The following is a 105213-nucleotide window of genomic DNA, read 5'->3' as shown; positions in this document are numbered from 1 at the left end:
CAAAAAAAATCTGGTGAGTGTCCTTTGAAATGGGAGAAGAGGGAATGCATTCATAGCCACTGATACTCTCCTGCATGACAATTGTTCTCTGGAATCAAGCAAAGGAAAATGAGTGAGAGAAGGAATGTTCTAGTCTTTCAGATCTTTTGGATGCTGATGGTGGGAGGCACACGAAACTATACTAGGGAGGTGTTTCCTTCTAGTCAAGTGGAAAGATCACCAAACTGACCATAAATCAATGGGCCACTCAGTCTTGGCTTGACCTTGACAATGTCACTTGACCTCTATCTCAATTTGTTTACCAACCAGTCAAACACAATAAGGACAGCTCAAGCTCATCCAACATCTCATGTTATTTTCAATTTCACAAGCAGTACATGTTGACTAAAGAAAAGTACAAAGCATAAATAATCAAAAAGGAAAAAAATATTCCTCAATCTCACCATCCAGACACAAGCAGTTGTTTTTTAATTGTAATTAAAATGGGATTGCAATCGCCCACCCTCTTCTGTACCCAATTATTTTCTTTAACAATATATTGTGAACATCTTTCCATGTCATTACATTTTCTTTCACTTTATACTCAGATGTGACTGGATGCCCATGGTATTTTCCAATTGAGGCCAATTCTCTGTATTTTATTTTACCCTCCAAAAACACACATCCAAGGGCTGGCTGGTTAGCAGTCTCAGGAGAGGATGGTGCTGGTAACACCAAGGTCATGCGTTAGGATTCCTGTACCGGCCTGTTCCCAAAAAAACAAAAAGAAACAACCCAGAAACAAAAACACACATGCAATCACAAAAGCACTGCCTGGCACTATATATTTCACTGAGGACTCTGTGGGCAATTGAGGAGAGAGTTATATTGCTCACCAACCAACAAACACCCTCAAACATCCCACTTGATAGCTCTGTCTTCTCTAGGGTCTGACTTTCCTGCCCACTCCACCTTTCAGCCTCTCAAAACCCACCCCTAGCTGTTCCAGTCGACTTTTCTACCCCATGCAGCAAAACACCAGCCAGGTAGATGCCCCTTAGAAGTTCATTTTCCTTCATTTATTCATTCATTTCTTCGAAATACTGAGCACTTCTTATATAATGGGCACTGTTTTGGGTGCTGAGGAATTTATCATTCAACAAGAGGAAAAAATCTGGGTTTTCATGGAACCTAAATTCTTTATTGTTTATGATCCTGTTGAAGGAAGTTCCATAATTTATTTAACAGTCTCCTCTTTTTGTAAGTCTATGTTGTTTTTGGTTCCCCACATCCCCATGATAAACAATACTGAGGTGAACATCTTTGTGGCTCAGGCTTACATTTCACTGTTTTCAAAGATTTTTCTCTTGATAAATCTTGTTTTTCTTATGATAATCTTGAGTACTTTACTGAATAGGAAAATAAGGGCTAAGAAAGACCGAGTAATTCCCCAAGGTTACATGTTTGGCTATTTGGTGGCAGATAAAAAGCACCTTTTCAGGAGGAAAATATGAATTGACACCACCTTGAGTCAAATGACCTTTGAGTTCCTTTCCCATGAACAGTAGTAGCTGGCATTTACAGAGCACTCACCTTGTGCTGCCAACCCAAACACATATTATCTCATTTAATCATCTTGTGCTCGTATTGTCACCCTTACATACTGGCCAGCCACCAAAACAAACAGAAAAAGGGCTGGCCAGTTAGCTGAGTTGGTTAGAGTGCAGCCTTGTAACACCAAGGTCAAGGGTTCGGATCCCCCTTCTAGCCAGCCGCCAAAAAACAACAACAAAAATCATATTATCACCCCTGTTCCACAGATGAGCACATGAACAGTAAGTGACAGCAGGGCTTAGAGCCAGGTGGGTCTGATACCAAAGTCCATGCTCAGAAGGAGTACTCTACCCTGCCTCGCTGTCTGTGAGTGTTTGATTCCAACCATAGCAAATTTGTCTTATAGTCTTAAAAACTGCACAGAAAATTGCTAATGATTCTGACAAATACCTTTTCTAGGCAGGCTAGTTGTTACTAGCTTGAATGTTTTTTTTTACCATAATATCTTAACAATAAACATCGCTCCCTCTCTGTGATATTTCCACATTTTACAATCTCACATGCTATTACCTCATTTGATTCTCACAATAAATACTCATCCTTCAAGGCACAGCCAAGCATCTACTTCTCCAAAAATCCCTCTCCAACTCCCTCCCAGAGGTTCCCACTCCTCAGTCTTCTAGGCTGCCATACTGTAGTTCTTTCAGGCTGTACTGTTATTCTCTGTCCCTGAGATTAGTGACCAGGTCTTACTCACTCTCAATGACAGGCCCTATGCCTGACTCACAACAGGCATTAAAGTCTGTGAGTGAAGGAGCACAATTAGGTGCGCTGCAGATTCCTGGAAGGGAAATGAGGATAAGACACCAGGGTCCTTCACTCCAACTCCTCACCAGAAGATTTTTCCCACTGTACTTGCTTTGAGCTCAGCCATTTCAGATAGCTTGAGTCCTATTTGATGCTTTCTTGCTAAAAATGGGTGGATAAGTAGATACATGGGAAGAAGGAAGGGAGAATGGAAAGAAATGAAGGGAGGCAATGAGAGAAGGGAGGGGGTAAGAGATGGTGAGTAGATAGATGGGCCTAAAGAATGATGGATGGATGGATGGATAGATGTGTGGAAAATAAGATGAGTGGTTGACTGAAAGGAAGAGGGGAAGAAAGGAAAGAAAGAAGAAGAGAAGGACAAATGTATGGATGGAATAAAGGACGAAAGAAATAGAGATAAAGATTGGATGGCAAAAGGATAGTGGAAGTGTGGGAAGAAGAAAAGGAGAGAGAAAGGAAGGAAAGAAAGAAGGAGAGAAAGAAGGAGGAAACGAGGGAAGGAAGAAAACATTGGCTTGGTTGAATATGAGGTCTGGGGTCAATGCATCTGGTACCTTACTTTGAGAATCATATGCCCCTAAGAGGATAAGGTATGGGAGCTCTTTTTCACCAAGATTTTGCATTCCGAGACTTAACCCATATTTTATATGCTAGATTAACCCAGGGCTCAGAAAAGTGTAGAGTTTGTTCTTATGAAAAGGATTAAATTTTTGTAGTCAAACTGAATAGTTAGAACTCCAAAGCTAAACTTTTAAAGGACAGTGAAATCAATCTTTAAAGAAGCATTTGTTTCCTAATCCACTGAAGAGACAAAGTTATATGAGGCACAGAAGTTCAACAAGGAAACAGGAGTCTTGAACAATGCTATAAGCCAAGGAGGCCTCATAAATATTTATAGACCACTCCAATTAGCAGAAGCAGAATACACATTCTTGTCTAGTGCACATGGAGCATTCTCCAGGACAGTCCATATGCTAGGCATAAAAATTTTTTTCAATAAATTTGAAAGGATTAAAACAATGCAAAATATGTTCTCTGATAACAATGGAGTGAAATTAGAAATAATGACAAAAATAAATCTGGGAAGTTCACAAATATGTGGAATTTAAACAACACACTCCTCAATAATCAATGAATTAAAGAAAAAATTCTAAGGCAAATTAGAAAAATCTTTACGATGAATGAAAATGAAGACACAATATATTAAAACTTATGGGATACAGCCAAATCAGTGCTTATAGGATAATTCATATCCATAAACATGTTAAAAAAAAAAAAAAAAGATCTTTAATCAATAAGTTTGAGACACTGGAAAAAAAGAAGAGCAAACTAAAAGCAAGCAAAAGAAAGGAAATAATACAGATTTGAGCCAAAATTAATGAAATAGATGATAGGAAACAACAGAGAAAATCAAGGAAATCAAAAGTTGGTCCTTTGATAAGATCAACAAAATTGACAAACCTTTAACTAGATTGGTTAAGAAAAAAAGAGAGAAGACTCAAATTACTAAATTGGGGATGAAAAAGGGGTCATTACCATAGGCCTTGCAGAAGTGAAAAGGATTATAAGGGAATAGTATGAACAACTGTATGCCAACAAATTAGATAATTTAGGTGAAATGAACAAGGCACAAACTATCAAAACTGATTCAAGAAGAAATAGAACATTTGAATAGACCTGAAACAAGTAAAAAGATGGAATTAGTAATCAAAAAATTACCCACAAAGAAAAGCCCAGGACCAGATGGCCTCACTAGTAAATTCTACCAAACATTTAAAGAAGAACTCTTCACAAATTTTTCCAAAAAAATAGAAGAGGAAGGAACACTTCCCAACTTATTCTATGAGGCTAGTGTTACTTAGATGCAAAAACCAGACCAAAACATGACAAGAAAACTACAGACCAATATCTCTTATGAATTATAAACACAGAAATCCTCAGCAAAATATTAGCAAACAGAATCCAGCAATGTATAGGAAGAATTATATACCATGACCAAGTAGGATTTATCCCAGGAACACAAAGTCAGATTAACATCTGAAAGTCAATTAACATGATACAGATTGTCAATAAAATAAAGGACATGCAGATCCCCCTACCAGCCAGCTACCAACAACAAACAAACAAAAAAAAGTAGAATAAAGGACAGAAACCACATGACTGATCATCTCAATAGATACGGAAAAAGGATTTGACAAAACTCACACCCCTTTATGATAAGAACACTCAGCAAGCTAGGAATAGAAGGCAATGTCTTCAGCCTGATAGAGGGCATCTACAGCAAACCCACAGCTAAATCAGAGCGGTGAGAGACCAAATGCTTCCCCCGAGATCAGCAGCAAGATGAAGATGCCCACTCTCGCCACTTCTATTGAATATTGTACTTGAGGCAATTAAAGAAGAAAACAGAATAAAAGGCACCCAGATTGGAAAAAAAAGTAAAAACTATCTGTTTAATTCACTTTTTTGACTAGTATCTGTTCCTCACAGTGGGCAGGAATTAATCCATTTTGGCACACTTACTAATTGCCTTTAGAGATGTAAAGTCCTACCCTGGACTCGGTGGACACAGCAATTAAGGAGCTTCTAGACAGTTTGGGGAATGGAGACCAGCAAACAAAATGATGTGGAAAGTGACCTTTGCCATGTGAGGGTGCAGATGAGAAGGGTCTGTTGGCGCTCAGAGGGAAGGGGGATTGCTTTTGGCTGGAGCTAGAGCAAAGGAGTCTCCTAAAGTTGGAGCATTAGAGCTGAGCCTCAGGTGTTGGGAAGGATTTCACCAAGTTGACAGAATAACAAGAGCAAGTTTACTTAGTCCTAAAGGCCCACAGCATTATCAGGCACCGGAGTGCCCAGAGTGGCTTCAGGGGGTGGTGAGTGAGAGGAGAGCTGGGAGAGGGGTCTGGCCAGGTGAACTGAAGCTTCAGCGCTGCACTGAGAGCTGAGGCTTCAGTTGAAGGCTTTGAAGGTGTTTGAGCACAGAGGGAACCTGAGCAGTTATCATTTGGATATGCAGACTCCTATGTTTCCTTCATAAACTTAGATGATAAAATCTTCTGGAGAGCTTGATAAAATGCAGATCTCCACACTTAGTTACAGGAAATTTTGATTGAGTCATTCTGGGAAGCGTTGGTGGACGGCTGGGTGGTGACAGAGGAAAGATGGTATGGTTTTGATCTGTGTCCCTCACATCAGGGCTGACTGAGCCTCATCTCATTCTAAGTCCTCTGTCTACAGTGTGTCAAAACTTAAGTCCTTTAGTTGTGTCAGGGGCGGGGTTGGTAGATAAACAAAGCATGTTATATTTCCTATGGTGTGATACGTGGATGGGTCCAAGGGGAAATATCTCCTATTCCTGGTGACCCCGACCCCAATGAACCCAGCTCAGAACTCAGGGGACTGTTGTCCTCCCCTCTCTCCTTCCAGATTCATGGGTGCTGGGGTGAGGCAGCCTGGCCAACTGGTTTAAACTTTGGCCTGGTGTTATCACTTTTCCTGAGAAACTGAAAAGTGGCCAAGCAATTCAAAAGTCTTTCATGACCAGGAGGATAAAAGTCAGTTCCAGCCATTAGCTATTGATTCCTCCTCACCACACCTTGAGCGAGATCTTTGCACTGGTTTGCAGAGAGGGCCCTGTATGATGCCAGGATGTCTAATCAGATGACCAAATAAACTTGTTCAGAGACAAAAGGCTTCTAAATTCCCACCCACTAATGGTGTGTGTGCTGGAGTGGAGTAGAGGGTCTCAATGTCCTGTCCCTCAGAGGACAGATCCACACTTAAAACCAGGATTCTAGGGCCGGCCTGTGGCTCACTTGGGAGAGCATGGTGCTGACAACACCAAGTCAAGGGTTAAGATCCCCTTACCAGTCATCTTTAAAAAAACAAAAACAAAAACAAAACCAGGATTCATCCTCTCCTGGGAGGAGTGTCAGTGGAAATCTGTATCAAGAACTTTAAAAAGGTCTAGACCTTTTTGTCCAGCAATTCTATTTCTGGGAATCTCTTGTAAGGAATTAATCCTCAATATGAACAAGACTGTAGACACTGAGGTGTTCAATGCAGCATTATCTAGGCTAACTGAAGAGCAAAATCAACCATGTCTAAGTTAGCAAGAGTTGAATTGCTAACATTTGCTGCATTAGGCTGTTGGCAGAGCATTTTACCTGCACTGTCTCACTGAATCCTTACATAGATACTGGTATTGTTTCCATTTTGCGGGTAAGGAAACTGGGGCACAGAGAGGTTAAATGACATGCCCAAGATTACAGATCTGGTGGCACATCAGAGTCAGGACTTATAGCAACATGAAAAAATGCTTCTGTTCATATTGTTTTTTTTAAAAAAGGATCAAAATTGATGTATGAAATGATCACAACTATATTAAGCAATAATGATAAAAATGACTCAGAGATTTATTTTTAAAGACCTCAAAGAAATATTCCGAAATACTAGAGATTCTCTTTAGGTACTGCGTGTATGGGCGTTTTGTGACATTTTTAGCAGGGGGCAGAAGGGGTAGATGGTTTCTACTTTTTGTTGCTTTCCACAATGGTATATTTTTATAATTCAGGAGGAAAAATTAACATTTTGTTTGTTTTTAAACAGGAATATAGAATGGATATCTTGAAATAGTGGTTCTCAAATTAAGGGATTTCAGGCAATACAGGAGCTATCTGGACAGTAGGAACCTTGTTGCGGTAGCTCCCAGTAGATTGTGGAAAAGTTTTTGACTGGCGCACTTTGATTTGACCCAGCATCACCTCAGATGTGTGCAGAGAATAGCAGAGCAGAGAAACCAGGATGTGGAAAGGCTCAGAAAACAAGCCTTGGGAGAAAAACTCCAAACTGTTCATCCTAGATCATGTAGGCAGCCCAAACAGGTTTTCCAGTGGCATGTCTGGGCACAGGGAGGCTGGGGGTCTCTGCAGGGTGGGGATGGGCAGTCAAACATCAGTGTCCCTCCATGGAGGCCACACCAGCAGGGGCAGGAAGGGTGGTCCAGGGGCTGGCCCACTTCTCAGTCTCCATGAGGTCTCCCCACCTGCCTGTCCCCTTTTAAAAAATGGACTGTTATAGCTTGCTCAACCTAACATAAAGCAGGAATGAAACATTCCTTTGAAAACTTTATTTTTATAAGGGTACTTCAAAAAGTTCATGGAAAGATTTGTATTGCTTTTTAATTCTATTTTCTATAATATACTATCAGAGTAACAACTCTGTGCTTGTTGGATAAACACAGCTTTAAAACAGCCCCTATGCCCCTCCTGGGAGGAATCTGGAAGCACCCCGTTCCCCTGACCCGCCCTGGTTCTCCACAGGGTGTCCGTCCCAAGGGTTAGTGGCTTGGCAGGCTGGGCAGGCTGTGCGCAGGACAGGCAGGGCCTGGGCCAAGGAGGCTGTAGAGATCAGGGCCATAGGGGAAGCGTGCAGGGGTCCATGGAGGTCAAGGTCAGCACAGTACTGCTTCACCAGCTGCCTAAAACCCATGGCTTTATGTTTAAAAACTCAGTTAAGGCTGGTCAGTTAGCTCTGTTGGTTAGAGCGCAGCCTTAGAGCCCAAAGATCACAGGTTTGGATCCCTGTACTGGCCAGCCACCAAAAAACAACACCCCCCCCCCTCCCCAGTTAATTACAGATGTTTTCCTACATAAAATAATATAGCATTATGGAAAATTTAGGGGAAGAAAATCAACAGGGAAGTAAAAAAAAAGGTATCATTTCTCTGATGCTTTTATTTTTAAATACATTTCACTACAAATGTATTTTCCCTTTGAAAGTAAGCTGGGAGGAGTATTCTGTGTTTGAGTGTGTTAAGGAATAGCTGTTATTTTTACATGTTAAGTAATGTCTGTTGTAAAAGTTTGGTAAATAAAAAATAGGGCAGAAACCAAAAAAAGTTTTATATCTTACCTAAAAATCTTTTATCTCACTTTTCAGGAACTTTGTTTTTATGACATAAAGCAGGTTCTCAGGAAGAAAATGTATGTCTTTGAAAGTATGTACTACCAAATACAAAAGGCACAGAGATAGGTACATAGAGTGGCAAGTCAGTTTCCTTCTTTCTGCCCTTGTTTCCCAGCCACTCACTTCCCTTCCCTGGGGAAAAGCATTCTTGCTGGTTTTTAAATTCACTTTGGCAGACAGTATCTTTACATTTGCAAATGTATGTGTATACACTCATTAGTAATTATGTGTGTACAAGTATGTGCAGGCAGGTGAATGTAATTATACTAACTGTGGGATTCTGTTCTCAATCTTGATTTTTATACACGGTATCTTGGGGATCTTTCCATAGGACATACAAAGAGTTCTGTTTGCTGGGGACATCCATCCTGTTGCCCTAAAGTGTTCTTGGTATCTAGCCAGGCACTAGCCTGACACTAGCAAGGCCTGCATCTCCAAGTGCATGTGAGAGACGAGGGGTGGCAGGGGCTCAAGGGCTGCCTTGCCCCCCTTCTTCCCTCCCACCCTTCCTTCTCTTCCTTCTTGCTTCTTGCTGTCTAAAATGAAAACAACTCATTATGGCTTTTATTCACTCTGATTATTCATACAAAACATGTTATTGTAAAATATTCAGATAGTATAAAAAGAAAAGGGGAGAGAGCGAAAAATCACTTCTGTCACCCAGAAATAATCACTGTTCACATTTTATCATCTGTCCTTCCAGTTATTTTTCTGGAATATCCACAATTTCTTTCACCATTTAAAAGTGTACAATTCAGTGGCTTTTAGAACATTCACAATGTTGTCCAACCATTATGACTATCTAGTTCCAGAACATTTTCATCATCCCAAAAGGAAATCACATACCCACAAAGGAGTCATTCCCCTTTCCTCTCCCCACCCCCACCCCAGGCCATCCCTAATCTGCTTTCTTTGTCCATGAGTTTGCCTATTCTGGGTATTTCACATAAATGTAATTATACAATAAGTGGCCCTTTGTGTCTCTGTTTTTTCACTTAGCATAATGTTTTCAAATTTCATCTGTGTTGCAGCATGTATCGGTACTTCATTTTTTTTTTATAGCCAAATAATATTCTGTTAAATGGATATACCATATTTTGTATATCCGTTTATCAGCTGTGGTACATTTGGGCTATTTCCACCTTTTGACTGTTGTGAATAGTACTGTTATGAACATGCATGTGTAAGTTTTTATTTGAACAACCATTTTCAGTTCTTTTGGGTGTATACTTAGCAGCAGGATTGCTGCGTCAAATGGTCATTCTATGTTTAATTTATTTAAGAAATACCAAACTGTTTTCCACAATGGCTGTACCATTTTACATTCCCACCAGTGATGTATGAAGGTTCCCATTTCTCCACATCCTTTTTTATTGCTTTTTATTAAAGTCATCCTCGTGATGACATTGAGCATCTTTTCATGTGCTTGTTGACCATCTGTATATCTTCTCTGGAGAGATATCTGTACAAGGGTATTGCCCATTGTAAAAATTGAGTTGCCTTTTTCTGGAGTTGTACAAGTCCTCCCTATATTCTAGATACAAGACTCTTAACAGATATACAACTTGCAAATATATTCTCCCATTCTGTGGGTTTCTTTTCACTTTCTTGGTAGTGTCTTTTGATGCATAAGTTTCTAATTTTGATAAAATACAATTTATCTATTTTTCTTTTGTTCCTTTTGCTTTTGTTCTAAGAAACTGTTGCCAAATCAAAGATTATAAAGATTTACTCTTATATTCTCTTCTAAGAGTTTTATAGCTCTAGCCCTTATATTTAGGCTTTTATCCATTTTGAGTTAATTTTGTATATGGTGTGAAGTAAGGTCCAGCTTCATCTTTTTGCATGTGGATACCCAATTGTCCTAGCACCGTTTGTTGAAGAAGCTCTTCTTTTCCCCATTGATTTGTCTTGGCACTATTGTTGAAAACTAATTGACCATGGTTGTATACGTTTATTTCTGGACTCTTGATTCTATTCCACTGATTTATAGGTATGATTATTCTTATGCCAGTACAATAAGATTTGGACTACTGTACCTTTTGTAGTAAGTTTTGAAATTGGGAAATATGAGTCTTCACACCTTGCTCTTCTTTTTCAAGGTTATTTTGAGTATTTGGGATCCTTTGCAATTCCATATGAGTTTCAGAATCAACCTTTCCACTTCGGCAAAACAGAATTGGTGGGATTTGGGGATTTTGATGAGGATTACATTGAATCTATAGATTGCTTTGGGGAGTACTGCCGTCTTAACAAAATTAAGTCTTCTAACCCATGAACAAAGAATGTCCATTAATTTAAGTCTTCTTTAATTTCTTTCAGCAAGATTTTTTAGTTTCAATATACAAGTCTTGCGCCTCCTCGCTTAAACTTATTTTTATTTTTAAGTATTCTATTCTTTTTGGTATTATTGCACACACATTTTTTTTTTTTTTTAAAGATGGCTGGTAAGGGGATCTTAACCCTTGACTTGGTGTTGTCAGCACCACACTCTCCCAAGTGAGCTAACCGGCCATCCCTATATAGGGATCCGAACCTGTGGCCTTGATGTTATCAGCACCGCACTCTCCCAAGTAAGCCATGGGCCAGCCCTTGCACACAATTTTTTAAACTAAATTTTTTTAAACTTAACATATCATGGACATCTTTCCATGTCAGCGGTGTAGAGGGCAAAAATTATTTTATGGTATTTAATGGATATACCACAACTTGTTTCAACAATCCCTTATTATTGGTTACTTTGGTTATTTCAAATTTTTAACTATCATAAATAAAGATGCAATGAGCTTCTTTATAATGTACATCTTTGTGCACTTATTCAATTATTTCCTTTGGATAAATTTTCAGAAGCAGACTTATTAGGTCAAAGGAGAAGCACATACTTTTAAAGCTTTGTTGAATGTTGCCAAATTTTCCTCCAAAAATATCAGATCAACACCCACTCTGAACAGTAATGGATGAGGTGCCTGTTCCTCACACATGGTCCAAATTGCTTTTTCCCGATGTCACTTTCAAAGGGAGAAAACAGAGTCCTTGACATGCTCCTTCATTGAGCAGAAATTTTGAACAAGACAGTAACAGTTCCAAAATTGCAAAGACAATTTGTCTGGGATTTTTTTTTTTTTTTTTGTCTATTGTTAGTTTCTTTCTCTTTCTAGACTTCAAGCTGCATGTGGCCAGGGACCATGTTTAGCTTGTTCTCTGTGCATGCCCAATGTCTTGTAAAGTGCCCAGCATGATGAAGTTCTCAGAAAATGTCTTGTTATTAGGATGAGGGAAAAGACAATTTACTACAAGCTAAAACTCCATGAGGGTAGAAATAGCATTTGTTATTCTCTTTTGTGTCTCCAGTGCTAGCACAGTCTCTGGCCCATGGTTGCTACTCAGTATTTGTTGAATGAATAAATGAAAGTGAAGAGCTCTAGAAAGTCAATGGTGGCTGCAGGTCTGAAGACTCCCAGTTCAGTGCTCTTTCTGCCTGCTGAATCCTCTTACTTTAATTCTAGTGTTTGCACTACATTTCTGTAGTCATGGTCCCTTGGTTTCTGTGCTTCAGCAAAACAACCACATTTCTGCTGCCAAACAGAGAAGCATGGGTGATCACCTATCAGCAGCTCCACCCCCCAACACTCAAAAGATTTTCCAGCGACGAGCAGCAGGAAGGGAATTTTCCCATGCATGCCCAGCTCCGGCTCATCTATAACCCCTTCGCCTGGTTGCTGTTCTGTGGGCTAGAGTCAGCATGAAAGCTATTTTTGACTAAGTGGCTACCTAATCTTACATAACCCTCGGTGATTCAGGCCAAGGTCATTTGGCTTAGTGTGTGAAAGACAGTTCAGAGACCAGTGAGACAGTTCAGAGACCAGTGATCCCCCTTCCCCAGAGTCCCTCCAGAGACCCAGAGCTGGGGGGGTAGTGCCCAAGATGGCAGCTCCACGTCTACACCGCAAAGCCCAGCTAAGACCTTTTGAGCACAGCTGTGCCTCTGCAATGATCCCTGGGAGAATTCCCCAAGTGTCTTGTTCCTCGGTAACCCTGTAACTTGGGTGGAATTATGAACCCAGGAAGCAGGGTTCTCCCACATGCCCAGTCCTGCTTCCTCACCTAATGTGGAGATGCATGAGCTGAATTACTCAAGAGGGCCTATGGATGAGAAAGTCATCTGTCCCTCCTATGGAGAAGTGATAAGCCCACATTTTAATCTCAATTTTTATTTATTTAATTGTTTATTATTTTGGCTGCTGGCCAGTACAGGGATCTGAACCCTTGACTTTAGTGTCATAACACTGTGCTCTAATCAACTAGGCTAACTGCCCAGCCCTACAATTTTGTTTTATTGGAAAAGAGATAGAATGGCATTCAAGGCCCTGTGACCTCTAATCCCCAATTCCTTTCCTGTCTCATCACCAATCCCTTGGCCAAAAGCCTGACACATACTAGATGCTCACTAAGTGCTTAGTGAACAGAATTCACTGCCTGATCCCCCACACTTCCTGCCACACCCACCCACCTGCCAATGCCAGGTCCTGATGCAGGTGAACTCTCTGCACCTTAGCATGTGCTGTCTCCTCCCCCCATAAGCCGTTTACTGCATGCTCTATGCTCATGGCCCAGTTCAAAGCCCAGCACCTCAAGACTACCTTTCCAGATCCCCCTAAAAAGAATTGGTTGTCTTTAGGTCTGCATTTTCCTAGCACATCTCTCACTTCTGTTTTGAGCTTCTAACAACATAACTGGTTATGTACTCATTTGTCTATTTCACCAGATGAGTGAGGTCCTTGAGGGTGGGGTCTCGCGCTTCACGTATGCCCAGGATATAAATCTGCCTGGCACTTACTGGGTCCCTGTAAATATCCATTTGTTGGGTGGATGGATGCCTGAAGACACGAATAAGGTCTGCAGTTCACAGAATCTGTGTTTTGAATCCATCAGGGGCTGACTGAAGGAGAAAGACATGAAGGACAGCTGCTTGAGTGGACGTTCCCATACTTGTGGAGTCAACAGAGCTTTTCTCTCTTAAAAACATTTAAATCTCACAAATAATTGATGTTCATTATAGAAAACACACACGATTGCAAGAAAACCACTTTAAACATTGTAGAATATCATCCCAGACTTTCTCCTCTATGCACCCCCATCTTTATAGAAATGGAAACTCATTGTGCTTTCTGTTTTGTTAGCCATCTTACTTAACTACAGGTAGAGGAGAGCTAGGATTATTGGCCCCATTTCCTTTCCCAGGAACTGCTCTTCTCCGTTTAATCCAAGAGCTCCCAAGTTAGGTCAAAGAGGCCTCGCCCCCTAGTCTTGGTTGATTGGTCCAGAGACAGGTCTTGGCCTGTGTTGGGCCAGTCACAGTGCCTGGCTGCCCTGCTCACAGTAGACTGGCTCAGATTTGGGTACTTGACCTAAGGTTGCCAATATAATACTTGCTTGGGATTTCTGGATCTGGGGTTGGAGATACTTCAGGTAGACTCTATCCCGTATCCCAAACCTTGTTCCCTGCTATCTGCTGCAATGAGAAAGCGAGGCTGACGCGCAGCAAGAGGTAAATGCAGCTGAGGTGAGGAGGGAGTCCTGGAAGGAGTCGTTCTTTAGGATTAGCCCCTTTGTGTTCCTTCCCAGACTTTGTCTGTCCAACTCTCCTTTGGATTCCATGGGCCAAGAAATCCTACCTTGTCCTTTTTCTATTTTGAGAAGAATTTCTGTCACTCACCACTGAACAGCTCCTAACATGTACACAATGTGGCGTGGGTGTAACTCCGTGTCTGTAATATATACACACATCATTTTTAATGATGAAAATATATTGCCTGGATTTCCACTTTTAACCAATCTCCTGTTGTTGGATATCTTGACAATTTCCATTTTTTTCACTGTGATGAGCTGTGCTGTGGTAAACATCCTCATAAATTCATCTTTGCTCCTATGCATCATTTTATCAGAATGAATTCCTAGAGGTGGACTTGCTATGACAAAGGGTATTCATTGTTTTAAATCTTTGTGACATGGCTTTTGACTGCCTTGATACCCTGCGGTCTCTTTCAGTGTCACTGCCCACAGTCATTGGAGGCTTTCATGGGATTATATTATTTCAGACTGAGTCGGCCCCCATGAGTTTGACCCTCATTGGTCCTCTGGGGAGTGACGTCCAGGTTTGGGTTCCAATTTGCCTGTAACTGTGCTCAAGTATTCTGTTGAAAAAGTAGGTGTGGGGTCAGTCTTGGTCATGAGCATTTTCAGGAGATTTTGTAAACACAAGGACAAGTCCCTGAGTGCATAGTGGACACTGGGTCTCACTGGGCCTGGGGTTGTGGACAAAGGAAAGTCCAGCTTCTGGGCCATTGGCTGGGTCCCGAGGGTTTAGGCTAGAGGGCAAGGGAAGGGTATGGCTGTGAGGACGTGTTTGGCATGCCAGAGAGCAGGGCACAGTCCTCAGGCTGGGAAGTTAAGGGACAATCAGTCAGTCCTCCCTGTGCCGAGTACTGAGCCAGTGCTGGGTGACAGTAAGGGACAAGGTAGACATAGTCCCCACCACCTTGGAGCTCACAGTCTGATGGAGAAAATGGTGCTGAAAGAGGAGTAAGGGTCATATCTGTGGCAGCGCAGCGTGTCTTGGGTGAATGGGGGTGGGGGGTGGACATCCTATTCAGGGAGTGCAGAAGCCTTCCCGGAAAAGATGGTTTTAAGCTGAGACTTAAAGAATGTGTACTGGTAAGTCCAATAAAGAGTAAACAATTATCCCAGGCACAGGAAAAAGCCTGTGAAAAAGGCCTGGAAACAAGAAAGAATGCAGAGCATTCAATAGACAGAAAGAAAGTCCTGAATGGCTTGAAGATAAAGAACCCAGTAAAAGGAGTGAAAGAGGAAGCTGCAGAGATAGCAGAGCCTCCTCATAGCGAGGCCCAGTGGCCCATGCTAAGGAGTCTGTTCTGAGGGCAATGGGGAGCCATGGAGGACTATAGCAGGAGAGAAGTGTGACTCGTGTTCCTCAGGGGGAGGCAGGGACAGAGGTCGAATCAAAAGGTAATGGAGCCCATGTCTCTGGCATTTGTGCCCTGTCCAGGGCCCCAAGGCTGTCTGAAAGTTTCTCTGACTACTACATTTGGGTCTCAGACCTCTTGGCTCAGCCCCATACAGTGACAGCCAAACTCCCAGAGCCTCAACCAGCCTTCTCATCATGGCTGATGCCTCTGTGGGTTAGCCCAGGTCCCTATCCCAGGGCCTGCGCTTTTAATAGATAAATATAGCATGCTCAAGTAATAGCATACATATGAATATTTCTCTAATTTCTACATAAAAATACAATATCCCTCACCCTGTCCCCCACACATACACCTTGCCTCCCATACAGACAAGTACTTTTGTCAGAAAATTAAATGGAATGAGAGAATGAAATTGCAAGTGTTTTGTAAAAGAAATAGAGCTAGAATGTTAACTTTCAAACTTTATTTTTCTCTTAAGCAGCAGAAGTCTTTTCTTCAAATGCAGTCTTATTGTACGCCCATATATCCATCTGCTCCCATGATGTCACCTTTTGGAAACATTTCAAATTTATATGTCCAAAACTAAGGCCTTGGATTCTGCAATCTTCTTCAAAGCTGCTCTCCCCCCGCCCCCCACCTTCTCTATAGTGCTAAAATGTCATCCCACTCTGGTGCTCACGCTAGAAGGGCAGGGTCAGTGCTGATACCCCCACCACCACTAATCCTATGAGCTCTTCTCCAGTGTGTGTCCCCAATGTGTCCTCTTGTCTCCATCGCCATCACCACCCCTCTGGCCAACCATCACTCACCTAGATTCTGCAATATTCCCTACCTCATCTCCCCCAGACCATGCCTGCCCCCTTTCCACTTGGACAGTCAAATATTGTCCAGAATGGAACATATGTAGAGATTCACACACAAATTGTAAGCAGTCAGCTTGATGAGTTTACCCAAACTGAACACACTTGTGTAACCAGCACCCAAATTAAGAAATGAGCTGACTGGTTAGCTCAGTTGGTTAGAGCATGTGTTGATAAAACCAAGGTCCAAGTTTGGATCTTGCCTATCCCTGTTACCAGCCAGCTGCAAAAAAAGAAAAGAAAAGAAAAGAAACAGAACATCACCAGCATCCCAGAAGCCCACCCTGTGTCCGCTCCTTTTATCACTCCCATTTCTCTCCCAGGGCAAGCACTATCCTGACTTCTAATGCTACAGATTAATAGTGTCTGTTTTTGAACTTTATATACATGAATTCATAAAATGTGAACATTTTATGTCTGCCTGAACACATTCATCACTGTGTTTATGAGATCCAACCATACTGCTGTGTGTAGTTATAGTCTGTTCATTTTCGTTGCTGTATAGCATTCCATCATGTGACTATATCATTATTTATATAGATGTGTACTGAGAGGCATTTAAGTGGTTAATGGTTTGGGGCTATTACAAAGAGGGCAGTTGTCAGTATATTTGCCTTTGGTGCACATAAGTGTGCATTGCTATTGGGTATCTACCTGAAAGGGTTATTGCTTCATTATAAGGTATGTATATGTTCAGAGTGATATTTTTAAAGCAGAATCACAATCAGATTGCAGCATTCCTTTGCTTAAACCTTCCATAGCTTCCTACTGCATTTAGAATAAAGTCCAAACTCTTACCTCCACCTGCAAAGGCCTTGTACGCCCTGGCATCCACTGACTTCTCCCTCTCCATCTCAAACTGGCCCTAAGCACTGTCTATTCTCCTGCTGTATTGACCTTCTTTCCATTCTTGGAGACTGCCAAGCTCTTTCTCTGCCGAGTAGACCACCCACTTGATATGCCACAGTTTCTAATGGGTCTGCTCTACTCATACTTTTTTGTGGGGGAGGGGGCAGCTGGCTGGTACAGGAATCTGAACCCATGACCTTGGTATTACCAGCGCCACGCTGTCCCAAGTGAGCTAACCAGCCAGACCTACTCACCCTTTATGTCTCAGGTCAAATGGAATTTTCTCAGAAGGGCCTCTTCTGATCTTCCGATCTGGAATAGCAATGGTCATTCTTGTCTCTCCCTGCATGGTGCACAATTGCACTTAACCACAACTTGAACTCGTCTGATTGTCAATCACTGTCTCACCCAGTTGACTGTATGCATCAAGAAACTTGACCTGTCACGTTCACTGTTGTATCCCCAACACCTAGCACTGGGCCGGAATGTAGTAGGTGCTCAATAAGTATCAATGTGATAAAGAGAGTGGACGAGAGAAGAACCAAGGTCTTAAAGTCACACAGAGACCAGGCTGTAAATCTTGGCTCCATCACTCACTACCCTTGCGCCCTTAGCAAGTTACCTAAGCTATCTGGGCCTCAGTTTCCTCCTCTGGAAGACAGGGATAATCCTGCTGGCTTCTCAGGCAGATAGGTAGATGTAAGGACAGAGTGAGAATATATGTATGTACATTGCCTAGCACAGTGCTGGGCGCAAGGTAAGTGCTAATTAAGTAGTAGCTTTCCATGTATTAACTCACTCAAGCCTCACCACAATCCCAGGGGAAGGTACGATTCTACATCTCCATCTTATAGATGAAGAAACTAAGTGATTAAGGCCCAGGGAGGTTAAATGGCTCACCTGATACCTCTGGCTACAGAGCCTAGGCTCTCTTCCACTATGGTACTGGTGGTAGCGTGTAAAAGATCAACAGGAAACAAAGGCAGGGGCAGTGGTGAGTTCCTAACAGCCAACAGCCCCACTCGTCCCCACCCCTTTGACATCCATTCATCCCCATGAAACTCTAAGGTTAGGAGCACAGTATGAATACAACTGGGTTACACAAACATCCGTTGTTATTAATAGCTACAAAGGAAAAGTAGAAAGATCTGATTACATAAAAAATTTAAACTTCTGTAGAACAGAAGGCACCGCAAACAAGGTCAAAAGAAAAATGAGAGCAAGGGAGAAAATATTTAATGTTCATATGACAAAGGCCTATCTCTGGTGTAAACAGGCTCCTGCAAGTTAACCAGAAAAAATATGAATGACCCAATGAAAAAATGGGCAAGGAATGTGAACAGTTTACAGAAGAGGAAATGAAAATGGGCAACAAACATATGTATAAACAAAGAAATGAAAATTAAATACTGGGCTCCTATATGTCTCCTAATATTCCCCAAAATGAAAAGTATCGGTGACATTTATGGCTAATGATGGCATAAGAAAACCAACTCTATCAAACCCATTGTTGGGCTGCAAAAAATTACAGCCTTTAAGGAAAAAATTTACAAAATATTATGACCAAAAAATGTGACAACATTCAGAAAGTAATAATACAAAATGATAGATGGATAGATACAGAAATATCCGTTGCAACATCTTTGTAATAGCAAGAACTAAGAAACATCCTGCTTCCATCAATACAGTTGCATATTATGTAGCTATTGAAACAAATGAAGTAGGGCTGGCTGGTTGGCTCACTTGGGAGAGAGCTTGGTGCTGATAACACCAAGGTCAAGGATTCTGATCCCCCTACAGGCCAGCTGCCAAAAAACACCCACAAAGAACAATTGAAGTAGTTCCATGTGTGCCAGCTTAAAATTATCTCCAAAACATATGAAGTTTAAAAAAAAAAAAACTATGTTAAAAAATAATTCTATGGTTTGATGCCATTTTTTGGCAGCTGGCCATTTGGGGATCCAAACCCGTGACCTTAGTATTATAGGCTGTGCTCTAACCAACTGAGCCAACTGGCTAGCCCAATACCATTTTTATAGAAAACAAAATAAACATACCCAAATCACCCTGCACACTAAAGCAAAGAAAAAAGTAGGGAAACCAAATTTTGAATTATAGTGTGTCAAAGGAGTTGGATTAGAAGGTCTTAGTTTTGTTTAAGACACATCTTTAAGTTTGAATTGTTGCAATGAGCATGTATTATGCTACAAATAGTGATCAAGTCCAGCTCATTAGTAATAACTTAATAAATATTGCATGACCATCTAGACTTGCAAAACTTTTTCCACATTAACATGTACCTTGCTACACTTAGACCTTGTTCCTACAAATAAGTTGCTGGTTGAAGAGAAGGTGTTAATTGTCTTCTGAACAACCTCCTCTGATTAACCTCTCGGCTTGCTGTGCTGCCTAGCCTCTGGTGGGGGAGAACCTTATATCATTATTATTTTAAAAAGAAGTGTATGGTCTGAATATGCAATACATGCACGGGGTAGAAAATTCACAATGAGCAAAAGGGTAAACAGTGGAAAGTGACTCTCATTCTCTCCCTAACATCCTAGCCACTATCCTAGCCCAGTTCTACCCACTGGAAAGCAATCAGTCCACCAGCTTCTTGTGTATTGGTCCAGAGATACTCTATGCATATATTAGCATATATATGTATACATTATTTTTTAAACACAAGCGCTGTACACAATGTCTATACACATGAACAAACATGTATTCTTTCTGGCCAGGACCTGATTAGTTCCAAGGTTATAGCTCTTTCCTGCTCAAGAAGCCAAATTTCACCTACTGAGGCAACTTATCCATCCATCCACTAACATCTGCTGACAAGTATTTGTCAAGCTTCACTGTGTGCCCGGTGCTAGGCTAGAGGCTGGAAATAAACAGGTGAAAAGATAAGGTCCTTCCTCTCACCCAGCTGGCATTCTAGTGGGGAAGAAAAAAATAATGTAGAAGAAAACTAACAAAGTTCAAGATAATGGAATGTGCCATGGAGAGACAAAAAGAGGACTTATTTTAGATATGCCAGGGAAGATCTCCCGGAAAGGTGACATTTAAGCTAAGAACTGAATGACAAGAAGCAGCAAATGTTGCTGGCTTCCTTGCCCTGATGGCTTTCCAATGAGGGTACCATAGGCAGCATCTAACCTGATCTTATGGTGAAGAGAGTGAGCTCTGAAGTCCTGGAGCATGTGTTTGAATTCCAGCTCTGCCACTGAAAGTGGGGTGCCCCAAAATGTATAATCAATCATGTTTCAATTAAAAAAAAAAAGCTGGTTGCCTCAGTTTCCTCATCTGTAATACTAGTTAAATAAAAATAGTACAAACCTCATAGGATTATAGTGAAGATTATATGGTTGTACAACGTGGGCTGGCACAAAGAAAATGATCAAAAAATCATAATATTAGGCAAAGAGTTCTTAGAGATGACACCAGAAGTATGACCTATAAAAGAAAAAATTGAAAAAAAATTTCTCCATCAAAATTAGAAATGTTTCCTGTATGACAGACCCCATTGAGAGTATGTTACAGTCTGGGAGAAAACATTTGTAAATCATATACCTCACAAAACACTTGTATCCAGATTATAGAAAGAATTCTCAAAACTCAACAGTAAGAAAAGAAACAACCCAATTAAGAAATGGCCCAAAGACTTGATCAGACAGTTCACCAAAGAGGATACACCGATGACAAATAAGCACATGGGAAATGTATTTAACAGTGTCAGCCATTAGGAGAAATGTAAAATAAAACCATGATGAGATACCACTACACATCTATCAGAATGGCTTAAAAAAGAAAAGAACCCCCCCCCCCCAAACTCTGACTATACCAAATGCTAGCAGGATGCAGATTGATTGCAGCTCTTGTACACTTCTGGTGGGATTGCAGAGTGGTACAGCCATTCTGGAAAACAATTTGGTAGTTTGTTATAAATGTGAACCTCCCCATACTGGCCAGCTGCCAAAAAAAGAAAAGAAAGTTAAACATACACTTAACATATATCTCAGCAATCCCATTCCTAGGCAATTTCCCTAGGGAAATGAAAACTTATGTTCACACAAAAACTCATACACAAACATTTACAGCAGCTGTATTCATAATCGCCAAAAACTAGAAGCAACTCAAATGTCCTTCCATGGGCGAGTAGATAAACTGGTACATCCACTCTACTAGAATGTTACTCAGCAATAGAGAGGTACAAATCACTGATACACACAACTGACTGAATGAGAGAGCCAGTCTCAAAAGGTTATGTACGATTTGGTTCCATTCACATTCCCTCTACACTCTTCAAAGACAAAGGTAGAGTGAGGGAGAGTGGACCGGTGCTGCCAGGGGCTAGGGTTGGGGGAAGGGTGTGACTACAAGGGGTGAGGTCAGTTTCCAGGAGATGAAACTGATCTGAATCCTGATCACGGTGGTGGTGACGCCTCTCTATACATATGCTAAAATTCATAGAACTCTACACACACACACACATACACAAACACTGGAAGTCACTTTCATTGCATGTTAATTTTTTAAATAAGAGAAATAAAAAGTGATCAATGACATTTTCATTCGAACTCAGCCACTTCCTCCCAGCCCCTCCTCCTGCCCTTTCTCTCATTCTCTGCAATCAGAAACTTCTTTAAGAGGATGTACTTCCACCCCTTAAATATTTGAAGATATCCTTATTAACTTGGCTTTGTTACTCTCAAATGTGTGATGCAGAGAGCAAATGCCCTCAGGAATCCCACTCTCCAGAATTAGCCACTTTCTGGAAGCTTCCACCAGACCATTTCAAAGCAATTATACAGTTGTTTTCTCACAAGGTTCAGGACACATATTACGGGTTTTACTTATTGTTCAGGGAAACCACGAGGGCCCTGGGGAGCATGAGCTTGAAAGGGTGACATCTGGGATGACAGCTCATCTTCACATTAGTCTTTACGTTATCACACCATTTCAGGGTTGGATAGAGTTTTAGGGTGATCTAGTTCATCATGGGTCATCCAGTTCCTTCCTGTCCCTTTTGCCACCACCCCCAACAAGCCTTGTCTCTCACAGCAGCCTCTTCCCCACACTACTCCCCACCCTCTGTACCCCAGCTGCCCCTTCCTATCAGCTAGATCCATTAGCAACCACTGGGTGGATCATTCAGTCAACATCCAACAAATCATCCATTCATTCATTCAAGAGTACTTACTGAGTACCTACTATCTGCCAGGCACTGGGCTAAATTGCAAGAATACTCTAGTGAACAAGGTACACATAGTTCCTACTTACATTTCAGTCAGACAGACAGATGCTAACCACAAAATGATTCTAACACATATTTCAATAACAACTGTGCTAAAGCCTGCAAAATGGGAGTACTTGATGTAGTGAGATGGAGCCCGGCCAGACAAGGCTTCCCTGTGGAAAGAGCTATTAAGCTGAGACTTGCAGGATGGGCAGGAGGTGGCCAAATTCAGAGCAGAGGCAAGGGAGGTGAGACAGAGGAAACTGCTTATGCAAAGGCCTGAGAGGTCAGGGTGGCTCCAGTGTGTTGTGGGGACCCACAGGTGCTGGGGACACAGTGGTGGACAGGGCACAATGACAGCTCTACAGGGAAACACTTTGGGACTCTTTCCACTGGCTTTGTAGCTTCTCTTTCTCCTTCCCTTGGGGGCCTTCATCTGAAACAGAACATTTCCTGTAGGGGCCCAGCTTATGGGATCTGAAGTCAGACTTACGTAAACCATCAAAACTAGGCTCCATCATTCACTATGTGTGTGTAAGGGGACAACAACTTAACCACCCTGTGTCTCATTTTCCCCACCTGCAAAATAGATATGAAAATATAACATGGCCTTCTAGGGTTGTTGTGAGGATTAAATGAGATAATCCACATAAAGTCATGTAAAGTCATGACCAGAATGCTTGGCGTATTAGCTGTGCTCAGTGCATGGTAGCTGGTGTTGCTGTTGTTGTCGTTGTTGTTATTAATATTACGAGAGGCACCAGCCTTCCTAACCCTGGAGGGCAGTCTCTATATGGCTAAATATAGAGTTAACACAGATCCAGGGAGGGTCTCCCAGCCCCTGGATTCCTGTAGACAAAAGTCTAGGCAATGACTCAATTGGAATGATATTCCTTGAATCCATCAACTTTTGAGAGTGAACTTGTGTTTGTCAGTGACACAGGCAGGAGTGTGGAGGACAGCTAAGACCCAGGAAGTTTCCTTAGATGACAGATGGGTGCTGCCAGCTGACATTGGCCCCCACCCCCCCACCCCTGCCTCCCACCCGAAAGCTGGACTGTCTTCCAAAGGATTCCAGTGATACCGTTGGTAATGAGAGCCCCACTAAGTCCTCTCTTGCCTGAGGAGTCATGGGTTCTGCCTTCCCAGAAAAGCACCTTTGCTCCAGTGGGAGAATGTCTTTGGACTGATAAAGACTCGCTGTGTCCAGTTATGGGTAGGAATATTGCAAGGGGGTAAAGCTATTTTTTGCTACATGTTCTATCTCTCCAGCAGGCGCAGTGACATTGCTTGGGATACAAATAGCCCCAGCCCTAGAAGGTCATGGAGCTGAAAGCAAGAAAGCCTAACTCTCCAAGAGCCAGGTGGGGGTGGGGGGATTATTTGCATCACCACTTGGGGGTCCTAAGACCTTTAGCTATCACCCCTTCCATCTCCTTGCCCCTTGCTCCCGCCCTGACTCCTGTTGAACCGATTCTGCCCTGGGCCCAGAGTCTGGTGGCAACTGTTTATTTTTAGCCTAAGATTCCTGGAGAATGCCAGGATGCGGGTGGGCCCTTGTGGAGCAGGGGTTGGGAGGAGGGAGGAGGAAGAGGAACTTCAGGGCCTGGAGGGCCAGGGAGGACATAGCCCAGCCCAAGCCCAATTGCAGGCCTGTGACAGGTTGCTGCAGGGACAGGGCCAAGTCCTCTCCCTTCTTGGCCCACCCCGGCTCAGGAGCAGGCTGGGCTCATGTCTCCGTGTTCCCCTTTTCTTCTTCCCTGAGGCCCAAGGGACGTGTGGCTTCTCCTTCCTCTTTCTAGCCACCCCCCTCACTCTAGGTCCTTGGGGTTCTCGAACTTGACCACAGTGGGTGCAGAACAGGACCCCACAAGACCTCCCTTCCTCCTGCCTCTGAAAAGATGTTTCTACGCCTTCTCTTTGTGCCTGCCTGGCACTATCATAGGCACCTAATAAATATGGGTGGACTGAATAATGGAAGAACCAATAAGGGGAAGTTATAAAGGTTTAGAAACTCTTATGAAACCCTGAAGTCATTATCCCTGATTGCTAGTTCCTGTCTCTTTTCTGTGAAGTTCCCTGGAGCCCCCAGGACCTCATCTTTGCCTCTGATCCAGAAGGCATTTGCCCCTTCTTCCTCTTCAATCTTACCTTCAGCCTTCCCTTGACACTTCTCTCCAGGATACCCCAGTCCTGTCCCACAGCCTACATGAGCATCTGCAAAAGGGAAACCGTCAGGTTGAGCTGGCTCAAGTCCTGGCTCCACCACACACGAGCCATGTGACCTGGGGAAAGACGCCCGGCCTCCTGCAAGAGGTTGTAAAGATCTCTTTAGGGGTTGTTGTGAGGACTCGCAACAGTGCATGTAAAATGGCTGGCACAAGGTAAGTACTTAATAAATGGTTGTTGTTTTATTATCATTCAATAAATGGCACAGAAAACCAAGCCTTCTTTTTTAACATCTTTCACTCTATAGTTGATAGTTCTTCGTATTTGCAGACTGCTTTAATATTTTATAAAGCACTTTCCCATCCATTAGCTTAGCTGATCCCCAGACAACCACTTGAGAAAGACCAAGTCATTATCACGTGATTATTATTCCCATTATACAGATGAAGACGCTCATGCTCCAGAAACACAAAGACCTGTCTTGCTCACCATTGTGTCCATAGTGCGTAACACAGGGCCTGGCACAGACAAAACAAAACAGAGCAAAACCCTTTTGAAGGAATAGCTGACTCAAAAAAGAAATGGCCACACTCATCCTACATACCACCTATCCTTCGCTCATCTGTAAAATGGAGATTAATGCTGTAGGATATACAAAAGAAATTAAAATTCTCGAACCAGCTACATTTTGAACAGGTAGAAGAGAGTGAAGCATGGACATCCCAAACCCTTTCCACTTCTTCCTAGAAGAGAGACCAACTTGTACTTTTGGTAGAATAATTGGGAATTGCCACTGACAGGGAAATGGATATAGTGCATTCCCTGAGATCCCCAGACCAGATCTTTTATGTCCTTACATCCTGGGACTTTGGCTTCTCCTGCTGGAAGCTGAATTTAAGAGAGAGGAGATGGGCCTGTGTGTGTGTAGTCATGGCAAGCAAATCCCAGGGGAGGGGGGAGGGGTACCAGAGTAGAAATTAAGATTCCTTCTAATATTGACGCCACGGGGAAAGGGTTCTGCTGCCTTTGGAAGAAATGGGGTGGAGTGGATGAAAATTTAAGGGAAAATTAAAATACGTGTAATACTTTTTTAGGTCAAAAATCATTTTATTAAATTAGGGACATAAAAATGTATTATGTATAAATGGATTTTCTCTGAAAATTATCACAATCAGGATATTACATTTCAAAGTATAATCCTTCAGATAATAATTATAAATCTGTGGTTTAATTTTAATTGGTTGAATTTTTAAAAAATGGAGCTAGAGCTGTTAAATTTTAGAGTATCTCTTCAGGTTGCCTGTTGATGAGAAGCAGATGTCAACCACTCGATTTCAAAAAAGCCTCTAACATTTTGGGTGCTTAGGGTTATAAACAGACACCATACATTTTTAGGAAAGTTGCTGAGACTGTGTAGGAGGAAAAACCCCAACTCACTGATGACAACACTTGTCTCTTGGAACTTATCGTTGTAAGTGTCCAGGTTACTTGCTGTTAACCGTAAATCACATTTTTCCTTCAAAATACCTTACAGTGCTTTTATATTATTGGAATTGGGCTCACTATATCACAGAAAGGGAAAATGGAATGGGGGAAATAATTATTAAAAGTGATCTTTATTGAGCGCCTACTATGTGCAGGGCACTGTTTTAAGAGCTTTCCATGCATTCATTCATTTAATCCTTATAACAGCCCCATAAGATGGGTACCATCGTTACCCTTATTAAAGGAAGCAAAATGACTTGCCTGAAGTCTTGTGGCTACAAAGTGGCAGAACAAGGATTTGAATCTGTGTTGAAATCAAAATGGTGGATAGTTTGGTGTGAAAATTAGGCAACAGTCAGCTCTACTCATTTAGTCAAGTTACATCTTCCAAGTGAACCAGGACAAACTACCCACCCCCAGTCTCACCATCCCATGGAACTACATGGAACCCTCTTGTTCCTAGATCTGTGGGAACAAGGGAACATTTCTGTGACTTAGGTAGCTAAGGAAAGCATACCAATGCTCCTTAAATATTGCCTCAGATTTTAAACTCAGAGCAATTTTAATAAACTCCTTAAACTTCCATTTTAAAGGATCCTTTCTTTAATCCCTTCTATACATGACGAGGCCACAGGGGCAAGAAAAAGCCAATTTCCAATTCCCTCTCAGCCTCATTTTTCTCAGTCATGCTCTAACTAGTCTGTTTGGAGCCTTGTGAGGAAGCAGAAAAATAAGATCACAACCCTGGCCTTTCCCGTGTATTTGTTCCTTCAGCAAATCACTTCACTCACTTGTTGAGTGTTAGACACTGGGAAGTGTGCTGGGAACTCAGGTGAGAGCAAAGCTCTGTCCTCATTCAGCTTCCCCTCTGGTGTACCCAACTGGCAAAAATAAACAAACACAAAAACGGAAACAGATGGATTAAATTATGGTGACCATGTCACTGCTCTGAAGGCAAATCCCCTGTTTTAGAGTCTGGCAGCTCCGGTGCAGTCAATTTCCCAGCCACCAAGGCCTGGGGAGTGGGCAGAGACACACCCATCAACATCAAGATTGAAAGTCTATAAGAGGAAGCCCCCAAGAAGGCGGGTGCCAGGTGCTCAGTCTTGCAAGGACGGCAATTCCCCAGGCCACAGAGAGGCCACTTCCCCTTCTTGACCAATGCCTGGACCACCCTGTCCTTGGTGCCCATAAGCTGTTCTGTATGGAGCTGACACTAGCCACAAACTTATATTCAAAACCTTCCTCTGGCTTGAGTTTTAGACATCACTTCAGGAGAGCAAAGTCTACCTGGTAATGTTTGGACAACTTATCTTGACTATTTTATCTTTGGGGAGATTTGCTTTTCACATTTAATTTCTTTGAGGAGCCAAAAAAGTTTCCAGGATAAAATGGACATTAACCCCATCCCACACCCCTAACTCCCACCTTCAGGCTGAGACCCAGTGGGAAGATCAGGGTGGAGACTACCTCCTGTTGTGATAAGGAACGTCCCAGAGCCGTGCCTCACTGACATCTTCAGAGGTCCCAGAGCCCTTTCCCATCCGTGATGACAACCAGTCCCCACAACAACTGGGAAGAGGAGGGTGTAGGTACTCCCACTCTTCAGGACTCCAAACCCAGTTCTCTTTCAGCTATCCAAGTATGTCCCAGCCTTCTGTCATCCGCATCTTCCCCTCCTGACTTTTGCTATCCCCATGCCACTTGTACCTTTACTTACTTAATATGTTTTAAAGGTGGTCCATTTTTTCTTAGCTTAATAATGAAACTTGTCCACTGTTGCTTATGCCATTCTCTTGCCATATGATACCCTGAGTTGCTATAGAGAGTCACCACCCAGAAGGCCCTCACTAGATGTGTTCCCTGGACGTTGGACTTCCCAGCCTCTGAAACCGCACCAGCCATATTTTGCAGATAAGCTATAGCTACCATTTATCACAACTAAATGAGTGACTCCAAGCAAGTACCATCCAACTAGTCCCAGAAAACCTGAGAATTGATCAAAGGGCTTTGCAGGATGCAAGACTTTTGGTGCTAAAACTGGTTCAGTCCAGGCAAACCATATGGACAGCGGTAGATAACCAGAACAGCCGAAGAGCCACATGTTCAGTGAAGTGTTCCAGATAGCCTTGTTCCTCCTCTGGACCAGATGAGATTCTGGTAACATCACACACACACTTTGTGATGATCATTTTTGCAATTATTTTATTAAAATTTGTTTTACCCACTAAAATAAATAAAAATGAAACTTGATATCACTGTCATAATTGGAAATCTGGGTTCACTGACCATAAATGGAAGGCAGTCATAAAAATAAAAGCAATGAAATGTTATCACATCCCTGGTAGATGCTGTTGCCTGCTGAAGGCTCTGGGCTGAGGCCTACTCTCTTTGTAAAAAAAGAGGTTAGTGCCAGAGAGGTGTTTAAGACAGTCTAGCACCCAACCGAGGCATTCTCCTTGAAGGACTGAAGGAGAATTGAGAACGGGATGAACTTCTCTCTGTGTGAGTCAATGCTGTCATGCCCATCTCGGACATCTTGGAGAAATCTATGGTGCACACCCCTTTTTGGAGAGAAGAGGATTTACACTTGGCCACTCAGGTTCCGTCCAGTTGGTTCCTCAGCAGCCCCATAGTTGCCCTGTCCTGTCTCAGAGGCCGTCTTTTGCAAGTCTTCTTGTCTCTGCTTTCCCCACTGGGAGGTTCCAGGCTCCACTTATGTCCACTCATGTCCTGGCACAAGGTCTCTCCTCTAATCCACACCCTCTGCCTCAGCCAGGTGTCAGAGCTCTGCTGTATGCTGCAACTCCCTCCCACATGCTCCCTCTGCTTCCTCCTTCAATTTATCCTCCCTGCCCAACCCAGGTGCCTTTCTAAAGCCCAGATCTTATCATGTTATTTTCCTGCTAAGATACCCCCAGCATCTCCCACTGTCCTCAGGATCATGTCCTTCCTCCCCTGGGGACCTCCGAGGTCCAGCATCCCTTCACACTCCCAGGCTGCACCTGCCTCTCCCAGCCTCATTCCTCACCACTTCCCACTTCCAGCTCTTGCAGCTCACCAGATTGGACTTTCTTGATTCCTTCCCAGGCTCTCTCTGAACTTGGGAATCTCATAAACAATGTTCTCTCTGCTTGAAGCACTGCTTCTCACCACCACCCACACATTCTTCCTGTCTCAGCTTAAATGTCACTCTCTCCTGGCAGTCTCTCCTGGTCTCCTTGAGGCAGCAGCCCCTCCCCCCATGACCCTGTGCTTCTTCTGTTTTTCACTCTACTGGAATTGCCTGTGTATGTCTGCCACTCTAGCACAGCGCCTAGCACAGGGCCAGAACTGTGTGGAACACATAAATACGTGTTGATTGAATGGATGGTTATTAATTCCATGTACCTGTCAATCCCTCCTCCACATTCTACCTGCACTGCCCTTCATCTTGACCTAACTAAATTCTACCATTCCCAGGCGTGATGTTCCAAGTTAATCCCACCCCTCTTACTCCAGCCCACACAGATTCCACCTTCCATTGAACCCCTACAGCATCGTTTGTTTGTTGGTGAATGAATGAATGGGATAGTGCAAGTGAAAAATGGAGCACAGTCAGAAAATAATATCATTTAAAACTCAAACTCAAACTCAGGCTGGCCAGTTAGCTCAGTTGGTTAGAGTGCAGTGTCACAACACCAAGGTCGAGGGTTTGGATCTCTGTATTGGTCAGCTGCCAAAAAAACAAAAACAATAACAAAAAACTCAGACTCACTGTAATGACTTCTGCTTTCTAAGATGGAAGTCATAATTCCTATTGGTGGAAAATATGTAATTCTCCATATTATTTCCTTTTTTGGAGAGGCTGGTGGAAACAGAGACAACAGACTTAAATTACAAAGCATTTTTCAGTTTTTCTTTGCAATAAAAAGAGAGATCCTAAGAAGTCCTCTTTTAAAAAATTATTTGACTGTTTGGGAATAAATAATAGTTGCACATGGTACAAAATTCAAAAGGCAGGTGGCTTTTCCTTAGCCGGCCACATTAATGAATCTTTGAATGTGCACAGAGTTAGGTGGAAGTGGGGATGGAGAATCCGTTGTTCCGAATGACACCTTGAGGGAAACTGCATTCCTGGGGCAGCCCCAGTGGGTGGGCCTGGAAAGTGGACTCTAAGTGGGGGGGGCCAAGTTCCCAAATGAAGAACTAGGGTCTGTGACGGGAGGTGGCCAGGGAGGAGGTCTCAGGGCTCGGTAACCTAAGGACCCCTGGCTCTAGGGCTGGCCAGGATCTAAGTTACTGTAGCTTGCCTTTGGCCACATCAAGCCATTAGTAAAGTTGGCTGCTCTGAAATCCTCAGAGGGAGAGTTTTGGGGGTAAATGAAGAAAAACAGCTCCAGTTGCCCTGGAATTGAAAAAGCCTCAGGGAGAGTAGGAACCCAAGGCCTGGGGACACAGGGAGGACAGAGGCCACTGGGAACTTTCAGAAACCTTTGGAGGGCATTGGGGTTCCCTCATGAAGAGGGATAGGACTCCAGCCAATTTTATATAATCTCAAAGGACATACAACCTCAGCTGACATTGGAGTTACAAGGAGCCTTGCTTTACACCATTATCTTCTTGGTTAGGAGGTGCTGCAAACTCTGCATTCCTGCCAAGACTGTAGGTTCTCTAGGGTCAGGGACTGGGTCTCATTTCTTCCTGTTCCACTCCCTCAGCTCTACCCACCCGCCCAATTATACTGAACCCATTTTTAAAAAACTTTTTCATTGTGCTAAAACACACATAACATAAAATTTACCATCTTAGCCATTTGTAAGTATGCAGTTCAGTGGTATTAGATACATTTTTTTTTTTTTTTTTTTTTTGTGACTGCGCTCAGCCAGTGAGCGAACCAGCCTTCCCTATATAGGCAGATACATTTTTAATGTTGTGCAATCATCACCACCATCCATCTCTATAATTCTTTCCATCTTGTAAAACTGAAACTCTGTACACGCTAAGCAATACCTCCCATTCCCCTCCCAACAGTTCCTGGAAACCAGCATTCTACTGTCTGTCTCTGTGACTTTGACTGTCCTATCTCACATAAGTGAAACCATACAGTATTTGTCCTTTTGTGACTGGCTTATTTCACTTAGCATAATGTCTTCGAGGTTCATCCATGAGGTAGCATGTGTCAGAATTCCTTCCTTTTAAGGCTGATGAATATCCCATTGTACGCATACACCACATTTCGCTTATCCATTCATCCATCAGTGGACACTTGAGTTGCTTCCATGTTTTAGCTATTGTGAATAATGCTGCTATGAACATGGGTGTACAAATATCTCTTTGAGACTGCTTTCTATTCTTTGGATATATACCCAGAAGTGGAACTGTCATACTCTATGGTGGTTCTTTTTTTTGAGGAACTGCTATACTGTTCCACAGTGGCTACACCATTCTACATTCCCACCAACAGTGCACGAGGGTTCCAATTTCTCCACATCTTTGTCAACACTTATTATTTTCTGTTTTTTGGATTTTTTTAATAGTAGTCATCCTAATGAGCATGAAGCAGTACCTCATTGTAGTTTTGATTCACGTTTCCCTAGTGATTAGTGATATGAGCATCTTTTCATGTGCTTATTGGCCATTTGCATATCTTCTTTGGAGAAATGTCTATTCAAGTCCTTTATTCGTTTTTGAGTCAGGTTGTTTGTATTTTGTTTTTGAGTTTTAGGAGTTCTTTATATTTTCTCGATATGAATCCCTTATCAGATATATGATTTACAAATATTTCTCTCATTCTGTGGGTTGCATTTTTGCTCTGTTGATAGTGTCTTTTGATGCACAAAATTTAAAAATTTTCATGGAGTCCAATTTGTCTATTTTTTTCTTTTGTTGCCTGTGTCTTTCATGTCATAGCTAACAAATCACTGCCACATCTAATGTGGTGAAGCTTAGCACTGAACCCATTTTTGTGGCAGTCCATGACATCTTCTTTGAGACAATGATTGTGACTGAATGATTCATATCTACTTCCACAACAAACACACACACACCTGGCCCTTGGAAGCAGCCCACAGGAGGCAAAATGCATTATCTGGGATGCCAAGAGCCCTAGGTGCTAGCCTGACTCCCACTATCAATACGCCACTTTGGGGAACTTTGGGGCAAAGCCCTTGACTGACTCAGTTTCCGTTTCTTCCCACACCCTTCAATCTTCAGCTCAAGGAACTACAAAACAATCTTATGGCTGTTGTACTGGCTGAATTGTAGAACAAATAAGGCCATTTTAAAATAATTTCCAAACTCCTAAAATATGAAGGTTGTAATGGGCAAAGACTGGCATCAGCTGGGGAACCAGGCAAAGCAAGATCGCCCGAGGGCTTTGTAACTACTTACTGTGGCTGTGCTGGTCTGGAACCAGCTCCAAGCCAAACATACGTACAAGACGAGGCACAGTCCCCCCCGCTTCGTGGGCCAGCCCTGGCAGTCTTGCTGCCTCCACTGGAAAGATAAGGGAGCAAAGGCATACGAAGGTTAACACAGTCACGTAAGCATCAACAGGGTAGAAAAGAATTAACCCCATTAGGCTGATACCTAATTTCTGACTTCTTAAAGACTTTGAGTTACTGAATTTCTGCCAAATTGAGGTTTTCATTACATTCCAGAGAAAAACATTCTCCAAATGATACCACAGTTATAATGATAGTGTGAGACTATTGGGGCTTATGGGCAAGCTAGCTAGCCATCAGCTTGCTACCTTAGATTCTTGACATTGTTCAGTTTATTTATTTATTATTTATTTATTTATTTTTAATTTTATTATGTCGATATACATTGTGGCTGATTATTGTTGCCCATCACTAAAACCTCCCTCCCTCCTCCCTCGACATTGTTCAGTTTAAATATTTGGTTTTATACAGCTAAGGCTTATAACACCAAGGTCGAGGGTTTGGATCACCTTACCAGACAGATACCAAAAACAAACAACTTTTTGGTTTTAATTATTATTATTATTTTTTGTCTTTTTCGTGACCGGCACTCAGCCAGTGAGTGCACCGGCCATACCTATATAGGATCCGAACCCGAGGCGGGAGCGTCGCCGCGCTCCCAGCACCACACTCTCCCGAGTGCGCCACAGGCTGGGCTGGTTTTAATTATTTGTGAGTGAACCAGAATGCTCATGGCATACATTAATTTGTCATTTTGCTAGCCCAAATTTCAATCATAGCACTGCGAGGCTATAACACCAGTAAGTAAGCACAGCCTGTTGCCCCGCAGCTATACAACATTGCTTTGTTGTCATTTGTCACGTTCCCTAGAAATCTCAGGAGATAACGTAAAAAAAAAAAAAGGGGGGGGGGGCTTTCTATAAAATATATTTCCTTAAGAGTAAGTCAAGTTGGTCTTTTTGTTGTTGTTGTTGTTGGCTGGCCAGTACGGGGATCCGAACCCTTGACTTTGGTGTTACAAGCCTATGTTCTAACCAACTCAGCTAACTGGCCAGCCTGAGCCAACCTATGCTGGTGATAAAAGGGAAGAGTAAGAGAAAAAGTATGTTTGTGTTAGTTCTTAAGCCAAAAAATAAAAGTTTTGGATGAACTATAGAAAGAAAGATTGGACTCAGTGGTGGTTCAGATACTGAAAGTGAGAGCCCACCTAATTTCTAAACAGTAATAAGAAAAAGCAACTTATAAAACCATTCCTAGCAATCAACAGCATCAACAGTAACAATAATAAAAAACCAACTTTTGGTAAGCAAGAGAAGAAACTTTGGAGATGTTGAAAAACATTTGATATGTGGCATGCAGATGTAACTCTTGATGGAGTGGGGTTCTGTAGTAAGGCAATCACCGGAGCAAAGATTTCCATACATTCAAATTTAAGGCTTGCAAAGGCCTCTGGCTGTGAATCTGGAGAAAATCAGAGGCCCACTGGGAAGTCTGGCCTCACCCCATCAACCAACCAGCTCATCCATCAATTTTACCCCCACTCTCAGCCCATCCGAATTGGGATGTCATGGTGGTGTGCCATCTAGTGGTCAAAATGATTACTGCAAGTAACTGCCTCAGGCTTTCTGTTTTGGTTTCATTAAACCGTCATTCACTCGTTTATTCATTCAATGAATTGTTATAGTATGTCTGGTGCTGACAATATAACAGAGAACAAGATAGACATGGTCATTCCTTCTGGAACCTCTAAGTTTAGTAGGGTAAATCAAACACATGAAATACAATATGAGTGGAGGAATCAATACACACTATAGGGAGGTAAGAGCACTGACAAGGGGCACCTAAACCGGGTTTGGTGGCCAGAGAAGGTTTCCCAGAGGAAGTGCCATCAATGTTGGGACCTGAAGGATCAGCAGAAGTTTGTTAATCAAAGGAGGGAAAGGGAAGAGACAGCGTTCCTGGCAGAAGGAACAGCATGCTGAAAAGCCTGAAAAGCCCGGTGTCAACAGAGCTCGACCAGCACATGCTGGGTGCTAAGCTTTGTTACGAGCTTTGAACTTTATGTCGCAGCTGTGAGAGCCATTTTTTTTTTTTCAGGGAAAAATGAAGAAAGCCTATAGAACTTGAATTTCTCCCAGGTCCTGGCTTCCACCTCTTATCTCCCAGAGTCCATACCCTCATGACCGACCCCCCACCCCCCAAGATGGAATAATGCTAGTTTTTAATTTTTTGTTTTCTTTCCAGGCATGAGATGCTTGTTCACATGTCCTTGATCTCTCTTTTCTCTCTGTCAGCAAAGAAGTTTGCTGTGTGTTATCATTCCTAAGCTGGGGCAGAGATTCTCTTGCAAGAATTCTCTTGCAAGAATAGGTCTGGCAAAGCTCAACTCCTTTCTACGGCCAAAGTCCTTCATGGGGAGACAGTGGCTACTGTCAGGGGGAAGTCTAGGGTGAAGTCTTATGTATCATCATTCTCTGGGGCATTCGTTTAATGAAGCAGCTTCTCAGACCTGCTCAGTCCTCGCTCAGAGGAGGTGGGCCCTGGAATGAGCACCTGCACTGCAGGTGATCCTGGAGCTCACTTAGGTTAGAAGCACTGGTGCAGTGGTTAGAGCACAGGCTTTGGGGTCAGTTTCGTTGTGTGGTCCAGTCCCAGCCCTGCCTCATCCTGTGTGTGACTCAGCTATTTCATCTCAGACCAGCTACTTCATCTCCCCAGGCCACTTCTTGAAAACAGGAATAATAATCATAAAAACTACCCAACAGGTTATTGAGAAGATTAGATGAGATTATGCGTGTAATGTGCTTGGCACAGAGTCTGGCATACAGGATGTGCTCAGTAAAGCTTAAAGAACAAAAACAGTCATGTCTCAGACCACATTGCAGTCATAAAAGGCATGGGGGTTAAAGGCAGGCAGCAGGCCAGGATAATCAGGGCTGGAATTTAGAGGCTTGGGATGCTAGGGGCAGGAGAGGAGACCTAGGTGGGTCTGATACCTCACCCAGAGAGAGGATGAGGCCCAGCAGGCCAGAGAAGCAGGCTGCCTCTGGACAGCTGGGGAAGAGTAACAGAGGGTCCTAAGTGCATAGCATAGGGGGTGGAAATGAAGTCTCTATGAAGTGTTCAGAGAATCTGACAGAAAACTTGGCTCTGTCAAATCTGTGTAGCAGTCATGACTCCAGAGCACCATCAAAAATCCTGAGGCTGACATTCATTGGCTTAGCTTTGGTCACATGCCCATCTCTGAACCAATCACTGTGACTAGGGAAATGGAGTGCTCTGATTGGCCAGGCCTGTGTCCTGTGTCCAATCTTGTATCCAGGTTTGGGGCAGCCCCACCCAAACTACAGTGGGCTGAGCATAAAGAGTTCCCTAAATAACAGAGAACCCAGAAATAAAGCCATGTGTTTACAGCCAGCTGAATTTCAATAAAGGTACAAAAGGTATTCAATGGGGAAAGGACAGTTTCTTCAATAAATGGTGCTGGGAAAACTGAATATCCACATACAGAAGATTGAAACTAGACCCCTGTCTCTCACTATACACAAAAATCAGCTCAAAATGGATTAAAGACCTAAATTTAAGACCTAAAACCATGAAATTACTCAAAGAAAACATAAGGGAAGTGTTACCTGAAATGGGAGTGGGCAGTGTTTTTTGAACAAGACTACAAAGGCACAGGCAACTAAAGCAAAAATAGACACATGGGACTACATCAGACTAAAATGCTTCTGCACAGCAAAGGACACAGTAAACACAGTGAAGAGACAACCTACAGAGTGAGAGAAAGTGATTGCAAACTACACATCAGACGAGGGGATAATATCCAGAATATGTGAGGAACTCAAACAACTCAAGAGCAAAAAACCAAATAACCCAATTTAAAAATGGGCAAAAGAACTGAACAGACATGTCTCAAAAGAAGACATAAAAATGGCCAATAGGTACATGAAAATATGCTCAACGTGACCAATCATCAGGGAAATGAAAATTAAAACCACAATGAGATATCACCTCACCCTAGTTAGAATGGCTATTGTCAAAAAGACAGAAAATAACAAATGCTGGTGAGGATATGGAGAAAAGGGAACTCTCCTACATTGTTGGTGGGAATATAAACTGGTACAGCCACTGTGGAAAACAGTATGGAGTTTCTTCAGAGAAGTAAAAATTGAACTACCCTATGACCCAGCTATCCCACTACTGGGCATATACCTAAAGGAAATGAAATCAATATATCAAAGAGACACCTACACTTCCATGTTCATTGCAGACTATCCTCAGTCGCCAAAAGATGTGATCAACCTAAATGCCTATCAACAGATGAATGAATAAAAAAAAATGCATTGCATAAAAAATGCATAAAAAAATACACATATATATGTGTGTGTATATATATATATACACACACACACACACACAAAATGGAATATTATTCAGCCATTAAGAAAAAATAAATGTTATCATTTGCAGCAACATGCATGGAACTGCAGACCCTCATGTTAAGTGAAGTAAGCCGGGCACAGAAAGACAAATACCACATGATCTCACTCATATGTGGAAGCTAAAAAAAAAAAAAAAAAAAAAAAGTGGTTCTCATAGAAGTAGACAGTAGAATAATGATTACTAAAGGCTGGGAAGAAGGGGGGCTGGGGGAGGGGAACTGGTGTACTAACAGGTACAAAGCTATCTACCCTAAGCGAATCAATGTGCAGTATATGCATGTATTGAAACAACACACTGTATCCCACAAATATGCATAAATAAATGTTTAAAGAAAAAAAAGAGTTCCCTAAATAAAAATAGGGGTCCTGTTTCTGGAAGAATGGATGAGGACAAGCAAAACAAGAGGTGTCCTCAATTTGTCCATGTGTGGGACACTCCTGTTGCTGGCTGTCCCTGAGCACCTGAACAGTGCAGCACCCACAGCCTTGGTCCTTGGGCAGGGTATTCTTGCAGTACTGGACGGCAGGCAGGAAGAGTATGTCCCCACAGAGAGCAGTGACACCACAGATGGTGCTTGCTGAAAAAGCACTTCTAGGGAGCAGCTGGCACAGCTGGTGCTGTACAAGCCCCCAGCTAGATGCCCCTAGTGTCCTTCCAGAGAGGCTGCAAAGGACAAAGAAAAGATTAGGGACCTTACAGAGGCAGGGGAGTAAAGAGCTGTTAGGTAGGCTAACAGGCTAAGGCCCCTCAACCAAGGTGCCTGCAGACCATGGGGAGCTGGCAGCCGTGGGCTGGGGAAACATTAGGGTGATGTCCCTGCTCTGTCACTCTGGCCCTCCGTTCTTCCCAGGCCGTCCCCCCACACCCCACCCAGCAAACTCTGAACTATGCATTCCTCTGAGTGCACTCCTTCACTCTTGACAAACAACCCTTGGGCTCTAGTACTCATTCAGTAACTAGATTAGTGCCTACCATGGGCCACGTCTTATACCAGGAGTTACAGTGAGTCCCCAGGTGGAGCCCACAACCTTGTGGAACACACAGCTCTAGGAAGTGCAACAAGAGCTATTTTTATGAATGCACTCTTTATTTTTAATTGCACACGTTATAAGTGAAATGATTCTCCTTGTAATGTATTCCAACAATACCTTTACTACCAAAACCGCTTACCTCCCCTCTCCCCAGCCAGCTTCCGCCCTCATGGATAACCTCATTGTCTATATGGTGGATAGCAGTTGAAATATTTTTCTACATATATACTTTTTAATATGTTCACATGCAGAAATATATAACTTTTGCATTGTTGACATTTTTTAAATCGGTCCAAAAGGTGACACAGTGAGGTGTCCTTTCTACACTATCTTCCAGCTGCTCAGTCCCCTCCCAGAGCAGCCAGCCAGCTCACCAGTTTCCAGTGTTTCCTTCCAAATAGGTTAGGCCAGGTGTCAGCAAACTTTGCATGCAAAGGACCAGATTGTAAACATTTTAGGCTTCGCAGGCTTATGGTCTCTGTTGTAACTAATCAACTCTGCCATTTTATTGACAAAGCAGCCATGGACAATACATAAATGAATGAGTATGGCTGTATGCCCATAAAACTTTATTTATAGGCACTGACATTTCAATCTCATATCATTTTCATGTGTCATGAAATGTTACTCTTCTTTTGATTGTTTTTCAACTATTTAAAAATCTAAGCACCATTCTTAGCTCCCTGGCTGTTCCGTGACAAGTGACAGGCTGGATTTGACCTGTGAACTGTCACTTGCTGACCCCTGGTCTATGCACATAAAAAATAAATGTGCATGAACATTCTTTCCCCTCTGTTTTATGTGAGGAAGCACACTACATACACTTTTCTGTACCTTGCCTTTCTCACTTAGTGATCTATCTTAACCATCATGCCACACCATTTCATACAGAACTTCCTCATCTTTGCCTTTGGCATAATATTACATTTTATTCCATAGTAGTACACTGTACCATAATCTCCTTAGCCAACCACTTATTGGTGGGTATTTATTTCCTTTTGCTATTATAAACAATGTTTCATTGAAAAACCTTGTACATATTTTATGTGTGTTTTTATAAAAACTTCATTGATATCCTGTCCTAGGAGCCCAAAAAGCAGGTTCTTCTGCGGAGAACTTCCTAATGACAGCATCTAGACAGAACTGAAAAATACTTTAGGGGTCAATTAAAGCTATCTCTTATACAGAGTGGGAGATTGAGGCCCCAGCTGAAGAAGTGACTTGCTCCAGGTCTCAGAGCTAATTGGGGTTGAAGCTATGTGTACAGCCCAGGCTGATTCCAGGCCAATGCTCTTTTTTCAGAGCATGTGGAATCAGAGGATTTACTTCCAAACTCCCCAAGCTCCTCTACTCCTAACTAGACACCATAACCCTTCCCAGAAGGCAGCATGGAGTGGGTATGAAAGGCCCTGGTATTTGAACCAGACAGCCTGGGTTCAAATCTTAGCTCAGCCACTGAGGACTAGTTACTTACCCTTTGATCCTCTGTGCCTTCCTCCTTGATATTTAATGTTACCTACCTCACAGGTATGTCAGGTTTAAATGAGATAAATACACTATCTGATATATAGTAAGCACTCAGTAAATCATGGCTATTATTTTTCTCCTCAAGTTCTCCTCCTTTTGGGTGAATCAGCTGTATGGGTATGAAGATTAGTTTGTCATATGGTAGGAAATTCCAGGTTCAAACTCCACGAAGTTGTGTGGATTACTTGTCCCTGGCTTTGTTATTTCATTTGGCTTGGCTGGAGTTGCTACCTCCCAAGGCATTTCTTTAATAAACCACCATTCTCAGCAGAGGGACTGTCCACCTCCTTGTTTATCAGCCCACCATAAGTTAGAAACAGCTGAGAATGAGAGTTTGTTTTAGTTCAGTGGTTCTCTCAACCTGGGCTGCCATTAGAATCACTTAGGGAAACATTTTAAAAAGCACAAGTGACTGCACCCCATTCCCTCCCTTATCCTGATAAAATTGGGAGTGGGGTCCAGGTGACTTAAAAGCTCCCCAGGTGATTCTTTTTTTTTTTTTTTTTTTTGTCTTTTTCACGACCGGCACTCAGCCAGTGAGTGCACTGGCCATTCCCATATAGGATCCGAACCCGCGGTGGGAGTGTGGCAGCACTCCCAGCGCCGCACTCTCCTGAGTGCGCCATGGGCTCGGCCCAGGTGATTCTGATTGAAGTCAGGGGCGATAACTCCCTTATATCAGTGGTTCTCAAACTTCAGCATGCATCAGAATCATCTGCAGGGCCGGGCCTGTGAATTTGCATTTCTAACAAGCTCCTGAGTGATGTTGATGCTGCTAATCCAGGGAACACACTTTGATAACCACGGATGCAGGTGAGCCTAACTGGACCTCTATGGGTTTTTCCTTCCCAGCATCCTATCCCCCTCTGGTATCAGCTCCTGATGTGCCTTTGGGGAACTGCCCCTCCTCAGCTCTTCGGTCACAACATGTAAGTGATAACCACTCTACTTCTCAAGTTCAGGGGTGGGAACATAACCCAAGTCTGGCCAATGAACAGAATCTATACCCCAGCTCCACTGAGGGATTGGTTTGGCAATGAGCATGTCACTGAATATAGTCCAGGAAGAGTCAGTGCTGGGACTTTTTTCTGGAGCCCTTGGGAAGAGGTGTTAAGCTGGCAAGATGTAATCCTGGAATTACTGGTAACCATCCTGCCTTTGCACAGGAAGGACCTTCCTGAGGATGAAGCAGGCACAGGAAAGTAGAAGGAGACTAATAGAGACCAAGTCCTGATGATACCCTTTTACTCACTGGATCCAGCCAAGCCTGAACCTACACCTAAATTTTTCAATTGCATAAATCAATAAATTCCCTTTTTGGCTCAAACCAGTTTTGTGGGTTTTTATGTGCAGTTCAGAGAGTACTGACTATGTGGGACATGTAAATAACCTAAGCATGATTCCAGCTTCTGGCTGGATGCTGCTTCCATCAGGCTCCAGAATTGAGCAGCAGGACTCTTAGAGGTCACTCAGTCCCATCCCCTCCTTATTTATGTGGGAAGACAGGGGGCCCAGGAGAGGTGAGGACCTGCCCTGGGTCATGCCTACCACAAAGCCAACTGGGATATCAGCCTTTGGCTCTGTCAATAAATACACCCATACCAGTGGGTGATAACAGCCAGCAGGCAGTGCCAACATGTTGGCCAAGACTCCTTTTCAAGGGCAACCACTGAAGGGACAGGGGCTCACTTCTTTATCATGAAAAGGGGCCTTATTGCCCTTTTTTCAATGTCTCAGTTTCTCTAATTGCAGTTAAAGAAACACACACAAAAACGTTGTTCTTAATCATAAACGGAGTGTATGGACACGGCAAAAAAACTTTTCAGGGGATACAGATGAGCAAAAAAGGGAAAATAAAACTCTCCAGTAATCTCATCACCCTGAGCTAACACCATCAATATTTGGGGAGCATATTCTTTTGTATTTGTTTTTTTCAATGAAGATTTATATCAGGCAAGGTGAAGATTTTCCTTGTGGGACCCAGACTATCCTTGCGGGAGAACAAATTGGGGCACATCTTGGAAGTGAGAGAAGGAGAGAGCTGTTCCATTCTTGGGGATTGTATCACACAGGGCTCTTGGTGCAAGTATCAGAAACTAGAGAAGGGGTTTATTTGGAAGGCTGATGAAGACTTACACAACTGATGAAAGACTAGAAGAGGAGGCTGAATTTAAAAATCTCTGAAGGGCCAAGAAGCAGGAAGCAGGAAAAGCAGTCACTGCCTTTAACCGGGACACAGGTCAGCATTCTGTAAATGGCCCTTCCACAGCTGCTGTTGACACAAAGACAATGGCCAGAAACCATTCCCTTGTCCTTGCCAGAGTCAAAGTCCTGGGAAAGAGCACTTTAGATCATGTGTCTCCCACTGACTCAAACAGCAGGTGAGGAGAAGAGGAATCTGGCCCCTTTGTCTTTAACTGGAAGAGGCCAGCAGTACGGGGAAGGAGCCAAGAATTGCCCCTGCTCCAAGACAGTGGGGAGAGGCAATTTCCCTTCATGGAGCTGGGGTGCTTTCAGGAGGTGGAATGGATGCTGTACAGCCCCAAACCAAGAGCCACCCACTTAGTGCAGCCTATAAAGGGAGGCTGCTGCTTCTAGGCACAGTTTGTAATAGAGCCTGGAAACTGTTCCCAACCTAGCTACCCTAGCACACTGTTGGAAACATAGGGAAATAAACAATTGTGTTTGAGTGTGTATATGTACATAACACTAGTGTGTATATGTGCAGGCCTGTGTGTCATGAGGCAACCACAGCTGTGTGAGAGATGCCTTTTCCCTTTCCCCCAAGTCCCTGAGAAACAAAGGCAGGACCAGCCAAATGGAACATGCCTTGGTCAATAAAGTGGTTTCTTTAGGGGTCAGGACTGCACCGGGGGCTGCCTCTGCAGGGTGACAGTGTGTTTCCAGATGTGGTAGAAGAGGACCACCTCTAGGCAAAGGGGCTGCCTCTTTTCAACAGTGCCCTCAGGTAGGCCACTGTTTTTCATGATAAAGAAGTCCCAGCAGCTGCAGGATAACCACAGATCAAGATTCCCAGGGGTTTTTCCCTTCGGGATATTGGAAATAGAACTGACTGTCTGGACTAAGTAACTGCCCTGAGGGTTATACTGGGAGGAAGTATCCCAAGTAAGGAAGAGAGTCATTCTCAGAAGAGGTGGAAGGGGAGCTCAAATCACTCAATTTTAGTAATAAAAAATCACGTGAAGGGGGCCGATCAGTAAGCTCAGCTTGGTTATAGTATGGTGCTGTAACACCAAGGTCAAGGGTTAAGATCCCCTCGTTGGCCAGCCACAAAAAAATAAATAAGCAAGTAAATCATGTGACATAGCATCCTTCTAGGTAAAAATGGATTCACCAGGCTTGCTTGGGGTACCAGTCTCTTACTGCCTACAATCCACGTAGCTATCCTTGAATCAATCTCATCGTTTTCCATTATGTTTAACCGTGAGGATATCACGCACCTGCTGGTCCGCTGCTTTGCTTAAATTCAGATATACTATGCCACTGTCATTTTCTTGTCAGCAAGGGACTTTAGAGGCTCACTTATTGAAGGAAAGAGAGGAAACAAAGCCCTTGAAATTCAGTGTCCCCTTTGTTTCTGAGTATGTTTTGTAGGAGGCTCACATTGCACTAGGAGTCAGGAGTCTTGATCCTTGGTCCCAGCTTGTCTACTAACTTGCTGTGCAATCTTGAGAAAATTGCTAAAACTCTCTCATCCCCACATCCCTTCCCAGGCAACTAACCTCTGCACTGCCCACCCAAGGGGTCTGCTCGTTTGTTTGAATAAAGTTAATGTTGTAGAAAACTAGAAAGACAAAATAAATAAATATTAACAATAAGTAATGTGGGGAGATTTTTCTGCTGCAATAATGGCTTTTCTGTGTCTGCAGAGTTGGGGAATGAGGCAATAGGGTTCTGGTTCAGAAAAACAGCTCTTAAAGGATCTTTTTTCGTGTGCGTTGTGCATGTGCGTGCGTATGTATGTCTGCATCTCTCTCTGACTCCATGTTTCTCTCTGTTTCTCTGACATTCTGTTTCTTCTTCTGCCCCTCCGCTTGCTCGCTCTCTCTCTCTCTCTCCCCCTCCCTGACACTTCCCCCACCTTTTTCCAGCCTTGGCCAGGCCGGAGCTGAAGTGGCAGCTCATGCCCTTTTAGACCAGGTCTGCCCTCCCCTAATGGCTGTGGTTGGCAAGATCAGACCAAGTCAAGACACCCTCTGGGCTTTTTTTGGGTTTTGGCTCCAGGCTTGAAAGACAGAGCATTTCAGTTTCTTACAAATCCCAGGAGGGTGTGAAAATGGGACCACAGTGGCAGGTCAGGCCAAAGAGGCCCCCAGCTACTGCACTCAGTTTCTAAGGGTGGAGTGGAGGGGAGGTTCTGCCAGCTCTTGGCAGACTGATGGCTTCAGGCCAAGTTAGGTAGCACCGATGCCCCCAGCTCAGCCCTGCTTCCTGCCCAGCTGCACTAGCTCTCCTGCCTTTGCAGCCTCAGGGTCAAGACGAACCTAGGTACAAATTCTGCCTCCCTCACCTACTCACTGGGTAACCTTGGGCAAGTCATAAATCTCTCCAAACTTCAATTTATTTGCCTGGAGATGGAGATGATAAGGAGGGGAATTGTAGGGATCAGGTGAGAGCAGTACCATAGCATAGAGCAGAGTTGGCAAATTACAGACTGCAGGCCAAATCAGGCTTGCCACCTGATACCATATGACCTATGAACTGGGAATGGATTTTATGTTTCCAAGTGGTTGGAAAAAAAAGTCAAAAGAAGAGCATTATTTCTGAACATTGAAGGTGATATGAAATTCAAATTTCAGTAATCACAAGTAATGTTTTATCAGGGCAGATTCACACTCATTCGTTTATGTATTGTCTATGGCTGCTTTTGTACTACAGCGGCAGAGTTGAATAGGCGTGACAAAGATTGTATGTGGCACCTACCTGCCCCATTACAGAAAAAGTTTGCCAACCCTTGGCACAAGTTTAAGAGTGCAAACTACTTGGACTCAAATTTCTGTTCTGTCACTTCCTAATTTTGTGACTTTGGGGAGGTAACCATCTATATGTGCCTCAATTTCTTCTTCTGTAAAATGGGATTAACAATTGTTATTATGGGCTATTTTGAGAACTAAATGTATTAGTATTTGTAAAGCACTGGGCCAATGTCTGTGCCCAGTAAGTATTATGTAAATAAATAAATTAGATCATGTATATGAAGAGCTAAGCATTTCTATTGTGTTTTGGATTTGGTTGGAAGAAAATCAGAAGGAATGCTGGCATGGTTCCTGGTACAATCCTGGGCAGCATTCCTTTTGTCAGACACTTGAATGAAGACTTCAGATGTAAGATGGTGAATGTGCTGAGGGTGTGCAGGTGGAGGAGAATAACTGTGGGAGAACAGAATTGGATTCCCAGAGGCTCTGTCGGGAACAGATGCACTGACTATGCCAGATGACAATTTGGAGGAGTAAACTTAAGTGTGTTAATATGTAGTTTGCTTTTTTTGATTTTTCTTTTAAAAATTTTTTTGGCAGCTAGCCAGGACAGGGATCTGAACCTGCGACCTTGGTGTTATAAGGCCGCGCTCTAGCCAACTAAACTAACCAGCCAGCCTGCTTTTGTTGTTGTTGTTGATACTGAGGAATAAAAAAGAATAAGAGCTGATTTCTTGTCTCCTCCTTGACCACTCCATCTCCTCAAGAGGACGTGAGTTTTGACTCACAGAGTCTTCAAAAGGAGATAACGGTGGAGGCAGTTCTCCAGAGGAGAGAGGGGGATTGGAAGACTTGAGGTGACTGGGGAGACATGACTTAGTAGCAGCATGTGTGATGTTCATTTAAGCACAACGCATAATGTGCTGCCACCAAAGTGAATGCAATTTCAGGCTGCATTAATACAGATGGGTCTCATAGAAAGAGGGAGGTGCCGTCTTTCCCTCTGCTCTGGCTAGCCCACATCCTATTCTGGGGAATTTAAGAGCTACGTGGACATACTTGATAGTATCTCCAGACCTGCTCATCAGTTTCATTGAGTTTCTCCCCACCATCATCATCCCTGACCCTCAGGAGCTGTTGATAAAAGGCCAGCAGCTCCTGTCTCCTAAACTTTCTCAACTATGCAGAACTCACCCAACTCTCCTCTGGCCAATGTGTTTCTAGGGGATGGGTTCTGCTGCAGGTCAAGAATTCTACTTTATTAGCAGCTATAGAAACATTAACCTGATCCCTAGGGGCAAACGTTAGCCTATTTGGCAACTCCTGGAATCTAATGATCTCAGGAGAGCCTGAATCCCTCAGTGATCTCCAAGACTGGGTGTCTCATCTAAGAGTGTCTAAGCCAAAGGAGAACACAGTCCAGCTTTTACAAAAAGACATTCTATATTAGTTGCCTTTGGTTGCTAAGGGCAGAATGCTAATGCAGACTGGCTTGACCAAGAAAAGGAAGTTACTTACTGAAATGCACAGGGTTTTCTGGAATCAGGCCTAGTTGGATCAAGCAGCTTAGGGTCTCCCTATCTCTGTCTCTTGTGTTAGTTTCAACACAAGCTTTCAGGACAAGATTTCCCCTAGGAAATTGCAAAATGGTTGCTGAAAGCTCCAGATTCAAATCTTGCAGCTGGTGGCATAGAACTTCTCTCCTCCAAGAGTTTGGGCCCAAGGCCTAGGATTTGACCCCCATGAAACAGACTGGGGTTATTGCCATCTCCAATCAAGTCCTGTGGCAAGAGGCATTGAATACAGTGATTGAACAGGTCTAAGTCACATGTCCCAGGATGCAGGGGAGGAGACCCTATAAGATTTGGGGGGCCCTGGAGGGTCAGTGCAGCTTACACCATATGGCTCGAGAGTGGGAATGAGTGAGTTCCTGGAGGACAATGTGGATTCTGTCATTACAAGCAGGAAATCAGAGGAAGAGCATGTACCCACCATGCACATGCTGTCTCAGTCCTCCCAGCAACCCAGTGAACTGGTATTAATCCAACAGAGAGCAAGGGAAGCAAAGCCAGGAAGAGAGCCTGGCACTGTTTGAGGGAGTATCCTGTGTCCCCTTCAGGACACCTTTCTGGCTATGTGAGAGGACTGAAGGATGGACGAGGGAGCCATGGGGAGGAGTTTGAACTTTGAAAGTTGACCTTCTTTCAAGGCCCATAACTAGTGAAAAGAGAGATGGAACCTGCGCCCAGAATCAGGGAGGAAGACGCAGGGAGTTGGAGAAGAATGATGTGACAGACACTACCCAACACCCTCTGTCCTCTTCCTTCCTTCTTGAAGAGCCCTGTACCGTTCTGGTGTTTGCTGGGCCTCACCCACAAGGGTGGACCATGATTGGTCCAAACCCATCACGATGCTCCCACCTCCCTTGCCAATGACCGGACTAAATAAGAACATGTGATGCAGTTCTGACCAATGATGCACTGGGGGCTTTGGGGATGTTTTCTTCACTGATGAAAAGAAACAGACCGTCCTCCTATGCTGGAAATGCTCCTGTCTGGAACTGCAGCAGGCATCTTCTAGCCAAGAAGAGAGTCAGCCTGAGGGCCAGTAGACACCTGAGAAAGGCGGAGCAGAAAATAGAACCTGAGCCCTTGATTATGACACTGAGCCACTGAATTAACCAACCCTGGAGACATCCTATCTTGGGACTTCTTATTAATGTAGTGCAGTAAGTTTCCCTTACTGTTTAGGCCAGTTTCATTGGAGTCCTCTCTAACTTGTAGCCATAGCACACTAAGTGACTCAGATAGGCTTCTCTGATTGAGAGAATCCCTGAAGAGAGAGGACATTTTCAATGCCAGCTATTGAGGCTCTAGGCAAGCCACACAGCCACTCTGGGCTTGAGCTAAGGAAGAGGTGTAGAATGGTGGCAAGAGGATGAGCTTCAGAGACCCATAGTCCTAGATCCATCCTACAGCTGCGTGCCCTTGAACACACCAATACACCTTTCCATCTGTAAAATGGGAAGAATAACTTGTACCTCATCGATTGTTGTGAGGATTGTGACCATGTGTAGGGTGTCTGACCTATAATTATAATGGCCATTTATAGAAGGATCACTTTTTCTTTCTTTCTTTTTTTTTTTTGGTGGCTGGCCGGTACAGGGATTGAACCCTGGACCTTGAACTTACTGCACCATGTTCTAACCAACTGAGCTAACCGGAAGGATCACTTTTATCTGTACATCACTAGACTAGGACCTCAATGATATCCCAACAATGACGGACAAAGGGGTAAAACTTTATCAGACTTTTCTGAGAGGCTTTTTGAGAAATACGGATACTTGCATTTCATCCACGGAGATCATAATTCAATAGATTTGAGATGAGTTCTGAGTGTTAGTCAAGACTCTGTCAGTGACAGGTAGCAGAAACCCTACTCAAACTGGCTGAAGAGAGAGAGAGAGAGAGAGAGAGAGAGAGAGAGAGAGAGAGAGACAGAGAGAGAAGGAGGGAGGGAGGGAGGGAAGAAGGAAGGAAGGAAGGAAGAAATTTATTAGCTCATGTACCTGAATAGCCCAGAGGGATAAACTTCAGGCATGGCTGGCTCCAGGTGTCCATAACATGTCCAGGTGTGTCTGTCTGCCTGCGTCTGTCTCCCTGTCTCTGTCACTCTATTTCTATATTTCTTTGTCTCTGCCTCTGTCTCTCTCTCTCTCTCTCTATCCCTCTCCCTGTCACTCTCTGTCTTTCTGTTTCTCTCTCTCTGTAGTCACTCTCTAGCTCTCTGTTTCTCTCTCTCTGTCTCTCTCTCTCCCATCCCTTGTCCTGGTTTGCCTCTGTGTTGGCTTCATTCTTAGCCAGCAGTTCCAAGCTGACAGCTACCAACCTAGGGCCTCTGAGAAAAGAGAGCATCTCTTCCTCTATAGCTCTGACAAAATCCTTGGGGCTGCCATTCCAGCCTGGCTTTGGCCCTGGGACTGGTCATTCTGTCTGTGACTTGCCAGGTCTGGGAACATGCTTGCCCCTGGAGTTTCAGGGAACCAAACGTGGTCTCTACCCAAATCACACGAGTGGAGTGTGGGGCAGAGATGGTCTCTAAGGGAACATGGGGACTTTCCTCAGGGGAAGAAGAAATGGATGTTGAACAAGCAAAATGCCACAGGGCTCAGATCTGTATTTCTTACCAAGTGACCCAGTTACTTCTGATTCACAAGTAAGATTGGTAAGGACAGCTGAATAGATAACTGGTTTTAAGAGTCATTGTAAACCATGGAATCCCTTTCTTCCTGGGAAATCTTAAACAGGACTGAAGAAACAAAACAGGCCCCAACATGGCTTTGTCCTGGTGGAATGAGGGGTTTGGGGCCTCACATCTTCCAAGCAACCCCTAAGGCACCCTGGGGTTCCCCTGAGCTCCTTTACAACCCCCTGATTTCATTGCTCTCTGAGGCCGCTTTGGTTCTGATTCTTCAACCCTGAATGTTGTGCAGTGGGTGGAGGTGGGGGTTCCAAAGAGCTCACCTAATTCTGTCCCCCCTTTGGCCCCTGCCCTTGCCTTAGAAGCCAGTGCCAGGGGAGCAAATAGGGATGGGAGGAGCCAGTGGCTGGTTTAGAAGGTGCGTCAGACATGCCACATCAGATGCTTCTGGCTTTGAAAGCCGATCCTGGCCCCAGGCCAAATGGCTTCACAGGCTCTGCAGAGCCACTGGGCCCTGGGGCTATGTGGGCATTGATGACCCACCTGTCTGCCAGTAACAGAGGGGATGGCGGCAGTGCTGCATCAGTCGTAGCGGAGGAAGATGCCACGAGGACACACTGGCTGGGGAGACGTGGTGGAGGATGAAGTCAATTTCACACTTTATTAATCAGTTCAGGGCCAATCAGGGCCATCCTGAAACTGGGCTGAGTCCCTGACTTTCCCTCCTGTCTGAAACTCTTCTTGTAGAAGGAGCAGTATTTGTTTCTACTCAAAACTCCACAGCATTCAAACAAGGAGTTGTGATCCCTTTTATTCTGCAAGGGAATGTTGCTGGTAAGAGAGGCCTGCAAAGCTACGAGCTGAGCAAATGGGGGGCCATGGGGTGAGGAGGCCTTGAGCTGTGATATTTGTTCATTCATTCATTCATTCCTCCATCATCCACTCAACAGATATGTTTGGGAGCCTACTACGTGCCAGCAACACAAACTTGGTGCTGAATGTAAAAATATAATGGAACCCTCATTCGTGTATCTGTTCATTTATTCAACAGCCTTTCACTGAGCACCTACTGTGTGCCAGACATAGTGCCAAGCTCTAGGGGTGCAGTGTGAACAAGACAGACATGGTCCCTGCCCTTGTGGAGCTGACTCAGTGGGAGAGATCATCAAGTAAAAGGGCAATTTCAACAGAGAGGGATAAGGACCCAAATAGAGGTACACACAGGAAGAGCACTTAAACCGAGCAAGGAAGACTTCCTGGAGGAAGTGACATGTCACTGAGACTCAAAGGATGGCTTAGCAGGAATGAGGGGAGAGTGGGGAATGATGTTCCACCCAGATGAAAAAGCATATGCAAAGGAGGCCAGAGAGAACCATGTAGAAGATTCCGCCCAGCCAGAGCGCAGAGGTCAAGGAGAGAGAGGGATGAACTGGGGCCAGACCGTGAAGTCAGGTCAAGAGCCCTGGAAGGAGTGGCATAGTGAGATTTGTGTTTCTGAAAGCTGACCCTAGGGGTGGCTTTGTGAAAATAGAGGGAAGGCAGGGGGAACTGGAGGCAGTCAGGGGATTAGAGGTGAGTGCTCATGGGACCCCCAACCTGGAGTGTTCTTTCACAGTGGGGAGACAAAAAGTGGGTGCTTTGGGGTGATCTGAGGGATACCATGCTTTATTGGAGTTCCCTGTAGGTCAGACAGTTGGGTACAGTGGATAGAGACTGGATTTGGAGTCAGACAAAGCTGGGTTCAGAACCTGCTCTGTTCTTAATCCCTATGTGGGTCCTCAGCAAGTCCCTGGACCTCTGTGGCTCCTTCATAGAATAGACTCACCATGCCCATCTAGTGAGATAAAAGTGTGTGGAAAAGTGTGCACACAGGGCATCTACAGGGGTGTTTGTGAAGAAAACAATAAGTCAGAACTCAGCACTCAGGAAAGCATCTCAATGTAATCTGTCCGCTTCCCAGCTTAATTCAAGCAAGCACAATCACAGAGCTGATATCCTTTCCTTATAGATGGGGTTGACACCTTAGCTCTGGACTTCTGTCTGTGGCCTTTCTGTCTACTTTGTTTCCTGGAGCCTTGGTTTTCTCATCTGTAAAATGGGGATAACAATACTCACATGACAAGACTGGTGGAGATATACTGAGAAGATGAGTATAAGGTGCTTAACACTGTGCCTAGCATATAGCAGGTGTTGAATAAATGGTGGTTGGAATTCTCATTAATATTCTCCAGTCTCATCATCACCCACCAAGGTAACCTGAGCACTTGCTTTACACCAGATCCTGTGTTGGGTGTCAGAGATGAGCAGAAAATTATAAAAATGTCTGCAAATGTTTTTAAGTTCTTACTTGATGTAACTGCTGTATGTGTGTGCATGTCTCAATCAATCAATCATTTAATCCTCATACCAACCCTAGGGCATAGCTACCTTTATTACCAGTTATTACCATGCTACAGAAGAGGCTGAGGCTCAAAGAAAGTAAAGAACTATTTTGAAGTTGCGCCATGCCATGGGTAGGGAGAAGTCGTGTTATATCCCGCGTGGTCCAGCTCGCGAGCCCACACATCATGCCATTCTGCCTGGGCTGAATGCCTGGAGTGTCTGGGGGCAGCAGCTCAGTGTCCAGCCAGTCTTGCCACTGACTTGGCTCTACCTACTTGGCACTCAGGACCTCCTGGGTTGTGAGTGACAGTGACCCCACATAGTGGTCAAATGCTCTGGTTTGAATACCAGCTCTACTGCTTAGTATCACTGTAACTTCGGGTATATTATTTAAATGCTCTGTTCCTCAGTTCTTCCTCTGTATGAGAGGGAATGACAAGTACATCCTCACAGAGTCACTGTGAGGTAATGGCTTAAATGAGATAGTGCATGCAAAGCGCTTGGCCCAGTGCTTTTTTAAATGTTCCTGAAATGTTAACTTTTTTTTTTTTGGTGAATCTGAACCCTTTGACCTTGGTGTTATAACACTGTGCTCTAACCAAGTGAGCCAACCGATCAGCCTTAGATATCATTTTTAAGCTAAAGGAAAAGTTATTGGTGCCTGTAAATAAATGACAGAAAAGACAGGGGTGGAGCTGACTTGGGTCACTGACTGATCGGATTCAAACACTATCAGAGGGTGTCTGTTGGTGACAGAGTCACAGGGTGTCTACCTGTGACTCTGTCTGTCTCCGTCTCTCTCATTCTCTCTGTCTCAATCTCTCTTATTCACTCTCTGAGTCTGTCTTGTTCTGTGTTTACTACACTTTCTTGTTCTCTGTTTCTGTCTCTCATTCTCTCTCTCTGTCACTCTATCTTTCTTGTGTGCTTTCTCTCTCCCCCCACTACACCAACTTCTCTCTTTCCTCCTTCTCTTCACATGCCACCTTCATTCTCTTGGGCTCATGTCCCCAAGATGTGGGACCGTAGGCCTCAAGTAAGGTTCCCAGATAAAATACAAAGCGCCTAAACTTGAATTTCAGATAAACACCACATAATTCTTTAGTATAAGAATGTCCCCCAAGTTATTTGAATTTAGCATGGCTGGCTGGCCAGTTAGTTTAGTTGGTTAGAGCTCAGCTTTACAACACCAAGGGCATGGGTTTGAATCCCAGTACTAGCCAGCTGCCAAAAAAATAAAAATAAAATAAAATAAAAATTCTATTTGAATTTAGCTTGTAATAAGATGGATAATGTCCCTACCTTTGAAGAGCTTACTTTCTAATGGGTGAATCAGACCATAAACAAATAAATAAATAAACAAGAAAATAAGGAGTGATCTATCTATCATAAAAATAAGATGGGACAGTACACTAGTGAGCGAGGGGGGTGGCTGGGGAGGGCTGGCGGCCACCTAGATTGAGTGGTAAGTGAAGGTGTCACTGAGAAGCTGACATTTAATTCTGAGACCTGCATGGCAAGAAGAAGCCTCCACGAGCAGATGTGGGGAACAGCACGTCAGGGAAGGCGGTAGCCAGTGCAAAGGCCCTAACTGAGAGAGATTAGAGTAACTGAGAAATAAGAGGAAGCCAGTGTGGCTGTAGTACAGGGATCAAGGGGACGGCGGTACAAGATGAGGTGGGACAATAGGCTGGGCCCATCACTCAGGACCCTTTAGGTCCGATTAAGGAGTTTGGATTTTGTTCAATTTTAAGCAGAGGAGTGACATTGTCTAATTTACTTTCTTGAAGAATCACTCTGACTACTCTATGGAGAGTGGGTTGTCGGTGAAGGACAGGGTGGGAACGGAGGCCACCGGGAGGCTACTGCAGGAGTCCAGGCGAGAGAGGATGATGGAGGGGGCGAAGGGGTGGAAGTGGAGAAGTGGACTGATTCCAGGTGGATTTTGGAGGTAAAACTGCAGGCCTTGCTGAAGGATTGAATGTGAGGGCTGAGAGCAGGGGAGGAATCCGGGTGAGTCCCAGGTATTTGGCGTGAACAGTTGCATGGATGCACATGCCATTTACTAAGAGGAGAAGACTGTGGGAAGGATGGTGGGGTTCCTGGTTGCAGGTTAGGAATTTGGCGCTGCACCTTACAGGGGGCTAAAGAAGTGCAATGGGCTTTTGGGGAAGAAGTGATGTACTTCGAATTCGATATTCAATTTTATTAAAAATGATGTGTTACATTAAGAGAAATAACTCTACAAATAACCCTACAAATATGGTTCAGTAAAAAGAAAAGAAAAACAGAAAGCATATTATCTTCACAACACAAACTACAGAAGGTAAATCTGGACAAAGTGGCTTTGGATGGTGGCTGTGATTTTCAAGGTGGGGGTGGGGGGACACATGACTCCTAAGGTGGGTGCCATACTTTGGAATCCCTGGCCTGGGAACGGGGTGGGGGTGTGTGAAAGGGAAGGGGATGCATGTTGAGATTTCTCCAAATTTTTTTTTTTTTTTTTGTGTGTGTGTGTGTATGTCATTGTGTTTGTATTGTTATTTTAGGGTTGCTGTTGTGACCCATAACTTTTGGGGAGGGGGGAGGGTGAAAAAGAACTTAAAATAAAAACACTTAGAAATCTGAAAAAAAAAAAAATTTAAAAAAACAAAGAAGGAGGGGGAGGCTACGCTCACAAACGCCGGCCACATCAGCAGGGCGACCACCAACTGCACCGTGGCAGATTGGGAAAGCGTCTCAAGGGACTGAAGCAATCCAAGATGGCCGGCTCTAATCTTCAGAGGGTATTTGAGGACATGGTCACAGTTACGTTCCCAGGGGAACAACCTTTGGCCTCTCATGACATCTTTTTGCTCTTGGTTTTGAAAGACTCACGCACTGATGGGATATTTTTCAGAGTTTCAGGTGGTGAAGGGTCAGGTACACAGGCGTTGAGGAAAGGCTGGAGCCGGGGTTGCTGCCTGCAACGTTTGGAGGGAATACCGAGAGGGGGTGGGAGAGAGCAGCATGGGCTGCGTGACTGAGGACCAGTGATTTATTAAGCACTTACACACATCAGTTACAGTGCTGAATGCTTCCCTGCTTTTTCTCACATTGACATCCCAACAACCTTTTGAGGTAGGACTATTTCCTGGTTAACCCACAAAGAGAAAAGTGAGGTTATAGAGAGATGAAATAACCTGCTTCAGTGAGGTCACACAGCTGGTCAGTGTGGAGTCAGGATTTGTGCTCAGGCATTGGGGTCTGGGCTCCTGACCACCACCTCTTCATCCCCAGCCCCTCTCCCAGGCCAAGCCCCTCTCTCAGGTCCAGCCCCATCTTGCTCCCTAGGACCAGCCTGTCCTCATGTGGGAGGGTTTTAAGCAGCTCTCCACCAGCCCCAGGGCCTGACATGAAGTCCCTTGTACAGATAGCTGGTCCCTAGCCTTGTGCCCAGTTCTCAGTCCTACCTCCTGCCATGATCTCTGAATCTTCAATGGGCCTGATCCCTGAATCCCCAAAGCCTTGCACTTGAACCCCAACCCAAAGATTGGAACCCTGCCACCACCCTCTCACCTGGCTTTGACCTCTGTCCTGCCTGCACACTAGGAGATGCCTGTTCCCAAGTGTTCCACTAGGGCTTTGATTGCCTGCTGGACACCTGCTGCCTCCCCCTGCATCCCTGGGAAGTGTGCTCGGGTTCACTGTGCCCCGCCAACCTCTCCACTCTTTCACCTGACTCAACTCTCTTCTAGACCTGGCAATGGGATCTGTGTCCCTAGGGAAAGGCCTGGGGCTCAGCCCTAACTGCCTGTTCTGTGAAATGTCTACAGAATGAGGTCCACAGTGGCTGATTTGTTGTTTTTTTAAAAATTTTTTTTATTTGCTCATAGCTCTTGAGAGCTTCCTATGTGCTAGGCACTGGATTAATTCCCTCATGTAACCCTCAAACAGCTCTGTGAATAGAAGCTGCCATTATTGCTATTAATGTGCTGGTCTATTCCCACACCAGAGGCTCTGCTGATATGCCCAGCAGCCCTGAGACCCTAGAATCAAGATAATCAGACTCTTCCCTGGCCAGAAGCCTCACCTCACTTCCCATCTCCCTGACCTGGGGCTTACTGCCCTTCCTGAGTCAGGGCGAGATACATATGCTGCTGAGGCACCATGACTGGAAAATTGTGTCGCCTCTCTCCCTCCCCCAGGGCGATAGGGTCTGGCCCTTGCCCAAAGGCTGGCCCTGCTCTGACACAGTGGCCTTTAGATTTCCTCTGTGTTTGTCTGCTCTGGGCCCTGCAGTAATAGTTTCAGCTGGCCAACACTGGGACAGCTCAGCAGATTCCCATGGCCATGATCCTGGAGTGTGACCTACTCAGCTGTCTGGTTGAAGACACTTCCAAGAGCTTCATGTGGGGAGAGCTGACAGTCTTCTGACCCAGGGAAGGTACAGACAGGCCTGGTGATATTTCCCGATCTTCCCTGAAGGTCAAGACCCATCCCTTCCCTGCACCCCTGGCTCCTGAGTGGTGTATCAGTCACTGTCCAGGCAGAAAGCAGAAACCACTCAATGCATTCTGAACAGAAGGTATTTAATATTGGGAGTAGGTTAACACAGGTGAAAGAAGATCTGAGAAGCACCCCAGAGATTAACAGTAGCCTCTAGCCTGGGGAGTGTAGGGAAGAGGCAGTGTTATTCATGTCTGGGATCTGGGGTTAACCTGACAGAAATTGCAAGCATAGCCAGGCCTGACCAATGGGACCCGGGACCAGAAGATTTTTAGACTGAATGTGCATACTCTGGTCCAATGCAGTCTCCGCCTTTCCCTAATGTCTTTCACTGGCCCTTCTTCTCATTTGCTCCACCTGTTCAGCATCATGGCATTTCAGTTTGTGACCAAAGGTGCTTCTCAGCCCTCCCTCAGCTGACTGGAAGAGACCTGCTGCCACCTGGTGGTCACAGTTCACATGTTGCATCAATGCACACCGGTGGTTCTCCTGATGCCATTCACGACCATCCCACACTGATCATCTCATTTAATCCTCTCACCCACCCTATGAGAATAGACACTGTTGTACCCATTTTACAGCTGGGAAATCAGAAAAGATAAGCTCAGAAATTACCAATAAGAAAACAAATGAGCAAGGTTAAGTGAATAGATTGTTCAGGATCCCAGCTCCCATGATGCTGCCAGAAGTGGAATCTAGCTCTTTCCTTACCCACAGTCCAAAGTATTTTAGGCTCTGCCCTGGCATGACAGACCCAACATGACTCTTCCATGCTGGAAGTTAGGTCCTCACTGAGGGAGCCAGGGATCCCCTGAGATAAGCTAGAACTCTGCAATAAGTACTTTTGGGGATGAGTGGGGAAGACAGGGCAGGCTGGGGCCCTGCCCCAACTTCTTCACATACGGAAACCATGATAAATGCATTTGCCACTTGCCTATGGTCGAGCAGGCCTCAGACTCAGGTTATCTAAGACCAAGTGCTGGGCACTTTTCATGCCCATGCTGCCTCCCCAGGCCTGAGAAGGCCTCTCTGTCCTTTTTGCTTTCTCCAATCCTTATCCCACAAGGCCGATCACCTGCTCGCCCCTCTCCTCCGGGAAGACTTCCCTGATCACCTCAGCCCTCCCAAGTCTCTGCCTTGTCTGAGCACCTATAAGCCTGGTCCATAGCACCCCTCCGAGGCTGAGGTCATCCTTCCCTCTAGTGCTTGATGCTTGTATGTCGAGTCTCTCTAGGCAGCCAGGAGATTCCCTGAAGGCAGGGTTTTGGTGTTCCCATCCCTTCTGTGATGCTTATCTAAGCAATACATATTGAACATCTATTTCTTGAGGCACATGACAGAGCCCTAAGGAGATTCTGGGATGAATCAGAGCTTCCTACCCTCTTGGAGCATGTAGTCGCCTGTGGACACAACAGGCACATAACCAGGCCTAATGATCTTCCTAAAATACAACTTTAAGCATGTCACTCCTCTGCTTCAAGCCCTTTAGTGGCTCCCCACTGCCCTCAGAATAAAATCCAGGATTCTTTAAAATGATAACCTCTCTAACTCATCTATCGCTGCACCTGCCAGCACCTCTGCATATGAGGTGCCATGGGCTGAATGTCCCTCAAAAGTACAAGTGTTAGAAATGACCCCCAATGTAACAGTGGTAAGAGAGTGGAAAGTCCAGTTATGGTAATGTAAAGGTAGGATCTTTAAGAGGTGATTGGATCCTGAGGACTGTCCTCATGAATGGTTTAATCCATTGTTGGTTTAATGAGTGGCCCTGGGCGCAGCTCTGATGGCTTTATGACAAGAGCAAGTGGGAAGGTGAGCTGTCTCTTGCTTAGCTCATTCTCGCCATGTGACATGCTGCATTGCTACCAAGGAAAAGGCCCTCACAGGTGTGTTCCCTGGACTTTGGACTTCCAGGCTCCAAAACTGTAAGAAGTAAGTTTAATTTCTTTATAAATTACCCAGTTTCAGCTTCTGTTGTTAGAAGCAGCAGAAATAGATGAATACACAAGAGTCCTTCGAAAAGTTCATGGAAAGATTTGTATTATCTTTTAATTCTATTTTTCCATGAGTTTTTCAAAGTACCCTAGTACACCCTCTGTTCTAGCTTTACAGCATCTCAGCTTCCTGACATGCTGAGCTTGCTGCCAGCTGGGCTTTTCACATGAGCCCTCCTGGACACCTTCACCTAACCCCAGTCACCTCCTGGGCCTCAGCCTGAGGATCACTTCTTCTAGGAAGCCTTCCTTGGCCACTATGTCTGAGTCAGAGGAGGCCAGCTCCTGAAGGCACCAAGGTTGTACAGTAGACACTCATTAAATGAACACATGAATCAACAAGGTGCCATTTTTATATACAGCATGTGTCCAGCGAACAAATGTCACACTGAGGCATCTGACTATCCAGTGGTTAGAGTCGCACACATTCCAGAGACATTTTCATCTTTGAAGTCCTTTATTCCCAGCAGTTTACATGAGTTACTCACTGAGCTAGCACTTAGCGTATTAACCAAGAATTCATTTTTCCTTTGATATAGTAATCTTGTCCTCATGTCCAAAATTGAGTTCAGGCCCAAAGGGTTGAAGAGGTCTCATTCTACCACAGGAAGCAAGGGGTGCCCTTGTGAATTAGTCTTCAACTCTTAGAAGTCTTGTTAGATTCATAGGCAAATAGCTAGTTTAGTATGAGACAACCCAATAGGTAAATAAACAAGACACAGTGCAAAAGTTGTAGGGAGGGGGAAAAGGCACATTACAGAGTTCGCTGGAGAGTGTACAGGCCATTCTCCACCTTCCCAATATGCATTTGCCTACCCTTCAGAGACTTTTAATATTATGCCTGGTCTATGAAAAACCATAACCCACATGCTACTGAATACACTTTTATATTCCCTTCATGAGATATACTTGGTTCTAAGTATATTTCATTTTTCTCCCTTATACCTATAAGAACATCCAATTTTGTTCAGGTCCCTTCTAATGGCACTTAATAAATATACATTCTGGGGCCTGACAGAACAGGCTGTCCTATTTCAAACTGCCTCTGAAGCTGCCTGTTTGAAATAGCTGGTACAAAGCTCAGATGGGGCACATCCTAGCTGACAGCTCACAGCCATCTCTGACCCCAGGTCTACCTGCCCACCACTGTGTGTCTAGAGTGGAAGTCCTCAACCCTAGCTACACAGTAGAGGCACCTGGGGAACTTTCTGAATTCTCGATGCCCAGGCCACACCCCAGACCAATTACATCAGACTCTGGGTGGGATCCTGGCTTCCATCATAGTTTAAATCTGCACAGGCAACCTCGGCAAGCAGTCACATTGAGAACCCCTGAGCTAGAGACCCAGCATACAATAGGCTCTCTGTAAATACATGTGGATTTCCTATCTTATTATCTGTTGTCCTATGTTTCCTATTTTTACTCAGAGATCTGAGCAGGAAAGAGAAAGGAGAATGAGACAAGAGCATCTTGTAAAGCGAATTTGGTGCTGGGAAGGGGATGGTGGGACTGAGTTTCTCTTGCATTATGTAGTGTCTTCATGCTTCAGCATGCCCAGAGGAGGCGAGTTAAAGACTGTCTGATACAGACATATTTATATTTCTTAAAGCCCTTCAAAAACCAGAGCTAACAGCTTTAGGCACTAGAGTTATAACACAGAGACGTTCTTGGAAATAAATCTAATCTGCTACCTGTTTTACATCTGTAACTTGAGTTGGTTGGTTCCAAACTTCGAAAGTTGTGTAAACATCACACTGGATCACATTTTTCCCTTTCTGTGAATCTTCTGATTCATCTCAGCCCAAAGAAAATAGAGATGATGACCCGGCAGCGACTGCACCTGACATGGCCCCAGTGGGGCAGTCTTCCTTGCACAGGAACTACTCTGTACAGCCTCCACTTTCTGGAGTCTAGAAAGGGATGACTCACTACCTGGAATGTAGGATTGAGAAAGACACTGAGATAGATCCTGGGTTTATGAGAAAGGAAGGATGCCATGTTGTTTACCTGCACCTGCTGCCATGGGCCTGGGAGTGTGGCATGGCGGTGACAGTGCTTCCTTTGCCAGCCTGAGCCAGTGACTCTGGGGCCATCCTGAGACCACGGGTCATACTGACGTTTGTATCACACTTCACAGTTTACAAAGAGCTTCCACATCCTCAGCCTCCTGTCATTCTTTCCACAGCCCTGTGAGGTCTTTTTGGACAGGAAAACTAAGGTTGTGTCCTATGTCTGAGGTTCCACAGCCAACTGACATCATGTCCACTGCTGCTTCCAGGACCTCAGAGGTAACCTGAAACAACCGGGGTTTTCCCTTGGCACCTCCTTCTGTCCAGAGAGAGGAAACTAAGCCATTAGTTAACCTCCCCCACCCACCAAGCCTTTACTCGCCTACTTCACAGAGTTTCCTCCAGGATTTACATGCCCCTTTGTCCCCTAGTCCAGAGAAAACAGCAGCAGGTACAACCACTGCCAACAGCCACCCACACCCCACCTAACACACTGTCAAAACCCCCTCTTCCCTGGAACAGCCTCAGAATTTGCCTACACACATTCCAGAACTGTGACTCGGTCACACTCCCAGGCCGTCAAGAGTCTCCTGGGAACCTCTTCACTGCAACACAAACCCACAGCTCCCCCGCTTGAGAGGCCCAGTGGTTCACTGCCCAAGATAACTCAGCTCCCAGTGTGGAGAAATAAAAGATGACTGGTCAGCTATGGTGTCTTCTGATATCACATATAGGAAGTGAACTGTCAGGCCAGGCAGTTCTGGACTTCTTTAGCACCCTGTGCCTGGAACCACACAGCAACAGGTAACATTCACCTGGGTTGACCCACTCCCTCGAGCAGGCCCAAATAGCCATAAGCTATGGCAAGTCCTGGCCAATCAACTGTGACCTGCCGTCCAGGGTATTCAGTTGGAATGACTTCTTTATGCAGACATAAAGCGCCCACCCGTACCAGGAACTCTGCAAGGACCAGCCACGCCTCTGGCTACCTCCTGGGTGCCCCTCACACACCCTGTACTGATCTTCCCTGCCTTTTCTTTGCTTCTTTTACCTCCAGGGTCACAGCCTCTCTAAGCCTCCCCCATCCCTTGGCAACATGAATCCCACATAGGGCACCCTAAGAGGGCACACTCCAGCCCCATGGCGCTGGGCTTGGGGCCCTGGCCAGGAAGCTGGAAGGCACATATCCCCTCTGTCCATTCACTTCCACCAGGCTCCATTCTGGGTTCCCCTTCTTGTCCTGGGCCTCCACAACGGTCACGGGCTGTCCGGCCTGCAGACTCACTTCATGGCTGCTTCTGGCCACAAAGGGGTATGCTGCTACCACCTGAAACACATGGGGAGCCACCCAAGAATGGTCAGGGCAGGAAGATAGACAAACCCAACCCGGAGAGACTGTCTACGCTGTTCTCAAAGCTGCAGCAATGGGCACCTCTGAGAGCAGCTCCATTCACAAAGGTTCGCGTGCCCACCCTAGCTCTAAAACCCCATCCAGTCCTCACATCCACCCCACTAAGCTTCCTCCCCCCTCAAGGACTCCAACCTTGCAAAGCTAAATCTTTCCATGACTTCTCATCACTTTCTTTTTTTATTGAGACATAATTCACCGACCATAACATTCACCCTTTCAAAGTGTATAGTTCCATGTTTTTAGCATGTTCACTCATTGTTTTAGCATGTGCAATCATCACCACCATCTAAACCAGAACATTATCATCACCCCAGAAAGAAACCCCATACCATTTTAACAGTCACTTCCCATTCGCCCTACCCTCAGCCTCTGCCAACCATTAATCTACTTTCTGTCTTTATGGATTTGCCTATTCTGGACTTTTCAAATAAATGGAATCAAACAATATGTGGCCTTTTGTGACTGGTTTCTTTCATGGCTCATCATGCTGCAACATGTATCAGTACTCAATTCCTTTTTATGGCTGAATAACATTCCACTGTACAGCTACACCACATTTTATGTATCTGTTCATGGTGATGGACATTTGGGTTGTTTCTACTTTTCGTTCTTAGTGATAACGCTGCCATGAATATGCATGTACACGTTTCCCATTGCTTTTTAGAGACAGATTGACGCCTTCACCATGGCCACACAGCCCTGCTGGCCTGTCCCTGCTCACTTCTCCAACAGCACCTCTGGTCTGCTCCTCTCTCTTCCCCAGCCACCCAGACTCATCAGTTCCTCATACACCCCCTGCCTCTGCTGTCACTGGGTCCTTGCATGCGCTGTGCATGCTTTCCGGAGAGTTCTTCCCATCTGTTCCCCAGCATACACCCTTTATCTAATTAATTCCTACTCAGCCTTCCTATCTGAGAAAAGGCATCATTCTTCTCAGAAAAACCTCTCTTGGACCACTCTACACCTAGGGCTCTGGCACTTATCATTGCTATTCATTTTAGTTATTCATGCAATTATTTAATTAATCACTGTTTTTTCCACACCCAGATTATAAGTTTGAGAAAGGCAAGGACTGTGATTTACTTTTGTTATCATCACATCTATCACCTAGCACAGTGCCTGACAAATACTGAATGAAAAAATGAATGAATGAACCCCACCTACCCTGCTGATGGGGCACAAGGAGTCAGGTCTCTGTTGATGTGGAGGGGGCAGGAGGCCCCTTTTTCCAGCTCCCACTCCTGACCAGGACACCGGTGTGACCACTGATCAGGGCCCAAGCCTCACCGGGGGTGGGGGGGGCCTCCAGATAGGAGGAATATAGACTTTGACAGAGGAGGAAAGCCCAAGCCCCAGTCCCGATGGCCGAAGGGAGGGAAGTCCCCAGCCCTCTCCCACACTCACCTGGGTCACGGTGGGGATGGGAGCAGGGGCTGGGGTGGGTGCCAGCGTTAGGTGCTGGGAGACCCTGTGCAGCCCAGCCTGCCCTCTGATTTTCTCCTCAGTGGGGACGACATGGTACAGCTGTAGCTTCCCGGCTGGCACATACCCTCGGTGTCCTACGGGACATGCAGAAGATTATCTGGCTGCGGCCTGCTTCCCGTCCCTTTTGGTGGTGGAGAAAGCCAATGGGTGGGAATGCCTCCAACAGTTTCTCAGCACTCATGAGGACAAGAAAAGGCCATCTGGGACCACCCCGCCCTCACTCACTGTCTGTAGCTTTTGCTTGCACACCCCAGTGACAGGGGGCTCATTCCTCCCTGGGCAGCCCACTCCATTTGAACAGCTCTGACAGAGATAAAAAGTTCTTCCTTGGATTGGTGTGAAAACTGCTTTCCTGGTGCTGGCACCACTGGCCCCATGTCCTCTAGGGCCACCGAGTGCAAGGCTGCTTCCCCTCCAGGACTGCCTTCCCCAGGGGGCAGAGATTGCTTTCCTCGTCTCCAAGTGACCCCAGCTCCTTCTCGTGGAGCAGCTGCCCCAGTGCTGTTCTAGGAGCTATCATTAGGAATGGCTATCACCTTCCAAGGGCATGCTTGGTGCCAGAACTGGCATTTGATTATCTAGTTTTCACATCAACTCTTAAGGTCGGTTTCCATTTTATGTTGAGCCAGCCAAGCTCACAGAGGCTCTGTAACTTCCCCTAGATCACATAGTAAAGTGGCAGATTTGGGATCCAAATCCAGTCCTCCTGGCCCCAGAAGCCTCACTTCAGTATCCATTCCATTGTTTCCCAGCTGAAGTCATGAGTGTGCTCTTTTGTGATTGCTGTCTAATTTGTACTACTTTCTTTCCTTTATTTTTTTTAAGATGACCGGTAAAGGGATCTCAACCCTTGACTTGGTGTTGTCAGCACCACGCTCTCCCAAGTGAGCCACGGGCTGGCCCGTACTACTTTCTTAATTATTTTAATTGACTCACTTTTTAAAAATTGGTCTCATACTATAACAATAATATGAATAAAAATCATGGGCTTATAGACTAATTATATTTTTAATACACATTAAAACATTTAAGTAACAATTATAATAAGCTGTCTGCAGTGGGGGACAAACTGTCTGTGGGTCCCCCAACAATAATCCTGTGCACCCCTCATCTTGTGGGTCACACACCCCTCTTTGGAAGACTCTCCGCTGGGCCATCTGATCCCAGGTTCACGGTGCCATTTGGCTCCAGCCCAGTTGCACTGGGGCACCCAGGCCTGAGCTCCAAGGCCATGACCAGTGCAGAGGGGGCAGGATAACCACATCCCTCATTCTGGACATGAGATCTTCATAATTGTGGCCAGCATCCAAGCACCCCTTCTCTGTGCACATCACCGTCTTTCAGGGTGGTGCGCAAGTTCTCAGCCTATATCTCTGTCTACCCTGATAGTCTGTGAAGTGCCCAAGGAAGGTCCTTATCTTACTTGTACACATCGAGCTTGATGATGGACATTGCAATGAAAGACTGAGTTCCTCTTTTTGGCATTTCGTGCACCACTGAGTCTCGGTAGGCTGGCTGTGTCACAAGCCATGCATTTGTCACCTGCACTCATTCCCACACTGGATTTGCACAGCCCGACTTTGGCCCACAGGAGTGCCCATGTCACCCCACTGGCACTGTTGGGTGGTTTTCCCAGAAGAAAAGGAAGGGCCCACAGGGACCCACGTACCCCCAGTGTCCACCAGCCAGCGGCTGCTGTTGCCCTTGGTGTCCTTGTTGTGAAGGAGGGCCACTATTTGGCCCCGCGGCAGTGTCAGGTCCAGAGTCCCAGTCCCGCTGACGTTACTTGTCACCTGGTACAGCTTCCCGGGGCCATACCTGCTCAGGAGAGACTGTACCTGGCGTTCAGACCCTGGAAGGAGTGGCTGGGAGAGGAGGGACACAGAGAGACACAGGTGCTTAATATGTCAAAGCCACTGTTTGCCCACATACTGAGAGTCGGATCCCACCTTGCAATCACAGGGTCTATCCTGATTGGGGCAACAGTGCCCTCACTAGTAGATGGTTGGCTCTTAGTATCCAAGGGCACTAATTTCTGGGATTCTCTAAAATTCTAACTCAAGTTCTGAAATTTCTCAGTCATAGACCTCCTAGGATTGGGCCCTAAATTCTTTTGATAACATAAAGCTAAGTTATCCCATGGGGACAATGCCTTGTGCAGGTCTCTCAACTCATCAGACCATGAGCTTCACGTGGGCCCCAGGCTTTATCCATCTGTCATCTTAAACAGCCAGCACAGGCTGGTGTGTTGCAGACCATCAACGTGTGGGAAAGAGGGAAGGCTACCTCTGAGTCCGCAAGTTCTCAGAGCGCAAGTATTTACTGAGCACCTACCATTGACAAGGCACTGCAGTAAGCTTTGTGAATGGCCTAGTAGAAACAGGAGAGGGTTTGCCCAGATGGAAATTGCCTTCTAGCTGCGGAGAGAGATTTGGTGGCACTTTCAGCTCATTTAAAATTCTCCTGGCATTCACTTTATTTTTCCATTCACTGCTTCCAACAAAAGTACCAACAAGAAGGGACTAAAGGGCGATTCAAGGGTGATTGTCCCCTTTTTGTAAAACCAATAGAAAGTAAATATGTTAAGTGTAGACTATATTTTCCCTCTCAATCTCTCTCTCTCTGTATATATGTACGTATATGTCCACCATGTTCTATGGTTATTTCCGGGGGCAGATGGTGAGGTAGGCAGAAGTGCTCTTCAGGGACATTTGGGCACAAACTCTGTCATATCCCGGCCCCAAGGGGGATGCCAAGTCAGGATTAAGATGCAGGAGAGGCCAATGTTTCTAAACAGGTCCTTAAACAGAAGCGTAGAGACACGGTAGCTTTTGGGGGGAATAGTGGTGTTGGGGTAATTTTTTCCAGAATGGTGGCACTAACGCAAGTATAAAAGCCAGCGGTGTGGTAAGCACTCGCCTTCTTTCTCAAGTCTGACTGGCCCCTAGAAGGTGCCCGGGGAGGGCAAGTAAACACATCACTGGGATTGCTCCACTCCTGGAAGCCACCTCACTTTCACTCGGTTCCGTACCCTTAGCCAAATAGGTTAGGAATTTATAGGTTCATGTGTGTGTGTGGCAGGGGTGGGAGGGTGGAAAGGGGTGCGTCTTCCAACCAGTTTGCAACACACCCTGGGATTATGGATGTTTCTGCTTGGTTTTTTTTCTGTCTTCTAATTTTTTTATAATAAGTATGGATTGCTTTCCCAATTAAAAAAAATGTTATCTTACTGTGTTTTAAGTAGAGAGACACATTTGAGTGGCTACTCTGTCCTTTATTTTCTGCACCCTTCCTCTTTCCCCAAATCACAGGGCCTGTGGCACATCCCAGTGAGACCTCTGCTGAGGTACAGCTCTCAGTGTGGGGTAGGAAGTGGGAACGATGTGGCCCAAGGAGGAGTCAGCCTCCCCCTTGTGGCAGACATGAGTCCCTGAAGGTCTTTGACATTCTACTCTGGCTGGGTATGAAGGCCAGCTTTATCTACCCAGCTCCGCTGAACTCCTTTACCTGTTCTTCTGTGTCCGTGGGTCCCCTTCACCCTCCTGGGGAATCCTGGAGTTGTCTCCTGGCCCTTCACTACATATCTCACATGTGAACAAACACACAGTTTCATTTTTCTCAAATCTAGGTTTTGTCACAGTCTGGGAACCTCTTCTCCCTACGGCTGCTTCTGTTACTTTTAAAACATAGACCACCTGGGTACACTCTTCAAGTGACTGGAAAATACCCTTTCCTTATATTTTAGAAGAAAATATTAAAAAAAAAAAAAAAAAGCATTTGGTCAGCCAAAGCTTTGTAAATCTTCACACAGCTAAAATAATGATTTTTGCAATTAAAAAATACCATAGCCAGAAGAAAGTTTAAATGACTTCTTATTCAAACTTTTTATTCATCTCGAATCTTGTATTGAAGCTGAGATTAGAAAGTAGTGACGGAACAGGATACATCTTGATGAAAAATTTGAGGAAGTTCGGGTTTTTGAATATTAATGCCACTTGCCCATTCTTATGTCTCATTTCACTTGATATTAAAATGTTTGGATTTTTCTATTTTTGACCCAAGAGTTCTGTGCTGCTGTTAAGCTTACTGGTCATGAAGAGCATGCACGTATGTGGGTGTGTACCCCACCCACCCTCACTCCCGGCCCACAGAGAGAAAGGAGAGGGGGGGACAGGAAATGTTTAGGGGTAAAAGGAAACACTGGGAAAAGACAAAGGAAAGGAAAGAGGGGACTGAGCCTCATCCCGCTGGCAGGTGAAGAACTGGACAGTCTTCGGGGGGAGGAAGGGACACTTACTTGTGTGGTGGGAGGTGGCAGCACTTTCTCGAAGTTCTCTCGAAAGGAGTGAAGCTGGTTACTGCTCTGGCTTAGCGTGTCCTCCACCAGCTTCCTGAAGGCCGGCTCAGAAATGTGGCGGTGGGGCAGCTGTGTGGGACAGAAACCATCAATAGAGCCTTCTCTGGGAGAGAGGGAGACCTGGCTGCCCACGCTCTAGCCCAGGTATGTTAAGATGGACATTTTTGTCACAGTCACCTGTTGCTTCTGTCTTTCCACTTTCTTTTAAGAAAGAGTCCCTCCATGGGGTCCCACAGTATTGACCATCATGATGCTCTAGTCACAGGGCTGACAATCCTGGCATGCCTGTCTCCTATCCATAGTGACTGCTCCAAGGGATGGACTGTGGACCCAAGCAAGGCCAAGTGGAATCCTCCCTTCAGATTTATTTATTTTAATTAATATATTTATTTTTGTAGGGTACAATGTGTTGTATTAATCAATTCATATACTGCACAGTGATTAACTTAGGGTGGATAGCATAGCTTTGTACCCATTAGCTCATCTTTTCTCCCCCTGCTACCCTCCTCCCCACCCAATCTCTGGTCAAAGTTACTCTACTCTCTATCTCTATCAGAACCACTTTTTTTTTTTTTTTTTTTATGATTCCACATGAGAGTGAGACCATGTAGTATTTGTCTTTCTGTGCCGGACTTACCTTCACTTAACATGATGGTTTCCAGCTCCATCCATTTTGCTGCAAACAATAGGATATCACTTCTTTTTACAGCTGAATACTATTTCATTGTGTATGTATACCACAGTTTTTTTATTCGTTTATCTGTTGATGGGCACTTGGGTTGATTTCATCCCTTGGCTATGTGTGAATAGTGTTGTGATGAACACGGGAGTGCAGGTGTCTTTTTGATATATTGATTTCATTTCCTTCGGATATATACCCAGTAGTGGGAGAGCTGGGTCATAAGGTAGATCTATTTTTACTTCTCTGAGGAACCTCCATACTATTTTCCACAGTGGCTGCACCAATTTACATTCCCACCAATAATGCAGGAGAGTTCCTTTTTCTCCACATCCTTGCCAGCATTTATTTTCTGTCTTGTTGATAATAGCCATTCTAACTGGGTTGACATGATATCTCATTGTGGTTTTAATTTGCATTTCCCTGATGATTAATGATGTTGAGCATTTTTTCATGTGTCTGTTGGCCATTTGTATGTCTTCTCTTGAGAAATGTCTATTCAGGTCCTTTGCCCATTTTTTAATTGGGTTATTTGGTTTTTTGCTGTCGTCTGAGTTCCTTATATATTAGCCCCTTGTCTGATGTGTAGTTTGCAAACGCTTTCTCCCATTCTGTATGTTGTCTTTTCACTTTGTTGATAGTTTCCCTTGTGTGCAGAGCTTTTTAGTTTCATATAGTCCCACTTGTGTATTTTTGCTTTTATTGCTTGTACCTTTGTAGTCTCGTTCACGAAAGAGTGCTTTCATACAGCATTTCTCCTACGTTTTCTGCCAGTAGTTTCATAGTTTTAGATCTTAAATTTAAGTCTTTGATCCATTTTGAGTTGATTTTTGTGTATGGTGAGAGATAGGGGTTTACTTTCAATCTTCTGCATGTGGATATCCAGTTTTCCCAGCACTATTTACTAAAGAGGCTGTCCTTTCCCCAGTGTATATTCTTGGCACGTTTGTCAAAAATCAGTTGCCTATAAGTGCGTGGGTTTGTTTCTGGGTTCTCTATTCTTTTTGGTGGTTGGCTGGTAGGGGGATCTGAACCTGTGAATTTGGTGTTATAAGGCTGCACTCTAACCAAGTGTGGGCTCTCTATTCTATCCCATTGGTCTATTTGTCTGTTTTTATGCCAGTACCATGCTGTTTTGGTTACTGTAGCCATATAGTATATTTTGAAGTCAGGAAGTGTGATCCCTCCAACTTTGTTCTTTTGTTTAAGATTGCTTTAGCTATATGGGGTCTTTTGTAGTTCCATACTAATTTTAAGATCATTTTTTCTATTTCTGTGAAGAATATCATTGGTATTTTGATAGGGATTGTGTTTAATGTGTAGATTGCTTTGGGTAATATGGACATTTTGATGATGTTAATTCTTTCAACCCATGAACATAGGGTATCTTTCTATTTATTTGTGTCCTTTTCAATGTTTTTTCACCAATACTTTATAGTTTTCATTGTAGAGGTCTTTTACCACCTCCTTGGCTAAATTTATTCCTAGTATTTCATTTTTTTTGGTATCTGTAGTGAATGGGATTACTTTCTTGATTTCTTCTTCAGCTTTTTCATTATTGGTGTATAGGAAGGCTATTTTTGTGTGTTGACTTTGTATCCTGCCACTTTGTTGAATTCATTTATTAGTTCTAGTTATTTTTGGGTTGAGTCTTTAGGGTTTTCTATATATATATGATAATGTAATGTGCAAATAGGGATATTCTGACTTCCTCTTTTCCAATCTGGATGTCCTTTATTGCTTTCTCTTGCCTTATTGTGATGGTTAGAACTTCCAGTACAACTTTGAATAAGAGTTAGGAAAGAGGGCATCTTTGTCTTGTTCCAGATCTTAAAGGAAAAGCCTCCAATTTTTGTCCATTCAGTATGATATTAGCCATGAGTTTGTCATATATTGCTTTTATTGAGTACATTCCTTCTATACTTATTTGTTGAGTGTTTTTTTCATGAAGGGGTGTTGGATTTTATCAAATGCTTTTCCTGCATCTATTGAAATGACCATATGGTTTTTTCCCTTTCATTCTGTTGACGTGATGCATCATGTACAGATTTGCATATGTTGAACCATACTTGCATCCCTGGGATGAATCCCACTTGATCATGGTATATGATCTTTTTAATGTGTTGCTGGATTCTGTTTGCTAGTATTTTGTTGAGGATCTTCACATCTATGTTCATTAGGGATATTGGTCTGTAGTTTCCCTTTTTGTTGTGTCTTTTTCCAGTTTTGGTATGAGGGTAATGCTAGCTTCATAGAATGAGTTTGGAAGAATTTCTTCCTCTTCAATTTTTTGGAAGAGTTTGAGAAGAATTGACATTAGTTCTTTAGATGTTGGGTAGAATTCAGCAGTGAAGCCATCTGGTCCTGGGGTTTTCTTTGTTGAAAGACTTTTTATTACTGCTTCAATCTCATTACTTGTTATTGGTCTGTTTAGGTTTTCTAGTTCTTCATGATTCAACTTTGGTAAGTTGTATGTGTTCAAGAATTTATCCATTTCTTCTAGGTTTTCCAGTTGTTTGCATAGAGTTGTTTGTAGTAGTCTCTTATGATCCTTTGTATTTCTGTGGTATCAGTTGTAATGTCTCCTTTTTCATTTCTGATTTTATTTGAGTCTTCTCTTTTTTCTTTGTTAGTCTAGCTAAAGGTTTATCAATTTTGTTTATCTTTTCAAAAAACCAACTCTTGGTTTCATTGATATTTTGTATTATTTTTAAAATTTCTATTTCATTTATTTCTGCTCTGATTTTTGTTATTTCTCTCCTTCTACTGATTTTGGGTTTGGTTTGTTCTTGTTTTTCTTGTTCCTTGAGGAGTAATGTTAGGTTGCTTATTTGAAGTATTTCCTCTTTTTTTGATGTAGGCACTTATCACTATAAACTTCCCTCTTAGAACTGCCTTTGCTGTATCACATAGGTTCTGGTATGTTGTGTTTCTATTTTCATTTGGCTCCAGGAATGTTTTAATTTCCTTATCGATTTCTTCTTTGACCCATTCATTGTTTAGGAACATGTTGTTTAATTTCCATGTATTTGTATGGACTCCATAGTGTCCCTTTTGTTGTTCATTTCTAGTTTTATTCCATTGCGGTTGGACAAGGTAGTTAATATCATTTCAATTTTTAAAAATTTTTTGAGTCTTTTTTTGTGACTTAACATATGGTCTAATCTAGAGACGTGTTCCACATGCTGTTGAGAAGAATGTGTGTTCTGCAGTTGTTGGATGAAATGTTCTATATATGTCCATTAGGCACAATTGATTAATCGTAGAGATTAATTCTGATGTTTCCCGGTGAATTTTCTGTCTGGATGATCTGTCTTTTGCCAAAAGTGGGGTGTTAAAATCTCCAACTATTACTGTGTTGGAGTCTAATAGTAATTGCTCTATATAACTATATAACTATATATAACTATATATTGCTCTATATAATGGTGCCCCAGAGTTGGGTGCATATATATTTAGAATTGTTATGTCCTCTTTTTGATCGCTGTATCATTATATAATGACCTTCCTTATCTTTTTTTTACTTTCCCTGCTTGAAGTTTATTTTATCTGATATAATTACAGCTTCTCCTGCTTTTTTGGTTTCTATTTGCATGAAATATCTTTTTCCATCCCTTCACTTTCAGTTAGTATGTGTCTTTATAGATGGAGTGAGTTTATTATAGGTAGCATATTGTTGGTTCTTATTTTATAATCCATCGAGCCACTCTGTGTCTTTTAATTGGGGCATTTAACCCATTTACATTTACAGTTATTATTGATATATAGAGACTTGTTACTGCCATTTTGTTACTTTTTTCTGGTTGTTTTATTGATCCTTTTTTTCTTTTTTCTGATTTTACTGTATTCATTTGTGGTTGAGTGGTGTTCTCTAGCAGTGTACCTTGATTTCTCTTTATTTTTAGTATGTCTCTTACAAGTTTTTCTGTTATGGTTACTGTGAGGCTTACAAAAAACATGTTATAGTTATAACAGATTATTTTAGACTAATAACGACTTAACTTTGATATCCGAGAAAAAAGAAAGAACCAAAGCTAACTCTACACTTTAGTGTCATTCCTCCCCCTTCAACTTTTTTGTTTTCTTGTTTTTGTTTGTATGTTTGTTTTGGTGGCTAGGCAATAAAGGGATCCAAACCCTTGACTCTGGTATTATAATCCCATGCTGTAACCAACTGAGTTATCTGGCCAGTGTCCCCTGCCCCAAACGTTTTGAAATTTTGTTGTTTTAATTTACATCTTTTATATTGCCTTTCTCTTACATGGTGTCTGTATTTGTTGTTGTCTTGTTAGGTTTGTCCTTTAGTCTTCATACTATGGATGTAAGTGGTTAATTCACCATCTTTATGATAATGGAGTATTCTGAGGTTGTCTTTACTCATAAGTTATGTACCTTCAGATGTTTTCTTGTTGCTCCTTAGCATTATCTTCTTTCACATTGAAAAACTCCCCTTAGCATTTTTTATAAGTCAGGTCTAGTATTGGTGAATTCCCTTAGCTTTGTTTGCCTAGGAAAGACTTTGTTTCTCCTTCATATTTGAAGGTTAGTTTTGCCAGAGACAGAATTCTTGGCTGACGGTCTTTTTCCTTTATCACTCTAAATATATCATCCCATTCTTTTCCGGTCTGTAGGGTTTCTACTGAGAAATCTACTTATAGACATATTGCAACTCTGTTGAATGTTATGAATGTTTCTTTTTCCTTGCTGTTTTCAGTATCCTTTCTTTGTCTTTGGTTTTTGACAATTTGATTATGATGTGCCTTGGGGTTGTTCCTCCTTGGATTGAGTTTGGTTGGTGACCTCTGAGCTTTCTGTACTTGGATGCTGTCATCTTTCTCTATACTTGGGAAATTTTTGCCATTATTTCCTTGAATATGTCTTCTACATCTCTTTCTGTTTCTTCTCCTTTGGATATGCCAATTATGAGAGGTTATTTCCCTTGAGGGAGTCCTGTATTTGCTGTATTTCTGTTTCAATTTTTCTTATTCTTTTTTCTTTTTGCTCCTCTGACTTGATAATTTCATATGTTTTATCTTCAAGCTCACTGATTTTTTTCCTCAGCTTGATTAAGTCTGCTGTTGAAGCTTTCCATCAAGTTTTTCAGTTCAGATAATGTATTCTTTATTGCTAGAATTTGCATTTTAAAAAATTGATTCAATTCTTTTATCAAGTTTCTCATTCTGCTCCTGGGTTGTTCTCCAGATATTATTTAACTTTCTATCTGTATTTTCTTGTGACTCCCTGAACATCCTTAAGAGGGTTATTCTGAATTCTCTGTCAGACATTTCATAAATCCTCTGTTCCTCTGGGTCTATTGCTGATGGCTGGTTTGTTTCCTTTGATGGTGTCACATTTCTCTGTTCTTTCTCAATCTTTGTGTCTTTACATTGATGCCTGGGCATTTGAGGCGACTGCTACCTCTTCTAGGTTTTATAGGTGTTCTTTGGTGGTATAAGACCTTTACTGGTTAATATCAGAGATTTTATTTTTCAGTTCAGTATTGGATTATTATCCACCATCACCACTTAAACTCTGCACTGGAACTAATTTGTTGTTCTTTGGTTAATTCTAGAACTGAGGGAACTTCCTGAGGGGACCAGAACTTGTGCCCTGTGGTTATGCTGAATTGTTCTTTTGTTGCTGATTCTCTGGGGAAGGCTTTTTGTGCAGCTCAGATTTTAATAGTTGACCTTTTGTTCACTTCTGGGTCTTGTGAGGCTAGATACACATGGGCTGTGTGGAAATTCTGGCCCACAACTGAATCTTTCCAGCAAACTGTAGTTCTATCACCCTGCCAGTCTCTACTCTATGGGCCTGTGCCAATCGGAAGGCAAATCAGCTGCCAACGCTGCACCCCAATGTTCCCCAGGTGAGCCAGCCTCCCCCCTGCACTCCAAATGCTTCCCATGAGGCGGGCCATGTGTCAGTCCTTCGTGATGACTCACTGGCCTCTGAGAGTCTCCTTTCTTTGGTTGGCTGCAGCCCCTCACTCCTATGTGAGTCCACAGGAAACCTGTCAGTGGTCTTACTGGTCTGGGACTGGTATGGTGCCCTCTGAGGCTCTCTCCTACCCTGCAGACTCCAAGCAATTTCATGGAATGGGCACGGCTGTGGCTTTTGATAGCTTCTGCTCCATTTGCTACAACTTCTTCCCGCCCTTCACTGGGGCTGGCCCCGAAACAGAAGGGGCTTGAAACAGTTGAAGGGTCCCTTCTTTATCTTGGCTCAGCTTTTTCTCATTCATGAACTCCACAGATCTCTCCTCTTCTTCCCCCAAGCTCCAGAGATCCCAGGTTGGCAGTCTTTGCTTTTTAATAGTTGTAAAGTGATTGGTTGTGGGAGAGAGTGGCACTGGGGACCACCTATTTTGACATCTTGATGATATCTCTATTCCCATCAGATTTAGTACATGAAGGCTGAGGACAAGAAAATCACTCTTCCTTTGGATTATGAGACATGAGGTATATACTTAGAGCCGTCAGTAGCCATCTCTCCCACCATGCAGAAAAAGCCTGTCTGAGAATAAAGCCAACCCAGAGAGGAAAACAGATGCAGGAGATGGAGAGAAAGCCTGAGCCCTGACAACATTATTTGTACTGAATGTCACCATGCCCGCGGCTTGATCCCCTCCAAGTCCTCCCAGTTATGCAAGTCAACATATTCTTCTTTATGTTCAAGCTGGCTTGGTTTGGGTTCACATTACTTGCAACCCAATGACTTTTGAGTAATGATCCATCCTGAGACCTTGACCCTGTTAAGGATCTCCTTCATTCTCATCAGACAACCTAAGAGTGAGTAAAACCCCTCAGCTAACAAAGACATATCCTCTCTGCTTGTCACCAAACTCACTGCACTTGGTTCTGACCTAGAGCCTTTCTTCCTTGCTCCCCTTCCCCCAGGATGCAGAGAAACTGAGGTTTCTACCACGCAGGGCTTTCCCAGGCTCCACCGGGTCAACTCCAGGTGAATGGACCACAAGATAAGGCAGGTTGGCAGCAATCGCTGTCTGTCAGGCCCTCACAGTCTACAGGGCAGGACCAATCAGGACATGCTCTCACCCTCTGCTTTTAAAAGCTTGACCTCCCCCCTGCCAGCATCCCATAACACTCCTCAGACCTGCACATCCCAGCCTAAACACAAAGAGGTTTGGAAGCCCGAGAGGGAAAACTAGAGGGCTAGAGGACAGTGAAAAGATCCCCTCATCAGATTTACTCCTCTGCCTTCAGGAAGGATAAATGCCTATTTTTGCAGATGGCACAGGCCTAATTCAATTCAAAACGAATGTCTGAGACCCTACTCTATACTTAACACTGTGTGTGCCAAAAAGAAGAAGAGTCCACAGCCCAGCCCTCCTGTCTAAGGAGAAACACCTTCACTGATCACTCCAGCAGAAGGCAATCTCTGGCAAGTGCTTAGCAGAAGTTGGGGGACAATGGAGAGGGTGTTGCAGGCTGAGGAAGGAGTCTGCACAAAGGGAATGTGGTCACACACAGAGCAGTGTGCTGAACGGGAGGGACTATGGGAGGGGAAGGCAACTCTTAGAGGAATTTTCATGCAAAGAATTGGATGGGGAAAGCTGAGCTGGGGAACGTGAACACAGGAGACAGCGTATGGTATGAGGAGTGCTGAATTGCTCCCAAAGTCGGATCCACAAGCTATTTAGCTCTCATGTTGACATCAGAGAGCAAGATCTAGAAGTGGTTCAGTATTCTTTCCTATATCACCTCTAGTTTTCAAAATTCCAAAACTAAAGTTTGCACTTGGAGATTTGTCCAAACCTCTTTGGAACCTATTTATGCTTTCACCTAGTAGCTCCTTTTATGGGTTCTTGAGTGTTGTGGTTCAGAGCCCAGGCTCTGGATTTGAACTGCCAGGGTTCAAAGCCTCCTATTGTGTGGCTTCAGGTGAGAGATGGTGTAGAGAGAGCTTCTGTCTCTCACCAACTTCTAATACACTACAGGGATTGGTTCCAAGTTCTGCTATTTCCCCAGCAAAGCCTTTTATTGCTTCTGAGTCCCAGAAGCTGGGTATGGCCTGGAGTCCTAGTCCTATCCTTGCTTTCATGGTCTGACTCCACTAATGGAAGGAGAACAGGCATGAGAGAGACCCAGAAGGTCCCCGCTACCTCCTCCTAAGCGTCTGATGGCCTGTTTGGAAGGCCCAGCCCCTACAAACAGCTGGCTGAAGGGGCTGCAAGGCCTTGCCTGGCTGTTCCCCAGAGGTGCCCCAGTCCCAGAAGCCTTACCTGGGCCATGACGCCCGCTGCCCTCTGCAGCACTTGTTTTGCAAGGTCCCCCTGGAGGGCCACAAACGTGCGCAGGATCTGGCCAAGCCACTGCACAACCAGTTGGTTAAACTGTGGCAGCTCAGCCACTAGCAGGGCATTGAGTGCCTGGTATGTGTGGCGGGCCGCCTCCTCCTCATAGGTCATGCTGCCCACCTCCAACAGCTTCTCTTCCACCCGCTCAAAATCCAGCAATTTGCCCAGACGTTTCTTGATCAGGTTCTGAGGGCCGACCAGGGCTTTGGCCAGGCTGCAGAGTGGCCGCCACACCAGGCTTTCCAGCCGCTGCTTCTGCAGGGAGAGGTGAGCTTGGGAGTCAGGAAACGAGGCAGAGGGCAGGGCTGGGAGAAGGAGCTTTGGAGGCAGGCAGGCCTGGGTACGAGTCCCACCCCCAATGATGAGCTGTGACCTGCAGCATGTTATCTAACCTCTCTGGGCCTCAACCTGCTGATTGGAAAAATGGGGACGATGCACGTAACAAGCTTAACAGAGTGCCTGGCATAGAGTAGGTATTCAATATATATCACTTCCTAGTATCACTACTGTGCAAAGATCTTGAAGATTTAGGTAAGAGCAGTGGTCCAGAGCATAGTCTTTAGGGCTCAGATCCCTGCTCACTACTGACCATGTGTATAAATAACCAAGGAGGTCACCCTCTCTGAGCTCAAGCACCCATATGCAGAATGGAGCTATTCATAGTATTTACCCCCAAAGCCATGTGGTGATGATTAGATGAGGTAAAGAATGTAAAGGGCTTAGCACAGTGCCTGGCAGATAGTGAGCCTCCATAAATGTTAGCTGGGGCTATTTTTATCAGTAAAATGCACTAATAATCATCTCTGCCCTGCTGACCATGCAGGGCAGTTGTGGATATGACAATTCTGTAAAGTGCCTGACTTCTAAATATGATTCTTGTAGGCTCTGCTGCCTGCCTAACCAAGAAAGGAGAATAGAAAAGTGCCACTCACAAACTCCAGGAAGGCCTCCAGCTGAAGGTCTCTCGCCAGGTTGCAATACTGCACCATGGGCCCCTCGGGGATGTCCAGATTGTATTCATGTGGTCTGAAGCGCAAGAGAGCCTGGATCCAGGGCCAACAGGAGACATCTGGTCACGGCCCATCGTAGCCATCTTATGCCTGAATCCCCTCCACCATACCTCCTGAAGAGGTCGTCCGGGCTCTCTACACACCCCCAGTGACAGGGAAGCACCCAGCCTATTCTTTCCTAGCACAACTTGGGTGATTAGAAAGTTCTTCCTTATACAGAGCCAATGTCTTTCTCCTTATCCCAGTGCTTCCCAAACTTCACACATTTGTGTGCCACTTTTCTGATTTTTTTTTTGCCACATCTATATTCTACATTTCTATTACGATTTTTCAATTAAATCAACTAACCATCTCTATTAAAATCAATGCATTAAAAAAAAAAAAAAAAAAACTCCTTATTACACTACCATAAAGGGAAAACCAGTAACAATTGTCATAGACAGGCATGTAAAAATAATTGCTATAAAAACAAAGCAATGATATTCAATGCTGTGTGAATATCATTGCCTGCTGAAGACTCCCAGCCTGAGACTCATTCTGCACATGTTAAAGATGTATCAGCAAAAAGGCTTTTGCTTGACTCAGAGAATTAAGAGAGGGAATCCCTTCCTCACTTTGGTATTCCATGTTAACAATGCATCTGTCGTGTAAGTCCTGAGTGTACGGAAACACAGCCTTAAGGCTTCCAGATATTCATCCTGCCCAGCAAAACCAGATGATCTCTCATGTCCTCTGGTTTATCTCTCTCAAGACCCAGAACCTGCAGGCCCCTCCTTCCTTTTTCATGACATGGCCCTGCACATCTCCCCCTTCTGGCTCACTGTGCTATACCAGGATCCTGGCTCCTCAGATCCTTCCACTGAGGATGAGCACAGGGTGCAGCATGAACAAGCAGGGGATCTGACCCACACACAGGGGTGTGGAACTACAGCCTCTTTCCTTTTAAATACTTCCAATAATGCCACCCTAAATCCCTTTATCTATAGAGTCCATGATCATCTCTGACCAAGGAGTTTGCATAAATGGATGTGACTGAGAACAAAACGTGTAAAGGGGGCAGCGTGGATGGACCGAGTCAGCACTGATGACGAGAACGGAGGAGGATTTTGGCTTGAGGAAAGTGACGTGCGGGAGGGACATGCACACTGGTGGCCCTGTGGGCTGAATTCAGTTTGTAGAGATATATTTGCTTGGGCCTGCATAGTATTTAAATTTTTATTTAATTAGTTGCTTGCACTGACATATCAGGAGACTTCACCTAAAAGTCTGAATTTCCAGGTGGTTGTTGTTTTTTCTTAAAATCAGAACTGGCCACACAGCACATTCCCACAGCAACAACCCCCCCAGAGCTGAGTAATAGTTGCCCCTTTAGATTTTATTCATTCATTCAGCCATTCAAATTCCAAATATTATTTTATACTTACGTGTCCTGGAAACGTCTCATAAACAGCATGTGAGACATTAGGCTCCTATTGCATTGTATTGCCTATGACCTGCACATTTCACTGGATACTATTACCTGCCTGGCCCCTTTAGCCACCTGATTTTGTCTCCCCTGCTATAGGTATTGGTCTGGTAGGGTCCCTCTGACCCCAGTGAATCTTGACACTGCCCCATGGGAACCCCAGTGGGCTCAGAACCTGCCCCCAGCCTAGCAACCTGCAGGCTGAGCAGTCCTTGCCCGCTCTCTTCTGGCCAGTAGCCAGAGACTGAATGACCTCATCTATTTGGTTCCTGTAGCTGGTGCCTTTGCCAACCTGTGGACTGTGCCCCACATGCCTCCTGTCCAGGTAACCCAGCTCCGACCCACCCATTATTAACTCTGCAAGGTCCTCACCTCCAGATGATCCAGGTAAGCAGCCACATTGTTCCTCAGCTCAGTCACACACAGACACACCCATTGGAACCTCTCCCCCAAATCATCAAATTCCTTGTCTTTCATCTGAAAGTAAAGTTATGCGTGAGGGCTGAGAAGATCCACGTGGGGCAGTGTATACCCAGATTCCTTGTCCCAAGTCTTCACTAGGGACAAACTTTCCACAGATCCACCCACCAGAGCTGGTTCCTCCAGTACCAAAGCTGAGTGGGATGGTTAAAGGGCAGTATATGTCAGTGTTTTACAGTCAGACCATGGAATCAGACATACAAACATATGAGTCCTGACTTCATTCACCTCCTAGCTGTGCAACCATGGCCAAGTGTTTTACCCTCTCTGAGTATTATTTTCTTCTTTGCAAAATGGGGATAATAAGAACACCTACTTCATTGTGTGGATCAAATAACACCTGGTTCAGAAGAAATACTCAATCAACCTGAGCCACTGCTAGCATATTTGAGGCTGATTCTTTACCCAGACCCAGGGACTGGCTCTCCTATCTGGGTAAAGAGGCCCCAGAGAAAGAGTAACACAAGATGCAGTTGAGAAAGTCCTACACTGGCTCCACAAAATCAGGTGGGGATGCCAACTGCCTCTTCCTGGCGCCTCACTCTCTCAGCCTCAGTTGCCTCACTCCTGAGAGGAGCCTAAGCCTCCTGCCCCACCCACTGCAAAGGCTCGGCCTCCTGGGCCAGTGCTCACCTTGGGCACCAGTCCTGCCTCCTGCTTCAGCAGCTGGCTCAGCCGTGTGGTCTTCTTGGAGAGGGTGTGCGTGTTGATGCGGGCCAGCCGCTCTCGCAGGGTCAGCTGCTCTACCTTGGTGTACTTGGAGGCTGCACCAACAGAGAAGAGAGAGAGCACCTGTGACCAAAGCTGACCCAGGACAGCAAGCATTACTGGCATGCCTGGCTGGGCACCTGCTTGGGCCCTCTGCTCCAACAAGATGCCTTCCGTCAGAATGGTGAGTCACGTAGAAAAAGCACAGGGCTCAGGCTCCTCTGTCCTTCCAGGCATGAGCTCTGGCTGGCAAGCTTCCTGCCTGACTTTGGTGAGTCATCATCCCTTAGGGACTCAGTTTCCTCATCTGTAAAATGAGGCTAGCCACCTTACAGGATTGTTGGATCACATAAGATAGTGGGTCTCAATGGACTTTCTAAAGAAGAACCCAGTGAGAGACAGTTTGCCTGGGGTCCCTCAGCCAGTTTTAGCCAGACCAGCTGGGAACCATACTTACCACTCCTGACTCAATGTCATCTCAACCTGGAGGAAGAAGTAAGGGGGGGGCGGGAATCCAAAGGTACCAGATATAGTACGGCATGGTAGTGCAGACTCTAGGTCTGAGTTTGAAATCTGATTTTTGTCCCTTATCAGCTCTGTGACCAGGAGCAACTGACATAAACTCTCATTTTACCCAACTGTGAACCAGGGCCGACCTCAGAGGGCTAGTGCAAGGATCAAATAAGATAATGAAGGAAAATTCATGGCATAGTTAGCCCTCAGTAAATTTAGCTAAATTATCATTATTATATTGTCTTGGTTGTGCAATTGAGTTTCTCTATACTTGGGGACACTGCTTCATTTTCCAAACCTTTCTGTTTTAACAACATGGGAGACAGGATTCCCTTCACTCCCTCCAAATATACACAGCTCTTCACCACCCCCGTATTCATTTCTCCTCCACAGTGTAGCAGCCATGCGGTTGGATCTCACTTTGGCTCAAGGGGCAGGAGCTGACTGGTATAAGCCAATTCACATAATCCCATCTCCTTGGCAACAGTGATTCGTTTAAAGAAGGGCTCATAACCCAGGCCTAAGCCAATCAGTTCATGGCACCCCAACAATTGTGATTAGTTCAGGATGAGCACTTGACCTAAATGGGTCCGATAAGAGTGAAGCTCCAATTTAATTTTTATGGATAAGGGGGAAAAAAATCCATACCCTGTAGGATGTGGTGTGCAGATATGAGTCTTAGAACAACAATAGCCACTTAATACTATGAGGGAAGCCAGCCTGAAGATGAAGTTGACACACAGTTAAAAGCAGAGACAAGACAGGTGCAGGGAAATTAAGCCAGCACCTTGATCAAACCCTATCTGAAGCCCACATTACCTCTAGTTACATGAGCCACTACATTCTCTTTATTGGTGAAGCAGTTTGAGATGAGTTTTCTGTAACTGGAGGCATTCTCACTTATGTATCCCCTAAATTCCCCGATTCTTACCCACTTCCTTGCGCATCTTGTACTCATTGATGTTGGCATTCACGTCCTGGAGGGCAGATGTTGCCCTTTGAAGGACAGGGTGGGCACTGGCATCAGGGAGCGTGTTCTCCAGGATTTTCTGCAGCAGCAGTGGGTACTTGGTAATCCTCTGCAGAGGGATTACCAGTAAGAAACTCAGGCCTGAACGTCCAGCTTGCGGCCTGAGGGAGAAGGCTCGTATCAGGCAGGTAAAGCCCACCCTTTAGGACACTAGGGGGCCTGGGATCTAGTCCCAACTCTGTCATTTAATTCACTGTGTGAACTCAGCCAAGTCAACCCCCCTCTGTGGTCCTCTGTTTCCTCATCTGTAATTTGTAAGGTCTAGAAGCTAGACGGGCAGTGCCAGCTCTTCACCTTGATTCCTATCTGCACCAAATCCAGTGGTCAGTTCTCTGCCTTCAGCTTACTCAGCCTCTCAACACCAACATGGCTGGCCACTCCCTCTTTCTTGAAACACTTTCTGCTTTTGGCCCCAGAGACACCCTCTGTCCTGCTTCTCCTCAAACTCCACAGGCCACTCTCTCAGCCTCCTCTGCTGGCCTCTTTCCAATGCCAGAGTGTCCTGGGACATCCTCTCCTCTCTCTCTCTCCACTGAGTGTCTTAGGGACCTCATTTAGTCATATGGCTTTAAACACATCCCAGACTCAGATCTCTACTTCCAGCTTCTGTCCAGAGCTCCAGACTCACACATTCAACTGCCTACTTGACATCTCCACTCTGATAAAAAAGTAAAAAATAAAACACTAGAACTAATGGTGTTGAGGTCCCTTACAGACATACTGTTGATACATGGATGGCTATTTGTAGTTCCCTTCTTGATGATGTCTCGAATTTCATCATGAGTCCCCCAGGTCAATGGCATCTCAGAATAGGTTCCAACAGTCTTTCCTTGACCAGTTGCCCTTAGGTTCAGCTTCCAAGAAACCCAGGAGGGTTTTAAACCTCAACTGTCCTAGTATGCTTCCTCTAAGACAACTCACAGATGCTGCTCAGGACCATTCTCTGGCCCCTCCCTGATAGCACCCGGGCCTCTTGCTCTTCTTCCTAATCAGAAATCTTTAGACCAAATGTCCAGAAAAGATTAGCCATGAGGCTAAGAATAGGCAGAGCAGTTGGGAGCCCCCTCAGAAGCTGCAGGGGTGGGATTACCTGGCAGGACACGCCTACACTGACCATCTGCTGTCACCAAGGGTGCCCTGGAGCTTGGCTAATGGTTTTAAGTCACTACATTTTGGGGTGGTTTGTTATTTAGCAAAAGCTACTTGACACAGCAACAGTCAGTTAGGGCTGTGCTGCAGTTGTACTCTACACAGTGTCTCTTGCCTGTGGTTTGCCACAGTCTCCACTCTTCCCTTTTGTCCCACATCTGGCACCTTGCTTCCCTCATTTCTGTCATCTGCCTCATTCCTGTAGCAATGTATTTACTGATGCTTGCAAAAGCCTAAGTTTATAAGACCTATGAAGGGATAAATCAAAGGGGAAAATGGGAAAATTTTTTTTTGGAAGCAGGTAGGGGCTAGGACATGAGTACTTGAAAAGGAGGGGGGATTGAAGAGTGAGAGAAAGATAAGGGAGAGGAGGAGGAGGGGAGGTAACAAGAAGTAGCAGTCCTAGGGAAGATGTAACCCTTCTTAAAACAGGAAAGAAGAATAATTCATTGGAAAAGGCATACAAATGATTCTTAGATATACCAAAAGATAATCAACTTAATCATAAGATAAATGCAAAATAAAACCATATTGAGACACCATTTTTCACCTATCCCAATGGCAAATATTCTAAAGTTTGATTGCAAACTTTGCTGGCAAGGCTGTGGGGAAACAGATACCCTAGTATGTTGCTGATGGGAATATAAATTGGGAAATTTTACAATATTTATCAAAATTATTAATTTCCTTTGACCTAGCAATTCCACTTCTGGAAATTTACCTTACAGATATACTTTCACAAGACTAAAATGACATATGTTCATGAATAGTCATAGTAGCACTGCCTGTAATATGAAAAGAATAGGAAAAAATCCAAATGTCCATCAAAAGAGACCGATGTAATAAACTGTGGAACAGTCACCTGGTGGAAGAGTGTGCAGCCACTGAAAGACTCATGAATGTTATGTGTTGAAACGGAAAGACCTCCAAGATATATATATGTGAAATAAAAAGTATACAAACTTTCATTTAAAAGTTGGGAAAATAAGAAAATAAGAGTATATGTTTGTAATTGCTTGTATATGCAAAAAGTAACTCTGTTAAAGATACAAAATTTAAAAGTAAATGTAAATATACAAAATTTAAAAGTAGTCACTTTAACTTTGGGGGTAGCAGTTGGATAGATGAAAAGACGGGATTGAAAAGTTTTTTTATTATATAAATTTTGATGTTTTAAAGTTTTGGAATCATGTGACTGTGTTACCCATTCAAAAATTTAAATTAAAAAAAGATGTTCCCTACATATCTCTACTTGGAGCTTCCACCGCCTGCCAACTTTAGGCTCTGAGGCCACCAGGGGCAGTTCTGACCCTTTTCTATGTGGCAGGATGTCAGCCACCTATAGACAGGGCTCCCAAGGTGATGCACACCTGCTTCTCACCACTGTTGCTTACAACAAATGGTTCCCACCATCTCACTGCCCTTCCCAGTGGTAGTCATGAGTGCTCTTAGCCAGATGTTTCTGCTTTTTGCTTCTGGACATGCCCTGCCTCCTGGTAGTTGGACAAAGCTGAGATTAGCCCCGGCCAATGAATTATGAGAAGCAACACTCATCACTTCTGGACTGACTGGAGCATTTAGTTACCAGCGTTAAAACCTCCAGAGCTCTTTTTTTTTTCTTTGCCACAGTTACTGGCAATATTCCAGGCAGTGGCTGCTGTGAGCTTGTGTCCTGGAATGAGGATAATAAAGAGAAGAGCCCCAGGTCAAACTGCCATAGGGAGCACAAGGAAGATATAAACCTTTGTTGTTTGAAACTTCTGGGATTTGGGAGCTGTCTATCTTCTGCAGCATGGCCTGGTCTCTTCTGCCTGACATAGGCACCGATAGTGAAGAGGCACTAGCAGCACCAAGTGGGGGTGAGACTGTCACTGCCCTGAGCCCGGATCAGTGGGGCAGGAGTGAGCGCTCAGTGGGCGCCCTACTCACACCACTGCCACAATGATGTCCTGGATCTGCTGCTGCAGCTCTGGTTCCTTCTGGTATGCCTCCACCAGCAGCAAGGCCTGGTCGTAGCTGGTACAGTAGACTTTATAGACTCGCTCAAACTCCTCTTGGAATTCCAGGAATAGGTTACCTGATGGGGAACAAGCAACAAAGAGTTGTCAAGGGCACACCTGCATGTCCCCTTGCTTGGAACAGGGAGGCAGTGAGGGAGCCTCTCCAGCTCAGCAGTGAGACTGCCAGGCTTAACCAGTGAGTCACTGTGGGCAAGTTACCTCATCCTCTCAAGTCTCTGTTTTTTCATCTAAGTTTCCTAAGGCTGCTGTGGATTAAGTGACAGTATGATGTAGAGCTCAGGCAGGTACATGTGGGTACTTAATCAATGGTAGCTCTGGTCACTGCAATAATATTAATAAGGCTCACAGTTGGACAATGCTTTACAGTTTACAAAACACACTTGTAACCATCAGCTCCTTTTGTCTGTGTGTGGCGAGTACAACTACGAAGCCCCAGTTTACAAAGACATGCTTGGGCACATTACAGGGGGTTGTGAGCGTGGGCTCTGGTGTTAGGGAACCAGGGTCAGATCTCCAGGCAACTCATTTCCAATTGTGTAACCTGGGCCATGTGTTTGACCCTCTGACCCTCCATTTTCTCATCTATAGAATGGGAATAAAAATAGTGCTCACCTCCAAGTGTTTTTGTGAGGATTAAATAAAATAATGCATGTAAAGTACCTGACATAAACTTCATTCACCAAATAGTTATCAACTGCTGTTTATTGACTAAGTGACAGGCACTCTGCTAAGCTCTGTGAATGAAACAAAGGCCCTGCCTCTAATGGGAAAGACAGAAAATAAATAAATACCTTACATGTGTCAGGTTGTGATAAGTGCCACAAATTAAAATAAAGCCAAAGAAAGAGTTAGAGGGTGGTGGAGGATCTGTTTGAGGAAGGCCTCTGTGAAGATGTGAATGTCTATGAGAGACTAGAGGGAACCAGGCCTGGGAACATCTGGGGAAGAGCACTAGTCTAGGCTTATAGAAGGGCAGATGCAAAGGCCCTGAGGCAGGAGAGGGCTTGGCATGAGGGCAACAGCAAGAAGGCAAGTGTGGCTGGAGCCTAGCAGGCCAGGGTGTAAAGTAGAGGAAATAACAGGAAACTGAAGCCAGATCATGCAGGGCTTTGAGTAGGGGTGATGTGATCTGATTTCTGTTTAATAGGTTCACTCTGGTGCTCAGCGTCAGCAGCACATACACTGAAGTTGGAACAACATAGAGAAGATTAGCATGGCCCCTGCACAAGACTGATATGCAAATTTGTGAAGTGCTGTGTATTTTAAAATCAGAAATGAATGAGGTTGGTTACTTATGCGGGGTGGGTGGAACAGGGCGGGAAGAATGAGGGCACCGGATGGCACGGTAGGGGTGAGGGGAGCAGTGATTCGCTGAAAACAGCTCTCTTATGGCGCCAGCTCTCAGAACTATGGTAATGTTTCACATGTTCCCAAAATAAATACATAATTAAGACCAACCAGGATGTGGAGGGCAACCCCAAACGGAATACAAACAGTAAAGAATGAACCTGACTCTACTGCAAATGAATAGAATAACCACACTGAAAAGTGCGGTGAAGAAACTGACATGAACTGTTTTTCACAGGGGTACAGGCTAGTAATTCTGAAGACAGTTTACACTAACTTTGTGTTTCTGTTTTGTTTGCTGGCCAGTGCAGGGATCAAACCCCAGACCTTGATGTTATCAGCACCACGCTCTAACCAACTGAGCTAACCAGCCAGCTCTTGTATGCTAACTTTGAACAAACGAGTAAATACATTGTGGATAACGACTGCCAGCTTACAAATAAGAAAAGATGGACGGCTAGAGTGAATCCTGTGATACTGGATTGGAATTGGAGATATCAGTATGAACTCATGGTTTTAAATATATATAGGAGGGTACCTCACAAATCTGTGGAAAAATAAAATTAAAAGATAATACAATCTTTCTGTGAACTTTTTGAAGACCATATATATATGTATGTGTGTGTGTGTGTGTATGCACCTATATGGATAGGTATGGAAAGAAATGTAGATATGTGTATACGTGTGTGTTAGTATACTTTCATATATTTCCTAGCTCTGTCAGCTGAAAGCCAATAATGACTGTTGCAAGCAAGAACCACTGATGGATGCTAAAACTAGTGGGCTAAAGTTTAAGAAAAAAACAGGACAGTTGCATAATATCAAAGTTTCTCTCTTTAAGATATCTATTAACTACAAAGGGAAAAATAGTAATTTCACAGTGTAAAAACTTTAGCTACTACCTTAGCTATGTGACCCAAGTGAACATTATTCTAAGTAAGAAGGTATAGTGACATCATGTGCCCCCTGATATGATGCACTGGGAAGGACAGGACATTGAGCCTGTGGTATTCTTGCCAAAAATGCATAACTTCAATTTAATAATGAAAATAATTCTAATTTTATAAATTATATAAAATATTATAAAATATAAAATTTTATGTATAAAGCTTTAGAAAATATATAAAATAATTTTGATTTTAATAATTGAAAACCTCAAATGAGGGATATCCTACAAAATATCTGGACTGGACTCTTTAGAAGTGTTATTGTCATGACAAACAAAAAAAGACTGAACAACTGTCACAGACTGATGAAGACAAAGGAAATATGACAATAAAATTAAATGTGATATCCTGGATTGGATCCTGGACCAGAGAAAGGACATTAATAGGAAACTGGTGAAATTTGAATAAGGTCTGTAGAGTAGTTAATAGTATTGCATTGATGTTAATTTCTGGTTTTGATGACTGTACTTTGGATACTGTATGCAAGATGTTAAAATGAGGGGAAGCTGGATGAAGAGAAAACTGAAACTCTCTACTATTTTTGTAATGTTTTTGTAAGTCTAAAATTATTTCAACAGTGTTCAATATAAAAAGTTTAAAAAATTTATGCTAAGTGAAATAAGCCAGGCACAGAAGGACAAATATTGTATGATCCCACTTACAGGATGTACCTAGAATAGTTATAGTCAAAAAGAAGACAGAATACTGGTTACCTGGAACTGGCTACTATTTAATGGGCACAGAGTTTCAGTTTAGGTTGATGAAAAAGTTCCAAAGATGGATGACGGTGATGGTTGCATGACAATGTGAATGTACTTAATGCCACTGAGCTGTACACTTAAAAGTCATTAAAATGGTACATTTTATGTTATGTATATCTTACCACAATAAAAAAGTTTTTAAAAAGATTTAAAAACTGCTCATGAAGGTTTATAGTAGCTTTATTCAAAATTGCCACAACTTGGAAACAACTAAGATGTCCTTCATTCAATAGGTGAATGGATAAACAAACTGGGCTATATCTATAGAAGAGAATATCATTCAGCTATTAAAAAAAAAAAAAAGAAGAAGAAATGATCTATCAACCCAGGAAAAGACATGGAGGAAGCTTAAATGCACATTGCTAGATGAAAGAAGTCACTCTGAAAAGGCTACACAATGTATGATTTCACTTATATGACATTCTGGAAAAGGGAAAACTGTGGAAACAATAAAAAGATCAGTTGTTTCCAGGGGCTGGGAGGGAGGGAGGAATGAATGGGCAGAGCTCAGAGGATTTCTAGGGCAGTGGAAATACTTTGGATAATACTACAATGGAGAACACATGTCATTATACATTTGTCTAAATCCATAGAATGGGGCTGGCCCATTAGCTCAGTTGGTTAGAGCACAGCCTTTTAACACCCAGGTCAAGCGTCCGGATCCCTATACTGGCCAGCTGCCAAAAAATAAAATAAAATAAACCCATTCAACGTACAACACCAAGAGTGAACCCTAATGTAAGCTATGGACTTTAATTACTAATAATATGTTAATATTCATTCATCAATTATAATAAATGTACCACACTAATGCAAGATGTTACTAATAGGGTTAACTCTATGTAGGGCGATAGGGGGTATAAGGGAACTCCCTGTACTTTTTACAGAATTTTTCTATAAATCTAAAAGTGCTCTTAAAAAATAAAGTCTATTAATTAAAAAAAAAAAAAAGATTAATACCATGTTGAGACTAAACTAAGGATCAGGAATAGCTGTTAGAAATACCCAGGTAAGAGTATGTGATGGCCCATCTAGGGAGGAAGTGGTGAGGTTGAAGAGAAAGGTACTAACCACAACAGGGCAGGTGGGGAGCCAGGGACCACAGGAAGTACAGCTGACACTACTGCCTGCTAAAGCCATGGGCTGGATCTCTGACCTGAACCAAGCTCCCCTTGGGACACATCAGATGGTGCCCAAATGAGAGCAGTTCAGCTCTCAGCAAAGATCCCCATGGTGAGATTACTACCTGAGGACCAAACTCCTTCCCCGGTGCCAGTCCAGCCAATCCTCAAAGAGAACTCCCAGGAGAAGCTCCCAGAGCCGAGGAGCACACGACCAAAACTGCAGCTAGGGAGGATGTGCATGCTAGGGAGGTAATCAGCCAACGGCACAGATGACTCCCTCTGGGGGATAGCTTGGGTGTGGAAATAAAACCTAGGGTGGTTCCCGCATTCTGCTCATCATGAATATGTCCCCAGGAACATGACAAACAAGCCAAAGAAGCTGTATCATACCAGTGTGGCCAGGGGCAGGGGTGTCTCAATAACTGAAGGGCAGAGGAAGGTGAACTCCCAGAGAACTGAGTTGTCCAAAGAGGCCAGCATGCCCAGGACACCAAAGTAAAGGCATATTTTCTCCTTTCTTTTCCTTCTACAGTCACCAGTTAGCAAAGAAATTACTCCCATCATCGAAAGGACACTCTATATCTAGCTGGGATTAGTCAGGAAGAAGAGAAAGGGAGGCAGGATGGTCAAGAGCTAGTGCTCTAGAGACAGAAGGAGGGGGATTCAAATACTAACTGCCTGATATGGCTGTGTGACCTTGGGAAAGTTACTTAGCATCTCTGAACCTCAGGTTTTTCTTTAGTAAAATGGACATAATAATCAACAGTAACAGTGTTATGGGAATAAAAAGGGCTACTGCATGTTAAGTACTCAGCATCATGGCTGGCACAGAGATGGGTACTACTTTCACATTCATTTTAAAGAGGCAACTGAGGCTCAGAGACACGAAGGAGGTTGTGGGTGTCAGAGCATCGTCAATCAGACTCCATAGCCCCTGCTCTAACCCACTAGACCTGCACTGCCCAAATGCAGTGGTCACCAGCCACATGTGGCTATTGGGCACTTGAAATATGGTGAGTCCCAATTGAGATGTGCTGTCAGTGTAAAAGACACTGGGCTTCGAAGATTTCATACAAAACAAAAGTAAAATATCTAAGGAATAATTTTTATACTAATTACATGTTAAAATGTTATTTTGCATCTATTGGGATAAATAAAAGAGATCATTAAAATTAATTTCCTTAGTTTTCTTAACATAGCTATTTGAAAATTTTAAATTAAATTGTGGCTCATGTTATATTTCTATCAGACAGCGCTGCACTCGACCATGGTGCCTTCTGGCAGTACAACCCTGTGTGGGAACTCCTGTGAATGTCCAAGTTATGCTTGAAATTGCTCACAGGGACAGGGGACCTGACTTACTTGGGAGGAAAAAAGTCTGTTAAAGACAGTCTTGCCCAAGGTCCAAAAATCTTTTAAAATTGGGAAAAAGGCTTTCCTTGCAGAGCAAGGCCTGGGAGCTGGAAAGGGAACGGAGGGAGAGCCGGCAGGAGGCAGAGCAGCCTGACCCGCATGTGGTTACTCTGAGGAGAAGAAACGCCATGTGGGTTCTTTGTGCCTCTTGTTGGCTAACCACAAGGGACAAAGGATAAGGAGGGTATTTTCTGATAATTCAGCAAAGGCTAGGGAACAGGACTGCCAAATTTAGGGGGAAGGGAGAAAGTACAGGATGCTCAATTAAATTTGAATTTCAGGTAAACAATGATAATTTTTTAGTATAAGTATGTCCTATGCAGGCTGGCTGGTTAGCTCAGTTGGTTAGAGCGTGGTGCTGATAAGGCTAAGGTCCAGGGTTTAATGCCTGTAACAGCCAGCTGCCATAAAAAAAAAAAAAAAAAAAAAAAAAAAAAAAAAAAAAAAAAAAAAAAAAAAAAAGTATGCCCTATGCAATATTTGGGATATACTTTACTAGAAATAATTATTATTGCATTATTTATATGAAATTCAAGTTTAATTGGGCATCCTATATTTTACCTGGAAACCCTACCAGAGAAGCAGTGAGGGTAGCTAAGAGATGTCACCAGATATACTCAGGAGTTTAAGTAGCATCTTGACTCCGTGAGTCCAGCAGGAAGGCAGAGATTGACAAGTGTGGACCCTGACAAGGAACAATACTGAACCTCGAACACATAACAACAGAACAGCCTGACCTCAGAGCCAGACCTGTAGAAAGTCTCTAGCCTGAGTCTTTATCAATGTCCACTCAAATAAGTGTTAATTATTAACATAAGAAGGATGAACTGATAAAAAGTGAGACCATCTAGTACAGATACTTGAAAAAATCTTATTCTTTAATTTGGTATTCATCTACCATTTATAGGGAATAGTAAATTATTCACATTGCTATTTTAAGAAAAAACTCTGTTTTCAAAAGAACAATAAACACAATACACAGGCTTTAATCTCACCCTGTACTACATGGAAGCCATTCCATGTAGCGGTTGAGAGCCCTCGCTACCAGAGGCCAGCTAGAGTTCTGCTGTGATTCAGGTCACAATACCCAGTGCAGTAACTAGCACTGAGTAAACACTCAGAAAGTGGTTTTTGAAAATGTGTTTGCATGTGCTATGGATTGAATTGTGTCTCTCAAAGTTGAATATATTAGAAACTTAATCCTCACTTGTGACAGGGTTAAGAGGGTGAGAAATCCTATAATGGTAACTGAAAGGTGGGGCCCTAAAGAGGTGATTAGATTGTGAGGACTATGTCCTCATGAATGGATGAATTCATTGATGGGTGATCATGGGTGTGGTTCTGCTGGCTTTAAAAAGGGAGTGCATGAGAAGCTCGCTCTCTCTGTAGCTCCACCACCTGCCATGTGAGACCCTGCCTTGCTGTGTAGAGTTAGTAACTACTAAAAAGGCCCTCACCAGATGTGTTCCCTGCACTTTGGGCTTCCTAGCCTTTGAAACTGTAAACAATAAATATTATTCCTTTACAAATTACCTGGTTTCAGATATTCCTGTTATAAGCAACAGAAATGGACTAATACAGCATATTTGTTATTTTGAATCCCCATCATCATCATTCACATCTGGGAATGGGTAGAAGATGGGTGGTGGAAAGGCCAGGGGGACTTGGGTGGCTACTGCCCTGGCTACCTTCACTCCCTCCTCCTCTCAGCCACCTGGCACCCATTCATCTGGCAGCAGATGGGAAGAGACTGAAGAAGACAGGTATGAGATTTGCACCTGCTCTTCTCTTCCTTATACTCTGGTCATCCTAACCATTCCAGAATCGGGAGACTGTCCTCATCTTTCACCTGGGACATGGTGAAGCCCCCAAATGGTCTCTCTGCTTCTGTTCTCAACACTCCCTCAAAGTCCATTGTTCACAATAGCTAAAGAGATCTTCAAAAGACATAAACCAGACCATGTCACTTCTCTGCTCAAAACTGTCCAAATGGCTTCTTATCACATTTAGAATAGAACCCAAACTCCTTACCATGGCCTATAAGGCTCTGTGTGATCTGGTCCTTGCTTGCCTCTTCTGTCTTATCCCTTAACATTCTCCCCTCACTAATTCTCCTGCAGCTACATCAACCTTCTGTCTGTCCTTCAAACATTCAGATCATTCCTGCCTCAGGGCCTTTGCATGGCTATACTCCCTACTCTCCCTCCAGATGGTCTCATGGTGGCTTCCTCCTAACATTCAGGTCTCAGCTCAAATGCTCCCTCCTCATGAGGCCTTCCCTCATACTCAGAAGTTACTACCACTATGTATTTTCTTCAAATTACAAATTACCACCTAAAATTCTTTTATCTATTTATCTTCTGCCTCTCTCACCAACTTGTCAAACTGATGAGAACAGAAGCTCAGACTCTCTTTTTGATGCTGTGACCCCAGCACACTGAACAGTGACTGCACACTGCAGGTGCTCCATAGATAACTGTTGAAAGAATGAATGTGAAAGAGACTTAGACTAAAGACTCCACTGTGGTTTTAACAGTTATGTGACTGTAAGAATGTCCCTACCTGTCTCTGGGCCTCAGTTTCTTCATCTGTAAAATGATGGGGTTGGACTAGATAATATTTGATGACCCTGTTGGCTCTGACATGCTGTGTTTTAGGATCCCCCAAACAGACTCCCATTGAGCTGCATGTCTCTGAAACTCTGGGGACAGTACAGCAATGACCACATGCTTAAGACAATTCCACAGGGATCTAAGGATAACAACTCCCTAGTGTTTTTGCTCACCAATCAAGTACACTTGTTCCTCTTCCCTGGAGGCTGTCTCCTGCAGATCATGAAGAAATCTGCTGTTTACCTTGATGATGTCATCAATGTTTGAGAACAGGACATCCAGATCTTCCTGCAGCAGCTAGAAAAACAAAGAAGCCATAGGAGGTCATCGGGATTTTGGTGAGGTGACTTTATTTGCAGGCTTTGGAGATAGTTCAGAACACTCATGCCCTCAGGGTCCCATTGCTCCTGACTGCTCCGGTAGAATGTTTGCAAGGATTGTGAAAGTTTATAATCTAGGTATTTTCATTATTCCACAAAAGGAGAGGAAGGGGTGGAGTACCCAGCATGGAAGGAAAGCTAAACTGGGGTTTTATCCTCGGTCTGCTGCCAACTTTCATTTTTCTTCTTTCTGTTTCCCTACTTGTCATGTGAGGGTGGAAAACTGACTTCTTTCCAGTTCTGATATACTTGGTACCTACCACCATTACCCCAAGATGAATTCTAAACTTCACCCCTATTAACTAAGTGATGCCACTGTAAAAAAGATGCAGGACTATATATATGCATGGGTGTGGAATGATGTGCTGGATGCACAACCAAGTGGGAAATCTAGCTGCACAACAATGTCTAGAGTATGCTCTTATTTTTGCTAAAATAAATAACTACATATATTTGTTTGTTTAATGTCTAGCGAGAAAAATCCTAATTTCTGGATGGTAAAATAAGAGAGCTCCTTCACCTTCTACATTATCTGCTTTAGTATTTCATTCATTCAAGAAACACTAATTCAAAGTCCATTATTGTATTTCTGTGTCAAGACTGGGATATACTGAACCAAACAGTCTTTGCCCTTATGGAGCTCACATGCTAGGGGATGCTTGAGATTTTTTTTTTTTTTTTTAAAGATGACTGGTAAGGGGATCTCAACCCTTGACTTGGTGTTGTCAGCACCACGCTCACCCAGTGAGCTAACCGGCCATCCCTATATGGGATCCGAACCCGTGGCCTCGGTGTTATCAGCAGCACACTCTCCCGAGTGAGTCACGGGCTGGCCCTGGATGCTTGAAATTTTATAGCAACAGCCTGTACTCACATTATTTCTGAAACCAGAAAAAAAAAAAAAATCTAAATAATGAACATTATAATAGAAACCCATTATAGTGATGATTTCTCCATGTCACTACTCTGCAAATGGCACAGTCAGAATGCAGGTCAGTTCAAGCAATCTGTTCTAAACTTGAAAAGGGCTTGTCCAGTAGCTCACTTAATTCTCTGAGGTGATCACTCCTCTCCCCATTTAGCAGATAAATGCACTAAGACTCTAAGCCATTCCATGCCTTGCTGAAGTTTGCATGGCCAATAAATGGAAGAACTGGGGCTTACGTCCAGATCTGTAGACTTCACATCCACCACACTACTTTTCCATTGAGCCTGCCCAAGAACAAATGTGCGGTCTGAGAAACTGGGACTCACATTTGCCCCTACAAAGTTAGGCTGTGTGTGCCCCTAAATACCTGCTGGAGGCGGCTCCTGATGTCATAGGCACAGAGTTGGAGCATGTGCAAGTAGGAGACCTCGGTGTCGATCAGCTCCCTGATGGCCAGCCTCTGTTGGATCAATGATCTGTCCTCAGAGACCTGACCTTCCCCATCCGGATTCCCTGACCTGGAGCACAGCTCATCTGCCCCATGATCAGCCATGTCAGCAGTTTCTGAAAAACAGAAAACCAACCCAGCTCACTTTCAGAGAGCTCTATTGGGACATGCTGTCTCTAATTCAAAGACAACTTTCATCAAGAGGTCTAAAAACATCTTTAGCTGCAAACAGAGTCCAGATGAACTGTTTATTAGCATTTGTGGGCATACCTGAGTAATATTGAAAGGTAGACAACAGCTCCGATAACTGTTGATATTTTGAATTAATTTCTTAGGATTCAGACAATGTGCTTGCCTGGTTTTTCTTCTATTTTCTCCCTAGCCCTTGATCCAGATTTCTTTATCTAGTTCAGCTGAGTCTCTTTCACTGTCTATCTCCCAGTGGTTTCCTCCTCTATCCCCCTCTGCCACTACCCCGTTCAGGCCATACTACTTATCACCTGGCTATTTCCGTAGCCTCCAGGATCATCCTTCCAAATCCTAAGCCCTGTCTCTCCTGCTGCCACCCACACCCATTCATCCTGGACATGCTTCCAGCTTAAATTCCCTGAAACAAAGCATGTGATCATAATATTTCCTTCTGTAAGTATTTAATAGTTCCTCTCTGCTCAGTGGTCTGGCTCCAACCTCATTTTCCCCTTCACAGACCTTACTCCCGTGAAAGAGAGTTAAGTGCTTTTTTCCAACCTGCAGTGTCATTTCCTGCCTTTGTGCTTCTGTACCCACTGTGCCCCTCCCTCCTGTGTCTCTAGCCTCAAACATTTGTCTTCTCTAAGGCTATTCCTGATCAAGAATACAATTTATTTAAGGTGACCAATTCACTAGTAATAAGACAAATGTGAAGAAACTACAATGAGATACCATTTCATGCCCATCAGATTGGCAGGGTATAAAAATGTATCAGTGAGAGTGTAGAAGGATGTAGAATGGTGAGAAGTCTCTATACTAATATGATAATGTAAATTGTTGCAACCTCTCTAAAGAGCAATTTAGCAATATCTAGAAAAGTTGAAAATGCCCACACTGTCAAGACAAGTAGTTCTGCTCCCAGATATTTCCTACATTCAAGAAATTTCTCCACATATACGCAAGAAATGTGGCCAAGAATGTTCACAGCAGCACCGTTAGTAATAACAGAATATTAGCAATAGTCTAGATGTTCATTAGCAGGAGAGTGGATTAACAACTTGCGGTATAATCATACAATTCCACCACCAATGGAATTCTGAACAGCAAAAATGAAAAAACTATACATTCATATATCGACATGGATATCCCCACAAACATTGCAAAGGAAAAAAAAAAAAAAGCAAGTCCCAGAAGAAAACATAGAATGTGATTCTATTTTTAAAGTTTAAAGTATGTAAAAGAATGCTATATATTGTTTAAAGATACATTCATATGCAGCACATGTATTGAAAATTTCATGGATATAAGCAATAAATTCAAGATAGCAGTTACCTATGGAAAGCAAATGGAATTAAGGAGAGTATCAAAGGAAACTTAATGGTATTTGAGTTTTTTAATTAAACTTTTTATTTTGAGATAATTATAGATTCACATGCAGTGATAAGAAATAAAAGAAGTTGCACATACCCCTTACCCAGTTTCCCCCATGGTAACACTTGCAAACCTATAGTAAAGTATCACAACCAGTACATAGACACTGATACAACCAAGATACAGAACAAGCCCATCACAAGCATCCCTCATGTTGCCTTTTCATTCTCCTCACTGCAGCCCCCATCCCATCCTTCACTTCCGGCCCCCATAAATCTGGTTTCCATTTCTGTAATCCTGCCATTTCAGGAATGTCCTGTAAATGGGATGATACGGTAATGTAAGCTCTTAGGACTGGCTTTATTCAGTCAGCATAATTTCTTGGAGATTCATCTAAGTTGTATCAATAGTTCCTTCCTTTTTTATTGCAGAGTATCTGCAATGCTTTATTGGTTTAAAAAAATCTGAAGCAAATATGGCAAAAATGTTAAAATTAAACAAAGCTAGGAGGTAAGTACATGGGTATTTGTTGTTTTATTCTTTGTTATTTTCTGGATGGTTAAAATATTTCATAATATTTAAAGTGGCACACATCCCATTTAACTATTCAGGTTATTTATGGCTATGCTTATTTTCCTGGCTAGACACTAAGCTCTTGAAGGCAAGATGAACACCTATTCATTTTGTATCCTCCTCTGTGCCTCATAATACTGATGATTAATACATATTTGCTAAATAAATGGTTCTTGTGAATATATCAGTAGTATCTGAAGTTTCTTTCTTGGGCCATAAGCATTGACCTGGAGATCAGATAGTATGTAAACTGAGTGTTTGGTGAGGGCAAGGTTGTTCAGAAGGCAAAGGGCCCAGAAAGATCGTGTAATGAATACATCTGATGCACAGCTCTATTTCCAGTTCCTGAACACTGCTGTGGTCTGCTGATCTGGCCCTGGCCTGAATCACTGCATTCACTACCTTGCACACAGCTTCTCTAGAAAGATCCCCATCGAATTTCAGGGAAGCTATTTGGGTCCCACAACTCAGAATGGTTGCTAAATACACAAAAAGCATAATTAATACTTTACAGAGAACTGCTAAAGACTTAAAATAGCATTAATTTACATTTTAGGTTAATTGCAATCCAGACCTCCAAGCAGGCATGGCAAAACCTCTCTGTAGCTGCATTTTGTTATTTTTTAGTTTATAGCCTGTGTAATGGAAAGAAACATGCTTTTATTTCTTTAAAAATATCATATATTATTCGGCAATAAAAAGGAATGAAGGACTGATGTGCACTACATGAATGAATCTTGAAAACATTATGCTAAGTGAAAAAAGGCAGTCACAAAGGACCACATATTTTATGATTCCATTTCTACGAAATGTCCAGAATAAGCAAATCTATGGAGACAGAAAGTAGATAAGTGGTTGTCTAGGGCTGGGAGTGTAAGGGTGGGGGTTTTGCTGAAGGATACCAGCTTTCTTTTGGGGATGATGAAAAGGTTCTAAAAGGATTGTGTTGAGGTTGCACAAGTCTGTGAATATACTAAAAACCATTGATTTGCACACTTTAAATGGGTGAATTGTATGATATGAGTTATATCTCAATAAAGCCATTACCCCCCCCCAAAATTATATAACACCAAAAGCTGGCGAGGATGTGAACAAACTGGATCTCTCACACATTGCTGGTGGGAAGGTAAAATGGTACAGCCACTCTGAAAAATTGATTGTTTCTTTAAAATCAAAACATACACTTACCATAGAACTCAGTAATCACACTCCTGGGTGTCTAACCCAGGGAAAGAAAACTTATATCCACACCAGAACCTGTACATGAAGGCTCATGGAAACTTTATTTGTAACATCTCCAAACTGGAAACAACCAAAATGTCCTTTAACAAATGAATGGTTAAACAAACTGTGGTACATACATACCACTGAACACTCAGAAATAAAAAGGGACGAAGTATTGAGAAACAGTAACAACTTGGATGGCTCTGCAGGGAATGATGCTATGTGGAAAAAAACAAAACAAAACAAAACAATCTCAGAAGGTTAGAGATTCCATTTAATAATACAGAGAATTATAGAGATAGAGAACAGATTAGTGGCTGCCTGGTTAGGAATGGGGATGGAGGCCAGGTGGGAATGACTATAAAGGAATAGCACCAGGAAGAACTCTGTGGTGATAGAGTGGTTCTGTATCTTAATTAAGTTGGTGGTTATACAAATGTACACATGTGATAAAATGGCAAAGAACAATCATACACAATATACCAATACCCATTTCCTGGTTTTGATATTGTGCTATATTTAAATAAGATGTAACCACTGGAGGAATCTGGGTGAAGAGTACATAGGACCTCTCTGCACTATCCTTGCAACTTCATGTTGATCTATAACTATTTAAAATTAAAAATTAGAAACAAATGAAATATTACATAGTTTAAGTTATCCACTATTTTCACAACACTCTCAGGACAAATGTAGTTCAAAAGCCTAGGAGAGCAGGCTGAGTGCCCTTGTTCCACTTCCTGGCTTGTCCTGATAAGGAGATTTTTCTCAGAGAACACACTGGGGAAAACGTGGCTTTCCTTAAGGCAAGTCAGGTGCCTGGACAGCACTGAAAAAAGAATCTGCACAGTCTAGTCCATGTTCAGTCCTGAGATCTCCTTTATGCCTTGTTATAAGCAATTAAAGACTCATTTTTGGTGCTTAAAAAAAAATGTTGAGGGGCTGGCTGTTTAGCTCAGTTGGTTAGAGCACAAGGTTCTAACACCAAGGTCAAGGGTTTTAATACCAGAACCGGCAGCTACCAAAAACAAACAAACAAAATGCTGAACGTTCTGCAGTTAATGCTTCTGCAGCAAGCTATTGCTTCTGACTCTAGGACAGGATAAAACTGAGTTAATTCTCTTCTCTTTCTCTTCTGTCCAGACTGGCACAGAGGGATTTGGGCATTTACACATTCATTCAACAAATATTTGGAATAGATACCACATGCTAAGCATTTTGCTGGATTCTAAGTATAGAAAAATCAAGAAAAAAAATGGCTCTACAGTGAAGACAGGGTATTTAAAATATCTAGTTATTTGCTCTAAGTCTCACTCCACTAAAAGCAGAGGAACTAATTAAAGTAAAACATTATGAACATCCTGATGATTTCATCCCTTTCAAATCAGAAGTAAAAATGGGAAATGATATTCTGAACACAGTTGTGACCAATTGGAAGAACTGAATGGAGAAATGAAACAAACAGATCCCTGGGGAAAGCAAAACCATAAACATTTAAGAAAAAAAAAAAAAAAAAAAAGGAAGACCTCTGGTCTGAGACTCTAGGGGTGGTCCATGGAAGGCTGAAAGTGAAAGGTGAAGTTGAGACATCATGATAGTAAAAGACCCGAATGAAGAATACGGGGAGGGAATACCTATAGAAACAAGAGTGGCCACGTAGGGACCCTGGCTAATGAGCCTGGTCTATAAAGATATATATAATAGTCAGAAGGGAGGATCCTGCACAAAGAGCTTCCAAAACTCAAACCCAGAAGGATCTGAGATTGACAAAGATCATAAGAATAACCTCCAAAGCCCCATGCCTACTATCATTACCAAGAATATTTTAAGATTCCTGTTCAGAAAAAATAAGAGATAGGCACACAATTTGATGGCTTGGCTTTCCTCTTTTTAGCTCTAAAGAATAATTGTAAGAGGCACTGTGAAGGTCAGGAGACCAGGACCTAGGGCCAGAAAAACCTGATTTCAAATTCTGATTCTGCAATCAATTGGCTGGGTTTCCCAGGATACTTATATAACTTTCCTTACAGGGTTGTTATAAAATTTCATAATATAATCCACGTAAAATTTTTAACCGAGTGGCCTGGTACATGATAAGCTCTCAATAAAGATGGCTGTTGTTTTTTGTTACTATTATTGTTAAACCAGAAAGGGTAGCATTACCATTGACCAGATGTATGAAGAAGTTGTCTTGGCCAAACTAGATGCATCCAATCATATTCAAGTAGATGGCAGGAACAGCTAATCATGATAATAATAATTAGCAATAAGAAATACACACTAGAGGGCCGGCCCCATGGCTCACTCGGGAGAGTGCAGTGCTGGTAGCGCTGAGACCACAGGTTCGGATCCTATATAGGGATGGCCTGTGCGCTCACTGGCTGAGTGTGGTGCAGACCACACCATGCCAAGGGTTGCGATCCCCTTACTGGCAAAAAAAAAAAAAAAAAGAAAAGAAAAGAAATACACACTAGAGCCTGTCTGAGAATGCAGCTAAAATCACACAAACAGAATTGAGAGATTGGGAGAGAGACTGATGTCATTACTTAATCAAGCCATGACGGAGACTAATTCCATTTGTGTGTTTGTTTTTTTTTTACATGAGCTAATACATTTTTGTTCCCCACCACCTTTGGCTTAAGCCACCCTGAATTGGGTTTCTGCTACTTGATTAAAACAAATGGTTTGTTAGCCCTTGGAAAGGGAAACAGAGACTACTTGGAGTAAGCATGGGTTAACAACAACAACAAAAATAGATCATGCCAGACTATCCTCATTCCCTTACTGAAAGTCGGCTAGATCAGTAGGTCAAAGGAATGTTGTAAACTAGTGTGGACCAGCAAGGTGTTGTTAAGTTCTCATGACATCCTTACCAACAAAGAATAAGATGTGGTGGTAAAGGGGATAGCGTTAGGACAGTGATATGGACTAAAAACTGATAAAACTACTAAATTCAGTGTTGACCAGTGTCGACATCTGGTCTCTGTCCTGTTTTATTAAGGATACTCATTAATTCTTTCAGCACTTTCCATCTCTAAAACCACCTAAGTCGAAACCTCCATCACCTTTCTCCTGGACTAGTACAACAGCCTCTGACCAGATGCACAGCACCAGAGTGGAGTGGTCTTTTAACAACATGAAATAACTTGTACTCGCATGTTCACTGCAGCTCTATTTACAGTAGCCCAAATATGGAACCAACCTAACTGTCCATTGACAGATGACTGAATAAGGAAAATGTGGTATATACACACAATGGAATACTACTCAGCCATAAAAAAGAACGAAATTCTGCCATTTGCAGCAACATGGATGAGCCTGGAGAAAATTACATTAAGTGTAATAAGCCAGACACAGAAAAAGAAATACCTCATGTCCTCACCCATAACTGGGTGGAAAGAAAGAAAGAAAGAAAGAAAGCTGAAAGAAAGACAGAAAGCCAAAAGAAGGAAGGAAGGAAGAAGGAAGGAAGGAAGGAAGGAAGGAGAGAGAGAGAGAGAGAGAGAGAGAGAGAGAGAGAGAGAGAGAAAGAACGAAAGAAAGAACGAAAGAAAGAAAGAAAGAAAAGAAAGAAAGAAAGACCACAATAATACATAGAACTTTTAAAAGGAGAGAACAAACCTAAGGATACTAGAAATAGTGGGGGGAGAGCATTGGGGAGTGACTAGTCAGGTAAGGGGCATAAAGAATAATTATGATTTGTAATGATAAACATGCTAATTAAAAAATAAAAATAAAATAGTTGCTTTACTTCTCTGCTTAAAATCCAGACAAGTCTTCCCTGACTCCCATCTCCCTTCCAAAGAACTACTCCTTTCCCCTGGTAATTGTTTTGCTTATTTTATTTGTTTTATTACTCAGGGGTTCATTCAATAGACTGTAAACTCCACGAGGGCAGGGATCATGCCTCCTATTTCTCGATGCACTACCAAGTGTCTACTCTAGATCTAGCACATACTAGGTGCTCAATTAATTAAAAATGAATGAATGATGTGGATGAACACTGGCAGAGTAATAATCAAATTGCTAATGACATTGTTGCAAATGGAGTCAGGCTACTGTGATCTTACATAACCCTTTGGTTCTTCTTGGAAGCCACCAAAAAGTCTGAGGTCAGGTAAGGGATAGTAACTCCCCTTGAACTTTATATAAAATGAAATTATGCAATATGTACTCTTTTTTGCCTGCCTTCTTTCTTTCGGCAAAATTATTCTGAAATCCATCTATGTGGTAACATGTATCAATACTTCATTACCGTTTGTTGCTGAGCAGCAGTCTATTATATGGAGACACTGCAATTTGTTTATCTGTACACTGGATAGACAACTGGTTGTTTTCTGTTTTGCTGTTGTAGTAAAGCTGAACCTAGGAGTGGAATGTCCGGATCACATGATAGATGTATATTTAACTTCATAAGAAAATGCTAAGCTCTTTTTAAAAATGGTTGTACCATTTTACATTCCCATCGTGTATAAGAGCTCTAATTCCTCCATCTCCTGCTAAACATCTGGTATGGATAGTTTTTAATTTTAGCCATCCTAATAGGTATGAAGTGATATCTCATTGTGGTTTTAATGTGCATTATAACCCTAATGATTAATAATCTTGAGTATCTTTTTCAAGTGCTTATTTGCTGTCCATATAGCTTCTTCTGACAACATTTTAAAATTTGTTTAAATTATGAAAGAGGCTCATGCTGATTATATAACTAGACAGACAATACAGAAACATACAAAGAAAAGTTAATAGTCTCCTACCACTAACCACCCCCAACACACATAACCAGAGGTGCGTAAGAGCCACCAAGAGCACTTATTAAGTGTGCAAATCCTTGTCCGCACTCTTGAAGATTCTGATTCAGTAGGTCAGGGGTGGGGCATTTTAACAACATCCTAGGTGATTCTGATGCAAGTGGTCTGTAGATCATTTCTTGAGAAATTCTGCTCTTAATCTAGTCCTGCTGAGGAATGAAGGTGGTAGATCTGGAAGGGAAACACATGGAAATCTTTGCCTGAAATAGTGAGCATGTTTGCTCTGTACCATCCCATGGAGCACTTAAGTTTGGAACCTAAAGGTTAAACTAGAAAAAACATTCTGATTTTTTAGAAACTACTGTAAAACAAAATCAAGTGGGCCACAAAGCCAGGAAAGGAAGGAACTAGATACACACACATGTATCTAGTCAGATTCTCTCTGACTCTGTCTGTGTGTCTGTCTCTCTCTTCTGGAGGAAAAACTCCCCTTTATAAATATATGGAGAGGAATGTAACCCACCAAACAGGTGGTTGTGTGTCTTAACCCAAATTAAATAGCAGCTATTTGCCCCTAGCCATATTTCCCTGGCTCTATTTAAAAGGCCTGAAAAGGTAGAGAAAGGAGACAACACAGGATTTTTTTAAGAGCAGTTCTTTTTATAGATAGGTGGGCCTGCCCAGGCCCTGTCTTCACAATATTGGATCCACAGACTTAAAAGTCTTAAGCCAACAATAAACAAACAATAGGATTTGGACAATCAAGCTCAACAAATACCATTTTGCTTCTGTTTACAGCACCCCTTCCCCCCATTAGTTAAACAAAAAAACCATTTATCTGATCTAGAGCAGAATCAACCAATTCACTGTTTACCACGGTAATCTGCTGATCCCAGGGTGATGTGAGCCAACTGCCAACAACTCCTGTTCTCTGGCAGAAACTCATCTGAGCCTTCACTGCTGAGCAAGATTGGGTGTTGCCCAGGTCCCAGTTTATGTACTCTTTCCTCTCATTTAAAAACAAATTCTATGGGTGCTGGCCCCGTTTGAAAGAGGCAAGTGAGGCCCAATAAACAATCCTTGTTAGAATATCTGGTAGTTTCTACTTTCCACATTTGATCTTGGGTCAAATATTGAGTGTAGTGCTTTGTTGCATCCTTATTTAGGATACTATCACTAAGGTATATGCTGTGGTTTAGAAGCCATAACAGGGTTGACTTTATATTTCCATGTTTATAATTTTATTTTATTTCAGACACAGCCCAGTGTCTGCCGGTCATTACCTTTTCCTAATTGGCACAGCTGTGACCAATCTTTGGTCCATTTTACAAATAAAACTGGGCCTTGAACAGGTTGAACTACATGTCTTAGATCACACGCTAGCACAGCACGCTGTGGGGACTCACAGCAGGTACTCCTCCAACAGCTGCCTCCCTTTAAAGGGGAAAATAAAGCCCTTGGAAAGGGCCCTGCCCGAGTGCCAGCCTGCCCTCATTCCTGACAGCAGGAGTTCACGTCAGCTCTGAAACTGTGCACAAGGTTACGTGTGAACGCCTCTGTGGGGATTTCAGATTTCTAAGGGGTCAGTGACCTCCAGAAGGTTAAGAACCAGAGCCTGGGCAGGCTGTCCGCTTCCTTACTCCCCTCCAAGTTCCCGGCCGCTCAGGTGCCGAGCATTACGACTTCCAGTCCCAGCTTCGAGTGCCAGCTTCTGCACTATTCTTCTGAGGTGAGGGCTCTTGGCCACGTCACCTCACCTTATGGATTGCAGGTTTATTTTCTCTTCCCCCCCGGTCTTAACTGTCTATTGATAATCATATTTTCCTTGGCAAGGATTCTGTACCATTGTTTCCATTTTACCATTGTTTTAATGTATGGATTCTTAATTAAAAGCCGCCCCAAATCCTACGCGGAAGCAGGCAGAGACAAATAATAATAATTTTGTTCTAGCCCAGCTTACCTCCCTGGGCCTCATTTTCCACCTGTAAAACGACTCGATTGGGTCACATGGATCAGGTGACTTGCAGTCCCATGGGCTCAAGACACAGCTAGCTACGGAGCAACCTGGGCTCTGCGAGTTGGCCGCATCCTGCCTTTTCTTTTCTGATCTTCCCAGCGGCTGTTTCCCGCACCCTCCCCTGCCTCGTCCTGCCTCGCCCGGCGAACTCACCGCGGGCGCAAGGTGCCTGCTGGCTCCTGGAGCTCGGCCCCCCGGGTGACAGCGCAGCTGGGGCGGGAGGGTCGCGCAGTCCCAATCCCCGCACCCGCGACTCGGCTCCGGGAACCTACGGCCACCGAGGGCTTGGCTGCGTTCGTGCGTGCGCCGCGAGGGGGCAGCCAGCCTCCAGCCTTTGTTTATAGTCTTTCTGGATCCAGGTTGTTTTCCGCTCGCTGCTCCCGGAGTCAGCCCCGGCAGAGGTGGCCCGGCGGCTTCAGCAACAGCCGTGCCCTGGCCGGCAGCCAGCGCAAAGCATTGCAGGCGGGATTTAGCGCCCCGGGACCCACCCTTCTCATTAAGCCGCCTTCTCCTTGCCCGGGCTCGTCACCCTGAAAACAGGCGCCAACACTTGGGCCACCCAGTAGGAATGTTGACCCCGGGATGACTGGATATTTGTGCTCCTGCCCGAATCACCAAAGTTCAGGACTGGGCCTCGATTTAACTGAGTGTCAGCTGCCGAGAACCCCTGTGTTGTTGCCCCAATTCTCCTGGGAGTTCCTGCACAACCTTAGACGCCTCTGCCAGCCTCTTCTTCTATGACAAGAAGGTGTTGGTTCATTCTCTCACTCTACTGTGAAGCAGACACTGTTCTGGGCACTGAAGACACAGCAGTTAACGCCACAGGCAAGGTCTCCTCCTTCCTGGGCTCCTGTCCTAGACTTTGAACACACAATTGAAAGTGGTAATTGCCATGAAACGTAAGGAAAGTTTCATATTGAGGCAGGATAGAACAGGCACTTGCCCCAGGGAGGCTGCTCATGGATATTCAGGCTGCTCAAGAGACACCTGCTAGCAGCAGCTTAACCACCCTACCAATCAGCTTGCCCTTCTTCAGAGCCTTGTGATTTTCTGAGCTGGAAACAAAACCACAACCACCAAAACCCCCTTTTTTTTCTTAGAATAGAGCTTATACTTGCAAGAACAGCTAGGACTCCCTTTTCTCCCCC

The 105213-nt window shown here is 43.6% G+C and overlaps 1 protein-coding gene and 1 non-coding gene across 2 annotated transcripts; one reads left to right on the top strand and one right to left on the bottom strand.

Annotated features, from left to right (window-relative positions):
- Positions 1-57781: 57781 nt before the first annotated feature.
- Positions 57782-104424, bottom strand: ARHGEF37 (Rho guanine nucleotide exchange factor 37). The gene is made up of 13 exons (XM_063086766.1): positions 104219-104424; positions 93860-94056; positions 92358-92481; positions 83889-84036; positions 80712-80911; positions 79193-79323; positions 78452-78556; positions 76537-76647; positions 75530-75859; positions 66546-66674; positions 63918-64113; positions 62168-62322; positions 57782-60679 (listed from the first exon to the last, which is right to left on the bottom strand). The coding sequence occupies exons 2-13, from the start codon at positions 94043-94045 to the stop codon at positions 60470-60472; spliced, it is 2025 nt and encodes a 674-aa protein (XP_062942836.1). The 5' UTR covers positions 94046-94056; positions 104219-104424; the 3' UTR covers positions 57782-60469.
- On the top strand, positions 85138-85245 carry LOC134371308 (U6 spliceosomal RNA). Its single transcript, XR_010022748.1, has one exon. It is a non-coding gene; the product is annotated as a U6 spliceosomal RNA (small nuclear RNA).
- Positions 104425-105213: the final 789 nt, after the last annotated feature.

This window comes from Cynocephalus volans, chromosome 2 (assembly GCF_027409185.1).
Source record: "Cynocephalus volans isolate mCynVol1 chromosome 2, mCynVol1.pri, whole genome shotgun sequence".
Taxonomy (NCBI): Eukaryota; Metazoa; Chordata; class Mammalia; order Dermoptera; family Cynocephalidae; genus Cynocephalus; species Cynocephalus volans.
The sequence above is the reverse complement of the archived record's forward strand: the minus strand, read 5'-3'. Positions and strand labels throughout refer to the sequence as shown.

Excerpts from the sequence above, each read along its gene's own strand:
- ARHGEF37 (XM_063086766.1), bottom strand. The coding sequence starts at position 94,045 with ATGGCTGATCATGGGGCAGATGAGCTGTGCTCCAGGTCAGGGAATCCG. Across the intron at positions 84,037-92,357 it reads GGAACAAGTGTACTTGATTG|GTAACCTATTCCTGGAATTC; the intron begins GTGAGCAAAAAC and ends GTTCCCCATCAG. Across the intron at positions 60,680-62,167 it reads CCATCCCCACCGTGACCCAG|GTGGTAGCAGCATACCCCTT; the intron begins GTGAGTGTGGGA and ends CATGTGTTTCAG.